The following is a 137014-nucleotide window of genomic DNA, read 5'->3' on the forward strand; positions in this document are numbered from 1 at the left end:
CGACCGTTTTCTCATCCCCCTTAGGGGATCGTTATATAGAGCTTTAACTGTACTTGTATTTAAATTATAACAGCTGGGCAATTTAGAAATTTGTAAATTGTCCCACTGTTTCTATTTGAAAACTTCATACTCTTGACTCGCAAGTTTTTAAGATAATTAGGGGAATAGAACATGGTACTTCAATATATATAAATGTCCTTGTTTATATTCCGGCACAACCACCAGGTCAGTGGAGTTTACAATCAATCAATACAAACGTTTCTCATATCTAGCAGTCACGGGCTTGAACCCCGGTCCACTCAGAGTGTGCGTTACTGCACTCGAGTTCATAACCACTCGGCTACATCAGGCCTTGTATGCATTAATATCTGGCCATACATGTATATACAAATAACCTTTATTTACAGGAAAACTAATAATGTGTGCTGAAACTTTTTAGCATTTATGATAGCCTCTAGTCTCCATAGAACACTCTCCACCAGTTTGTTTGTGTGTGCCTGTTGTTGTCACCTTGTCTATCTGTCTGCATGTAACAACTTATATTTCCACAGATGATTTTCATGAAATTTTATATTTGAGCCTTTTAAAAATATATGTGAAACAATTCCAAATTTCATTAAAATCAGACAAATAGAAATGGCACAATTATTTCTTTTTGACACAATTTATATGGAAAAAGGAAAGTCATATTAAATGTAGTTTTAAGGCAGTATCGTTAGCTTTAGACAGTCCTTACATGCTTTGTGTATTGTTACATAAGACTAGTAAACATGGTGTTGCTTGTGAATAGACACACACACATATATATGAGAGAGAGAGAGAAAATAGACTTGGCAAAAGTACTGGAGGAGAATAATAAATATTTTACAGTTGTAATTAAACTGAATGACTAATTAGTTTAAGTGTAAACTTCTATAAAGTTTTATAATTTTAATAATTAATTGATAAGGAAATAACTATATTTACTCTTCACTTCTCTTAATCATCAAAAAAGGGGAAAAATCATTTAATTTAAGAAAAATCAAATGTGCCTGAAATTTAATGCACTATATACATTAACTTATTTGTAAATGTCATCCAATATTTTCCACCATTCAGTCTTCAAAGCAGCTACCAGTTCAACTGTTTTTGGGTGGCCTTTCCTTACATGCACGTGATGATCCAGTCCATCTCAGAGGTTCCCTATAGGATTGACGACAGGGTTCTAGGCTGGCAAATCCAGCTTTTTGACATTCATATACTCCAAGTCTATAACAATGCAAGCAATATGACAGGGGTTGTTGTCCTGCTGATAACAGGTATGGGTTTTCCCTGATGTGTTACCACAACTTAGGTAAATGTTGTCCAGGACATCTAGAGAGACCTCGGCATTCATGGTTTTGTACAAAACAACCAATGGTCCTAGGCCAAGCCACAAAACTTCATTGTCAGGATGATATAGTCTGGCAGGAAGCTTTCTCCTGGCATCTATCACACTTAGGCACAACCATCAGAAACTGGTAGACCCTGTACTACAACTTGCCACTCCAAATAACAGCTTTCCATTGGTCTACAGTCAAAGAATAATGGGGCCCCACCACTTTGTCTGGCATTAGTCAGGGTTGTTAGTGGCTTGTGAACAGCTGCACAACTGTGATAACCCATATGCAATGTCATGTGCTGATGTGTTCCAGTAGTCTCACTGTTGGACTCTTTGTGCTGTGACAATGTGAACTTGTGTTCTGACTGGACAATACTTTGTAGGGCTTTCCTGGCATATTCTGCCAGTTTCAAAAGGTTACTCAGGTCCTTTTGTGATGGTTTCAGCATCAGTCTGCTTCAATTTGCAGATCACAACACCAATCATTGACCTAGGGGCCTTGGGTGGCATCAAAATGTCATGTACAAACCAATTACTTATGTGGCACTTTATCATTTTGTGCTATAAGTCTTAACTCTGAGTGCAGCATCTCGCATTCACTCAAAGGATTTAATTTAAATCCCCAATAGGAGGATATACTCCAGGTTGATCAGTACACTCATTGGCCAATGAATATATAGCAGGAAAGCACAAGTTGCTGACAGAGTATTCAGTAATAGATGTTACCATGTCACAAGACCAGGACATGATAAATGGAAAGAACAGTGACAGAGGAGGCATCGGATCCAGTGTCTTCCTCCACCCCATAAAGAAACTTAACACTTAAGGTTATGTAGAGTCAAAAATAAGCCCAAAATTCACTTTATGGTGTGTCTATATATAAATATTTTTTCTTGGTTGTTTCGTCTGTGATCACTGTAAACATAAAATTTTATATTCTGAAACCTGATTACTTAATTCTTAATTACACAAAGACTACTTGCATATCCAAGTTTTAGGTGCTTACAGCAGAGCTTTCAATAGAGAAACACAATGTACCCTTCATGCCATCAAAGGAATGCAAATAAAAATGTTAAATGGCATTCTAAATTATTTCAATAATGCATTCCTTCTACACCCTATTTTCAATTTAGTCCACCCTCCTTTTGCTGCTGTAGTTAAATACAGTAGCAACAAAATGGGTTTTCTCTGTATTTGTTTTTTATTTGGCATATCATTTTAACATTTTCTTAATTTAAATATTCTACTCTTCTGCTATGTATAAAATAAATGTGTTTTCCCCCCACCTCCTGGAGTAATGCTTTCCATGAGCTGTTAGCACAGCTGCTGAACAAAAAAAAAAAGTTGTAAGATTACTCCCATAACACCTCGTAGGTTTTTTTTTTTATGAAAACCCCTAACATGAGAGGTATTAGAACCTAAAGAACTTAATACTGTGCATGGGTTGGAGGTTGAGAAACATTAGACTTGAACTTCTGTATATTGTAATTTTCAGGAAATATGAAGGAAGGTTGTTCCAGAAAAGGCAGTTGAATGAATAAACGAGGAAAATGAAAAATTGGTTCTGTGAGTATGAAGTTGGACAGTAAATGGATGGTGGTGGCACGTGTTTGGACTGTTTTGAAAGAGAGAGCGGGAATTTCAGAAGAACATTGCCCATGGAAGTATCTGTAGAAAAGACATGAAGCAGAAACAGAATGTCTGAGACAGAGTGGAGAGACTGTTAGCGATGAGTCATTAATTAACCCAATTGCCCTCTTCTGAATGAAATCTAGAAGCCTGAGAGAGGTTTTGGGGGCACTGCCCCAGATGTGGGAACAATATTCTGTGGTACGGCAGATTTGCGATTTATACAGAGTGAGCAGATGTTTGGAAGAAAAGTAATGCCAAGAGCGAAAGAAAACCAAGTTTTTAGATACAGAGGAATCAATATTTGTAATGTGCTTGTGCCAACAGAGGTTAGAAGTTAGGGTAATCCCCAAAAGAGATATATCATTTTGCCTAGAAATCGGGGTGTTGCCAAAAATAAGCATAGGAGCAGAAGAATCCTTTTTAAGGAGTGAGTCTCCTTAAAACTCAATCCTAAACACAGGACTGAGTTTTAGAAGGACTGAAATCAACTAAGTTGCCTTTGCCCCACTGGAGAATTACTTGCAGATTGGCATTTAAGGAATTGGTAGCGGATATTCAAGAAGTTGAAGTTGATTGAGCAGGGCGAGGTTTCTCAAAGTGGAATGCAACGTGTTAACATCAGCAAAACTATGGATAGGATTTCCGGTTAATGGAAGAAGGTCATTACAGGAGGAAAAGAGTCGGGGAAAGAAATGAACCTTGGGGGACGCCAGCATTGGTGGAGAAGTTAGAAGACAGAGCCATCTGCCATCACCCTCAGTGAGCGATCAGAGAGAAAACGGGATAACCAATTACAAAAAAAAACAGCTGGCAAACCATAAGATGGAAGCTTGTTTAGAAGACCTTTATGCCAAACAGGATCGAAAGCCTTTGAGATGTCAAGCACAACTGTTTGTTTCACCAAACTTTTTCCATTGAATTTGTCCATAAATGGGTAACAAGCCAGAATATCACCAGTGGATCGACACTGACAGAATCCATACTGGTGATCGTTGATCAGACTAAAGGTTTCTAGATAGTTTAAGAGTTGGTGGTTAATTGATTTCTCCATTATCTTAGAAGTAATTGCAATGGGAGGATTGTCACCCTTTTTAGGAACTGGCTGGATATGAGCAAATTTGAAAGCAGAAGGAAAATCACCTTTGGAACAAGAAAGTGAAAAAAGGCAGCAAAGAACAGGGGCAAATTCAGGAGCACGGGTTTTGAGAACAAGTGGAGAAATACCATCAGGACCTAGAGCCTTCTTAGCATCAAGATTCGTCAAAACCCTTCTGACATCCTTTTGACAGAAGACCACAGGATGCATTGAATGGAGTGTGCTGGGAATGGTGGGAGGTGTTTTACCAAGATCATTAATACATGAGTTGGAAGAAAAATGGGATCCTAGCAGGTCAGCTTTATCCTTGGCTGAAGTGACAACAGAGCCATCTGGTTTTGACAGAAGTGGGAGCAGAGATGGGAAAAAGTTGCAGCCAATAGCTTTGGCAAGAGATCAGAATGCTCAGCTACCATTAGGGCAAGAAGCGAGTTTTCTACTCTTAGCCTATTCAAAATCTAGTTTGGACTGATTAATAACTGCTTTACAATTGTTGCGAGCTTTGGTGTAGGCAGGAAGTGAAACTGAAGAATTGGAAACAAGCCAATTAGGATATGAAACATTCTTCTCTTGAATCAGCCTTAGCACCTTTATTGGAAAACCAAGGTTTAGATAAAGGACGAGATTTTAAAGTGGAGTGTGAAATAAAGGATTCCATTCCTACAAGAATAATATCACTGATGCAATCTGAACAAATGTTGGCATCAGAAGATTTGAAACAGCAATCCGAACAAGGAAAATAATCTCGCAGGTCATCTCATTTTGCATTCTTGTAATGCCAAACAACACGAGGTTGGGAACAGGCATGAGATAAAGGCTCTATTGGAAAAGAGACAATCACTAAGTTGTGATCTTAGGTGCCCCTCACTTTGTGTACTTAGAAAGGTTGTTTGTGAGAAAAAGATCAAGCGTGTTAGTTGTATGGTTAGGATTTTCCGGTATTCTGGTAGGTAAATGAACAATCTGTGTGAGGTAATTAGTAATTGCAAAAGCCTCGGCATCTCGTCCAGCTGGGCTGGTGTGACTAGAAAACGGAAGCCAGCTGGAGTTGTGAACATCAAGGAAAATTACCTCACTGTTGGGAAAGTTGGACTGGAGAAAGTCAAGTTGCAAAGAGAGGAAGTTAAAGAGTTCCAAGTGATTAGTGGAGTTGGGAGAACGGTAAAGACAACAGATGAATTTGACAGAATGAGGTAGAGAGATTTTTAAGCCAGAGAAGATCGAAAAGAGGAGATTCCAAATTACCAAGTCTCTGACAGGGAATATCGTAACAGATATATGCACAAGTACCACCTTTGAAGCGAAAGGAATCATACAGCGAATAATTTGAGCAACTGAGATGAGCAGTGGTTGAAATAACTGAGAGTCTGTCAGAAAAAGTACATGGGGTTTGGCAGACTGCAAGTGGAAATGGACATCATTGAGATTAGAACTGAGACCACATATATTTGTGAAATGAACTTGGAAGTGTTTGGGAGGTTTAGATCTTTTTGCAGATAAGTTTGCTGTATTAGTTTGACAATTCATGGTGTATTTAATAATAAGAAAAAGTGTGGGGGGAAGGGACATGCTGTATGAAGTAATGAAATTTTTGGATATGGCGTACACATGGTAACAATATACCCAGATCCTTGACATAACGTCGCATAATGATATTGATCCTGCATACACACACACTACTCAGACTCCCTCCAGTCACTATTTGGCAGAGTAGAGGCAGGAAGATTATACACTAGCTGATCCGGAAGCCTCCTAGAGAGTTATCAATAGGTTCAGTTTGGTATACTAACTAGCGGCCTGCCTGTGAACACCGTTTTAGAAATGTACCCTCAAAATGTAAGGAAATTTGGATCTCACCACGGTGTTCATCATAACCTAAAAAGACATCAATCATACTGCATGATGGAAGGGTTGACTGGAACTTAGTTCTGGAGACTAAATATGGGTTCCACCACTTAAAGCCTCCATTAAGTAAAGTGGTGGTATTGCACCAGCTGATGAGAGTCATCTACCACCTTGTATTGCCTGGTAACATAGAGGATGGCATTCCTCTATGTGGTGTGGGTGTCACTCCTTGACCCCTGCTTACGTTGGTTCACACCTGAGTGGTCGCCCACAGTGTGCTTGCACATGGCGGTTTTACCCAGGATTACTAAGAGTCCCACCATTGTGAAGGTGCAAGCAGAGGATTTAGCTGTCAGACTGTCCAGGCTTTGCCGAAATTAGGTCCACTTGACTTGGGTGTCACCTGATTATCAGTTCCATCAGTGTTTTGGACTCCCAGGTAACAAGCACAGCTTGTGTAGCATATCTGAGAGAATGTCTGCAACAGCCTCAAGGACCACACAATTACTATGAAAAAAACAAAATTTCACATGAAAACACTGGTTCAGTAAAACTGGCTGTATTTATGAAGATTGAGAAAATTTTGGTCATTAAAGTTAAATAAATTTTTTTTTGTAACAACACTGCCAAGGGAGCTAACAGAACATCTTTGAAACTATGGCATATTTTTCAATATTTTTATTTATCACAACATTCAATACAAGAAAACACTTTCCTCTTCATTCCAGTCAGATGCTGATTTGGTCAAGGGTTAAAATAATGCTGTCAACTTTCTTGTTATTTATGTTTTTAGACATTTTGGTACATATATAATATCTCCATTTGTCTTCATCGTGTCCTTCCACGTGCAATAATTCGGTTCTCCATGAAATTTTATATTTGGGCCTTTTAAAAAAGATTTGTTGAGCCATTCCTAATTTCATTAAAATGAAATCAATATAAATCCAGCAATTACTATTTCTTTGTCTGCCTGCATGTGATAACTTGGACTGCCAATGGATGGATTTTCGTGAAATTTTTATATTTGGGTTTCTTAGAATTAGTTGTTGAGCCTTATCAAATTTTATTAAAAATTATACCAACAGAAGTTTAGCAATTTTTTTTTTGTACATACAACATAAGCTATCCATACATTATAGCTAAAACACTGGATATTATGCTTGCTGCCACATTCTAGTTAGAGGAATGAACAGATGAATAGCGTGGTGAATGAATAGAAACGAAATGTTTTCTGTCTGCAAACACAAGTTGCTTTTTTGTTATAGATCATTAATTACTTGCTAATGCAGCTGAAATGTAACACATTATGTACATTAATTAACTTGTTTCATATTTGATTTATCACAATTCAGAGTTGGACACCTTTAGCAAATGATACAAGAAAGCAAGCTTAAACGGCATCAGCAAAAAAAAAAAAAGAAAAGAAAGAAAAACCGCAAAAAGTGACACCTCCCATTTCACTCATTCATTCCTTCCAATAGTTCGTATAGTTCTTCTATACACTGGCTAAAGGCAAGCTTCCACACATCTGTTCTCCAACCACCCTTCCTCAATTTGAATTTGTGTCACCCCCATGTGTGTGGGCTGTGCAACAGAAAGAATCTCAACAGCATTGAGCTTGCTCAATCCATTCAAAGCCTTAAACAACTTAAATAGATCACCTCGCTGGTGCCTATTCTCTAGATGCTACAATTTGCAGAACTGAAGCCTTTCTTGGTAAAAGTGCTCATTTATTCCCCCCACCAATCTCATTGTCCTTCTCCTCACTTATCCCAGCAGCTCCACATCCTAAAATGAGGCCTCCAGACCTGTATGCAGTACTCAAGATGTGCTGACTACTGCCTTATACAATGAGATAATCACCTCCTTATAGCTGCTAGCAAAAATCCTGTATATCATTGACAAAACCCCATGAGCTGTCCTGGCAGCCTGTGTGTATCTTGGAGGATTTCATATCTGACTGCACAATTACATGTCCAAGCCTTTTTCATTTTCCGCTACCCTAGTGTAGTGCCACATGGTACGTTACTGCTACCCATACTCAGTCCCTGGCATTTATCAATGTCAAACTTCAATTGCCAGTCCTCAGCCCATATGCCTAACTTTTAGATCCTGTTGCAGTAGCTTACTGTCATTAATCACCCTGCCCACCGTTGTATCATTGCAAACTTGGACAATAAACCTGATAGGCCTTCATCAATAGAAGTGATAAATATAGAAAATGGGCCCAACACCAAAGCCTGGGGCACGCCACTAATAACATTAGTCCATGAAGAGCAATGTCCACTCTGTCTTCTCCCACTCAATCATTCCTTTATCCATTGCAGCATCTTGCCCTCAATGCCACACTGCATCAATTTGTGCAGCAGTCGTTTATGTGCAACAGTATCAATAGCTTTCTTGAAATCCAAGTATATGATATCAAAATTATTTTTTGCATCCAGTTCCTTAGTGACTGCATTATAATATCCAATCAAATTGGTCATACAAGATTGCCCCTTGACAAACCCATGCTGTAACTGAAGTATAACTGCACCCTTTTCTATATGGTCCTGCATTACTTCTTTAACCAGTTACTCCATTATTTTCCCCAGAACAGAAGTTAAACTAACAGGTCTGTAAATATTCATGATCTCCCTTTGTGAATTGGGGACACATTTGCACATCTCCAGTCTGTGAGGACTTCCTTGAATCCAAGGATTCTCTCATAATTATGACCAAGGGTTTGCTTACTTCCTTTGCTGCCTCCTTTAATATAATTAGATAGATCCCATCCACCCCAGGTGCATTTCTTATGTTTAACTTCCACTTTCCTCTTAGTTATTACAAAATCATTTAGCTCCCTGTTAGAGTTTGATAAACACTTGGCATCCCATTCCCTAAAAAAATTCCTCATGTGTGAATGTAGATGCAAAATACTCACTGTTTGCCAGCATCCTGAGCAGAATCATCAACAGTGAAACTCTCAATATCGAGTGGTCCAATCTGATTCATCCCCTTCCTTCTAGTGTCGGACATACAGCATCCTTACATATCTGAAGGACAACTTCATTTTATGAAAAGGGTAGGTGTATATAATAAAGTGGCCACTCAGTCTATTTTATTTAATAACATAGAGTGGAAACCCGTTAATCCGGACCCCAATGATCTGGACTGGATTTTCAGTCAGGGAAAAATTCTATCAAAAAATATATATATATATATATTTCTGTTCACTGACATTTGGGAGGGGGTTTAAAATTTAAAACAGTAAAAAAGATAACCAATCAACAACAAAGAACACCCACGCACAAACTGCAATTAACACAGTACACGCAAGTGAGAACGGAGTAACAAGTTACAAAATTTTAAAAATAGGAATACAGAGAACATTCTGAAAATTTATTTATGTTTTTGATGTGATTGAAGATTTCATGGAAGGGGAAACACATTTCACCATAATAAATGTAAAAACCCACAGAATTCCAGCTGTCGGTATTATCGCAAATTCAATAAGATTGTGTTTACTATTCATTTATAATAGATTGCACTAACAGAAAAGCCTAATAAACAGGGGGGCTACTAATTGTTTTTATTGTTTTATGGTTGCGACCTCCAGAAAATTGACTGGACCATGTGGATGGTCGGAGACAATCATAGAGTAATCTCGGGTGCTGGCCTATTCAGTTGACAGCTGCAGCTAGCATTGTCCATATGTACACTTTACCTCATTTCTTTAGTGTGTTTTTATTTATTTTTTAATTTTGGGTTAACAGAAGATGGGAACAAAAAGAAAGAGTGTTACCATGTCAATGGAACAAAAACTGAACACGCTTTTTCGCATTGATAAGGAGGAAAGTTTAAAAAAGATCACTCTCGATATGGGGTGGCAAAACAAACAGTTTCTGATTGTAAAAAAAAAAAAAACCAGAAAAGCAATTGAAAACTTTTGTGCAAAAATGGTGGCCAAAGACAGCTTAGGAAATCGAGCTACCATTAAGCAGGCAAAAAATGAAAATTTGGACAAGGCCTTATACATTTGGTTTTGTCAAGAAGGGGTTCCTCTTTCAGGCCCAATCTGTCAATCAAGGGCTCTTAGTCTTAATGAAAGTTAGGAGGTGACCCATCTTTTGCTGTGAGTTTGGGGTGGTTATCAAGGTGGAAGAAGCATCATGAAATCCGACAGCTCAGAATTAAAGGGGAAAGTCTTTCTGGTGATTGTTGTAAGAGAAGAATTTAAAGTACAGTTTCTCACGTTTATTAGTGAAGAAAGTTTAGTTCCATCCAAAATTTTTAATGCTGACGAGACTAGTTTATTTTTCAAAATGTTACCCAAAAATACACTTGCCTCAAAACTTGACTCTTCAGCTAAAGGACATAAATCGAGTAAGAAAAGAGTGACATTGCTTTTGTGCAGTAACAAGCCTGGGAATTTGAAGTTACTACTGTTAATCATAGGAAAATCTGCTACGCCCTGTGCTCTTAAAAATGTGAACTTAAATGCCCTCCCAGCTAAGTACACATCACAAAAATCAGCTTGGTTTTTTTGATGTGTACCATAAAGATTGGTTTTTCATCTCATTTGTTCCCTTAGTTAAAAAATATTTAAGAGATCAAGGACTGGAAGAAAAAGCAGTTTTATTCATTGATAATGCTCCAACCCACCCAGCAGTAGGAACACCTGAGATCTGGCAACATCTTTGTAAAATTTTTGCCACCCAATGTTACTCCACTATTACAGCCTATGGATCAAGGAGTTATAGAGGCTGTGAAGTGACGTTACAGAAAGAAGTTGATAATATCACTGTTAGAACAAGAGACGCATGAAGAAAAATCAAACTTTATGGACCTTAAAAATGTCAACATAAAGATAGTCATTTTTCTGCTGCAGCTTGGGATGAAACTGACAAGGCTACCCTTATCAAATGCTGGAATAGAAAGATCTGAGGAGGAAATGGATATTTTTTCAGATCCTGATGATGAAAAGGATGATAATGATTTTGTTCAGTTATTTCAACATCTAGGGGTTGTTCAGACATTGCCCCATGGATAATGTGTGATAATGATCTAGGAGAGGGGTGGCCAACTTAATTTGTGATGCAATGTACTTTTTTTCTTCAAAATGTGCTGTAATCTAACATCTCAAGAATTTCATTGCACATGGTTAAAAAAAGTTAGTCAACACACATTGAAAAATGTTGTTTATAAATTTTAAAATTAAAATTTTGTTTGTTTCAAATATGAAAAGGCCAATTCATATAGATATGTGGAACAAAAACAGGAATTTAAAAGTTCACTGCATTTTTTTACATTTGGGTACTTTTCTCAGCAAACATATTTCCAGGTCTTTTTCTGATGATCTGGCTTTTAGGAAGATATCGTTTTGCAATGTAATAATTTCATTTTCAAATAATACTTTCCCCATGTGAAAATATCTGAGCGATATTTTCTGCAATTTGTTTCATATTTAAGTCGACATTAAATGGATAAGAAATATACTGAACAATGTCTGCAATTGTTTTAAAATCACTGAATCTGGTTTCAAAATCATCCACAATTTTCTCAATTTTAGAAACATATTTCTCACTATTTAATTCAAAAATATGGCTATTTTTTCAAAATGATCGAATTTTTTTTCTTTGAGATCTTTAGCCATTGCCAAAAATTTATATGCAGAAATACTACTAATCATGTCACCCACATTTTTATTTTTTCCTTGTAATTCCAAATTCAGATCACTTAATTTTCTGGTAAAATCTTCCAAAAAAAAGCCAGATCACACAACCACTCCATATCTTGTAGCTGCTGATAATCATCTCCCCTTTGATCAACAATTTTTTAATTTCATTCAGCGAATTTCGAAATCTGTAGAAACTTACTTCGACTCAGCCACCTCACATGTATGTGTAATATCATATCTGGTTCATTTTCACCGAGTTGCATTTTGAAAAATCTCCTTTGAAGAGATTGTCCTCTGATGGAATTCATGATTTTGAAAGCAATGTCCATAACACTTTTAGTATTTAATCTTTTGCTGGCTAACACATGTTGGTGGATGATACGGTGGTAACTAAAAAAATCTGGGAATTCATCATCCTTTTGGCACAATACGATGAACCCGTTAAGATGCTCTGTCATTACTTTAGCTCCATCTGTTGTTACTGAGAAGAGCTTAAATAGTGGTAATTTAATTTTTTCGATAAACTTTTTGAATGCGTTAAGTATATCAAGACCTCTAGTTCATTCTTTTAACGAAACCATACCTAGCAGTTCTTCTCTAGTGGCAGAACCATCAAAAACCATACGAATAAAAATGAGCAATTGAGCTCTATGTCCATAACACTTTTAGTATTTAAAGAGAATCTGTTCTTTCTAAAAATGCATCCTTGATGAATTGACCATCAGAAAACAGTTTGCATTTTTTGCAAGACGACCACTTCAAATGATGCTACAGTTACTGCTTTCGATTGTAAATTAAGTGTCATGAAGAAATTTTGTTGTGCGAATAATCTGGATTTAAGTTCTTTTAATTTATTTTTTCTAAGGTTAGAATTAGGTGGAAAATCCGATTGGCATTTTCTATGGAGTGCGTTGAAATGCATTCTAAATTTTGTTTTTTGGGTATAGCCGCGGAACAAATCAAACAACAACATTTTTCTTTCATCATTACAAAAAAGTATTCTCAGTATAAAAAGTAGTTCTCACTCTTGATGAAAATGATGCATTTTTTTCGTAGTATTCATTTTAAATCATAGGGTATTAAATTAACGTATAAGTACTGTCCAGTTATTAATATTAAGTAATCTAAATAAGAATTCAACACATACACTATGCTCTCCACAATGTAACTGTGTGAATTTTCACTAGACAAGCCTAGTGGCTGCGCGGCGACAAGAGAAGTCATGTGGTTCAACGGATTTGTAATAAGCGTATGCAGTTGGGCACATAACATTTAAATTTTGACTAATCTATTTTTATATATATTTAAAATTTGTCGTGATCGACCAAAATTAAAGCTGCAATCGACTTGCTGGCCACCCCTGATCTAGGACATCAGATCCTCACTGAGGAAGACATCGTGCAAGCATGCTCATCATTGTTGCAAGCTAATGAAGATGGCAACTCCGATGATGAAGTGTGTGAGGAAACAACTGGCACGAGTCACACTGAAGCAGCTACTGATTTATTTCAAGAGACAGGGTGACACATCAGCTGGTGAGCTTCAGACCTTTAAGCAGTTGCAAGATCATGTGGCCTGAAAACGAGTTTCAAAATTAAAGCAAAAAAAAAAATTTGAGGACTATTTCAAGTAAACTTCTCGAAAATAGTAACTTTATTGCTTTGTACAGTATTTTGTTTACTTACCATATTCTTTTACTTTTTATAATTTTTATTTTAATTTATTGTTTTATTAATTTAATTTAAAAACCAATTTAGTTAAAATTTTGTTATTTAGTAACTTTAAATAAAAACTGGTACGTTAAAGATAGATTCCGGTTAATCCGGATCAAGTGAGGTCCCGTCAAGACCAGATTAATGGGGTTCTACTGTATATATGTTCATGGCTTTTGTTGCTTTAAAGATGCTTCATAATTCTGATATATTCATCTGCCCTCTACTATCTCTGCAGTTGACAGAGGCCGTGTAAAATATCAATGTCAGACTGCTATACTCTCCTTTTCTTTGCCTTTAACAACTGTAACCTCTCTTTCTCTCTCTCCTCATTATCTGACTCAGAACTATGATGACTCCCTGACAATGATTCCTATAATGTCATCTGGTTCATGGGTGATCAAGTCTAGAATATTCTTGCTCTTAGTACTTTCTCTACTATGCTTATACAAATAATCATCTAGTTGATTTAAAAATTTTGTTCACTGTGGTTCCCTCCTTGCTTGCTCATTCCACCTGCACGTAGAGGTTCCTCTCATCATAATATTCACAAACTGTCTGTAGATTATCTTATACCTTTGCTTCTAACTACCACCACAGATTCTGTACTAGCATATGTAATTTCTGAACTGCGAAGGCTTGTTATGCTCAGGCTACTTTTATAAGAAGCATGGCCTCAGCACCTCCTCTATCTTCCATATCCTTCCTAAATACATTGTACATACCACAGCAAAACCCATCTCTCATTTTTGGATGATAACATTTTTCCTTAAGCCCTCTCATGTCAGCATTAGTTTTCCTAACCAAGAGTTCACAAAATGTTAAAAACATATTTTGGAGAAGATGCTATGTGTTATTCAAAGACTTTTTAGTAGTTTACAAATTTAAAGAAGGCTGCTTGTCCATTGAAGATGATCCTTACTCTGACCAACCTTCAACTTAAAAAACCAATGATTCAATCACTTATGTCATAATCTGCTCAGGGAGTGATTCATGTTTAACTATCTGCAAAGTTGCTAGTGAAAGTAGTATTTCTTATGGGATATGTGAATCAATTTTATAATAAACACAAGATTTGGGAATGCAACATGTTTCAGCCAAATTTGTGTCTTGTATCCTTGCTGTGTTCATGGATAACAGCGAGTTCTTGCATGTCAGGATCATTGTCAACATGTGCTGCTAACCCACACCTTGTTTCTTCAATCATTATTGGTAACAAATTGTAGGTGTGTGGTTATGACCTGGAAACAAAGGTTCAGTCCTCTCACACACACACATATATATATATATATATATAATACACACACACATTAATAGAAACTGAATCTGGGACAATTACAGTCTCCATACAAGACAGCTTACACACAAGATAATTCATAGCTCCTTTATTATCCTTCTCAGCTCACCACAAGTTCTTCCTGGTATATATTAACAATCTTCAGAATTGTCACATATAGGAATGAGTTTTATTTAACTAATATACATCACTAATTTGTGCCATTTTGTTCATTCCTGTTTACTATATATGACTTTCAACTTGATTTTGGTATCCCATTTTTGATTCTAAAAGTAGCTAAATTGTATAACTTTTTCTTTCTGGTTGTCTACTGCAAAGAAATGAATTTAATTTTCAAAATGAATGATGCTTTAGTGTGTATGTGTTGACAATGTGTAATGACCAAAATTAGAAAAATTTTGGCTATTGAACATTGTCGACACACATAGATATTAAAAAACAATACCATAAAATATTACAAAATTTAAAGAAAGTCATTTGGACAGCTTATGTACTAGGATGAGTTCACTTAACAATTTTTTTTCTTTCCCTGTACAACAGCAAATTTTATTAAAATCATTTTGTCTCAATTATGTACACTTGAATTCAATACCCAAATTTGGCATTCAGATGAGTACGGCCATCACCACTTTGATCTGAAAAATAAAATATAAATTTATTTTTCAATGCCACTTAATACATTAAGTTTTTAAAACAACTACTGAAGTACATCAATACACAATTCATTTAAACTATTCCATAACTTTGTCACACTGCGTACATTATTTGAAGACACTACAGGTTAATTATCTTTAATCATGCTTCAGTAAGAAAAGAGTCATCAAATAAAGCTTTGGATAGATATAAATAATGTGTTTGCAAGAAATATGGGTTTTAATTCTATCAATATGTACTAAAATTGGGGTGGGTGCTACAAACTATGGATGTAGTGTAATTTACTGAATTATGACTTCCTTCAAAAGCCCTATACACACACACTGACTGTTACAGCCATCTTCACATGAGTAACAAAATTTTCAGATTGCCATATGATACAATTTCAAATTGCCATATGATAGACACATAAGTACCGGCAATCATATGGCAATTTTCAGATTGCCATATGATTGCCTGTACTTATGTGTCTTTTTTAGTTTTCTGAAAAGTTTACTTTTCTTCTGGAATTCAGGTTTCAACTTTCCTCTACAAATACACACAAACACACATATACAGTAAAAATGAATAGTAGGAAAAAAAAAAAAAAAAAAAAAAAGAGTATGAAAAAGGAATTAGTTATGGACAAAAGCAACTGATAACCAGAACAGACCTAACAACCATAGTAGTATAATAAGTAAGTAAATAAGGGTTGTAGAGATAAGAGAAGTAAAAAGTGAGAAAGAAGAAAGAAAAGAGGAAAGAAGATTAAAAAATAATTATACATATACAGTCGATTCTGGTTATTTGGGACACATCGGGACTAGTGCATTTTGGCCTGATTAAGCAGCTACCCCAATTATGCAAAGTTTCATGTAAAAAATGCAGGTGGTAGATGACTTTCATCAACCGGTGAAATACCACCACTTTGCTTATTGGAGGCTTAAAGTGGTGAAACCCATGTTTAGTCTCTAGAGCAAAGTTTCCGGCATCCCCCTCCCCCCATACTTCTCCTTCAACCCATGCACGGTACTAAGTACTATAGGTTTTGATACCTTTCATGTTTGGGGTTTTCATTAAAAAAAAAAAAAAAATAGTTAAAAATACAGTGGACCCCCTCTTTACATTTGATTCTATGTATAATTAAATCACGTTACGATGGACTGACCATAGTAAAGTAACGTTCACTATACAATATGTAGTAAGCGCTGATCACCGTGATCATGTTTGTGAATTGAATTTTAATTCTATTAAACAGCGATTCTAATAAGTGAAAACAGGAGGAATATTATCCACAGGCTATAAAAGTAAAGATATATTAAGCACAAATTTACACTTTATTACCTTACCAATTAAAAAATTAAATGATACGTAAAAATCGGAAGAATATTTTCCACAGGTTAGCAAAATAAAAATAAATTTATGCTTACATGCGTAGCTTAATCAATATATGTACATACTAACTAGTTGATATTTCTGTTCACTAACAATTGGGAGAGGGGTTAAAATTTTAAAACAGCAAAAAAGATAAGCAATCAATAACAAAGAACACGGCCTGTACAAATTGCAACTAACACAATACACGCAAGTGAGAATGGAATAACGTTGCAAAGCTTAAAAAATAGGAATGAAGAGAAGGTTCTAAAAAATTATTTATGTTTTTCATATGACTGAAGGTTTCATGAAAGGGGAAACACATTTCACCATAATAATGTAAAAACATACAGAATTCCAGCTGTCGGTACTATAGCAAATTCAATAAGATCGTTTATAACAGTTTCCACTAACAGAAAAGCCCAATAAACCGAAAACTGCTAATTGTTTTTATTGTTTTATGGTTGTGACCTCCAGATATCCGAAGGGGTCACGTGGTATGGTCATAGACAGTCACAGGGTAATCTCGAGTGCTGCGGTCTCCTGTCCCAATTAAGTGGGGGAAACCCTTGATTCGATTCTGTTCTTTAAGATTTGTCCCAAATAAACAGCTGCCCCAATTAACCAGTGGCCCAAATAACCAGAATCCACTGTATGAGGAAATAAGTCAATATTATATTACAAAAATATATATACTGCTGAACAAATTGGAGCAGTGTGGCATTAGATGCAAATTGCTGCTATGGATAAAGGGATGGTTGAGTGGGAGAAGACAGAGAGTGGTAATCAATGGACACTGCTCATTGTGGACTAATGTTATTAGTGGAGTCCTTCAGGGTTCAGTGTTGGGTCCATTGCTGTTTTCTGTATTTATAAATGATATTGATGATGGTATATCAAGCTTAATGTCCAAGTTTGCAGACGATATGAAAGTTGGCAGGGTTGTTAAGGACACTAATGACAGTATGCTGCTGCTGCAACAGGATCTAGAAAAGTTGAGCAAATGGGCAAATGAAGTTGAGCAAATGGGCAAATGAAGTTTAACATTGACAAATGTAAAGTACTACATACGGGAAGCAGTAAGCCCGGCGTGACGTATCAACTCTGTGGTACTACACTGACAGTGGTAGAGAACAAAAAGGACCTGGGGGTAATTGTGCAGGCAGACATGAAGTGAGCTGTGCAGACAGTCTGCAAGAGTAGCTCATAGTGTCTTGTCAATGATAAACAGGAATTTTTCTAGCAGGGATAAGGAGGTGATTATTCCCTTGTATAAGGCAATGGTCAGGCCACACCTTGAGTACTGTATACAGGTATGGAGGCCTCATTTTAAGAAGGATGTAGAGCTGTTGGAATGACAACAGGAGGCAACAAGATTAGAGAAGGGAACAAAGGGTTGCTATTATGAAGAAAGGCTTAAGTTTTGCAAATTACAGTGTCTGGAGACTAGGCACCTGCGAATTGATCTGATTGAAGTGCATAGAGCCTTGAATGGTTTGAGCATGCTCAATGCTGATGGGATTCTTCCTCTTGCTCAGAATAATCAGCTGAGAGGGCATAAATCCAAATTGAGGAAAGACAGATGTAGGAAAGATGTGCGGAAGTTTGCCTTTAGCCAGCGGGTGGGTAGTTGGTTGGTAGAACAGACTTCCATCCTTTGCTTTGTTGTGGAAGTTGATAGCCTAAATAAATTTAAGGCTGAGCTGGACAGGTATTTGAAATGAAGAGGTGAAATGGGAGCAGTTTTTTTTGGCTGATACTGCATAAGCTTGCTTTCTTGCATCATATGCCTCTACTAATGCTAATAATTATATTATCATATATTGCACGATTCTGGTGTCATTTTCAAGTGTCAACCACCATATTTACCCAACAAGACAACAATATAGTGTCCTCTGTTTCTAACATAAAGTACATGCCGTGGCAATATATATATAATTATTGGTTCCTCCGAAACGTTGTTGCTTATTCTCAGTGGATACCATCAACTATACGGCACTGTTTTGGAGCTTACTGGCTCTTCCGAAACGGTGCCATATGGGTGATGGTATCTGCTGAGAATAAGTAACAATAGTCTTCTCCTATGGTGAAGCATTACTTATTTGAGGTAGTGCAATATCATGGCAACTCATTGTGAAGGTATTCACAATAAGAGATATACTTAATGATGCCATGATGCCAATTTATAACTACTTATGCAGTTGGCTATGTACAGAAATGATGCAAATGCACTAACTGGTACATTAGTTAAAACTATTTATGTAACCCTAAACTATACCGTATATGTTTTGTGTAATGTAATATTGACTTATTTCTTTATATATGTATTATCCCCCCCCCCCCCGTTTTTCTCTTTTCTTTCTTACTTTTTACTTACTTCTCTTATCTTTACAACTTTAATTACTTACTTACTCAATTATATATATATTTAATTTTAAAAAAATTTTTTTTTTTTTTTGTATTATTGAAGATTTTTTTTGTTTTTTTGATTTGGTAGTTGTTGGCGCATCGGCTTCTGTGGCCATATTGCACCTCCCAAGGTTTTTGCAGTACTTTGATCCAAGCCCGAGGCGGGAATCGAACCCGCGACCTTTGGGTTGCCGGGCAGGTACTTTACCCACTCGGCTAGCCCGGTCGGCTATTATTAAAGAGAACTTGAAAGCAGTGATAAGGAAACTCTGGCTCTGCTCATTTTTACAGCAGAGAACATCAATGACATCTGTTAAGTTTTCATATAATTTGTTCATTCGTAAAACTTGTAAAAAGTTAATTCTATATATTTGAAAATGTGCAGCTTGCCAAGGAATAATTTCTGTTCAATGAGTTATTTCCTCCAAATGTATCAAAAAGCAAAATCCTTCCATTTTATAGGTGGACAAAGTGTTATTTACCTTACAATAAATGTGTTCTTCAATACCCTGGATCTGAATATTCATGCAGTCTCCACCATATACCCAACATACATTTCTTGAAAATTGAGTGTAATGTGTAAAATACTTAGAATGAAGACTGAAAAGACAGAAAGTTCTTGTTGACAAGTGAACTTCAATTTCTATAGTTTTTTATAAAATTTGTGTATAATCATCAGAAAATACATACGAAAGAAAGTTGTTCCAAAGAACAAAAGTAGTCTTAAATGAGGAAGAGAAAAAGTTAGTTTGATCCTGAACAGTCAGTGGCTAGTTTAAATGTGTTTGTACTGATTTAAAAGGTGCTAATTCAGAAAAAAATGGGAATATTTGTAAAACAGATATGCAGCAGAAATTGAACATCTGTATGATAGGAACCAGAGTGAGTGTGTAAAGAATCATCAAAAAGTTTTAGAAGTTTTTGGGGGACTTGCTTCAGATATACAATATTCCACGACAGGATAGATTTATGTTACAGAGTCAGAGAATATCAATCAAATATTGACCATGTGTTGATATGCTCTGACTCTCTAATTATATTATGCTTATGCTAAGAAAGGTTATAAGTCATGGTTGTCCCTGATAAAGATAAGTGATGTCTAGAAACCTGTATACTGTTGAAGATGAGGCAGCTGCCAGCTTTTGACTTTCAAAAACCTGAACATTAAGTAACTGTAATCTGGAGGAAAATAGATTTTTTTTTACCAAAACAGGAGCTTTTTTACAAAAATGCAGTTCTTTGTAAAAAAAAAAAAAAAAAAAAAAAAAAAAAATTTTTTAAAGTCCACACTAAACTAGAAATGAATAAATTTTATATTAAAATACAGCCACAGGATTGTTTACCAGTACAGTATGCTTTCAAACATTATAATACCTAGGATTTTTCTATTTGGATTTACATTTAGATTGTTCAGACTGACTGATTATGATTGCTTCAAGAAAGGTACTGTTGCTGATTCTGCCCTCTTCAAAAACATTTAGTCAAAGTTTTTTTTATAAAAATGATGCTGTTAAGAGAATTTCCAAAGACAGACCTACACTTCTTTTACAACCAAACAAAGTATTGTTTGTTTGTTTGTTTGTGAGTTGGTTTTTAGGAGCATTAGCAACTAAGGCCATATTGCTCCAGGGATATGCGGTGGTCATTCCCTGACCTTTCCGCATCCTCCGTATTTGGTGGTCACGGGCTCGAACCCCAGTCTAATCAAGAAGCATGTGCTACGCACTGCTGCTCCTGCCCACCTGGCTATGGAGGTGCCCAAACAAAGTATTGATAATGATACTAAAAACAATGAACATATGGCAAGGCGTTACATGGTAGAGAACCCTTTGAATGAAAAATAAATTAAGAATTTTTTATTGATGGGTAAGTGAATGAATAGTCATGTAGAACTTCATGTATTGCTGCTGTCCGTAAACAAAAGTAAACAGTTACATATACTGGCATGTAGTCATTATACTTAGGCTAAACATGAACAGAGCTGCCTGACATCAGCTTTTAAACACATATCATTAAACTTAGTAGGGCTATAACTGAAAAAAAAAAAAAAAAAAAACTGTATATATTTCAAAAATAACACAAGTGCAACTAAAACCAAAAGACAGGCTTAGTTATCAGAAATATTCCAAATAAACTGGGAGAGTTGGCTGATATGAGAACATACCATTAACAGGCTCCACAAATCTATGCAAGGGTAGGAGGGAGACAGGGTGGACCAAGATGAAGACCATTACAAGATATTGCAGGTATACCAAAAAGATACACAAGGAGGCTGAAGAGAATATTTCAAGCAGAAGATGCTTGGGTAGTTTCTATGTCCAATGAAACAGCACTTTTTTTGCAATAAAATTTAACAGACCTATTCTAATTTAATGTAAATGAAAATATAAGCTATATTACACATACTTTCAGGTGGAAGCCACATTGCATAGTCTGGATTGCTTTCATCATACTTGTCAACCTGAAAAATTAGCAATCTTATATAAGATTTGAAAAAAAGTTTAGTGTTTACATGCACACACAGCAGACATTTAGGATTTATCACTTAAATTGTAAAGTTGTATAATTCAGTATTCTCATGTGCTGACTGACTGCTCATTGTTCATATACATTTTAAGTCCTCTTACCCTACCTGCTATTAATTTATCATCAAGTTGACATACGAGGTGGTTATATTCTAAAATCAATATGTATTCATATATATAATATATCACTGACTGTTAAAGTAGCCTTTGATTTCATTTGATATTTTATGGTGCATTGGAAATTTAGGCCATAATGTGCCAAGTCAAAAATCAATATTAAAACTACAAAGTAAACTACAAAGAGCTTACCATGTCAACATATAACAAATATAAAAAAAACAAGAATAAAAGTATATTGTAAGTATTAAAATGCATTCATATGCATATACTGTTAAAGGTTTATAGCTTGTAAAAATTGAAAATTTTCAGACACATTGTCATATAAAATCTGATTGAGTTTTAGGAGTTTTGACTAAAACTACTAAAACAAAGAATATGCACTGATAAAAAATTAGGACATTCAATAAAAACATGTTTTATGGTTAAAATGATGTCACACTGCTCACATACAGGAGGGTCACAAGCCCTCGGCACAGCTGAGCTAGAACTTTCTCTTTATGACAGCTGTGCTGACTAGACTGCTCTGCCCATAAGATGAATATTGCCATTGGGAAGTCAGTTTCTTTCATATTACTTGTCTGTGTAGGGAACTAGCAGGTGTTATTATGCTGATTTGGCTGCAGTATCAGCCAAATCATTTCCCCCAATCCCAATATACTTGAAATTTAGCAAAAGTGAATAGTAAATTCACATAATGCATCTTCAGTAGTGAATATGCTGAATAAAAGAGGATATCATAATGTCTGGGAAGACAGTGGCAGATATCCTACAGATACTTTTGACTTCAAACCTTCTGTGTAGACTGGTAAGGGTATTCAACTCAGTGTACTGAGTATAATTGCATGTAAATAGAAGATGGAGTGCTGACCTTCTCTCGGTTTTTAAGGGGGAAGTCAGGATGCAATATAAGTATAAGCATGCCAAGGTGGAGGGAGTTGCTTTGGTAATGTGGCAAACCCTGTTTACTGTAATATCTAAATATTTGAGTAGATCTTGGATATGAATATCAAATGGATGGTTGGTAGTTTGGTTAGTGTTATAAAGATTTTCCCCAACATGGGTGGTCTGGCAGGGATTTCACTTTTAACCCAGAATCAGTTATGCAGAGTTGATTCAACAATGACAATATTGCAGCAGTTTGTGTTTCATTTACTCCATCCAAACAGCTGAAACTGTTTTTTAAAATGTTTTCTTTGAATTCTCTGCAGAAAATGCCAGAAATGTCTATTAATTATTGCACAATCAGGAAAAAAATTCATGATTAAGTTAAACCTAATTACATGCACATGTTGATTGACATATCAGCATTAGCCAAATAGTGCAAGGAAGCCAAAGGCTTTTGCTGAACTGGCAAAAAAAAAAAAAAAAAAAAATAGATAAGAAGATACAAATTATCCTCCTCACCAGGGTTGAATCCAGGGAGGTGACTGGGGGTGAATTTCACCCCAGTGGAATAAATTCCCACCCCCGGTGAAAAATAGTAATTTTTATTTTATAAAAAAAAAAAATTGAATAAATTTATGTCAAATAAACACAACATGAAAAATCACATCAACTAAGTGTGATACTTGTTAGGTGGTACATGGAGAAAAAAAATCACTAAAATTCAAAATAATTAACTGAACAATATTTCTGGCTGCACAAACTGTAACTAAAAGCTGCTATTTCAAGTGTCCGCATTTTCGTTTTATGGTTTTCAGGTTCCCTTTATTTTCACACAAACCATTTCTTGATAGTGTTTCACACAAACAGTCTACTTGCGACTAATTCTTTGTTTATATATCACAAACAAGATCGCAGGCCACAAATACGTTCGCCTGAATTGGTTCCTGGAAGATGCTATTGTAATTACAGTGTCCCACGGCTATTCAGGAGAGTCTACTTCAGCCATTAGTTCAATTGTCGGCATCGCTTTATGGTTTTCATTGTTTTTTTCACAGCAAGAGTCTACTTCTTCCTTTGTATACCACAAACAAGACAACAAGAGGTTTGGTCACAGCCTATAAGCAATACATTTTATCAGTGCTTTTTTTGTAAAAAATTAGGTGCCAGTACTCATTCTTTGCTATCAAGAAAAATTGAAAATTAAAAGGACATGAAAAGTACTCTAAAAATTTTTTTTCCTGATATTGTTACTTTAGTGGTAATGTTTTTAAAATATGAACAACAAATTTAGTATATTAACACAGTTTATTAAGCATAACTTTGTTATTCAAGTATATAAAAAAATAAGTAAAATAAGTAAAAATAATTTCACAATAAAGTTTTTGTAGAATATTCCAAATTTTTACTAAGTTCTCGTCCGACAGACACCCTGTGCCAACTTCTTTTCTTCCTCGTTGTGTGTCGGTTGCTGAATGACGTTTCGGAAGCAGCCAAGAACTGACATATTTTGCTGGATCGAAGCGAGTCAGCGGTGGGCCTACAATTTTAAGAAACAGTCGTGAAGAAGCCGTTTTTGTCATCAACGAAGTGCTGGTTGGGCTGGCAATCAGATTCATTTGTGAAAATTCTTGTTCACATTCACTCGATGAAATTGGTATCATACTCAGAGTGTTCATCAAATACTTCAATTCTTCTGAAACCTTCTTATCAATTAGGTATCCTCGAAATCCCCAAATTGCATTTAACTGTAACCTAATTCACAATTTTCTAACTTCATTTTCACCAAATGCCAACAATTCATGCTTAGAAGGATTAATGCCTTCACTGTCCTCGTTTTCCTTCTCTCATTATCGGTATTGTCACTAGTTCTTAAATTTGAATTTTTTTCCCTTTTCTTTTCTTTCTTTTTTTTTTTTTGAAACTATCCAAAATGTCAATGTCATTCGGATATTCAGGTACTGTGACCATGTATGTAAACAGAGACAGGGAAAATTTACGGAAAAATGTGGATAACGCACTTCCGCAAAACAACGGATGATTATTTGTCGGGGTAAAAGAAAATCACTTTTCTAATTCTCGAACAGGGCGATTACAGTTGATTCACAGTGGTGTCCAACCACGAGGAAAGTGAACTAAAATAGCATTTTAAATTTGTTAATTATCAAAAATATTTTTTCATTAAATGTTCTGTTCAGTAAATGTAATTGTGTATTGTACTTAAAATTTTCGAATATTTTAAATTGTACTTTTCCAAGCAACAAGATATGGAAAATGTAACACACTAAAGAACTTTGAATTTTATCTGAATATGGCCCCTGTAAGGAAAAAGGTTGGACACCACTGCAGTAGAAGGTGGACCAAAGCCCATTGGGAATACACCTGGATCTGCTCACTCTTGACTAGCACGACTCCTCCGTATGTGGGAGACAGGTGGTCAGATAGGTTTTACCAGGTACCACTAAGTTGTAGAATGGTAATCCCTTTAGCCCTCTTAATTCGCGCAGCAGCACTAATTGCCCGAAGGCCAGAAATGCGAACAGTGCGTACCCAGTTAATTCTCTCCTAATCCGTTCGCTATATGAACCTTTTCTTCGCTCAACAGAAACTATTTTAAATGTAACTTCCAAGGGGAATTCAAAGTAATTCGCTATAAAAGGACTTTGTTAAACAGAGGTCCGGCTGAGTAATTTAGTATTATAAAAATGATTATACAGTTTTATATAGAAAATATCTTAACAACAAACAGTAAAAAATGCAAATTTAGTTAAATAATTTTAAGCTTATTTGAATAGTAGGTAAACGTGAAAAAAATTTACGGAATATTACAAATTTCGAAGTGCACTGCATCCAAATGTCACACGTCACTGTTAATAAAGGTGCCGGTACGCCGTACCATTGCGTACCATCCCAAAAAAAGCACTGATGTTATAATCTTTTTATTATATATGCATCTGTATTGCAAGATTGCATGAATACAAGCTTAGAGGGCCCAAATGAGTTATTGGAAAAATTAATAAATGAAGTGATTGATACACATGCAAAAGAAAAAGCAAAGAAGAATAATATTTTTACAATACAGTACTTGCATGATTGATTATAATTTGTATAATTTTTTTTTTTTTTGTAAAGTGTAATAACTGATTTTCATATTATTAAACTGTGATTATTGTCAGTAATGTGGTTTTTGTGAACTGATTATTAGTATTTAGATGTTAAATAATAAATATTCCCTTTTGTTTTCTCATATTCTCTTATTATAACATTCATAAATATGCATAATTATATATATATATATATATATACAGATTAGTTTGTAACATATACAATGTTGTAAATATTAAATAATAATAATAAAGTATACTATATGTACTTCCCCTGTAATTAATTAATTAATTAATTAATTAATATCTATCAAATCCATCCCCTGTACTCCACGCGGATTGGACACGTGCTTTTGAGCTCCCGCCCTTTTGCCCCTTTTCGACGTTTGTCTGCGAGAACCCTTAGTCAAGACTTATATTGTTCGATTCCTCTTCGGAAGAGCTTTCGAGTAATAATAATTTTGTGTGTGTAGATTTAGCGGAGTTTGAGTTAGATTACAATTTCATTTTTTAACTTTAGCCATGGAAAGCTGGACATTCCAGTAACGGCTTATTCCATCCCCCACCCATCCCATCTATTGCCTCCAGCTATGGCCAGCGAAGGTCAAACAACCACAGCAACGGAACCTGTAGCTACTGCCAACAGTGACCAAGACACCGGAAGCCACACCCTGTGACAACAGGTGAATACCTCAAGGTCCTGCATTGCGCAATAAGCTGACCCTTCACCAGGTCCAACGACATCATGCCGACCTACTCTTCCTACAAGAAACAAATATAAAAAGAGACACAAGGCCATCCTTGAAATGGACAGATTGGCCATATGTATTCCATCATTCTCCAACACAACAACATCATGGAGCAGGAGTGAGTGTGGCCTTCATCATAAGTCTGCCTGTAAGCTCAATGTGATAGCAGAGATCGCTGGCTACGCAATTTACGCCCACCTGGATACACCCCAGAAGGAAACCCTGCACCTTTTTAACATCTACATGCCACAGCAGGACAGACTTGCTATTTCAATAACCAACTTCATACAAAGCCACGCTCTACTATAGATCAAGAACACATCATTCTTACTGGCGACTTCAACTGCACTCTTGACCCAGAAATGGACAGAGCACGATGCACTGAGCACCGCACAACATTAATCAACAACCTGCAGGCCTTGATAAACAACAATGAACTGGTCGACGTATTTAGACACCAGTACCCAGAAGAAAAGTCCTACAACTGGAGATCAGCAAATACAGCATCTGAAAGATTACCTTACCAAGCCCGACTGGACAGATACAACATCCCAAAACACACCATCCCCCTGGTCAGAAGCATCACACATTTGCCATCTCAGATCACTCCTTTATCAAATTACAGCTCTCCTTCTCACCCAGTCACTACAAAAGTGGAGGTGCTTATTGGATGTTCAACAATAGCCTTCTTCAATACAAGGAATACATCTCTAAGCTTCAAGACCTGATATCCAATCGTGCCCAATCCAAAGACAGATTGGAGCCCATGAACACATGGTGGCCTAGATTTAAAAGTCAACTGAAATCATTCTCGCAAACCTACAGCCATCAGAAAAGTCAACAAAAACGTAATAACCTCTATCATCTTGAGCAAAGGCTGAAAAATCTCCCATCTGATAGTCAGACTCATCAGTCAACACTACAAGCCATACAAACCTACTTAGAATGCTCTGCAAAAGGCACCCTACTCAGATCAAGATACACCCACAAAATCTATCTGATGCCCCGACCAAATATTTTTTCTCGTTAGAACGCAGACATCACAAATCAACCACCATCACTGCCATTCAGAGAGACAACATCAAAGGAGGCCATGACTTGGTTTTCAGAGATGGTGTTAGAGAAGGTATGTGCATACATCCAATCATGGAGGCAGTTATCCTGCAATGTGATAAACGTTGGCATATGCCCTGCATTCGTAACTACAAGCATCTAGTTCTAACCAGTGACTGCCTTTACTGTTGCTCACACTCGTGTCACCCTTTGTTTGCCTTACATAACCACACCCAGGCATTCTTTGTTTCATACTAACGTTTATGTTCAAGCTGATGAAAAGTATCACAGACTTGAAAGCTATTTTGCTTTATTTTATTTAATTTAATTTATTAATTTAGTTTACCTTAATTTTTTGTACATGTAGAGGTTACTACCTTGTTTGTATCTGCAATTTCATTATTATTCCGTTCCTCCAGTGGAGAACAATATTCATACTTCCTATACTATGGATCCTGGAGCAAGAGGCCTATTTAATTGTAAGTGATTATTAATTCTCCCCACCATAAAAACCAATTTGAAAACAAACTCAGTTTATGATGGGGCAGTTAATGATCAATGGAAATCTAATATAACTGAAACACTGGCCAAAAACACAACACACAGAGGACAAAAAATATAAAAATAATATGATAAAGCATGCAGAGGACATACTTTATCATATTATAAAAAATATAAGAATTCACAGGCAAAAAAAATACCAAAGGAACTTCAGTTCCTGTTGTAATGCACCAAACTGAAAGCATCTAAAATATTTCTAAGAAATATATTTAATGGCAATCTAATCTCTATTACTGAGAATGCAATACACAGGGTGAGCCAAATGTCAGTATACTGAGAAATAATTTGTGCAATGTGATTCTTCAAGTTAATTTATTTCATTTACATGATATTATTTAAGGTATTTAAATGAATCGTTCAAGCTTTTCAGCAATTTACTTAGAAAACTGATATATGAGCCACCTTTCATATCAAAGGAAATATAAAATATGTAATTTATGTGCAGTAAGAATAGTACTACTGAAAATTATTATTAATAGCCCCATTATCTATTTTTTTATTCAGGAAAATGTTGATTAATTCAATGCCATTAAAATATTTGCATAATGCATGAAAATAATAATAATATGATAGAGTAATAAACTATTATAACTTTTATTCTTTGAACATTTCCTTTTAATTATGGTGATTAATGAAATTATATACACTGTTCCAGTCAAAATGTTATAACTAACCCTGTGTTTTAGCAATCAGCCATTCCTCTCAGCCTGGTGACACAATGTCATGTTGAAAACTGATAAATACAATACTACAGATTTGTGGCTGGTCCACATGAATTACTTTATTAATATGGGCAAGGGATGTGATATGATGGACTTTTAAAAAAAAAAAAAAAAAAAAAAAAAAAGGATGACTGTTGGGTACTGGCTGAAGGGCAGCAATATTACGGAAACTGCAAATCTTGTGTGTTGTTCACAGAGTGCAGTAGTTAAGGTGCTCCTTAACAGCAACAGTCACTGGGCCAATGGCAGGTGCCTGGGCCTCATTGACGGTTGTAATAAATGTAGGCTGCCCTACCTTGTGCAAGCCAACAGACAGAAAATGGTGGAACAGCTTACCATAATTTTAATCAGGGGACAGCCAGAGGCATTTCCAAGACCCCAATCCAACAAACCCTCATCTGTATGGGCCATCAGAGTAGACACCCAGTCAAGGTACCGATGCTTATGGCCAGCCACTGCCAACGACATCTAAAGTTTGCTTGTTTGTTTGTTATTTGGTTTTTAGGAGCATTAGCAACTAAGGCCATATTGCTCCGGGGATATGCGGTGGTCATTCCCTGACCTTTCTGCATCCTCCGTATTTGGTGGTCACGGGCTCGAACCCCGGTCTAATCAAGAAGCGTGTGCTATGCACTGCTGCTCCTGCCCACGGAGGCGCCACATCTAAAGTTTGCATCTGAACGACACTGAACCACTAATGACTAGAAAAAGTTGCCTTTTCCAATGAATCATGTTTCCTGCTACGCTGTGTGGATAGCAGATGGAGGGTATGGTGACAACTGCAGAGAGGAATCGCTCCAACGTCCTGGTCCAACAGAAACAGGCAGGTAGTAGCAATATTTTGATAAGGGAATGTTTTCCTGGGAATCTCTTGGAGCCCTCATACTCCTAGACCACACTAAATGCTAGAAACTACCTATCCTTTGTGGTTGATCAGGTACACATCCTTCATGGTGACTGTCTTCCAAGATGGCACAGATGTATTCCAGCAGGATAGTGTACCCTACCACGTTGCTAATATTGTTTGAGAGTAGTTCGCAGAACACAAGTGACTTCCGAGTACTACTTTGGTTGCCAAATTCACCAGATATGAATCCCATATAACATCTCTGGGATTATGTGGACTGACAGATGAAGTGTTGTGATGCAATCCTGGTGACGTGATACAACATACCTTCTGAAGTGTTCAGAGGCCCATAAAGTTGATGCCTCATCATGTGGCAGAGGTATTGGCAGCAAGAGGAGGACATACCCACTATTAGGTAAGTGAATGTTTTGACTGGAGAGAGAGACTGTGTGTGTGTGTGAGATATAAGTAATAGAGTGAAGAAATATTCCTTATGGTTATTGGGTTCAGTCCAGTGGCCTTGTCCATTAAAACTCCCCCCTTTTTTTTATATAATATATTGTACACACACACACACACACACACACACACACACACACACACACACACACACACACACACACACACACACAGTCTCTAAATTTGTTCCTTTGTAGTTCTCATTTTATCCTTGCCATCAAGGTTTTTAAAATCAATATTTTACAAATTTTTCCACTAACAATGTATTAACCATCAGTACTGCTAAAAAAATAAGACATAAGTAAAATATGAATAATGATTATTAATGGTATTATCAATGAAATATTATAACAAAGTGTTTGTTTCTTCTTTTTTTCTCTTAGTTTTCCATTGTTTATATTAAGTAAAATTACCTCATCTTTTCGTACTTCTGCATTTTGAGAATGATGTTTTTCTAAACTTTCAGACTTGAATGAATGTGGATAAAATGGAGGAGGCTGCGCAGGACCTAGTAATAAATTTCACATATCATTAAAGGAACTAACTAAATACCACTCATTACAATACAAAATAATTGTGTCAATGATGATATATAATCATAATTATCGAAATTTTCAGTGGTAAATACACAAGGTGACAAAAAGTTATCTAGTTACTTTTAAAAATATGCAATTCCAAAGGTAAATTAAACAGAGACATGTGACTTTTGGCCACAAAATTCAACTTATAAAGTTCATATGCCATTCAGGTCACATTACTTGTTGTGAGTTTATTCTTGGACTATCACGATGATCCAAGAAAATGCTAAAATTTTTTTTGGTGTCAAAGTCAAAACTTTATTTTGACTTCATTTTGGAATAGAATACACAGTAGTGGTATCTCAGGAACATATGTTCTGAGATACCACTCAATCTAAAATACTTATGATCCTGGGATAGAATACACAGTAGCGATATCTCAGGGCCAAACCATGACACAAAATGATAAAACAACAGAAAGAAAATTTACAAAATTTTGTTTGATGAGATTACACACTATCTCCACCAACAAAAAATGATCATCTGGTCCTTAATAAATACTTACACCTTTACATACAAACTCCAGGCAATGTAGTCAGACAACTGGAAAAATGGCATAGATTTTTGGAGACTAACAATGTTGAGCCTTTCTCTAATGAGGTAAGTTCTGCACACTAGCAGAAGTAAACAGAAACAACATATACGTTTGAGGTTCAAAAAAAATCCAGCCAAGTACACGAATTTGAACATTATAGCCCCAAATCAAAGTTTGATCTGTCTGATGTGCAACAAAATTACCACACCATTTTCCTTCATGGAAAAATGCATTACAGGTGACCCCCGCTTAACGCTGATCATTCGTTCCGGAAAAACAGAGCGCTAAGTGAATCCGCGCTAAGCGAGCGCCGCTTTCCCATAAGGTAACATATGTATTTGTGAGCTGCGGTCGGTGCCATAGGATATTTCCTAATCAATAATAAACGGTAATGAAAAGATGCACAAATGTCGGTCAAAATATTTAATATTCAAATATTTGCACATATAAAATATTCTGCATTACATACGTATAATTATGTGGTAACTACTTGCGTATCAAAAGTAAACTTAAAATTCCAATTAAAATAATGAATTTAATTGATTTAATTTAATGGATGAATTTAATTGATTTAATTTAATGGATGAATTTAATCATGAAAAATGTGTCGATTTTGAGTTGAACTTTGGCCCTCTTCCAAATAAACTAAAAGGGATATTAATTTTAAATCCCCCGCAGCGTTACGACCCAACAATAAAGTCAACTGATCCTTCGCCGCTTTGTAACCTGGCATGTTTTTTTTCTTCTTTCAATATGAAACTTCTTTTAGGCATTCGTTTCCACAAAAGTCCTGCTTCATCTATGTTAAAAACTTGTTGAGAAGTATAACACATAATACCCCACTTCAATAATTTTAACAAGTTCTTTTTTGAAAGTTTCGGCTCCTTGATCTGCACTAGCGGCTTCTCCCTGGATTTTAAATCTATTCTACCAGCTCTTACCATTTTTAAATGGTTCCACATATATTTTTTTTTTAGGTGAGTTTTCTTCAGATCATCATATTGGCTATCTCTTTCTCTCTCTCTCTCTCTCTTTTTTTTTTTTTTTTTAATATTTAACTTAACTGAATTCTGCATTGGAATATTATCTTCAATAAAATTAAAGTGTTTCCATTTCAATCCTAATAGCCGGCCTAGTCCTAGTTGCTTGCAGTGGAACAGCTATCTTTCCCTCTGCTAAAATTAATTCTTTATTTTTTTTTTATAATTGTTCTTACAGTTAAACTTGCGAGTCCTAAAAAACGTCTAATTTAATTCGCTTCAAAACGTCTAATTTAATTTTCAAATTCAGTCTTTTTCTTACATTTATAGTCTTCGTACTGCGCCCAGACGTTGCTTTTTCATTCTTATCGGCCATTATTAATTAACTCTTCGAAAATGTAACTGCGTTGGTTGAATTAATTATGATACAATGTTCAAGTAAACTGTCCGTTACGCATGATGTCTAATACTGTACTGAGTGACGACTAGACTTCGGATAAATGCATATAACGCAAATATTACAAGCAATATACTTGATAATTTTTTAAAATGTTGATCTCGGAACTACGTAACAAGTCACTGTACTGCAATTAAATTAGCGTGCGAGAAAATTTCACGGAGCGTGGGAAACGTTTTAATGCTGTTTTGCTATTAATTTTCAAGCTATCGACTCCATCATATGAAACGATTTCGTTAAATATGTCAAAAATGTAATCTGTAAAAGAGCGTTATAGTGATCTGTGACAGCGTTATAGTCAGATTCAGGTTATAATATAAGAACAGCGTTATAGCAAATCAGCGTAAAGCGAACCGCGTTATAACGGGGGCCTGCTGTACTGGGAAAAGCACACAACTGTTATGGCTGACAAGGAGCTCCTTAGGTATTATATTTTGCCATAACTTGAAGTTCTTCAACCAGATGTTCTATTTCAGTTGGATGGTGCACTGCTTATTGTGTTCTGTTGACTCACACATTTCCAAATTGTCAGAATAGCAAATGAACCAGTGCAATGACCCCACATTCATCTGATATAATATTAATGGGAATCTTAGACTGTCTCAAGCCCTAAGCAAAGGTCCACTGCATGGTCCCTTATAAGAACTAAACATGCATGTAAACACATAATTAGGATAATGTTTATTTTACAAAAAAAAAAAATTAATTAATTAAATAAATAATAAATAAATAAAAAACTATTATTATACCTAACATTTTCATAATTTATGACAGTCAAACATTTGTGAGATTTTTTGATGTTTAGGTTAGTGAAATTAATTAAAGCCTGAAACACAATGCAGTTTGTTCTTAACTAAGTAGAACAAGGCAGTTGTAGCATTAGCATCATCAGAAAAACTCAACACAAAATTTAACTCTTCACACAATTCAACACTATCAATATACTTAGAGTGTCACAGTCACGACAGCTGAAGATCATCACATTTTTCTGCTAGGTCAGATGAAGCCATATGATGTAATGGTGAAATGTTATACAGAAAGCCAAAGTTCTGAGCACTTTCAAGCCTGTTTTACCCTAAATTGTGCCAAGTGTAAATCTCTATGAAGAAACAGTTTAGTTTGTAATCATCTTTGGTACAAAAAAATTAGGTTGCTTTCTAATTCACAGCTAAATGGAGAGGACAGCCAGTGTACTAAGTCTCTCTTCACATAGACCATGTTAGTAGATTTTTATATCTTCTTAAAATATTTTCCCTTTCCAGAATGCAATTTTAAACAAACCTCAGTTGTTTCAAAGGATTGGGAGGGGCTTATTATGCTACCATGTGTGAATATTTCATTCAGAAACATTCATGTATAGAAGCATAATAAGCATCTAAAGGTTGGTATATATTGCCTTACCCAAGCACCGCACGTCAGACACAATTATAAATATTCATGTGGGCCTTTGAGTAGACAGTAGTGTGATTGTGAATGCAAGATGCTGCACTCAACAGAGTTAACCGACTTCCATCACAGAATGATAACAGGGTGCCACATAAAGTCTGTACATAATAACATTTCAGTGGCACTCAAGATCCATAGGTCAATGATGGGTGATGTGATATGAAAATGGAAGCAGACTGAGGCTGAAATTTTCAATGAAACTACTCAGATAAACATCCAAAACTGATAGAACATGATAGGAGAGCTTGGCAAAGAATTGTCTGCTCAGGATGCAGGTCAATGTTGTTGCAGCACACAGACCAGTGAGATGATTGTAACACATCAGCACCTATACAACACGTAGGATGTTGCACGATATAGGTCATGCATGATTGCCTACAAGCCAATAATCACCCAAATTAATGGTAGATTTCATCTAGCTTTGTGTAAGAGCCAATGGAAAGCCATGCTTTGGAGCAAGCCATGGTACATGGTCTAACAGTCTGATGGTTGTGACTGGATGTGGCAGAGGCCCAAAAAAGCAACCTGCTGGGCTGTAACATTCTGATAATGAAGTTTGGCAGAGGAAAAGTGATGGTTTCAGGCTGTTTTTCATGGATTAACCTGGGATCATTGATTTTTTTGGCTAAAATGATGAATGCTGAGGTTTCTCTAAATGTCCTGAACAATAATACATTACCTATGTTGTGGCAGCAGGTCACAGAAGGCCTGTTTGTTTATTTGGGGATTTATTAGGTGCATCAGCAGCCATAGTGTGCCAACAGAAGGCCTGTATCTGTAGGCAATGCCTTTTGTATTTGCAGACCTGTATTTGTAGGACAATACATTACCTATGTTGTGGCAGCAGGTCACAGAAGGCCTGTTTGTTTGTTTGTTTGTTTGGGGATTTATTAGGTGCATCAGCATCTGTGGCCATAGTGTGCCAACAGAAGGCCTGTATCTGTAGGCTGCTGTTGTTTGTTGTTGTTTGGTTTTTTGGAGCATTAGCAACTAAGGCCATATTGCTCCGGGATATGCGGTAGTCATTCCTTGACCTTTCTGCATCCTCCGTATTTGGTGGTGACGGGCTCGAACCCCGGTCTAATCAAGAAGCGTGTGCTATGCAGTGCTGCTCCTTCCCACCTGGCTACGGAGGCGCCGTATCTGTAGGCAATGCCTTTTGTATTTGTAGACCTGTATTTGTAGGATAATGCTCTACCTGTATTCGTAGGACAATGCTCCATGTCACACTATTCATGCTGTGATGGACTGGGCCATCTCCGAGTCCTGACCCAATCCTATACAGATCCTCAGGCATGAATTAAATCACTGGGTGTGTGTTTGTGAAGAGAGACGAACCGGTTGCCACTCTGAAGGCCAAATGGCAGAAAATATTGGAGGACATTTACAAAAACTGGTGGAGAGTGTTCCAAGGTTAGAAGCTGTCCTAAAGGTTTCAGCATATATTATTAGTTTTCCTATAAATAAATGTTATTTGTAGATATGCAGGTGTCCAGATATTAATAGTAGGGCAGTGTATATGAAAATGAAACATTTTAATGTTATAGAGCTAGAGCTGCACTGACCAGCAAGATGGGGGAAAAAATTCTGAAAACTACTTCCACTTTTAAAATGGGGGAGCAACAACACCATCCACTCCTCCTACACTGTTTGCACCTTCACTAATGAACTAACATAAAATCACAGGTGATGCTACATACCTTTCATAGGTTTCTGTTTTGGTGGGAGATGCTTTTCTCTGTGTGTGGCCTTGCAAGTAGTCAGGTTAATAGGACTCTGAGTATATTCAATTTCTGCAATTTTAGTATCTGTTTCATCAGAGATGCTCTTTTGAATATAACTATCTTTCTTTTTCTCTTCTTTTTCTTCTTCCTCCTCCTCCTCTTCTTCTTCCTCCTCCTCTTCATCACTCTCTTTGTTCACACTGCCATAACTAGTTACTTTTGGTAATGTAATTGTTACCTAGCAAAAATATGTAAATAAATTAGAAGTTTACAAAAATATTTTTAATAAACAGAAGGACAGTAAACTCATTTACACAAAATGTGATGTAATAAACATAAATATCAGTTTATGGCAAGAGAATATAAAATGTGACATTCCCTACATGCCCTGGATGGCTAAAGGAATCTATATACACAGTAGGACCAAAAAGTTTCAGGATTAATAAATTTTTACTTAAACAAATATAACATTTACAGATAATCCTATATCAAAGTTTTTAAAATAATAAATAGTGACTGTGACTATCCACACGCATTTTTCTCCCCATCAGTATATGTAATTGCAAAGTCTTTTTATGAAAGTATCTTGATTGCATTTGTAGTGGCCACCCTAATTTTGCTTCAGTGGAAAACTGCTATCCCTTTAACACTTTTGCTGTGTGCTTTTCCAATGACCTTTTTGACCTGGGATCGAAAACTACAGGACTGAGTCAATCAGGATTGGGACAGGCAGAGACATTTTTCAGCTTTCTTCTCACTATGGTTGAATTAGTCTGCTGCTGGTGAAGGTTGCTTGACAAAAATATAGTTTCTCCCACTGTCAAATTGGAAGAAAATTGTTCTAAAGTCAGGTGGTTTCCCCTCCAAGTGGATTGAAAATCCCACAATGCATATTTACATCATGACATAATTAACATGTCAATGAATTTGGGAAAAAAAAAAAATCACATGGAGCAAGGTAAGGTGAATACAGATATTGTAAGGCAGTGACAGAGTGTTTGGAAAGGTAGTCAGCAATTATTGTTGCATAATGAACTGGCACATTGTCATGGAGTAACTTACAATTTTTCACTGTACATAGATCAGGTTTCTCATATCTCTCAAGTTCTTAATGATATTTTAATAATGAAAATAAAATTAAAAAAAAAAAAAAAAACTTTGGAACAGAGAAGATGCATATTTTCATTTTAAATATCAGATACAATGGCTTGACAACACCATATGATATTTCAAATCGAGAGGTTGCTTTCAATTTTTATTTCATGATAGGCCCAAATGTTTCTAGAATGACAGGCTAGTTTGTCATTTCTTGACATGAAAGTCTCACACACTTGAATCATGAATGGTATTAAACCCATCTTTGAGGTGCTTATATCATTTAAATATCCTATCAATTGTTAAAACCTTTTCACTGCATGCTTCAACAACCATTCCGGTGAATGATTGTTGAAACATGCAAATAGATAACTACGTTAAACATGATTTTCCCTTTATAAAACTCTACTCTGTTTCCTCCAGATTTCTAAATGTCTAAATGCCACTGTACTACACTCTTGATCACTGCCTCCACAATTTTTGTTCCCACCGAAGACTTAACTAGTTCATAGTTACTAATTTTGCTTTTTAAAACCACCTTTATATATTGGCAATACGTTGACACCTCTCCAATTCAGTGGAACATCTCCCAAGTCCAATGATGCCCTCATAATTAACCTTATTCAATGTACTCTCTCACTACCGCCTTCAAAATTACTCATCAACACCAGGGGCATTCCTTACATTTTCAGCATCACTAATTTCATACTGCTCACTATGAAAGATTTTTTTTTTGTCTGTAAATTATAGTATTATGCTTTGCTGCATTTATATTTATTATAGTATTATCATGTACACCTTTTGGCATTGCTCATATTGTGGGAGTAACCTCACAACTGGGTTGTTGTGAGAATACCAGGGTACAATACCAGGTTGCAATACCAGGGTACCTGCTCATCCACCGACGAAAGACTAACTAGCCTTTAAACGGTGCCATCTGGGTGGTAGTGCCCACCGAGAATAAGTAACAATAGACTTCTCTATTAGAGAAGCGTTACTTATTTGAGGTAGTACAATATCTGGTAATTCGTTGTGAAAGATGATCACAATATGAGATATAACTAAAATGATGCCATTACACTACGAATGTAGTTTTCGTTTAAGAGCTATCTATTGTGTATCTACATCAATATTTAATAGATAATTTTGAGCTCTTATAGTATTATTCCTTGCTGCATTTATATTTATTATAGTGTTAACATTCTATGTAATCTGAAAAATGTAGTATTCTGTGTAATGACATGTGATCTAATAAATGTAACCCTCAATAAATACATGAAAAATTATCAGATACAATAACCACATTAAACAATCTTTAAGAATACCGAATTTGCAATACAAACAGATTGATTACTGTAATTGTTTATATAGCACATTAGCATCTAAAGCTATACTGCACTGTTTGTATTATGTCAGCACAAATGTGTGGTTAGAGGCAAATGTGAACGTTGTGTGGACTAGAAAACTCAGAATAGCATATAAGGAAACCTTATTCCCTCTACTCGGTTATCTTTGATCAGATAACTGATTGAAAAAGGTCATTAGGACTTCCTCAGGTTTCCAACAGGATTCGAATGCAGACCTATCCAAAGTAACAGGTGACAAAGTTACTATGCTTTGTGCTCATGGAGAACTACAAATAAACTGCAATATTTGATATTTCTATCAGTTCCAAACAATAAATTAACAATTTTATTAATTAATAACATACTTGTTTCTTATGTGCCCTAGATGAAGATTGTCCTTTCATTTTTCCAGTGAGAGGCAATTTCTTTGTATTTCCTATAGTCAACAAACTAGAAGATTTGGATCTGAAAAGATATTCTTTATTAAAGCAATAAGATAATTCTAACTTCATGTTCTTCACAAGGCAGTACTCATTAAGCAACTGATTACATTCAAAGTTTCATAACAGTTTTACGCATTCACAATTAATTTATGAATGAAAATTCCTGCAAGATAATATTTCATACTGCACAGCCTCACCTTGTAAGACATATGAAATGTGATCAAAAATTTTGGGGAATGAACTGGGAAATGATGAAGCTTACAAGCTATTCTAATGGATCTCCTTGATATCATATACATTGATTCCAATCGTTCTGCAACTTCTACCTGCCAGAAATACTTCCGAAAGAAGCCTATTCCTGATAGGCTTCTTTTGGAATGATAATTTCCTCAATTATTGCAAACTTGTAACCTTCAAGTGGAAACAAAATAAAAATCACAAGGAACTAAATGCACTCAGTATGGCAGATAGGGGAATACAGCGATGAAGTGCTTCACAAGAAATTCTTGAACTGAACTTTCTGAGTGTGAAGAGGCATTGTCATACCATAAGTGCCAATTCCCTGAAGCCTGCCTTCTTAGCCTTACCTATACCCCCAAACAGCATCATGCAATTACCATAGAACTGTTTTGTAGTATTTCTGGTTTACTGTTTGACCATGCATGACCTATTCATAATGAACAATGATCTTTGAGTCAAAAAATATGATAAACATGATCTTCCCATTTGATTGAACTAGAGGTTTACTTTTTTTGGCAGTGGATAAAATGGAGTCTTCCATTAATTGGACAAGGCCTTTGTTTTTTGTTTCCACATCATATCCATACACCCATGATTCATTACCACTAATGATGGAAGAAACAAAGTGTGAGACAGTAGCAGCACATTGACAACGGTCCTGATGTGCATAAACTTGATCTCTGTGGTCATCAATGAGGGCGCAAGGCAAAAACTTGGCTGAAACTTGTCATATTGCCAAATATTGCATTGAAACTGAATTAGAGTGGCCAAGTGAGCACCATTATTTTCACTCCACTAAGTAGAGGTTTTATTACTCTAAAAGTATTTAGTTTTTGTTTAAAATTAGTAGGGCAGTTATTATTTGTTTTTAATTGATAACATAGCCGAAACTGTTTCTTACTTGGCCTCCAAAACTGCCTAAAAATGAGAACTGGAATAAGAAGGATTCTACTGCTATTGTCAGTGTTAACTGCATTAATATTTCATATTCCTTTTTATACTGATTATTTCATATTCCTCTTTATATTGATTATTTCATATTCCGTTTTGTAGTTCCATAATGTATAATTAATATTAGAAGTGTTTTTACTAATGCTATAAACTAAGTTTATAACATTATGAACATAAATGTATAGTGTAACATATAATGTAGCTTGGTAATATAAAATATAATGTCACTTTGTAACAAAATACATATTACTGCTGGTTAACTTATGAATAGTGAAGTGTTACTTCTGTATTTCCTAGTTTAGTGTGGTATTCTCAATTTAAATTTAAATCGAAATCATGCCTCAGACTGGAGCAGCAAAGCAAAGAGCTGAAAGTATATTGTGTGCTGTAGCTCGAAAGAGAACTGAAGAGGACAGTTCTCCTATTAATCATGGCTTTATAAAATGTGCTGGTTTGCTTGATGTTTGTAGACCTATCTGGAACAGGATATGATATACAACCAAAGGGTGTGTGTGTGTGTGTGAATTAATTAAGTGAACTCAGCATTCTGCAGGACATTTAGGAGAGTTTGAAGAACAGGTTTGATGTTCTCAAAGGAATTAAAATGGGAGGTGGAGGAAGCAATTAAGCTCTGAGCTGCTCACCTCAAAGCCAGAGTTTACACTTGTGCATCAGACAGCACAGCAATAATCCTAAAGGCAGAATGTGCTGGTCCAGCAGTGGATAGCTATTGTCAGTGACTTGAATGTCAGGAGAAACAGGAAATAAACCATACAAAAAGGATATGTGGAATAGGAGTAGGATATGTCTACCAGAGACAAAAGCTAGTGCTCTGGTAGACATATCTTTCAAAGATACAAAAGATGTATTTGTTGTACATGTTGGCACAAATAATATTAAGAATAGGAGATCTGAGGATTTACTTAAGAGCTATAGGGAAAAAGTTGCTAGTTAAGATTAAATTTGAAAGTGTCTGCAATTATGCCCAGCCATGATAGGAAGAAAAAGGAAGTACACGTGAGAGCCTTGTCAATCAATTCAGTCCTCAAGAAATTGAACATCAGAAGCATCTTTATTTCCAACACATGTAAAGCCGAAATTCATATAACTGTCATCATACTTTTGTTTTGGTTGTTTTGCAAAACTTATGGGATAGAATTCTTCTCAGCTTGGTCTATGCTTATTAACAGGAGAGATTGTTTTTACAGGGAGGGGATATACTAAAATAGAAAGGGTGCAAGAATATTTCCTGATGCTACTGAGGCATTAAATGAGCCAGAAAACTGCTAGCTTGGAATTAGCCTAATAGCTTTATGGCAGCTGTACACAGAGATGAAATTGACTCTTACATTGTTTCTATTGGGACACAGCAGCCAGGAAAACAAGGTGTGGAGGATTACAAGTCTTGCTGTTGGCTCTTATGGTACAAGCAAGATTACTAGTAGTAATCTTGCTACACCCGTTTTTTGCATGGATTACAAGTATTAAATGGCAAATAATACCCAAGGTGCAGATACTCTCTCTCTTTAGCAGGTATATACAATTAGGAATAAAAATAATTATTATAATATGTTGAGCCTTTAATTTTCATAGATATTTGTAGAAGAATAAATGGAAATATTTATTTCTTTATTTTTATTTTTTTGCCAATGGAAAATATAAAATTAAAAATATGTACCCAATATATATTTAAAAATATATATATATTAATGTTAAATTATTTCCTGTAATTTTTGATCAGTAGGAAACAAACAAAAAAAAATCACAGGTTGTTTCGGATACAGTACAAAAACATAATAAACATTGATACTACATCACTTTTATAAAAGGATTGATACAACATGACTAATATTTATTGTGCTAGTTCTTCCATAAAATTGTACAGATTCAAATTTATATAATGTTAAATATTAACACCAGTTAACAATTTTTTACATTACAAAGTATTACATTAAACAGATATAAACTGGTTAGATATGATAGGCTTTTATTTAGTTAGATAAGATAGACTTTTCTTTGGTGTCAACTTAGAATGAAAAACAAAGTATACATTAGTAGCTAAATATATTCACATTTCCATTAAGGTGCAGTCCTCACCAAATACATTTGGAATGCAGTCTACTTAAGAAAAAAAATAAAAATAAAAATACCAGAAGCAATGCTTCCAATGGGTATGATAAAGTTTTCTCATAAAACATACCCAAAATCTACAATTATATGAGGAATTATACTTACCTGCCATGTCAAATCTTGCCAAATGATTGTCCTAGATTTATAGATATATTTTCCAATGGGATTTTCCTGCTTTAAGTAAATAAGTAGCTAAATCATGTCATTCAAATTCAATATGATCATGCAGGCATTCCAATCATGTATTGTTACTACTCTCATACTATTTACTAGCACTATAAAAACTTACATCTCAAGAGCAGGTAAGTTAGTTGGACGAGCAATATTAACCAATTTTTGAAGATTACGTCGTTCTTGACACAACTGAGCAAGCTGCAATTTTAACTTTGATTTGGTTTTCTTATCCATTTGGCTTTCATTCTGAATAGTGGACATGTAAGCATCTAGAGAATCAACATCTAATCCCAATGATGGAGATTGCTCTACAGAAAAGATGAAAGTATATCTTAATATTGCTAACAACACATGAAAATATATGATTTTACAATATTCAAACTAATGCCAAAAAAATTATATCTAATACAAAGAGGTGGGCTGTAAAGTAATGCCCATTACTTTACAGCCCACCTTTAAAGGAAAAGTAATGCCCATTTTTTAACTCCAGATATACCGATGATAAAATTTTGCAACCCTCTGTAACAATATAGAATTTCTGATTTTGTTTTGTCATTGCAAGTTTTTGAAAGATGATCTCTGCAAGTGATCAGTACATCAATAGTGAATCATCATTGATTAAGTAATGTTGCACAGTGAAAACAGTCCTAAAAAAATCTATGAAAGATAATTAAAGTTTATGGAGATGAAACACCTGAATATCACTTCCAATGGATATGATAAAGTTTTATCAAAAAATATACCCATAAATCTACAATTACATAAAAACATCTACAGGTTCACCTGTAGATGGTTTTATGTTTTAAGAATGGAGAAACAGAATTTTGTGACACAGATAAAAAGGAAGACTAAAAGACATCACCACCACACAAAATGAGATAAACAACAATGAAATGAGTCAAAATAAACAAATTCCAACAATAATTTACTAAAGATAAAGACTGAAGATAAAAATTTCCATAGATCTGTTCAGAAACTATCCTTTTTCCAATCCTAACATATCCATACAAGTTTTGATATATGTATCCAGATGTAAATGTAGCTTTTTATCCAGATGTAAATATAGCTTAAAAAGTCAATCTAATCAGATAACAAAAATATATACACGGGATCCATTATGGGTGTGGTGGGGGGTTTGTTTACATTTTGTAATGTACCAGTAGATAAGATGCTTTCATTTCTCAGAAACCTTATCCACCCCTCTTTGCTTTCTGTCTACAGTCATATTTCAGTAATCCTCCAGCTTTACTGAAAAGGGTTTAGGGCTGAAAGCCACAGACTACAGAAAATTTACTAGACAAATAAGTTAGGCAAAGCATCATTTTAGTTAAAAGTAAATCACTGAAGTAGGTGAAATAGCATCATTTTTGTTACATCTCATATTGTGAATGCCTTCACAAGTTGCCTGATATTGCACTATCTTGAATAAGCAATGCTTTGCCAGTAGAGAAAACTAATGTTACTTATTCTCGGCAAATACCACCACCCAGATGGCACCGTTTCAAAGTTTGTTAGCCTCTCCTGGGTTAACCTCAGTGGTAAAATGAACGACAACCCAATTATGAAGTTTAATTCCACAATATGAGAGATGCCAGACGGTATGAGATAGTAAAGTACTAAAAAGAGTTTAGGGCTGGAAGACTCGAACTAAAATGATGCTTTGCACTAACTTGTTTGTCCCTCAGTTTTATTACATGTAGTTAATTTTAACATTTTTCTCAGAGTTTTTTTAATGTATCTATATGCATCCATCATGTTAAAATGGAAACAGATTGTTTTTGCTACTGAACAAAACTTTGTCTAATCAATGAACATGCAAAAGGTCAGTTTTTAACAAGTCTCTACTCAACTATAGGGAACAAAGGAGATGCTGCTCTAGCCTACAAGATGATATTTTGAAATTTATATGATGCCATTCACAGAAAGGCAAACCAAAGAGGAAAATAAACTACACTGGTTTTCCTTCTTCAAAAAATATTTATGTATAAAATTAACTCTTCTCACAGTGTAATATACTTTTATAAATGTGAATACAGTATGTATACACAGTGTGACATTTCAAAAATGAGACTGATGCTAAGAAAAAATAATGATCCCACGTATGAGTAAACTAACCTTGGTTTATTCAAAGTAACTTCCTCCTGCATCCACATATTGTATGCAAAAATCACAAGATGACTGGAACGAATGGTGGAAGGTTGTGACTGGTACCCTGTTCAATGTTCTCATCACAGTTCTTTGAATGGTGTTGACATCATGAAAATAACAGCCTTTCAATTACACCTTGAGTTTTGGGGAAAAAAAGGTCTTACAGAGCAAAGTCTGGTGAATACGGAGGGTGAAACAGTATGCAGACTTTTTTGGTAGCCAAAAATCCCAAACAATGAGAGCCTTTGGCTTGGTGCATTGTCGAGCAAGAGGAACCAACTGCTGTCTTCTCTATACTGAGGCTGCACATGACGGATTCTCTGCAATACACATTTCAAAACATCCAGATAGTAGGCAGCAGTAAGCTATTGCTATCGTAGAAAGTGATGAGCATGGTTTTGATTTCTGATCTTTCCTGACAAAACTTTTATGTCTTCTGGAGAGTTTGCCAACTTTCACTCAGCACTTTGTCGCTTTGTTGTCGGGTAGTAATGAAAACACCACATCTCGTCACCCATAATGATTGAATTCAGGAAGTTGGGTTTGCTTTCAGTGGCCTCAATGAGTTCTCTGCAGTGTTCAACTCACCACTGTCACTGATTGTCCATTAACGAATGTGGAACAACCCATGAACAGATCTTTCTTGTCTTCAAATCCTGGGTTATTATTTAGCAAATGGTTTCCTTATTAACAAAAAGATCTTCTAAAATCATTTGGAGCATTGCACTCCAGTCACTAGTAATGATTTTCTGCACATTTTCAATCAACTCTGGCATTTGAACCATTTCTGTTTGGCCCGGATGTTCTTCGAATTATCTGTCTCACGTGCTTATGTGCACAAGACAGACAATTCTCTCCATACACCTGCTTCATCATTTGAAACATTTCTGTGACAGCAATTTTGCCCAGCAGAACACAAAATTTGATGTTTGCTCTTTGTTTCATTGTCCCCCCCACAACACAGACATAGGAGAGACATTCATGCAATTTAGCTCACATTAAATTCTGAAATGGCAGCAATTTCCGTTGACCCTGACTGTGGTGCTCGAGGAAAATTCACGTTTTAATTTCATGTTTACTTCTAGTAGATGGCAGCACCTGCACTCATCTTGTAACATCATTCTCATTTTCCATTTGTCGCATTGCGTATATGCTTGATGAATGAGTATATGGTATGATGAATGATGAATGTGAAACATTCATTCATTCATATACGCAATGTGACAAATGGAAACTCATAAATGTGATAACGCATCAAATGCGTTATCACATTTATGAGTTTCTTTTTGCAGGTTATCTGAGCTGTTCCCAACTACTGGACAATTAAGAGTCTACTGTACTTACCTATAAATTAATAGTTGATAATAAAACTTTACATTAATTTTTAAAACCTTCGAGGGTTTTATAAAGAGTTTTGAAAGCTTAAAACATGAACACGGTGAGATTTAACAGAGCAACCAGTCAGCTTCTGATGATACACAGATTTCGAGGACCGGCATTCTGTATGATATTAAAAACATAGCAATGAATATAATCCATGAAAGAATGTCTATATATTGATATACTTATAATATTTAAATACTTTAAAAAGTCATAAACATTAATAATAAATAACAAGAATAAAAGGATCCCTCAAGTTATGCAGGTTCAAGATACATGTTCTCATTACCTTACAGCCATGAGAGTTCCTCATGGTAATACAGGAGCTCTCAATGGCCATTAAAAGTGATTTCAGCAAGTCCATTAAATTACCACCACCACCAAATGTTTATTCTGCAATGTGAGCAGGATGGAATCCTTAAGAAATTAAGGTTTTTTTTTTTTTTTTTTAGAACTATGAAAACTACACTGGTGCTCAAAAGTTAAGAAATACAAAAAACATAAATCAAAAATACAGTTAATATCAATTAAGATAAAAAAAAAAAAATATATATATATATATAGGGTGGGCCATACATCATTTTATTGAGAAATAATTTGCACAGTTTATATTTTGAAGTCAACTGCATGCACATATTGCTTTATAAATAATATGTTTACATGATATTATTTATATTATTTAAGTTAAAATTGCTCAAACTGTTTTCAGTAATTTATATCTTGGTAAAATTATACCTCTTCTCTTCAAAATGAGCCATATGTTAGTCAGTAAAATGACTAACATATGGCTCATCCTGTATAATAAAATACTCTTATACCAAATGGATTGGAAAAACAAAACTTTTATTGATACTTATATCATTTATAAGCGCAATATCAGCACAAAATTGTTAGCTGGTGGGGACAAGTAGGAAGAAAAGGCCTTACTCTCAGGATGGCACTGTTAAACTAGGCAGCCTCCCCCCTCTTCAAGGACAATTTTATTTCTGATGGTGTAGCAACTGAGAGCAAGCCCCCCCCCCCCCCAATTTCCTTCATGCCCTGATTAAAGCGTAATGACAGGATCTGGAAAAAAATTCTGAAACATCCCCAGCAAATTTTATCTTAAATAAAAAACCTTTTCTTGCATTACAAAACATTAGTTTTTAATGTTTTAATAATGAACAAAAACTGGACAAATTTCAGTCTGACATTAGCAAGTTGTACAAATGAGATCATCAACAACCAAAAATGGCACATTGATAATCCATGGAAACATACCTAATAATCCAAGTGGGTACTCACTGGGTAGTAATGCTAGCATGACTTATTTCTAATGCTAAGAATGGGATTGCCTAAATAGTGCTGGAGGTATTACTTCCCATTCTTGCATAAAGTCTTGTGCAAATTCAGTACAGTTACCAGAAAAGGAGTAGGGGGCTTATGACTAATAACTCTCCTCCTTAGAACATCCTAAGGCCTGTTCTATTAGACTGTACTTTGGAGCATCTGGCTGATTGTATAAGGCTACATTCTCCCTCTGAAAGTATTTGTTCACTAGAAGAGCTCTGTGAGGACAAACACTATTGTCAATTAAAAGAGAATCTGGACCAATCGCTTTTTCAATCAAAGATCTCATCTTGATATATTATAGCTATGAGTGTTCCTCAAGGTGCCTCCATAGCCAGGTGGGCAGGAGCAGCAGTGCATGCACACGCTTCTTGATTAGACCAGGGTTCGAGTCCATAACCACCAAATACGGAGGATGCAGAAAGGTCAGTGGAATGACCACTGCATATCCCGGCCTCCGTAGCCGAGTGGGCAGGAGCGGGAGTGCAGTAGCACACGCTCTTTGAGTAGACAGGGGTTCAAGCCCCTGACTGCTGAATACGGTCGATCTGCCAACCCGCACTGGACCAGCGTGGCAGATTATGGTCCATTTCCCTCAGCATGAATTGTTGAGGAGGCTTCCATCCTGCAGTGGGTTGATAATGGCTGCACTTTACTTTTTTTTTTTTTATCCCGGGAGCAATATGGCCTTAGTTGCTAATGCTCCTAAAAAACAAATAACAATAACAGTGTTCCTCAAAGGAACACATACAGATCTGTAGAATCACTGAGAGTGAGTTCAGCATACATCACTAAACTACAAACATCTCCACACGTCTCTTTCTACAATGTTAGTATGATGAAATCTGGTTCCCAACAGATAAAATGGGTGATAAGAATCCTACTGAAAACTAACTTGACTGATCAGTGAAGAGTGCCACTAGCACCAACCGAAATGGGACCTTTTGTGTGTGTTGGAGGGGGGGAAATAATAAACACAAACAGTTGGTGGCTGTGAATGAAGATCCTCTCTCATGCAGCCTTTTGTAAATAATACGCATGGATACAAATCCAGCTACAGATCCAAACATGCTCCAAAGGGAAGTTTCTATTACAACTTGCAGTTAGGAACAATAACAGCCACCACACATGGAGGTGAGATGAGGATTTTGAGAGACGGTTTACGTTTTGGAATTTCACCATCTGCTTATAGAGGCACATTAAAGTTTTTAAACTGCATGTAATCTATATGATATTAATATTTTGCTTCTATCTTTCTATGAGAATCTATAAGGTTAAAGGCCAGAAAAATAAAAAAATTAAAAAAAATCTAAAATTATGCATAATTTAGTATTAGTAGTGGTAAAATTATGCAAGAAAACAAGCTTATACAGCAACAGCTAAAAAAAAAAAAAAAAAAAAAGCTTCCCATCACCTTCCTTCCTCAATTAAATTTATGCCCCCTCATGTGTATTATCTGAGCAAGAGAAAGATTGCCATCAGGATTTAACTTACTCAATCCATTCAAAGCCTTAAACGTCTCAGTCAAATTGCCTGATATGTGCCTGGCTTCCAGGCAGGAAATAGGCAGAACTGAGGTCTTTTCTTGGTAAGCATATCCTTTTGTTCCCCTCACTAATCTTGTTGCTCTTCTCGGCAGCCATTCCAACAGATCACATATAGTGGCGGACAAAAAAACTGCATCACCTTAAAAAAGTAACATTTGTAGTGAAACATATGAGATATTGTTTGATTACAGTAATTTTGTTTGTCACAAAGCAAAAGGTATTGCGTTGTATAATGCTTCTATTGCATCAGACAGTAATTGCAAGGTATTGCATCAGCCATTTCTATAAATACAGCATTGGAAGGGTATACACGCTTGTTAGTATCCTTTTTTTTTTGTTGGTGTCAACTGAACATATGGAGCCATGCTTACACCTCCACAAAACAGGATACTAACAAGCGTGTATTATGGCCTGATCCAGGTCTTCTCTTCACATCACCGGTTTTACGCTTTAATTTCAGCACCTGGGATACTGTTGACTGGTGGCAGCCTATCGCTGATAAAATAGGCTGCCACCAGTCAACAGTATCCCAGGTGCTGAAATTAAAGCGTAAAACCGGTGATGTGAAGAGAAGACCTGGATCAGGCCATAAGAGAGTGACTACGCCTTCCCAAGATTGATATTTGAAACGGCTATGCCTTCGTAATCGCCATGCTAGTACTCCTGATCTAAAACTGGACTTTGAGATGGCCTCTGGTGTTGAAACAAGTGCACGAACTATCCAAAGACGGCTTTCAGAATGTGATCTGCATACCTATCAGCCCAAGAAGAAGCCTTTGTTGACTTACAAATGAGGAAGAAGCGACTTGCTTGGGCTAAAACGCATGCTTAATGGACAAAAGAGCAATTGGACACAGTCATCTTTTCTGACGAATCAATATTCAATCTGCATCTTTTCTGACGAATCAATATTCAATCTTCTCTTATGGGAAGTGATATGTCAGAAGACAAAAACTGCAGGCATACCATCCTGACTGCATAACAACGACTGTAAAGTTCCCTGCCGGTCATATGGTCTGGGGATGCATAACAAGCAAAGGGGTTTGTTTGTTTGTTTGTTATTTGGTTTTCAGGAGCATTAGCAACTAAGGTCATATTGCTCTGGGGACATGCGGTGGTCATTCCCTGACCTTTCTGCATCCTCCGTATTTGGTGGTCATGGGCTCGAACCCCGGTCTAATCAAGAAATGTGTGCTATGCACTGCTGCTTCTGCCCACAGAGGCGCCTAAGCAAAAGGGTTGGGCAAATTAAGTTTATTAGCATAACAGTGAATACAGAAACCTACACTGTTATCTTGGAGGAGTGCCTGAAACCCGTTGTTAGGGATCATTGACATCCAAAACTGCATTTTTCAACAGGACTCAGCACCTTGCCACACATCAAAATTGGTAAGTTTTATGCTATTTAAGGTTTAATGATAAGTTTGCCTTCTTATCTCACAAGAAGACAAACTCATCTTAAAACATACTAACACCAATGTTTTCCCTCATTTTTCTCCTATAAGGTGCAGTCATATGTCAAAAATGCTGGCATTACAGTGTTGGACTGGCCCAGCAAAAGTTCAGATTTGAACCCTACTGAAAATTGCAGGTACATAATGTCATCTAAAATTGCTCAGAAGAAGCCATCAAGTAAGGTTCAGCTGCAGGAGAGCATTATAAGGGCGTGGTACCACAAAATTGGGCAACCGTATATCCAGAAGTTGATTAACTCTATGCCAGATCGTTGCAAGGATCTAATTGTAATTGCAGGTCGAGGAGGAACAACAAAATACCGAGGACTTATTTTGCTGATTTACAGTACATAATACTATTAGGTTAACTTGTCATTTCAGTTTGTACACGTAAATGCAATAAAATGTATGTTTAATTGTCATGATTGCCATTTGCCTGATTTCTCATATTTCCATTAATTATGCATTTTATCCTTTGGGAAGATATTTATGGCAATTAGATATATCAGGTGGAGTCTTTTTATTGGATTTCATTCACAGAGATAAATAAATATATAAATATATATATATCCCATCTAAAAAATGCATTTTGAACATTTCTGCAATCCACAATTCAGCACAAAACTCACAAGTGATGCAGTTTTTTTGTTTGCCACTGTACTTCCTAAAATAAAGTTTCCATACCTATATGCAGTACTCGAGATATGGTTGAACCATTACCTTATATAACAATATCCTCCTTTTCTAAAGTTCCTATATATCACTGACCCTATGAGCTGTCCTAGCAGTCTGTCTGCACTCTCAATAGACTTCATACCTTACACCATTTTACTCATTTTATGTTGTTTTTAGGAATTATTTGCCAAAAAATAAAGCCAAAAATATTATACAAAGATAAAATCGAAATAGCTTTACTCCTTCTTACCTTTCTTAGTACTTTCTTGTAATTTTCTTTCTATATCTTTAATTTGCTCTTCAGTCATTTCCAATTTTTTCAACTAGAATATAAAAAACAGTTCCATGCTTAAACAAGTTGTGCTATAAAAGTGTAAACTGACTAACAAAATAACTATATGCTTTAATAAATATCATTTATGGGCTAAATACATCCCACAATTTTAGAATAACTGCCTAAAATAAGTGAAGCTTTACTTATTACTAAACTTCATCTTTCAAAAGTCTGGTAAAAATTACAACTGATTACAGGAGAACAAGTTGCAGAGGAATGCAGTTCATAAGTTATGGGATTTTTCATGGAATTAAAACTTTACTTAGTTCCAAAAATCACTGGAAGAGGGTACTGTTGCATAAAGACATCCAGAGTATACAGATTACTTTAAAAGGCATGGTGGTCATTAATTACCATGTTATCATTGCTTGATAAGCTCTGTTCATTAGGTTGCATTACAAGAATTCTGAGTCTGTGAAAGCTGCTTTATGAAAGTTTCATTTGGAAAGACATATGAGGGGCTGAACCTAACCGATATAAACATTTGGTTTGTTCTGACTATTTGAGAGGTTTGAGGAAACAGTAATGTCTGACAGCTTATGTACTAAATTAAACCCATTGTAGCTGTGTATGCTATTAAAGAGCACATCAGCAAAGGGCATACTGATTGACTGCTTCATTGGATGGACAGCTAGTACTCATATCAGTCAAGTGTTTCAAATATCTGATTCAATCATTTCAAATATTGCTGCTATTGTCATAGTTATAGAGTGAGTGGCAGATGAATTCAAATTTTTTAATTGTGATAAATAGGTAACTCTAAAGTTAGAATCACTTAGGTTGGCATTAGTTGGATAATTTTGTTATATACAGTCAAACTTGGTTATAATGAGCAAGGAAATAACAAGATCACAGCTGTAATGAGCAAAGAGCCATAATGATTTTAATTTATGAGTATTCCCATATTACCGTACAAATTTTGGTAACTATACAAACATTCATAATTGCTTGGGTAGTTGAAAAACCCAATTCTTGGAATGGACAAAAATGAAAAGGGCAACTTAGCTTTTATGGCCACAGGCATCGGATTAGCGGCCGGTTTAATACCTTGTCCTTTCGGGGATGGGGATTATACAATAGTGCATTGGCGTTCTGTTGTCACATTTATAGATTGTCTTGTATTCATTGAACCATAAATTTATTTCGGGACTTCTAAGAATTTTGTCAACGGAACATCTAAGAACTTTGTATGCATTTCGGGAATTCTAAGAATTTGTATGCATTTTGGGACTTCTAAGAACTTTGTATGCAGATCACTTTACTGTCATTTTAAATAAAATCAGTTAGAAATGAACCATTCCTTCGGAAAAATGTCTACTAACAAAAGGAAGTGTCTCAATTTGTGAAAAAGTCTAAATTATTCGTGAGTTAGAACGTGGTGCAAAAAATGTTGAAGTGTGTAAAACGTTTTCTTTGTCCTCTTCAAGTGTATCGACATTGTGGAAGAATAAAGATGTTTATATATCAACAATGGAAAAGAACGTAATCAGAAAAAAAAAATTTAGAAAGTGCAAGGTTACAAATGTTGATGAAGCATTGCTTCTATGGTTCACTACAGAAAGAAGTGCTGGATTTTCAATAGAAGGTCTGATCTTGAAGGCTCAAGTGGAAAAATTTGCCAAACAATTTGGATGCAACGATTTCGTATGCAACAACGGTTGGCCGGATCGATTTAAAAACTGAATACAAACATATTAATACAAATAATATGTAGGTATATGCTAATATTGTATTATTTTTTTTCTCTAATATTACTTTTGTTTTTTGAATCTATCTTTTTATCAAGTTATTGAGAATTAAAAAAAAAAAAAAAAAAATAGGAGGTAGATTTAACTCATCACTGTTATAGTGAGTAATGGTTATAACGAGGAAATTTTGTCGGTTCCATGATGTTCATTATAATTAACGTATAACTTTTAAGCATAATGGTATAGACTAATACATAGAATGCAAACTTGGTAGTATTTTTAACTATATTGAATTTGAATGGAAATCATGCCTCAGACCAGAGCAGCAAAGCAAAGGGCTCAAATTAGTGGGAGTGCCGTGGCTCTGGGGAGAATTGAGGGTGGGAGCTATCCTCAGAATCACAGCCTTATGAGATGTACGGCTTGCTTGATGTTTACAGAGCTATCAGGAATGGGATATGATACCGCCAAGGGGGGAAGTTTTTGTGTGGGCTCAATGTAAGGAGTGCAAGTATATTAGGCACCAACTCAGCGTTGTTATGGGCCATTATGAGAGACTGAGGAACAAGGTGGATGTCCTCAAAGGAATTAAACTGAGGGATCCATCAAGCTCTGAACTGTCTGCATCAATGTCAGAGCTTGCATTAGATCATCAGGCAACACAGATGCAAACCTCCAAGGCAGAATGTGTTGGTCCCACAGGAGCTAGTTGTTGTCAGTGACTCAATTGTCGGGGGAAACAGGAAATATATTGTGCAAAAAGGATAGGTGGAATAGTTAGTTAGTTAGTTATTTGGTTTTTAGGAGCATTAGCAACTAAGGCCATATTGCTCCGTGAATATGCGGTGGTCATTCCCTGACCTTTCCGCATCCTCCGTATTTGGTGGTGACGGGCTCGAACCCCGGTCTAATCAAGAAGCGTGTGCTATGCACTGCTGCTCCTTCCCACCTGGCTACGGAGGCGCCGGTGGAATAGGACTAGGGTATGTCTGCCAGGGGCAAAAGTTGATGACGGATGACGTACCGACAGAATTACTTAACAAGTACAGGTCACTGTTGAACAAAAGCCGAAAATTAGGGTTGAATTTGAAAGTGTCTGCAATTCTGCCAGACACGATAGGAGGGAGTATATGATGAGAGCCTTGTCGATCAATTCGGCCCTGGAAAGATTGTGCAAGGCTCAAGGGATAGAATTTTTTTCAGCCTGGTCTGTACTTGTTAACAGGAGAGACTGCTTCTACAGGGATGGGATACACTTAAATAGAAAGGGCGCAAGAATATTTGCTGATGCTATCGAGGCAGTGTTAGGTGGGTAGGAAAACTGATAGCTTGGGGGGATACAAGGACTAAAAGTTTAACAGTAGCCGTAGGCAGAGGTGAAGGTGATTTTTGCACAACTTCCATCAGAATAAGTAGCGACCTGGAGCAAGGGGTGCTAGGGGTTTCAGGGACGGATGGCAGTCATCCTAAAATAGGTGGGTATATGGGATGTGTTAGGGTAACTTGGAATAGGAATAGGAGCATGTGTGCTTGCATATATACCAATGCTAGAAGTATAGTAAATAAATTTGATGAATTTGAAGTGTTCGTCAAGACATCAAAGGCGGATATTGTTGGGATAGCAGAGACATGGTGTCACACAGATATAAGGAATGCAGAACTGGAATTTGGGGAGTACAATGTGTACAGAAAGGATAGACAGGATAGAAAGGGAGGAGGTGTTATGCTGTTAATTAAGAAAAACATAAAATCAAAAGAAGTGCACCCAGTTGATATAGATGAACAGTGCACTGTTGAGTCAGTTTGGTGTGACATAAGCACTGCGAAAGCAAAAATAAGAGTAGGAGTGTTATAGGCCTAATGACTCAAATGAGTACAATGAACAATTATACAGAGAAATAGAGTGGACCAGTAGATCAGAATGTCTTATAATGGGGGATTTTAACTTCCCAGATATTGACTGGAACTTGTGGGTTGGTCACTCACACACTAGTCAGACTTTTGGGGATTTATTGGATGATTGTTTTCTGCAGCAGCATGTTCGAGAGGCAACCAGAGAGAGTAATACTCTTGATCTGGTTATCAGCAGTGATCATTTGTGTATTAAGAATTTGTAGATAAAGGAACCGCTAGGTGGCAGTGATCACAGTGTACTGATGTGGGATTTACTTAAAGATATAATTACCATCAGTGGTAAAGGAAAGCGTTTTTGCTTCCGTAAAGGTGAGTACAGTGGACTCAGAAAGTTTTTAAATTCTGTACAGTGGGATAAACTGACGATGTTACCAACAGTAAATTCTAAGTGGGAAGCATTCAAGGAATTAATCATGGATGCTACTAAAAGTTTCATACCTATTAAGAAATATTCTTCAAGGTTTAGGCCTAAGTGGTTATCTAATGAACTAATGAGACTCGTAACAGGGAAGAAAAATGCATGGGATGCATATAAATTATCAAGCAACTCAGAAGCCTATGGCAGATATAAGCTAGTCTGTAATCAGGTCACAAAGGAGGTTAGGCAGGCGAAGGCAGATTACGAGAAATCCTTGGCAAAAGATGCTAAGAAAAACAGCAAGGATTTCTTTACTAATATAAACTCTAAAAGGAAGGGAATGAATCCGATTGGCCCACTTGACATCGATGGTTCGACTTTTGATGATCCTGCTCAGATAGCAAACAAACTGAATGAGTATTTTGCATCTACATTCACACATGAGGAATTATTAAGGTTTGAAAATGGCAGAAGGTTATCAAATTGTAGCAGAAGACTTAATGATTTTGTAATAACTGAGAGCAAAGTGGAGGAGAAATTGTTGAAGTTAAACATAAGAAAAGCACCTGGGGTGGATGGGATCTATCCAGTTATATTAAAGGAGGCGGAAAAGCAACTAAGCAAATCCTTAGCCATAATTATGAGAGCATCCTTGGACTCAAAGGAGGTTCCCACGGACTGGAGATGTGCAAATGCATCCCCAATTCACAAAGGGGGATTGAAGGGTAACGCGAGTAATTACAGACCAGTTTAACTTCTGTTCTGGGTAAAATAATGGAGTCACAAGGTTAAAGATGCATTGCAGGATCATCTAGACAAGACTGCAGCAATAATTCAGACACAGCATGGGTTTGTTAAGGGAAAGTCTTGTCTGACAAATTTGATAGGATATTATGATGTGGTTACAAAGGAACTGGATGCAAAAAATAATTTTGATATCATATATTTGGATTTCAGGAAAGCTTTTGACACTGTTGCGCATGAAAGACTACTGTACAAATTGGAGCAGAATGGTATTAAGGGTAAGTTGCTACAATGGATAAAAGGATGGTTAAGTGGGAGAAGACAGAGGGTGGTAATCAATGGGTGCTGCTCTTCATGGACTAATGTTATTAGTGGAGTCCCACAGGGTTCGGTGTTGAGCCCACTGTTGTTTTCTATATTTATCAATGATATTGATGAAGGAATATCAAGCTTAATGTCAAAGTTTGCAGATGATACAAAGGTTGGCAGGGTTGTTAATGACAGTAATGGCAGTGTGCTACTGCAACAGGATCTAGATAATTTGGGCAGATGGGCTAAGAAGTGGCAACTGAAGTTTAACCTTGACAAATGCAAAGTACTGCATATGGGTAGAAGTAACCCCAGAGAAACGTACCAACTGTGTGGTACTACACTTAAGGTGGTAGAAAATGAAAAAGACTTGGGAGTAATTGAGCAGGCAGATATGAAGTTTTCTGAGCAATGCAGACAGGCTGCCAGGGCAGGTCATGGGGTTTTGTCAATGATATATAGGAATTTTGCTAGCAGGGAAAAGGAGGTGATTATCCCTCTGTATAAGGCAATGGTCTGGCCATGCTTTGAGTACTGCGTACAGGTCTGGAGGCCTCATTTTAGGAAGGATGTAGATTTACTTGAGCGTGTACAAAGAAGGGCAACAAGATTGGTGAGGGGAATGAAGGGATCCTCTTACCAAGAGAGGCTTCAGTTCTGCAAATTGCAGTGGCTGGAGACTAGGCACCTGCGCGGTGATCTGATTGAGATGTGTAAGGCCTTGAATGGGTTGAGCACGCTGAATTCTGATGGAATCCTTCCACTTGTTCAGATTACGAACCTAAGGGGGCATAAATTCAAATTAAGAAAAGACACGTAGTAAAGATGTGCGGAAATTTGCCTTTAGCCAGCGGGTGGTTAATTGCTGGAACAAACTTCCATCTGTCATTGTGGAAGTTGATAGGTTGAATAAATTTAAGGAGGAACTGGACAGGCATTTGGAGGGAATGGTGTGTTTTTTTTGGCTGATGCTGCATAAGCTCATACACATGCTTTCTTGCATCACATGCCACTACTACTACTACTACGTTGTAGAGCAAATTTAATCATCTTTTAGGGGCACAAAAAGTGATATTGTTGTACATGTTGGCACTAATGACATTAAGAGTAGGTCATCTGCAGACTTACGAGGAGTGGTACAAAAATAATGCATCCTATCTTTTAACTCAGAAAATTTAATTCCTACAATTATGCCTTTTACATCAATTAATCATCAATCATTAATAAACAGACTGTTATTTTTCCACAAAGTTTCCATCATTTTCTATACACTTCCACCATCTCTGAGTCAGGCGATGTATTCCAGTCCTTAAAAAAACCTTAATCTTTCTCCGGAGGGCTTCGCGAACACTGTGCTTGAGGTGATCATCGTCTGCAAAATGGGTGCATCCTTCAGCGGGCTGAAGAGGCGATAGTCTGAAGGTGCAAGATCCGGGTTATGAGAGGGGCGAGGAAGAACAGTGCATCCCAGTTTTGCCATGGCCTCCATCGTGTGCAGACTGATGTGAGGTTGTGCACTGTCATAGAGAAGAAGAACCTCGTTAAGGTTTTTGTCCAGTCAAACTCTACAGATGCCGGCTTTCAACTTTTTCAACGTTTCCACAAATCAATCTGAGTTGATTGTGATGCCACACTGCAAGAAGTCCACAAGCAAGACCCCATCTTTGTCCAAAAACACTATCACCATGACTTTACTGACAATAGGCTGTCTTCTGAACTTGCGCAGTTAATTTTGATGATGTCACTCCATTGACTGTCTTTTCGTTTCAGGGTCATAATGGTGGACCCAGGTTTCATCACCTGTGACTATGCATGAAAGAAAAACCTCTCCTTCACTCTCATAGCATTAGAGAAGTTCCATACAAATGACTTTCTGGGCTTCTTTGTGCTCATGTGTCAGCATTTTCAGGACCCACCAGGTGCAAACCTTGATGTAGTCTAGTTCCTTCAATGGTTATCACAGCAGGTTTCCCAATACCTACTGAATCACACAATTTGCATGTTGTGATGTGGCAGTCCTCTTTGATCAGCCCATCGATACAGTTCTTGTTGTCTGTTGTCACTGGCGTTACTGGGCAGCTGCTTCGAGGCTTGTCAACGATATCACTTTAGCCACTCTTAAAGTGTCTTACGCAACATCTAACTGTACTCACCCCTACAGTATTGTCACCATAAACAATTTTGAGACAATATGGATTTCAATAAGTGTCACTTCTTCCTTGGTAAGAAATTCAATCACCACTCTTTGCTTCATACATATATCTGTAACATCCACCATTATGAACTATCCGTGTGCTGTGCTCATGAGACCAATCACAGTGGCACTCATTATGGTGAAACTAGAGATCTTTAGTGACCACTCAGTGACATGTGAAATGATCTAAAGTGGTCCATTTGAAAGCAAAAAATTAGGAGGCATTACTTTTGTACCAGTCCTCGTACTTAACAAGTACAGAGCAAGGTTGAAAAAAAGTTGTAAGTTAGGGTTAAATTTGAAAGTTTCTGCAATTCTGCCCACATATGGTAGGAAGAAGTATATGCTGAGAGCCTTGTCAATCAATTCAGTCCTGGAGAGACTGTTCAAGGATCATGGGGTAGAATTTTTCTCAGCATGGTTTGTGCTTGTTAAAAGGAGAGACTACTTCTACAGGGATGGGATACATAGACTAATAGATTAACAATAGCCACATGCAGAAGTGAAAGTGATTCTTTAGTGTTTCTATTGGAATTAGAAGCAGCCTTGAAAGCAAGGTGCTGGAGATTTCAAGAACTGCTGGGAGTAATCATTAAACAAATAAATACATGGGCTGTATTAGAGTAACTAAGAGTAAGAACAGGTGCACATATACTTGCATGTACATCAACGCTAGAAGTACAGTAAATAAATTTGACAAACTTGAAGTGCTGGTCAAGACATCAAATGTGCATATTTTTGGGATTTCAGAAACAGTGTCACTCAAGATATAAGGGATGCAGAATTTGAATATGAGGAGTACAATGTATACAGAAAAAAGACAGGATAGGAGGGGAGGGGTTATGCTCTTAGTTAAGAAGCACATAAAATCTAGGGTAGTGCATCCAGATGATATGGGTGACTAGTGCAATGTTGAGTCAGTCTGGTGTGATGTAAGCACTGGGAAAGCAAAAATGAGAGGAGTGTGTTATAGGCCTATTGACTCTGATGAGTACAACAAACAGCTGTACAGAGAAATAGAATGGACCAGTTAATCAGAATATCTTATAATGGGGGATTTTAACTTCCCAGATATTGAATGAAACTTGAGTTGGTCACTCGCACACTAGCAAGACTTTTTCGGATTTATTGGATGACTGTTTTCTACAGAAGCAGATCTGTGTTCCCTAAAATACAACAAACTGTGCTTAAATTGAAGTAAAATTACAATTAAGTCAGCAAGTAATAACTGATATATTTCTCTCAAGTGGGAAAGACCAGATGGGTTACATCAATATATGTTAATAAATGAGGAATGCATTATTCCAACAAGGCAGGGCCATCATTATAGAGTGGCCCAGTACAACACCAGGGTGCTGTATAATGATGGTCCTTCCTTGTTGCTCTTCATTTACCCTTTCCAACAGATTTTATATTCATATTAATCAAGTTTGCTTTATTGCAGTAAGAAATCAAGAGAATAAAGTGATTAAGTTATAAATCCGGAGAAATGCTGAAGATACAACAAATCAAAAGGGTGCCATAGTTTCATTTTATAATCACTTATTGAAAAATGGCTGAAAAATTAAAACACTGAGTAAAAAAGTGACAAATGTAAGAATTTATTTTATAAAATTATATTTAACAAAACTTACCAAAGAATCATAAGTTTCTACATTAGTGTCTTTCTTAAGTATCTTTCGTCTAATTTCCCTTTTTTTCTCTATTGTTCCTGTTCTATCTAAGTAAATATCTTCATCACTATCATAGAAATCATCTTCTTCCCAGTTCTTCTGTTTTCTTTTATGACTTTCTAAAAATTAAGCAGGAAAAATCAAAAGAAAAAAATGATGCCCTTTGCCAAGGAAGCAAATTATTTAAAAAGTAGAGAGAAAAAAGCTTCACTTTTTAAATACTTTTTAAATTGTAGAATTAAATAATGACAATATAGTAATCAAAATGAACATCATTCAAAACAAAGAATGCAGTTGGATGTAAGAAAAACTTTAAACACGAATGTGCTCTATTCACTGAGAGAGAACAACCAATATTTGAAAACTTTTCGAAAAGTTATCTTTTACAGTTAGTAATGTTATTTACAACGAGGTGGGAAACATTCAATGAGAAATGCCTGAGTTTCCATTACTTTTTACATCATTACAAGATAGCAAAAAAGTGACAAATGTAAGAATTTACAAATGTAAAAATAATACCAAGGTTCTGAAAATCATGACCAAACCAACTTTGGCAAGAACAAGACTTCTCTCCCTCAACCTGATTGGACACTCATAGAACCACCAAGTTGGAACATGTAGTAGCTATGAAAGTTTACCATTAAAAAACATTACCAAAAGAAAGATCATAAGTTTGAAAACAAAAAACCATATAACCTAAATTCACATATCTGTTAGTTCAGAATATATTCTTCATTTAAATTTTTTTTTTAAAAACCTCTTTAAAACTCTGTGAACTCTAAGCTTTGTAAACAGGTATCTCTATTGCATCTTACTAAATAACTTTAGTAAGATGCAATAACTTCCTCAGTTTGAATCTATGCTCCCTCAGGTTTGTAATCTGAGCAAGAGGAAGAATCCCCTCAGCATTAAGTCTGCTCAATCCATTCAAGGCCTTATACACCTCAATCAGATTGCCCCGCAGGTGCCTAGTCTCCAGAAGCTGCAATTTGCAGTACTTAAGCCTTTCTTCATAAGAGCATCCATTTGATCCCGTCACCAGTCATGTTGCTCTTTTCTGTACTCGTTCTAGCAACTGTACATCCTTCCTAAAATGATGCTTCCAGACCTGTACGCAGTACTCAAGGTGTGGCACGACCATTGCCTTATACAAGGGAATAATCACCTCCTTATCCCTGCTCACAAAATTCCTGTATATTATTGACAAGACCCCATGGCTTACTCTGGCAGCCTGTCTGCACTGCTCAGAAAACTTCATATCTGACTGCACAATCACCCCAAGGTATCTTTCATTCTCCATTCCTGAGTTTAACACCACATAGTTGGTACATTTCTCTGGGGTTACTGCTACCCATATGCAGTACTTTGCATTTGACAATGTTAAACTTCAATTGTCACTTCTCAGTCCATCTACCCAACTTTTCCACATCCTGTTGCAGCAGCATACTGTCATTACTGTTATTAACAACCCTGCCAACCTTTGTATCATCTGCAAAGTTTGACATTAAGCTTGATATACCTTCATCAATATCATTGATAAATATACAAAACAACAATGGGCCCAACACCAAAACCTGAGGGACACCACTAATAACATCAGTCCGCGTAGAGCAATAGCCATTGACCATCACTCTTTCTTTTCTCATTCAACCATCCTTTTATCCATTGTAGCAACTTGCTCTTATTGCCATACTGTTCCAATTTGTATAGTAGTCTTCCATGTGCAACAGTATCAAAAGCTTTCCTGAAATCCAAGTATATGATATCGAACTTATTTTTTGCATCCAGTTCCTTTGTGGCCACATCATAGTATCCAATCAAATTGGTCAGGCAAGACTTCCCCTTGACAAACCCATACTGTGTCTGAATTATTGCTGCAGTCTTGTCTAAATGATCCCGCAATGCTTCTTTAACCAGTGACTCCATTATTTAACCTGAAACAATAGTCAAACAAACAGGTCTGTAATTACTTGTGTCACCCTTTGATCCCCCTTGTGAATTGGAGATACATTTGCACATCTCCAGTCTGTGGGGACTTCCCCCGAGTCCAAGGATGTTCTCATAATTATGGCTAAGGGTTTGTTTACTTCCTTTGCTGCCTCCTTTAATATAACTGGATCGATCCCATCCACCCCAGGTGCCTCTCTTATGCTTAACTTCAACAATTTCTCCTCTACTTTGCTGTCAGTTATTACAAAATCATTTAACTTCCTGTTAGAGTCTGATAAACATCTGGCCCTCTCCTCCTTAAAGAACTCCTCACGTGTGAATGTAGATGCAAAATACTCATTTAATTCGGCAGCTGAGAATGATCATTTACAGTCAAATCATTGATATCAAGTGGACCAATCTGATTCATCCTCTTCCTTTTAGAGTTTATATAAGTAAAGAAGTCTGCTGTTTTTCTTTGCATCCTTTGCCAAAGATTTTTCATAATCTGCCTTCATTTGCCTAACCTACTTTGTGACTTTATTACAGACTAGCTTGTATCTACAATAGGCTTCTGTGTCACCTGACAATTTATGTGCATCCCATGCATTTTTCTTCTCTGCCACGAGTCTCATTAGTTCATCTGACATCCATTTGGGCCTGAACCTAGAGCAGTATTTCTTAGTTGGTATGAAAAGCCTAGTAGCTTCCAGGATTACTTCCTTGAATGCTTCCCATTTAGAATTTGCTGTTGGTAACATCATCAGTTGGTCCAACTGTATAGAACCTAAAAAATCTCTGAGAGCGCTGTAGTTGCCTTTACAAAAGCAAAAACCCTTCCCATTACACCTGTTGGTAATTACATCTTTAAGTAAATTCCACATGAGTACAGTGTGATCACTTCTACCTAGTGGTTCCGTTATCTGTAAATTCTTAATGCATGAATAATCACTGCTGATAATCAGATCAAGAGTTACTCCCTCTTGTTTCCTCTCTAACATGCTGCTGTAGAAAACAATCATCCAATAAATCCACAAAAGCCTTGCTAGTGTGCAAATAACCAACTCACAAGTTCCAGTCTATATCTGGGAAGTTAAAATCCCCCATTATAAGACACTCTATTTCTCTGTATAATTGTTCACATCAGAGTCATCAGGCCCAAAACAAACTCCTACCCTCATTTTTGCTTTCCCAGTGCTTATGTCACTCCAAACTGACATAAGCACTGCAATGTCCATCTCCACACATTTTATAGTAGTTCTGGTGATTTGGTCCAGATTTTGTCCATAATTTGACTCCTGTATGTTCTATTTTCTTCAAACTTATTTGGATCTATGGAGAAGTGTTGGATCATGTTACACGGGAACATTCCTTTTAAGGAGTCCAGTGTTGGCTGCCACAACATCAAACTGATGTTGTGGCAGCCTACGAGCTCCTGGCAGATAGCCCAGAATGCAGCATAGGTCTTCTTCTTTGTCTTGAGGAAGTGATCTTTCAAATTTAAGTCTTCATCCCATGTCATCCCAAGGTCGGTATGCGATGAAACTTTTGGAATTGTCTCGCCATTAACTATAACTCATGTCATTCCTGAACTTCCTCTTCGTAATTGTCATGTGGGCTGACTTCGCATTGTTTAGTTGGAGTCCAGCTAGCTGTAAGTAATCTATTAATTGTTGTATTTGATTATTAATTTCTTGAACCTGTTTGGGGTCTTTTGAAATAATAAAAAATTTAAATCATTGGCGAAGGAGCTAAAATTTGGTTGTGCTACAAGGAATGGTTCAAATAGAATTGCAAAGAGGCTGGTCGACATCACCTCACCCTGAGGCATTCTCCTCATTGCATAGATAGTTTTTGGGTGAGATCCATTTTCTATAATTAACTCTCTACACTGTAGTAAAGATTCCAGAATGTTTACTATAATAACAAACAAACAAAGGCTACATCTTCCTTTCAAGCACAGAGGGCTACAAACTGCACTTATTATATACTAGACTGAATTAAACTTGTGCCTTTTTCACTTCTTCAGACAGCTAATTTTAGTGGCTGTTTGTCTTTTAAACACCTAGCAGTAGTCAGCCATGATATTGACATTCCACCCCCTTAGTACCTTTTTTCCCATTTCTTTTATATCCTGATGGAATCTTTCCCCATGTGCATCACTCAAACTACTTAAATTTTCTGGGAAATAGTTGACACGAAAGTGCAAGAAGTGTACCTTAACACTCATAGTGCAGGCTAGTTTTCTGAACTTCTCCAAAATGTCATTCACAATCATCTCATAATTTGGATGCTTACTGTTTCCCAAATAATAGCACACTACATTTTTTGAGCCAGTCCAAACATCTCTTTCAGTTTGGTTCATTTATAGATTTTTCAAATCCAGAATTTGATAATTAGCATTAAAATATACCCAGAAACACTTTGAATTTTGGAAACATCCAAAATCTATACAAACCAGTGTAATAAACAGATTTCAAATCTGGACTACAATGTGGTCAATTTGTTTCAAAAGCTTTGCTGACGTTTCTTTCACCAAAATATTCTTTTAATAATGCAGTAACTCTTCAGCAAATATGTGGAGACATCCCACCATACTAAAAGATCACCTGATCCAACAGTCCTCCTCCTCTAAAATTTGGAATGACATTTTCCAACATATCTGCATATTACTGCCCATTTGTGGATATTAGTAAAAAAGTCTCAATTAATTTAAAAAAAAAAAAAATTCAGTTCAATTATGAATGAGAATATGCAACTACAACATACTGCTTACAAATGTTAAACAGTATTCTCATCATTTAATGGTTTGTGAGCTATTATGTGTGGGTTTTCTTTGGCCTACATGACACAGTTGTGTATTAAAGAGCATCATGAAAATAAAAATGGGCTTTGTCGGACCATGAAACAGAATCTAGCCATTTCTGGTCATATATGAGTTGGGCAATGCTCAAACTTCAATAATAACGTATTGAAGAATCGAACCGAGCAAGACTCTACTTTTCTTCATTCTCTTCCACAGGCTCTGAGGTCAACCATTCTCATCTGATATGTGCATTAACACGTTAAACATTTACATATTTTTATGTGAAATTACTTTACCATCATCTTGTAATATGCAAAAACTATCATCTAAAACAATGCCACACTTCTGATCATTATCAGAGACACTTTGACAGACAAACATTATTCTGATACCATCCTGATACCCATGATTTTCAAGTTTTGAATATGCAGTAAAATATGCCATTCCAGCAAGAAAATGCCTGTCTGCATATTGCACAAATAATCTAACAATGTCCTCAACATAATGATAGTATTGCCTTTTTTAATAACTTTTAGTAGGTCTTAATAAAATTAAAGGAAAATATAAATGTTTATTTTTCACATAGTACTGCATTTCAGTTAAAAAATGATTCAGGAAAGCCAATAAAAAGACACTACATGTTTGCTGAAAATACCTATATGTTATGTGCAAAAATTTGTAAAACACAATGGGGAAAACATTAACAGAATATTATGTGAACCTGACAAGACATTTCATCTCCTTTTGCAGTACTTAGGTAACATTGATTTTTCTTTCATTTCCCAAGGCCATATGATTGCTGATGAGATCCCCTCCTTACCCCAGATGAATGAAACCCTGCTTTATATTTTTGGGGAATTTATATTTGTCTCACTGTTTCTTATTAAGACTGAATTTAATACTGAATTTCATGATATGTGAGTGCTTCCTATACAACTTACAAAGAAGATAAAATATATCTGAGCAAGCAAATGGTGTCTTTTCATTAGTGTATTCATAACTGGAATTTGATAGTATGAACCAGAGCTATAATGCTCAATACATTCTACGTTGATATCAATATTTGTAAAAGAATAAGAGAAGTTTACCTCGATATGATACAGAGAACACTTCCGTATGGTACTCTCCAGAAATTAAAATGAAAACAATTAAAAAATCGAAAATCTTACATTACAGTAAGAAATAATTAAAAATCAATTGAACACAATTAAAAATGAAGTAAAAAATTAATTTAACGAAAAAATTGCAAAACAATTTTTCTTCCTGAAGCTGACAACGCTTTTCGACCATACGTCGTGATCACAGCAATGAAAATTACCGAATAGGGGCAAGCATGAAACTTAAATAGAGATTATTTGCCTTCACACATGCGTTTTTTAAAAGACCACGAATCGGAGATTAGATATGGCTGGCAAACATTAACAGAATTCTCATGTAATTTAATTTCAATGGTTTCTGCAATTAATAGTCTCATATAATTACATTGGACACTAAGTATTTTGGCCTTGTTAAATAAAAAACTATGTTTTCCATTAATGGCATGAAAGGCTAATTTTGACGCTGCTGAACGAGAAGTGCGAACTGAGGCCACATGTTGATTACACTAAAATTCAGAGGAAACCGTGTAGAACCTTGGTAAGACAAGTCGCCATCACCGCAAGAAATGTTGTATACCAAGTCATTTAGCCCATGACCCAAATACGGAGGATGCGGAAAGGTCAGGGAATGACCACCGCATATCCCCGGAGCAATATGGCCTTAGTTGCTAATGCTCCTAAAAAAAAAAAAAAAAAACCAAACCAGGTCATTTATTTGTGTTGCGAACAAGGAAAGGACTGAGTGATTGTTCAGTATAGTGTGTAATTTCTGTATTGGCTTGGCTACAATTTTAAATTCGCTATCTTTAAAGAATCTGTTAAGTTGTTATATCAATGTTCAACATATGGGATGAAAATAAAGTATTTTTTGATATTACTATTGTTGGTTGGTGTAGTTTTTTTGTATCCTATCCTTTTGCTTGTACCCTAATTTGGTTTATTGTAGCCAGTGGGTAAATTAAGAATCTGCTGGTTAATAACTGTATTTCTGAGCCCAAAGCAGATTCAGTCTTTGAATATTTATAAGCATTGAGAAATTGATTAAAGATAATCAATCTTTTGTAGGTGAACGGGTGATAGCTGTTATAATGCAGAAGAATGCCAGGGTTTGTAGGTTTACGATAGATGTTAAATTGGATTTTATTCGACTCCCGAGTAAGTGTGAAATTTAGAAAATTTAATGACTTAGAATCTATATTCTCCCTTTCCAATGTAAATTTGAGTTTAGAATGAATATTATTAAATGAATGTAAAATGTCTTAGACAGTGTTACTATCAGCAATAACTAGAACATTATTTAAATACCTCTCATAGTATGTGATAGGGGTAGAAAAGGTGTCAAATGTATACGCTGAATCGTTGAGAGATAGATCTCTGACATTAAGCCGCTCAAGCTTAATCCCACTGGAAAACCAAAAATTTGTTTGTATACTTTGTCTCGAAAGGTGATATAGTTGGCTTCAACCAAGAGTTTAATTAAGTGAAAAATCTGCTTAATAGGAAGCTTCATATAATTAATCGGTATCGAGTTATTATTTAACATATCCCAAAGAATATCTGATTCAATGTTTATATTCATATATAACGAGGTAACATCTAGTGAGAATAAATTATCATTATTGCCTTGGCAACTTCATCTCTTACTAAGTGTTCACTAGACCCAATGATTTTGTTGTTATGCCTACCCAAATGATAATAATCAATTATATTATAATTGATCATTATCAATTTAACGCAATTTTTAATTGCATTAAATTGATTTTTAATTGTGTTCAATTGATTTTTAATTATTTCTTACTGTAATGTAAGATTTTTGATTTTTTAATTATTTTTGTTTTAATTTCTATAGAGTATCATATGGAAGTGTGCTATGTATCATACTGAGGTAAACTTATAACTGGAATGCAATGCAGTGTAAAAATGAAATGTAAATGAGTTCAATTTGACTTACAATTATAACCATTTCTTTCTTACATGGATATCTGTTCTATGCACGATTTGAATTAAACATGGGCTCCTCTGGTAAGCCCATTTAAATGATAAATAGTGTATATAAATGCAACTTACCATGCTGTGACTGACGAAAGACTCCATGACGATCTAAAATACGGCATGCTTCCAAAGCACAAGCAACAACTGCTTCCTTCTTTTTCCCCTTGACTGAGGCTTCTGCCCAAACTGGTTCTCCATCAGCATTTTCGATAGGAAGTCAAAAGACAAATAACAACAAAAACTTAAAATTATGTCTGCAAACCTTCATCTAAATGATATGATAATGTTTACAAAAATCAATTCCTAATTAAGAAATTTAGGCAAATTTCTACATTAGAAATGACAGCCAATCTTCAAGTAATGTGTGGACCATGGTGGGGGAGGCAATTAAATTTTTGGGTAAAATTAGAAAATGTGGTGCTGTAACTAACCTTGGCAACTTCATCTCTTACTAAGTGTTCACTAAACCCAATGATTTTGTTGTTAAGCCCATCCACCACTCAAATCACTTTATGTGTAACTTTACTGACTGGGATCTGAGATGAAGAAACTGTGGTCTTCAGTGATAGTATGATGTTCCCATGTTTTGTGTATTGAATGTGCTTATTGATCCAAATTTGGAGCATTTGAAGCATCTGCCATATGTACTACTTCCTACAACTGCAGGCAAGCCTGCAAGCAGCATCTCTCATCCACTGGGGAAGGGGAGGGGAGTTAAGTATTTTTTTTTAAGACAATGTTAAGAAGCATAATGTTAATGTCCAATTTAAAGGGAATAAAAATGTGAAACAAATACTCCCCCAACAGATGGGATATGTGGCTTGAATGTAGCTGTGGAAAACATTACTTAGGGCAAGTGCATTGGAAGCTCCAAATTTGAATCAATGGACACATTCAACACACAAAATGTGGAAATGTTTCCCAAAGTCATGTTGCATACCATCAAAAGAGGAGGGACTTGAGGCATTTCACATCCAAAAGAATTTATAAAAACAGTTAACAGCAGCATCAGCAGGGTTGTCATCCTCCTCTCCCTTCCTGGATAACTCTCTTCCATAGCAACTATGGTGGATCCAGCAATAGCCACTTAATAAGAACAACAGGTTAACTCTGCAAATCACAGTATTCAAAAAAACCAAAAAAAAAAAAAAAAAACCAGTAAGGCACAGGAAATGATTTTATATGTCAGCTGGAGTGGAACAACGGACCACCCCCATAACATCATAGCTAGAAAGGATAATAAGTCACATGATGTCTCCCTCCCCTTTCTGATACATGGTGCAGCTTGCAGCAAAAGGAACCAGTTTACCCCTGGGGGACTCCTCAGCATCTAATCAAAAACATGACCCTTGATCTCTTTATTGTGAGACTTTCTTCCTGCTACCTTTGTTCTGTTTAGCTTATTTGTCTCCAACAAGGGGATTCTATATCTAAACAAGGTTTTTTTATAACTATTTGTCAACAGGAGGAACCCTAGTGTTCCAAAATGTTTGAGATACTGCAATGTATCGTTATTAATCAAATTATCTAAGTTAAATTATCAAAATAAAATTTGAAATGTGGAAGTCTGAAGCAGTAATGGTTATTGGCTACCTGAATAGTGCTTATAGCCTCTCAGATTACAGCAATAACCTTAATGCTCCAGACCAGTCCAGTTTAATAATAAAGGTTGTTAGATATATTTGAAGCGGGTAGTGAAATAATTTGAAGATCACATACCACACATTAATTTCTGTCTTTGAAGACACTTACTGTTCCTCCAGTGTTAGCAGTCAAAGGTCTGCCATCAAGGCCTACATTCCCACTAGAGATTGGAGGTTTTAGGCACATGAATGAACTATGATGATCACAGTGTGGCAATTCTTATGGTATGATATATTTTAGAGGTACTACTAAGTAGTTTAAGTGGCGCCTCCGTAGCCAGGTGGGAAGGATCAGCAGTGCGTAGCACACGCTTCTTGATTAGACCGGGGGTTCGAGCCCATCACCACTAAATACGGAGGATGCAGAAAGGTCAGGGAATGACCACCGCATATCCCGGTGCAATATGGCCTTAGCTGCTAATGCTCCTAAAAACCAAATAACAAACATAACATAACAAGTAGTTTAAGCATGCCTATTAATCTGATTTGTACTATACTTCACTAAACCACACATTGTTCCGTATCTGTATTTTATTCTGTAAACTACTGTTGATGTTTTTGTAAGCGAAAAACCTAAAAGTGCAAAAGAATGTCTAGTTCACAGGAACAGTTCCTTCTAAGTATTATTTGTTATCCATTAAGAGTAAGAAAATAATTTATAACATTATGTAAAAAAAGATGTTTATTTGCCATTTCAGTGTTCTGATGTCTGGGAACTTAACATAGTTAAGTTTCTATTTCATGATCAGACTATGCCAATTTATTTAAAACAAGAATTTTGAATGCGCTATTAAATAATTTGTCCTAATAACTAGGGGATATCCCATTAGCTACAAAATAAATATATCCAGCAGTCTTTATTTTACTACACTGCACTTTAAATATTGTAAAAATTTCTTGGCATTGGTAAATTAGCAAAGGGGCGGGGAAGTCCTGATAAAAGGAACAGCCTAGATTTTTAATTAAATTTTTTAGTTATATTTGATGAATAATTTTGATTATTAGTATTTTAATCATGAACTGTTTTATTGACTAATTAAAACCATCTGATGGATAGTTAACTGAAACAGGATGTACATTATATTGTTAGAACAGTAGTAACTTAGTAAAATAACTACATTTAACTTTTATTTTCTAAACAGTATTGCTTGGTATTGTTGAAAATAGAGAAAAAAATAAATAAAAATAAAAATAAAAAATAAAAAATATATATATATAGCAGTGAACATGGTATCTGATTTAACAATCTAAAATACTACAATACTGAAAACCTACTAACACCTCAAAACCCAGATAATAAATCTAATACTCACTGAACTTTACACAAAAAATTACCAAAACCTTTTTCTTCAACTTCATAATCTAATTCATATCCTGGAAATAGAGCAAAAATTTAGAACTCCAACTTAAATGGGAATACAAAATTAAATCTATCATAATAATTCCTTTTTTTTTTTTTCACTTTCAGTAACAAAAATGATAAACAGAAATAAAATAAGCCATTTAAATTATAAAAGAGTGAAGACAATTAAAAAATTGATAAAAGCTGTTCAAAAATTGAATGAAACAAGTAAAAATATGCTAATTTACAATACAAAATAATAATCAAAACAAAAAAGTAATCTGAGCCTTCAATGAAGTGAAAATAGAAAACCTAAGGACATGACATATCAGTTTACCTCCTCGGAGAGATTTAAAAACTCTGAAAAGCTATGTTTTGCATTGTGTATTCAATGTGTTTTTGTCTCTTAGGAGAAAAATATTATTAGTGACTGCCTTCCTAATATTTAAACATGAAAAAATAGCACAGAACCTTTCAGGAATTCTCCATTTGCATCAGCCTCGCCCAGTGATTCCCAAAGAATGCACTGCAAGATGAGGAAAGATCCATTCAGTTCAACGGCAATCACAAAAAAAACAGCTATATAGCCTGTTTAATATATGGAAACACTTTCCATATAAGCCATACAAAGCCTTTGCTATATTAAATTTCATAGTGTGCCTCCTTCACACCAAACAGTTCCTTTTTCACAGTCAACTTAGATTCCCTAATTCTGATAATCTGATGAAAAAAAAAACTAGAAGTTTTGAAATAGGTTTTCACAGTAGTGTCTCATCTTTTAAATAAATAGTAAACTAATATTTCAGTGATGCTGTGTGTTTGAAAGAAGTGCAATGCCTACTTGTAGCACTGTAAAAGTCTGTTCTGTCATGAAAATTAAGATCTTTGAGCATTTAATAAAGTGAAGGTGTAAGAACAAATTATACGAGTTTACCTTCTTGTTAAGATATAAAAACTCTGAAAAGTTATGTTTTACAGTTGTGTGTTCAGTGTGTTTTTATCTCTAAAGAGAATGTTATCAATGACTGCACCATTTTTTTTTTTTCGTTTTCAAAGTAAGAAACTAGAAAAACATCAAGATCCATTAAGAGCCACTAAGTGAGCAAGGACTAAGTTGACCAAATTATAAGCTGAAATTGACTCAAACTGGTGGGAGGAAACAATCAAAGTACACCAGCTCCAATACTCATGGGGGTCAACAAGATTTTAACAAGCACAGTAAAGACCTTGTTGACCTGGGCAATGTTGGTATTAGTAGTAGCAAATGATGCAAATAAATGAGCTTATAAAGAATCAGCCAAAAACTACCCACATCATAAAAAATAGCAATTAAGCTTTAATGCTGGTATATGGGATTTTCAGCTAGTTGCCTAAAGTTCTGCAAGTTTACTTAATTTATCTTAAACAGCCACACTTCTAATATTTAGACAAACTAACCACCAATTGCTTTTGGTGGTTAGTTTGTCTACCAAATGCATTAAGCAAGCTGAAGTGGGAAAAAGGACTGAAATATCTTAGACTGAAACTATAATGTTTTTGTTTCCATAGAAGGCTATTTCATTTATTAGCACAAAGTCAGGAGCTTTAGAGCCTTATCTTCATGTTGACAGTGAAGTAAAGCTTACAAGAGAGTAATTTCACTGACCAAAAGGAGGTGTCAGAAATGACCTTGAATAACCTCACTGTCCAATTTTATGGGAGAAAGTAATGTAGTTCAAATTCCAAGTCTCATAAAATTCCATTAGCAGTTTAACATTAAGCATATTAATGACACTGGTGCCTTACCTGTAACAGGCAATAACTAACAATTCAAAGCACCTTAAATGTAGGTCAGACTGCATAATTATTATAACTTTGGAATTATTAATTAGTGGTTTCTGTTTTTGTATTACAATAGTGTACTGACAATTCTGTTTGTGATGAGTCATTATTTAAGCTATTTTAGTGGTAATAGGCTCCTGTGCCTAAATCTGGATGAGGTGCTCTCAATGTAGATAGCATTGCAATTTTTCTCAGCATGGTATTTTGTAGACAATGTTATTTATGTCTTTTATTTCTAAAGCCTGGTAGGATTTATAATTGCTAAATATATCCCAAATTTTTATTATTGGATGAAAAAACGAGTCAAATTTTTGGCAAATTATTTTAATATAAGTATTAGTAATGGCAAATAATACTAATAATACTAAAAATCCAGCCCCCTCTCAGGAATCGAGAAGCAGTAGATTTTAAAATTTTCTGGACTTTAGAGAGGTGTACCAAGTTGTTGAGCAGTTTTAGCAAAACTGCTCAACCACTATATTGACAACTGAATTTATTTACATTTATATTTGAAAGATATTTGAAAGAAAGTGGTTAAAATATAAATAACAGTTAAATTTGTTAAATATGAACAAATGACAACATAGTCCCAGAATATGTTATCAGAATATCAATGAATGTGTTTCAGAGAAAAAGGACTTCTGACAATTTACTTTTAATAATGTACTGTGGAGAAATTTAATCAGTTTCTCACACATAATAACAAGATCACCAAGTTTTATTTTTGCCGCCATTTTAGTTATAGCAGAGCAATAAACAATAGGTAGCTTGCGGTAAATGACTAGACTTCTTCCATAGCACTAGCGCAGAGTGTAAAATCAAGCGAGTGACCTTAAGATGTTTCTGTTGTTTCTCTCCCTGCTTTAGCTATGCACTGACATTGTGAGCAGCAAGTAGTTATTGTTTATAGAAGAGATTAATGATAGATTTAACAAAGCAAACATATTTCCAGCTGTATCCGCACCAGGCATTTTCATTCGCTCTTTATTCTCAGCTGCCCTAAAGTGATGTCAAAGTCACCAGCTCACACAAGCACTGCATAACTGGCCATACAGTTGCAATTTGCAAGAGCAGTTTGTACTAAGTTACAAAGCTAACTGAATGAGAGAAACTAAGAGAAATTCAGAGTTATAATATAGCTAAAACTATTTGACCTCAGCGAAATTATAAAATGTTCATAGGACTACCTTGTCCTTTCATCTGCTTTTGCAGCCAGGAGTATTTAACGGCACTGATAATGCAATAATCTTAATTCTCATAGCAGAATACTTGCCTTTGTAATGAATTGCATTGATAATGCAATAATCTTAATTCTCATAGCAGAATACTTGCCTTTGTAATGAATTATCCTGGTAATACTCTTAAACAGATGGCTTTGACAAAAGTTTTAACTATCTGTTTTAAATATGAAGCTGCTATGACAGTGTTTCAGGATAACCGACCCTCAGATAGAAAGGTCTCCAATGGAAATACTCAGACAAAACAGATAGCTTTAGCTACGTTAAACTTTGAAAACTTCAATTTCGTATACTGCATAGCAGCTCACTTCAAACAACTTCTTCACAATGCTTTGTCTGTATGTTAGCACTAGAGACTGCTTGCTATCTAATGAAAGACCAATTAGTCCTGAAACAGGTTGCCAAAGTAGTCTTATCTTTTATTTCACTGCTTTTGTATGGATTCTTAAAGACAAATGAGATCACCAAAGTAGTCTTATCTTTTATTTCACTGCTTTTGTATGGATTCTTAAAGACAAATGAGATCATTGATACAAGTGCTGAATTTCTTTCTTAATATTTCCAAATAGTAGACTACATCTGGCACTTTACAATCCAGAATTGTTTAAAATCTGGCACATTTTACAAAAAAAAGAATTCAACATTTTAAAATTTGGAATTAAGAAAGAAATTCAGCACTTGTATCAGTGATCTCATTTGTCTTTAAGAATCCATACAAAAGCGGTGAAAATAGACAATATAAAACAATATTTAAATAATATATCCTCAAGGCTGCTGTTAATTGATAATCATCTTAGCCCATACTGTGCCAGTGTACTATGTCCATACAGGCGTGTACTCACAAGCTAATTTTCATGCTGCGTGGGCTGAATAATCCAGAATAATTCATGGAGAAAATGCCACTTCCTTTACCCAAGATCAGCTTCTACCTTGAGGCAACATTTCAAACAGGTCTGAAACAAAGGATTAAAGAAACCAACAGATTGGGGTGGGAGGATACCAATAATCTGCCATCATGTAATAAGTAATTAGTTTCTTACAAGGAAAAAAGGGAAAAAAGTGAACAAAAAACCTAGCTGAATAAAGATAATATTTTAACAAATTCATTTTATCCAACTACTACTGAATTTCATAAAAATCAATATTAGTTGGAATAGTTTAAAATTAAAATTATTACAAAATGTAACTGTGTGCTATCTATAAAACTCACCTTCTCTTTCAAACCATCCCCTCAAAGATTTTTTGGGATCATCAAGGTACAAATCTTCATTGCAAGTGGAAAGTGCAAATGGATTATCAGCTAAATTGTCCTCTTCAGCATCCTCTCCTATAAATTAAATAATATTTTGGTCATTCTGTCATATGATTTTGAAAATTTTATTTAATTATTTATTTTTGGCCACTAATTAAAGCTAGTTGGAGTGTGATTTAACAGAGAAAAGGTTTTGCACCAAGGAAACAAAGGTCACAAGTAGTTAAGATACTTTAAACTGCAAACATTCTATGATCAGGTAGCCTGTATTTTGGAAAGAAAACCTCAAGGTAGAACTTCAACAGACCTTTTCTAACATGGTGGAACGACAGTGACCATAAGCCCCATGTAAAATCACTGATGTAGTGCTTATGTTCCAAATTAGATGATGTGATTATATCAAGCAGTTAGAAATGTTAATATCATTAGATGTTGAAATGAATGCATTGAAGTGAAAGAAGCATTATGTCTCCCCAGAACATAAGGGAAAATCTAGAGGTGATCAGCAATATTGACTGGTGAGTGTGATTTAGTGGCAAGCAAGATAATGGAGTCTGCAATTCAGAAAACAGAACAGGAGCACTTGATAAGAATGGAATGCTAAAAGAAACAGCATGGCTTTGTCAAAGGAGTCTTGCCCGATCAGTCTTAGTTAATTACTATGACAAGGCCTTAAAAACAGATGGATGCAAGAAAACAAGTTTGATGTTAATATGATACTTACTTTACATGCATATTGAATGCATGTAAAGAGAGAGAGAGAATAGCAAATTAGACAACCCCAAAAAACAGCACAAAGTGATTCTACCCCAGTATGCTCACCCAGGGAAGGTTCAGTTTTATAAATTGAATTAGCATTAGTAGAGGCATATGATGCAAGAAAACAAGCTTATGCAGCATCAGCCAAAAAAAAAAAAAAAACCAATTAAAACTGTAATAATCAGTTTTAAATGCAGAGACATATATTATATACAGTGCAACCACGATATAATGCAGGTGTCAGGTGATAATTTTAATACCCATGTTATAAGCAAAGAGCATTATAACGAAAAAAATTTTACTTTTTACAGTTTTTTTAACATAAATACACTTTACTTAGTAAATAAATCCATTATTTACTAATATTTTATGAGTATACAGACTAAAACACAAAGTATTAAAGGTTATATCATTCCCTCTAGATTCTACTAATACACAATGCTCTTATGGAATTTACACACACATTCTGAATAGTCATGTAATTTTGTTTGCCAGAATTGATGACAGCATTTTTTCAGTACATAATTCTTAATAGTGGCAAGATGCAATAAATGAAGATGATTTCAAGATAGATAAATGATTTCAAGCACTTTAACTTCTAGTGCTATTTTTTAAATTACACAAGTCATTCACATTATCTTTTAAATCACACCCTATGTTACTGGCCTTCTGTTTGTTGATTGTCTTCCCACTGTTCACAGAGGCTGCATTTTCTTTCTTGCTCAGGTAATGCACAACTGGGACTTCTAAATCCACCTCAATCCAAGCAGCCAGTTCATTTGTTTCAAGACTGCCACCAAGTATGTTACAATTAGCCTTTATTTCTTATTCTGAAAATGCCGCCAATTCAAGGTTATTATTAGTGAACATGACTTTTCCCAATATATTTTTTCAGCAATTTTCAAACTGATGTTGAGCTTATTTTCTCCCATGCTAACCTACTATTGTATGTAACATCTTTCAGTGTTAATGTTTTCAGAAATTATAGAACTTGAATTTTTGAGTTTACAACATCAGCAAGTAGCTCACCACAATAGTAGGCTTTGAAGGCTCAAATAATGCATTGATCCATGGGCTAAATTAGTGCAGTTGTGTTTCTAGGCAGAAATGCAACTCTGATCTTGCCATCTTTTGATTTCAGGACATCAGCAAAAGAATGAGCAGGGCATCATCCAACAGTAAGAGAGCCTTTTCTTTAAGTTTCTTGGAAAGCAAAGTGGTGTCTCACTGATGGCAAACTCACTTTCAAACCACGAAGCAAAAAATATCACTTGTCACCCAAACCTCGGAGATATTTTTATAAACCAAAGGTAGAGGTACACATTTAGCTTTAGCATTAGTAGAGGAATATGATGCAAGAAAGCAAGCTTATACAGCATCAGTCAAAAAAATAATAATAATTAATGATAATAATAAAAAACTCTCTAGTTGACCCGACCATTTGCTCCAAAAGTTTCTCCAGTTCTTCCGTGAATTTATTTAAGCTATCAACTTCCACAACAACAGATGGAAATTTGTTCCAGCAATCAATGACCCACTGGGGCTAAAGGCAAATTTCCATACATCAATTCTGTAACTGTCTTTACTCAATCTCAATTTATGCCTCCTGAGGTGTATAATCTGAGTAATAGGAAGAATCCCATCAGCATTGAGTTTGCTAAAACTATTCAAGGCCTTAAACACCTCAATCAGATAACCTCGCAGGTGCCTAGACTCCAGATGCTACAATTTGCAGAACTTAAGCCTTTCTTGGTAAAAGCAACCCTTTGTTCCCCTCACCAATCTTGTTGCTCTTCTCTATACTCATTCCAGCTCTATATCCTCCCTAAAATGAGACCTCCAGACCTGTACACAGTACTCAAGGTGTGGCCTAATAATTGCCTTGTACAACGAGATAATCACCTCCTTGACAAGACTCCATGACCTGCTCTGGCAGCTCATCTGCACTGCTAGAGAATTCATATCTGACTGCACAATTACCCCCAAGTGTTTTTCATTCTCCACATCCCTGAGTGTAGTACCACACAGTTGGTACTTTTCTCTTGGGTTACTGCTACCCATATGCAGTATTTGTCAATATTAAACTTCAGTTGCCATTGCTCAGTCAATCTGCCCAACTTATCTAGATCCTGCTGCAGTGGCATAGTGTCTTTACGGCATTAACAACCCTGCCAACCTTTGTATCATCTACAAAACTTGGACATTATGCCTGATACACCTTCATCAATATCATTGATAAATACAGAAAACAACAATGGGCCCAACACCGAACCCTGGGGGATTGCAACTAATAACATTAGTCCGCAAAGAGTAGTGTCCACTGATTACTACTATCTGTCTTCTCCCACTCAACCATCCCTTTATCCATAGCAGCAACTTGCCCTTAATGCCATACTGCTCCAAGGAACTAAGCAAACCCTTAGCTATAATTATGAGACTTTCTTGGTCTCAGGGGAGGTCCCCACAGACTGGAGTTGTAGAAATGTATCCCCAATTCACAAAGGGAGATCAAAGGGTGACACAAGTAATTACAGACCTGTTAGTTTAACTTCTCTTTCGGGGAAAATAATGGTCACTGGTTAAAGAAGCACTGCAGGATCATCTAGACAAGACTGCAATTATAGTTCGGACACAGCATGGATTTGTTAAGAGGAAGTCGTGTCTGACCAATTTGATTGGGTAGTATGATGTGGCCACAAAGGAACTGGATGCCAAAAATAATTTTGATATCATATACAATAAGCGCCGGTTATAGTGATCACTGGTTATCAAAATCAGCCACTTTAGAGACTCAAATTCCAAAGAACCGATTCAAATCAATAAAATACACTACACTTTTATCGTTTATTAGAATCACATCTTCGGTTATAAGAATCAGTTTTGAACATGTCTGTGATATTTTTCTAAAGCACATTTCTGAAGATCACATTTCTAGAGGTCACAAACATAAAACAATAAAAACAATTTGCAGTTTTCATTTTATTGGGCCTTTTTGTTTGTACAATCTGTTATAAACAGGTAGTTACTACAGCTTTAACAGAAGAAGAAATTGCCTAGTCTGTTGCTGATAATGCCAAGGAGGAGGAAAATGAAGAGAACCCGAACAAATTCCAGCTGCAAACGGCAAACTTGTGAAGCTGTAGCAGTCCTGAGGAGAACAGTCCTGGAAGAAACTGGTACAAATGATCGAGAATACAGACCGTTATTACAATATTGAAAAGTCTATAAATAGACTTTGTAGTGATAATTTAAAGCAATCTGAAATAAGTGACTATTTAAAATTATAATCATATTACAAAGTGTTATGTTTAATTAATATGTATATTAATTAAGCTACAATACATAAGTATAAATTTATTTTTATTTTGCTAACCTATGGATAATATTCTTCCGATTTTCACACTAATTGGTAATAAACATTTGGAAATAAAGTGCAAATTTGTGCTTTATATCTTTATTTTTATAGCCTGTGGATAATATTTGTCGATTTTTGTTAATTAGAATCAAAATTAAATTTGAAAATGTGATCACTATAACCGGCTCTTACTGACTTGGATTTCAGGAGAGCTTTTGATACTGTTGCGTATTGGCGCCACTGTATAGAATTTAAAAACTGTCTGAGACCATGCAGTCAGTTTACGAAAGCAAAAATGACTCCCTTTATCCCTGATGGCAGTTACATCTTTAAGTAAATCCCACATCATTACACTGTGATCACTGCTACCTAGTGTTTCTTTATCTGCAGATGCTTAATGCATGAATAACCACTGCTGATAATCAGATCAAGAGTATTACTCCCTCTGGTTGCCTCTTGAACATGCTGTTGAAGAAAATAATCATCCCATAAATGCTCAAAAGTCTTGCTAGTGTGTGAGTGACCAACCCACAAGTTTCAGTCAATATCTGGGAAGTTAAAATCACCCATTATAAGACATTTTGATTTATTGGCCCACTCTATTTCTCTGTACAGCTATTTCATCGGAGTCATTGGGCCTATAACATACCCGAAGTCTCATTTTTGCTTTCCCTGTACTTATGTCACACCAAACTGACTCAACATTGCACTGTCTACCAATGTCAACTAGATGCACTGCCTTAGATTTTGTGTGTTTCTTAACTAACAGCATAACCCCTCCTCCCTTTCTATACACATTGTACTCCCCAAATTCAAATTCTGCATTCTTTATATCTGTGTGACACCACATCTCTGATATCACAACAATATCTGCCTTTAATGTCATGACCAGCACTTCAAATTCATCAAATTTATTTACTATACTCCTAACCCCGAGACACAGCATACTGCTACCGGGTGCGTTCACAGGTGGGGGATAGTGGAACGACCTTCAGATATGGAGCTCAGCTGTAAATAACCAATAAACAACCACAGACCAAACCTGGGCTCAGCTGTTTCCGGCTGTTGGTACCCAGCAGGGCCCCTGCCTAGGGTTACAGACTCCCATGCTCAGGATAACGAGCGATGGCCAATGGCTATTGTTAGTTATTTGTTATTTTGGTTTTTAGGAGCATTAGCAACTAAGGCCATACTGCTCCGGGACATGCGGTGGTCATTCCCTGACCTTTCCGCATCCTCCGTATTTGGTGGTGACGGGCTCGAACCCCGGTCTAATCAAGAAGCGTGTGCTACGCACTGCTGCTCCTTCCCACCTGGCTACGGAGGCGGGCCAATGGCAGAATCCACAGTTAGTAAACTGAGGAAGAAGACAGATGAGCTATGACCTCAGAAGACAATGGCTGTTTCAAGCGGAGGAAATTCTGGGACGAGAGATGGTGTTCTCGGTAAACACACCCAGCAGAAGGCAATGGCAAACCACTGCTGTAAAATGCCAAGAATGTCATGGTCATGCACAGTTTAAGAAAGGAAGACAACAGCATGAAGGGGATCTCAGTGTCGTCAGATGCAGATGCCTGGCTCGGTAATATTCTTCCATGGACCGCAGGTGGTGCCAGATCGTCAACAAGAAACTTTAAGCAGAACTAGCAGCAGCAGAAACAGAAAGAAAATCAGGCACGTGTTGAAATTGGCTACTTGGAATGTGAGGACTCTTTTCTAATGCGGCAAACTTGATAATGTTAAACAGGAAATGGAATGATTACAAATTAATATACTCGGGTTATGTGAGATCAGGTGGAAAGAGAGCAGAGACTTCAAGACATCAACAAAGAATGATTTATTTGGGAGGAGACGGACACAAAAGAGGAGTTGGGGTTTTGTTGGATAGGGCAACGTCTGAGAGCATGTTAGGTTGGTGAGCTTTATCGGACAGAATACTGCTGGTCAAACTAAAAGGAAAACCTTTTGATATGGCCGTCATTCAGGTGTATGCTCCAACAGCAGAGAGTAGTGAAGCGGAACTAGAAAAGTTTTATGAGCAGCTGGAAACAGCAAGGAAACAATGCAAATCTCAGGAAATTATAATCATAATGGGAGACTTAAATGCAAAAGTAGGAAGTGAGCCAGATGGAGATGTGATAGGAAGATATGGATTGGGAAATCAAAATGAAAGAGGCAAAATCTGGGCACAGTGGTGCAAGATAAATCAACAAGTGATTACCAACACTTGGTTTAAAGAACATCCAAGGTGCACCTGGACATGGAAAAGTCCAGGAGACAATGTAAGAAATCAAATAGACTATATCACTATAAATAAACGCTTTAGGAATGCCATCCTTCAGGCAAAGACATATCCAGGAGCAGATTGCAGAAGCAACCATGTACCAGTAGTAGCAAAACTCCTGGTTAAGCTGAAAAAACTGAAACAAAGCGGAAGAACGTGATGTTTTCAATTTGATCTATTGCAGAAATATGATAGCATTAGGAATGCATATGCTGAGGCGGTCAGAGGCAGGTATGAGATACTTGCAAATGAAGGAAACAGCAAATGGCATGCACTGAAGGAAGCCTTGACCAACACAGCATGTGAGATCATTCCAAAGAAAGAAAGGAAAATTAAAAATCAATGGATGACAAGCAAAATCCTGAGCTTGATGAAGCAAAGGCAACAGATTTTTCCAAGACGCAGCAAAAAATATCAGAAGATGGACAAGGAAATTAAGAGGGAATGCAAAGAGGCAAAAGAAGCAGGGCTAAATAAGCAGTGCCGAGAGATTGAAATATATGAACGCTCAGAGCCAGCTACAATGTACAGGAAGATCAAGGAGTTGGTGGGATATAAGATCTGTCCAGCGTCGGGCTGTATAAAAGCAAAGGACGGAATAGTAATCATGGAAAAAGGCAAAGTTATGACAGATAGACAGAATACATTGAAGAACTCTTTCAGGACGAACGTAGGGAAAAACCAACAAGCCATGGGACCCTGAAAGGTCCGGAAATACTGAAATCGGAAGTCAAGGTAGCTGTATCCCAATTGAAAAGTAATAAGGTGGCCGGACCAGATGCCATCGTGACAGAAATGATAAGGGCTTTGGATGATTTTGGCATTGCGATAATAGCTGAGGTGTTAAATGAGATATATGAGAGTGGAGTGATACCAGAAGATCTTAGTAAATCCATATTCATAGCTCTGCCAAAGAAACCAGGGACTATTGATTGAGAACTATATCGCACCATTAGCTTACTGAGTAATATTACTAAACTTCTTCTAAGAATAATATTGATGAGGATAAGGAATAAAATAAGGCCGGAGATAGGAGAGGAACAATGTGGAGGAACAATTTATGCAAAATACTGGAACAAGAAATGCCATCTTCATGATGAGGATAACGTCAGAGAGGGCTACTGAAATACAGAGAGACCTGTTTATGTGTTTCATTGATCTTACGAAGGCATTTGACAGGGTGAAACATGAAGAACTCTTCAACATTCTAGATTGTTTAGACATAGACAGGAAAGACATAAGGATACTCAGGAACTTATACTGGGAACAAACAGCCAGTCTGAGAATTAAAAAGACAGGGGTGAGAACATAAGTATTCTGAGGGGTGTAAGACAGGGCTGTGTTTGCTCTCCGGACCTATTCAACCTCTACAGCGAGGAAATTATGAGAGGAACAGATGGAATTGGAGGATTAGCATTTGGCGGACAGAATGTAAACAACATCAGATATGCAGATGACATTGATCTCATTGCCGAGACAGAAGAACTACAGGAACTTCTAGACAAAGTAGTGGAACAAAGTAGAAGGAAATGCTTAACAATAAACATTAAAAAACAGTGCATAGTTTTCAGAAAAAAGAAAATTGTGCCCAAATGTATACTGAAAATAGGGAACAACATCATAAGACAAGTAGAAAAATACAATTATCTAGGGAGTTTGTGTTACACAAGATGGATGATCAGATAATATAATCAAAAGACGGATTGGTATGGCCAAGGCAACGTTTCAGAAACTGGGCAACATACTAAAAGATAGGAAATTGTCAATGAAAATGAAAAACAGAATTTTGAACTGTTATGTTATACCTGTCCTTACGTACAGTAGTGAACTCTGGACAATCTCCCGAGAAATGGCAAAGCGTTTGGAGGAGACAGAAATATGGTTTTATAGACGGATGCTCAGAATATCTTGGACTGAACATATCACAAATGTAGAGGTGCTACAAAGAGCATAAACGCAAAGATCATTACTGAGGAACATAAGAGAAAAGCAGCTGGAATTTTTTGGGCACATCATGAGGAAGGAAGGTTTGGAGGAGATCATCATGACAGGCAAGGTGAATGGAAAGCGAAGCAGAGGATGACAAAGAATAAACTATATTAGTAGTCTGACCAACTAAATGAATGTATGGAGTCTAGACCTGCTGAGAACAGCAAAAGATCGAGAGATGTGGAAGACCATGATCACCAATGTTCTTAATGGACATGGTACATAGAGAGAGAGAGAGAGAGAGAGAGAGAGAGGGACTCCTAACATTGGTGTACATACAAGTATACACGCACCTGTTCTTACTCTTAGTTACTGTAACACAGCCCATGTATTTACTTGTTCCATGATGACTCCCAGCAGTTTGCTTTTCAGGCTGCTGCTCATTCTAATAGAAGCAGTGCAAGAATCACTTTCGACTTTGACTACAGCTAATATTAATCTATTAGTCTTGACATGCTTAAAACACTAAGGACCTCAACTTTTACTGATGCACAATGGCTTTAGCTTGTGATTTCCAGTCTTCTCTATGCACACAGTAATTCTCTCTTTGTTAATTTTCATGCCAACTTTGTTGGGTGCCTTTTTATTTAATAACCAGTGACTTGCTGGAGATTTATAGTACAGTTCTGTTTCGTCACTGTTCTGTGAATTCACCATCTTGAATCACATTACACAAAAATTCAGAAAACGCTTCTCCTGCTGAAATGTCATCAAATGGATATCCCATGACAAGACTTCCATCTCCAAAGCCACCCTTCAAAGGCTTTAAATGTGTCATCATCTCCCCTAAGTAGCTTATGAAATTTAATTTACTGTGCTTTCAAAATTACCCTATTTATCAGTACTCCATTATGCTTCTGTAGAAACCACTTGTATAAGCATTGGTCCACATCACTGTTTTCACAACATCTATTTTTAGATCTTTGGAGGCCTACTTCATCTTCTATGGAGTCTATGAACGAATGCAATTTTTCTTCCTCTTTCATCCAACCACAGATTTCTGGAATTTCGCACTTGCAAAATATAATATACTGTATTTTGTTTTGCCATTCTTAACTCTTTCGATAATCTAACTTGATCGTATAATTTTTTTCTTTTGGTGGCCATTACTTCAGCCCTACTGATTTGCTAATTTTGCCATGTATATATTTCTAATACCCTAGAATTTACCAGGTTTTGAGAAAACTAAATCAAAACCAAACTGCCGGGCTTATCATAGCACCAAAATCACATGATTTCTCCATAAATCATTTGTTGATTCATGTATATGTTTCTTTAGTTTAGCCCTTAGCAGCTTTTGCTATCCTAAAGTGTAACTTCTAGTTGAAGAAGGGATGTAATGTGCTATAGTTTACAAAACTTTACTTTGTATCTAATGTAATGCACTTGACGAACAGTAGCCATATTCCCCTCCAGAAATAGTTGTTTGTAATTAGCATCCTACTGATATGTTCTTTTATTGCATCTCTAGCTGAGGGGAGAAACTGGGCATCTGCAGTAAAATTAGGCACCTCCGTAGCCAGGTGGGAAGGAGCAGCAGTGCATAGCACACACTTCTTGATTAGACCGGGGTTCGAGCCCGTCACCACCAAATACAGAGGATGTGGAAAGGTCAGGGAATGACCACTGCATATTCCCAGAGCAATATGGCCTTAGTTGCTAATGCTCCTAAATACCAAATAACAACAACAGCAGTAAAATTAGTCTCTGACAAATCCTGCTGTTTACAAAAATTACTCGGCAACTGAATATATCGAAGTGAATATACAGCCAATTTTTAGCTAATTTTCCCTTTTGGAAATATGGTAGCAGGATGTACAGTGAATACAAATATATACATATATATTTGTATCCACAGTATATTTCATATTGGAAACTTTTTTCAGTTTTCAATATGAAATTTCCAGTTCTTTAAACACACTACTTTTTCTTCATAATTTGCTTTGGGAGACAATCATATCCGCGGTATATCCGAAACAGCAGTATGAAGGGGTCATTACATTGAGGTTGCACTGTATTTTAAACTTTAATACAATAAAATCCATTACAATGAGTACAGTTTTTGTGGATATTTCACTTTACAAAAATATTTGGTAATTTATACCACCAAATGGGCCAAATAAACAGGTCACAAGACCGAGAGGATTATTCCCATTTTTTTTAATCACTATTATAAATAAATAATCTTTGCAATCTGAAAAATAGGATTTGTAATCAACCTTATAACCTATTTTTGTGTCAACCACATACAGCACAGCGCAAGTTAAAAAATGCAATATTTGTGGATCTCCATAATTTATCATGAAACAGATTTTGAAAAATCTGTTTCATGATAAATTATGGAGTCAATAAAAACAGATTTTGAAAAAAAAAAAAAAGGTGTGAAAATGTAACAATGGAAACTTATACCCCATTTTCACTTACTGAACTGATGGAATTTTTAAAAAAAAAAGGATCGTTATTAAAAAAATATCAGTTTCACTAACTCTCAAACAAAGCATGCAATGATTATGACAATCACACTAATTCAATAAAACTCAGTATATTTCAAAATCTGTCCAAAATGTTTTCAAGTTACAGTCACTCCCCAACTTACGTAAGGGATGCGTTCAGCAGAACTCTAAGTAAGCTGAATTTTACATAAGTTGGAATTTCCCTAAAGGCTTATGCAGTGCTCGTAACTATGTGTATTGAATTTGATTGAAGCAAAAAAGAAATGTTCGCCAAACATATAAATAAAATTATTTATTCAATTTATTTTTATCTCATGCACAGAAAAAATTTCAAAAGTGTACAAAATTACAAAAGTGTGCAATTACAAAAATTTTACTTTAACATTGTAAAAACCAGAGGGATGCTTCAACCTATTAAACCACCTGTTGCTTGCCACGAACTTGGATTAGGGGTCACCATACTTATTCTTAATATCTTCATAAATACTTCTTGCTTTTGCTTGAATGGCCATTAGACTCAGGGGCACTAGTTTCTGAATCTGATTTCTCATCCATGTTATTAATAGCTTTTCCATCTTCGATATAGCACCTGAATGTTGTTTTATGCTCACTGTTGATCTTAAATGCGTTTATCCTTTAACATGTTCTTTTATATGCGCACTGTCCTTTAAAATAGTATTCACTGTTGAATCAGTGAGACCTAATTTCATTCAATAGATAACAAACTTTGTCCTGCTTCTTACTTCTTAATCATTTTCATCTTCATTTCTAAATCAATTTTGTTTCATTTCCTAGCACTGCCACTTGCACTTTCCATTGGTCACCTTCCCTTGATCATTGTAATAAGTAAATAGGAATGAAGAGAAGATTCTGAAAATTTATTTGTTTTTTTATATGATCGAAAATTTCGCCACAATAACATAAAAACCCACACAATTCCAGTTATCGGTATTATCTCAAATGCAATATGATTGAGTTTACTACCTATTTATAATAGATTTAACCAACAGAAAAGCCCAATAAACCGGAAAGTACAAATTGTTTTTACTGTTTTATAGTCGTGACCTCCAGAAACATGCTTTAGAAAAATATCACAAAGACGTTCAAAATTGATTCTTATAACCAAACATATGATAACAATGAAAGTGTAGCATATTCTCCGGCTGGACCACGTAGCCCTTCCTCTCAGCCAATAGTAGCATTTGTAAACGTGTTGGCCCTGTGTTTTGAAAAGTGATTTTTGTGTTGTGCTTATTTAACATAAATTTATATAAAACTAATACAATTTGCATTATAAAAATGACCTTTCAGAGAGTTTAAACAGCTTAGTTATATAGTAAAAATTTCAACTTCTGAGGTCTTGGAACGAACTACCAAAAAAAAAAAAAAAAAAAATGTGTTATTGGGTCACACTACGATATTTTAACAATACCTCTATTTATTCCTAAGGGAGGCAAAATACATTTCCGTATTTTTTTCAGTTTGCACTGGCCAGCAAAAACTTACTTAAAGTCGAATTTACATAATTCAAGTATTATGTAAGTCGGGGAGTGCCTGTACTTATAAAAAAAATAAATAATAACCTCTGATATAATCCAAGAACAAAATATCACTTTCCTCCATCATGATCCATTTAGCATTCTTTAAGCTCTTTTCGTGAAAATAAGTTTTCATCACTGTTTTGATGAGTAATCAAAAACCTTACCCATGCCCCAATCAATTCCTTCATCTGTTTTTTGCTCAGTGTTACTGAGTTGTTCCTTTGTCTTTGATAATCTTTCCATTTCTTCTTTTTGTTTCCTTCCAATTTCTTTAAGTTGTGTTACAGTCAAAGGAGACTCCTCTTCTTGATCTTCAGGAGGGCCCTAAAACATATATTTACTTAAAATTAAAATTTGTAGAATATAGGAAATTCGAACACTATATTTAAAAATCTCTGCATGCACAACTGATTATTACAGTTATTAGTCAATCTGTGGCAATGATCCTCCCTGGGAATATACTATACTGTGATAATAATAATATATAAAATAGGTAAATGTGGCTTTATAACAAAGACACAAAACAAAATAAAAATGCAACAAGCTCAATGAAACTGGAGATAACAAGTCTACAAAAGTTAAAAGTTAGATAACAGAATAGCTAAAATACTTTTCTACACATCTTGTCATGAATCCAGAAATCAGGGTCAAGATTGGGTCAATCCCACCCAAAACTACCAGAGCCACTCTGTGGCTCTGGTAGTTTTGGGTGGGATTCACCACTGAAGAAAGTCCTAGAAAATCCTAGGAAATCACTTTAGCCAGTGACCAGAGCTACAAAACACTGAAAGGCTTTGTATTGCCAGTGAACAATAACAGGCACTGTTCCAATCCGTTGATACAGTTGATTTTAGGATGACAAGGTAGAATGTCCAGGCTTGACATTTAACCATCTGATGAGAATTCAGCCAACATGATAAGCTGAAGGGCAGATTTCAAGGTGAAGGACCAGATTAGTGATGTACAGAGGAGACACTGAGGAAGTGAAGTAGGATATCAATAGCAAAATATTTCTGTAGTATTCAGTACAGTGATGCATAGAGGAAGTAAGGTAGGACATAGATAGCAAAATATTTCTGTACAGTGTTCAGGTGAGAGTGAAGTTCAAATGAGAGTGAGGTCACACTTCATTAACCATAATTGCTGCCAGAATGGTAGACCAAAGTTTTGTGCAACGGACTAAGAAGCAAAGTTTAGAATCCAGTAATCTGGTTTACATGGGGAATTAATTTAAATTGGATTCTAACTTGTAGGAAACAGGAGACTGTCGAGGGAGCAACAGTAGATATTTGGTCTTCAAGGGATCGGCATGCAAACCAAAAATGCAATATAATCCAATGAATCATCAATCAGTTGCTGAGGCCCACATGATGAATTGAAAAGGTTGAGACTGCAAGAAGGGGCTAGAAAATCCAGGAAAATATCATAAGCATAAGAGCTGAAGTTTGGGTGTCAGGAACGAGTATAGTTAAGAAGAACAAGGCCAAAAGGGCTTCTCCTTGGGGCAGGGCTAAGTTTGTCAAAAATACAGTTTATGGATTTGTGAGAGAAGATAAGAGTGCAATCATAAAGTAACTGCTAAATTACTTTCAGCAGGGGCCCTGAGAAGATGCAGTAATAGTTCTGGAGCAGAGATACCAGAAGACCAACAGCAACTGAGTTGAAGGTAGGGGTCACAATACCTGTCAAAATCTTACTACCGGTATTTTTAATTTATGAAACCAGGATACCGGTATTAATACTGGTATCCCGATATTAGAATACTGGTATGCTAAAAAAAAAAAAAAAAAAAACCCTTTTTCTCAATAAATTTTGATGACAATTAGGTGCAATAAAGTAAGGAAAAAATTACATGAATTCATGTTTTAAATGAAATTTTTATTACAAGAATAAGCATTGTGACAAAAAATTATTAAAAACAATTATTTTAAAAACAAAAAATATGCATATTATTGATACTGCAAATTTAGTTATGTTTAAGCATCCACACTACCTGTTCGAATAAAGTAAGCTCTGCATAAACACAAACAATCGATAGTGTTATCATTAAAACTGGATCTAATTTTGGTACATATTTAATTAGCGGCAGAGAACGTCCTTTTGGATTCTGTGCTAGTTGGTGCTTTGTACTGAGATAGTCGCAGACGAGTTGCAGTTTATCCCCCCCCCCCGCTTATTCCCTCATCTTCAAAAAATCTTATTTCCTTTTTATCAAAAATAAAAAAATACTTCCGTTTTGACTTTATGGCACTATGTCAGTATTAACGAAAGAAAGGAACTAACGGTTAAGCTTGGTGAGGAAACCAAATCTGAGATGTGGAGGTTATTTATTTATTTATTAATTTTTTTTTCCTGTACTGACTGCTTTAAAAAAAAATCAGAATTTCCAGGAGCTGAGAGATTTTTGCATATATATATATATATATATATATATATATGCAAAATATGCGAATATATATATATATAAAATATGTGAGCTGTCAGTCTCATGAGCAATGACACAAATATTATAAAACAAAAGTCATTTATCATACAAAACTACTTACAAGTATATACAGTATATACATAACTGATTTTTTCTCATTTAATCTGTTAATACATGCTATCATTTCCATAACATTTCTTTCAATTAACAATATGAACTGTTTCTACAGCTGCAAACACTAAACTAATTCAATCTGAATAACTTCCTCATATTTCTCTTAATCACCAATATCAATTCTCTTCATAACAGCAATCCATAAGCTTACTGAATAGAATACTAACAATTCCATTTATATCTCTCTCTTAACTTAGCAATATTAATTTTCTTTACAACTTCAAATAAATAAACCAACTCAATACAAAACATTTCTGTAAATTTCTCATAATTTCTTGAACTTCATCCTTACTTTAAAATAAATTACAGTTTTATCTAAGCATCCTTTCCAATACAACACAGTTCAGCAGACTTACATTCCTTCTCTTTCACGGTGAGATTCCTTTGTGCAGATTCCTTCCACGGAGTGCAGTGAAGGCTGTCTTAGTTGAACTTTGCCGTATAGCTCTTTCACTAATGTCTTATTTCGAGAACAGTTCTCTGTTAACACTGAAGGAAATTACCACAGCAGTAGTAGAAGCCAGGGCACTATCTGACTGGCTTGTTATTCAACTTCCGGATTAATTTCTACCACAAGAACATGCCCAGCAGAACTCTTCACTATACAGACTCCCAGAACTACCACTGCAAGTCTGCAACCCCTCCAAACAACAGCCACAACCCCATCTTTTGGTGCAAGAACCTTATTTATTTCCTTCTCATTTATTTATTTATTCAGTTGATTGCAAGTTACAATCGCCCCTTGTACAGAGGGGTTTGCACGCATTTACGTATCTCCACCTATCTAATTTAAACCTGACCCAATCACGGTATTAGTCTTTAAACTCACTCTTCTTCCTTTGGTGGGAAAAACAGAATATCTTTCCCACACAACGAAACGCTTTCATCTTTTACCTCACGATCACCTGTTGACAATACCTTTGAACTGCTTCATACCGACACCCTTTCCCAAAATGCACTAAGTGTCGCATCCTCAAGTAGCAGCGTAATAGAGGGATTAAACTATTGTTCAGAAGCTTTTAATTTTAATCCTTCCGCACCTGCCATGATTTTTTTTACCATATCCCTTAAGTGTCCTACCAGGCCCATTCCCACTAATGGAAATATTTCCTTAATGATGTTATCGTTATTTCTTACTTCCACACTCCTACCTTACTTCGGAAATACCTTACTTCCACACACTACACTTACTAAGAGAAATATATTTGTAAGATTTTGCATCTTACATTTTCATGACATTTTCAGGTTTTCGTTGCATTTATATTGTGTATAACAATCCCTCTGTTACAAATTCTGTAATATTAATGATTTATCATTGTCAATTTATAACCTTTATGTGAATAAATCATAAACAATTATTTTTTTTAATTAATAACGAAAAACCGGTATTTTTGAATCAATACTGGTATTTCAAATGCTGAAAAAAAATTACCGGGATCCTGGAATCTTGGTATTGTAAGCCCTAGTTGAAGGCAGTGGTGACATCAAGGAAGAAGCAGTGCACATTTTCCTTTTTCTACCAAGTTGCGTAAATTGTGGAAACTAGATGAAGAAGGCATATTTCAGTTGAATGTGCTGAGATGCCATGTGACATTCTATGGACCATCTGAATTGGTCCAGAAGCCTGGTCTAGAAGCAAAAATTTGCCTAGAAAGTGGTTTCGAGAGAATTTTGTCTAAAAGTTTTAGTAAAGAATGCAAATAGAGATAGGCCTAAAGTCATCTGGCTCCGGTGGGTTTGCACACTTAGGGATAGGAGTAACTCTTTTGTAGAATTTCTAGTCTGGAAGTACATAAGCTTGAGTGAGAATTTGGTTATGAAGATTTCCCTAGAAAGAAAAGCTGCCAATTTTGAGGCAGTAATTGAGGATACTATCCAGTCCTACTGCAAAGAAGTTTCGAAGGGAGTTCATTAGCCATTTTAAGTTGGAAGATGAAATTGAAATTTCAGGAAGCATGTCACAACATGAAGGGTCACCTTGCATATTGATGGATAAGAGAAGGCAAAATCTGGTAACATAATCTGCCCAGGCCTCTTTCCTTTTTGAGACTGAGCATTGATAAATTCAGTTAGGAACAGTTTCTTGGTGGTATTAAAGAGAGAATGGTGAGCTAAGAAATCAGCGTACATCCTGCAAGAGGGATGCCTTCAAAACTTATGAAATGCTTTCTGCTTGTTCTGAAAAAGAATTGATAAGTTGGATGTTCACCATGGTTTTTTTTTCAAGAACCAGAACCACCTAGACATTGTCACACATAAAATAAAAGCAAACCAGTGAGCCAAAACTGACTTGGGAAATGTGAATAAACCAGGCATTGGGAAGAAGAATGTGAAGGCAGACTGACAAGGGAAAGACGGTGAACAAGAATAACTTAGCAAGATCTTGGTTCAGGAAAAGTGGCGATAAAACTGTTTTGGGGTCATAAGATGGCAAGATAGTGGTGAATGTGGCTTGTAGGGGAAGGTGATCTGAGTCAAAGCAAACCAGTAGATGGCGACTTGGGTATTAGAAAAGATTTTGTATAACCTGGCAGCACTCCTAGTAGGTGGGGAAGTCTGGAAAAGTAATCTGACCTACTGTAAAATAATAGTCCACATCTAGGACAGTCCCCAAAAATTCTATTAAAACACCTATTAAAGAGTAAAAAGCAATTAATTTAATTAATTGTCCCCTTTCTTCCTCTCTCTCTTACAAACTCACAGCACTTTGTAAATACAGATGTTCAGCATCAGCTTCATGTTTTTCTCCAGATATTTCTGTGGACACTGTTCTTCACAATTAGCAACTATAATTCTACCTCTTTCTTCTACACTAGTCCAAGCACACGCATCAGCTAGTCAACATTTATCTACAATTCAAATCCAAGCTCGTCAAACTACTTAACCTCCTCATTATTTATCCCTTCTGTTTTTTCTTCTGAACAACCTTCCTTCATATTTCCAGAAAATTAAAAGTGGTAGATTATCTATTTCGAATCCAAGACACAGAAATACGCCCACAGACACATAGATTGTATGGCAGTCAAACAGTAGTAAAAATAAATAATGGTTAACCACATGTGAAGGAAACTTTTTTTTTTTTAAATGTTGAAACAAATTCAAAATTTGCAGGCTTCCAAAGTACAAAACATACATAAACAGATACAAAATGTTAAATATTTGTTCAATAGTGGGAACATTGCATAGTACTGTAAGAACATGAAGCAAGGTGGACAAAGCAAAGGTGACAAGGTAAAGGCAAGGATGGACAGTCCAACAAATGTTCCATGGTTTGGATGGCACCAGAGTCACATTCTATAGGATCATCTGAGTAGCCTTAGTGGATTAGATCAAATTTTAATCTTACAGTAAGGGTCCAAAGTCTGTTCAAGCTCTTCCATGTGGGGCCACTCTAAATTGGCTCCAGGTGGAAGTGTCTTCGATAGTGCAAGGCTGATAAGTCTGCTGCATGGTCTGGCAACGACCTCTTACCAGAGTCTTAATAAAGTGCTAGCAGGAAAGGAGAGCAACGTCCTCGTGCAGGAAGCTCCTGTGGGAAGAGAGATGGCATGGAGCTGGTTGCTGGCCATACAGTGGATATCTGGGATAAAACTGTTTGGTTCTTTCTTTCATTCTGTTAACATTTCTTCTGATAAAGGGAGGGACAGTACCCGCCAATATGTAAATGACATTGGTCTAAGGTATGTGGTCTGTAAGTCTGGTTTAGTGGGGGGGGTCTAGTTTCATAACATGACAGGATCTCATCCACACAGAGCTGAAATATTCTGCAGTTCAGAAACATAGGGCTAAAACGTCCTTAGCATTGGTCAGTGCCCCCATTTAGTTGATGCGAGTCTTCAGAGGATGTTGTTTCGGGCTCCATCTTTTAATCTGGTTTTTTCTGTGTCTTCTAAAAGTAAGTTTATGATCCAGTGTGAGACCTAAGTACAGTAAATCCCCGCTATTTGTGGTATCTGTATTCACGGTTTTGCGTATTCGCGGTCGCTGATTTAATATAAAATGAAACCTAAAAAATGTGAATTTTAAAGCACCGTAAACATTTTCCGCCATAAAAAAACATGGGCGTGGCTAAAATTATCTTCCCCGGTCAAAACAGTGCTCAGCGGGTGGGGGAGGAGGGGGTGACAAAATCGCGAGCGCGGATGTTTCTCGCTAATCCTTGTTCAGTATGTGTTATGCGCTTGCCATGGGAGGTTTCATCGTTTGTTTTTAATTTATATGCTTATAAATTGAATAAATTTATCAATTTATAAATTGATATGCTTACAAAAGTGATAAATCTACCGTTTTGTAGTGTAAAACAGACTTTTTCGAGTGTGTTAACAGCAGAAAGTGATTTTATTTGGACAAGTTCTTTCTAACCCGTACAAAAATATGGCTACGAAGAACAAGGGAAATGTGAAAAGATCAAAGAAGGTGATGACATTAGCGAATAAAATTGAGTTATTAGATAAAATTTCTAATGGTGAAAATGTCTCCTCAGTGGCAAAACATTATAAAATCAATGAGTCAACGGTACGATCAATCAAGAAATCGGAAGAAAAAATCCGCCGTAGTGTCCGTGAAAACGCGCTAATTGCTTAAAAAAATTTGCTCTGTAACTCGTGATGTTAAATTAGAAAAAATGGAAAAAGCTTTAAATCTGTGGATAGAAGACCAAACTCAAAATAAAATTCCGTTAAGTTCACTCATCATTCGTGAAAAGGCAAAACTCCTTTATCAACACTTTAACGAAACTTGATAACACTGGCGGGATAAGTTTTTTTTGCTAGCAAAGGCGCTGGTTTGAAATTTCTAATAAATATTACAGTTAATATTAAATTGTTTCTTATTTTCATTTCGATGCCATATGCTTGCATTTCACTATGTGCTGTCTATGTACATAGTCATATTATGAAGGTACATATAATACACACATAGAGAAAATTTTAGACTAGTTTTTCTTATATATTTCATACTTTGGAATATAACCCCTTTATTACTATGGGAGCCATAGCTCAGTATTCGCGTTTTCGGTATTCGCGGCATTTCTCAGGAACGTAACCCCTGCGAATAATGGAGGTTTACTGTATATCAGGTATTTATCAAAATTAAGCTGGATGCCATTCCAAGAGATGTTCAGTAGCCTGATAGCATCCTTGTTTTTAAGGTGAAACAAGCTGAGTTTCAATTTGTTGAGATTTGATCTAAAAGCATTTTTGTGATAGTACTCGCCAATGTTGATTACGGCTTCAGTCAAGGTGTTTTCAATGGTCTGAAAATCTTTAGCCTGAAGATAAAAGCTAAATTGTCTGAATACAAAAAAGCCCTGTTTCTTTAAAAAATGGGCTGGTCATTTGTGTAGATATCAAAGAGCAAAGGAGCTAGAACACTGTCTCAGGATAAGTCATTTTTCTACAGATTTTTCTGGAAATTTTCCTACTTCTTTTCCCAGCCAGGTCAACTAAGAAACATCAGTTCTCTAAGTGGGTTAAACATAACAAGTAAAAATCCTTGGTGAAATTGTAAAGTTTATGTAGAAATAGGAGGTGGCAAACGGTGATGTCATAGGTGGCAGAAAGGTCTACAAAAGCAGCCCCACTGATGAGTTTCTGTTAAACGCCATTTTCAATAAATTGAAAGATATTCAAGTCCAGTGTTAACAAGTCTGTTCTCAACCCATACATGGTATTAGAGCACTATACATTTCAATAGCCTTTTATGTATGAAGCTACCACAAAAAAAAAGTAGAAAAAAAAGCAGTGTCTGATGATATGCCACCCTATGATAGATTCAATGTTCTAACATTGACCAGTGTGTGTGTTGTTGTTGTTATTTGGTTTTTAGGAGCATTAGCAAATAAGGCCATACTGCTCCGGGAATATGAGGTGGTCATTCCCTGACCTTTCCGCATCCTCCGTATTTGGTGGTCATGGGCTCGAACCCCGGTCTAATCAAGAAGCGTGTGCTACGCACTGCTGCTCCTGCCCACCTGGCTACGGAGGTGCCCCAGTGTGTGTGTGGAGGGGGATATATTCATTTATCAGAATACAAGGATTAGATATAATATATTAATATCATTCAGATATCAAATAACATAATCAAACCTGCAAAATATATAGTCTACTACTTCCTCCAAGCTTCAGAATATATCCAACATGTAAACGATAGTAAACACGAGGCTGTAACTGCTGTTTGTTCAGAAATGTCCCATGGGTACTGGCTAGATCAAAAACATAAAATCCTAAACAAAGGAGAAAAAGTAAAATAAAAAATTTTTCATTTTCAAATATTGCAACATCAAATTTGTTAATACAGTAAAATCCCAGAACAACAAACATAATTTTAATGAAAATATCACCATAACAAAAATATTTCCTAGTATCAGATGACTTTCAGATTAACTTAACAGTGTATTTTAAGCCTCGTTTGAACGAAAAAAAATTGTGACAAAAAAATTCAGTTCAGGAAATTATTTTCAGTCCACCTATGCAAAATGTGAACTAATTTACAAAGAACAATATGTGAAAATCAAGTAAGGTAAATGCAGGAAATGAATAAACTACAATCTGGTTTTAACAGGTCATGTCCAAAATTCAGTTTCACACAGTATCTTGAACAGTATCGAGTGCACTTCATATTTTTAATACTGTATGGCATAAAGAATAGCCTACAGCATTTTCTTGAAGAAAATAATGCAAGTTTTGAAAGGTGTGACAAAATAATTCAGTATCACATCCTCTGCATTTTTCACATTTCTGAATTATCACGTGCAAATCCAGTGTTTTTTTTGATTTCTGCAGTACACAATGTGGTATATGACACCTTTTTCATTATATATATATATATATATATATATACATACATACACTGAGTGGCCACTTTATTAGGTAAACTTATGCAGTTTGAAGTAAAATGATCCTTTAGTAACAGCATCTGTTTATACCAGGCATGGGCAACCATACCTGGTATGTGATTTTCCTAGTTCGGAGGCCAAATTATCATTCTGTCTCCAAGTCAAGGGCTGGACCAAATTATTAAATAAAATAAATTAATATTAAATGAATTAAAACAAGTTGCTACTTCATATTTCATTTATTTATAATATAATGCTTTGGTATAAAGTTCTATATAAATTTTATAATATAATGAACAACATAACAATTTAATGTGAAGATTGGCCTTGTACTTGAACTACGAGACTATCAATATTGACGTTAATATTACTTAAGGATAATCGCATAGAATTTTCGAGGTTTTCGTCTGTTATTCTTGTCCGAATTTTTGATTTATTGTATTTCATCCTTGAAAAAACTTCACACATATATGTGCTGCCAAAAAGACAAATGATTTTTCTTGAAAAGGCATGTAAATTTGTATATTTTTCTTCCACCAAATAAAATTTATAAAAATCCATCAAAGCAATGTTGTTAAATTGTGATTTTAGCACTAAATCCGCCTGAAGCTCAATAAATTCCATCTGTAAGTTTTCTGGCACATTATTTACATCAGCATCCATCGGACAAGCAAATATAGCGAATATGGAGTCTTTGTTTTGGAAGTCGGCAAACCTTGTATCAAATTGCTCTATTAGTGCCTTCAGTTCTTCTCCATAACAATTATAAGGGATATTTTTATGAGTTGCTAGAGTAGGAAAATGATAACAATTTTTAGCTCTTATCTGACTTTCCAACAATCTTAGTTTATTACAAAAAGCTTTGACATGTCCATGCAGTTCATGAACCAATTGTCCTCGTTTTTGCAATTTGAGATTTAGTCCGTTTAGGTATCTGGTGACACCTACAAGAAATGCTAAATCACACGCCCACTCATCATCTTTTACTTGGTTAATTGTGTTTTCTTTTATGTCCATAAAATCTGCAATCTTGTCTCAGATCATAAAATCATTTTAACATTTTACCTTTACTCAACCACCTCACTTCACAATAATAAGACACATCTTCATAATCCGAAAATAGGCCTGCCAAATATTCCTTAAATTGGCAGTGATTAAGTGCACGTGACTTAATAAAGTTAATACTGGCTACAGCAACTTCCGTAACATCTGTGAATTTAATCGATTTTGCACAGATTTTGTTGGTGGATAATGCAGTGAAAATTTGTTAAATTTTCCTGATGGATCTGTAGTTCTATTACTCTTTCATGAACTATTCCAATAAATCCCTTCCGTGCACCAACCATTGCAGGGGCTCCATCAGTGCATATGCCAGATAGTGAACTCCATTTAAGCCCAAATCTCTCGAAGACTGTGTTGACTGTTTCAAATATATCTTCACCGGTAGTTGTTCCTTTTAACGGCTGAAGCGCCAATAATTCTTCTGTGATGTTGAAATCCGCGTCAACTCCTCGAAGAAATATTGCTAGTTGTGCTGTATCGGAGGCATCAGTGCTGTCATCCAAAGCAATTGAAAATGCTTTCAATCTAGCAATCTTCTCTTTTAAACTTTTTTTGATATCATCAGCCATAATTTCTATCCATCAGACAACAGTATGTCTCGACAAACGAATATTCTCGAAGTCTTTTTTCTTTTCAGGACATATTATACTTGCAACATCCAGCAGACATTCTTTGATAAATTCTCCTTCACCAAATGACTTAGAATGCTTAGCGATTTTTTCACTTACCACAAAGCTGGCTGGGTATCCAAGTTCTTCTTCAACTTCTGTATTTCATCTTTTCGTAGTTGTCCATCAATTTTTTGATGATCCGCATGTCTCGAAGTAAAGTGTCTCTTCAAGTTGTATTCTTTGTTGACAGATACGGATTCCTTGCACAGCAAACATACAGGAAATCCTTTATTCAGAATAAAATAATAATCCTCCGTCCAGATGTCTTGAAATTGACGATTCTCTGCATCTACTTTTCTTTTTTTTGACATAACCCCTGACATTGTCCCAAATTTATAAGCAATATTCAGAACTGTCAAACGAACTGTCTTCTACACCGCAAGCACTGAACAGAACACAACATCAATGCAGGCACCGAACTGACACGTTGTAACACATTCACACACACCACTAGTTAAAGTGAGAAAGAGACCTTGGTGGGAGAAAACATGGTGTGTTTTTCACAAGTCATATGACGTCAGCTTAATGTGAATTAGTAGAACACACCATGTTTTCTCCCACCATGAATCATACAAACTTCGCTGAAATAGATTAGGGCCGGATCAAAAGAAGCAGAGGGCCGGATACGGCCCGCAGGCCGGGAGTTGCCCATATGTGGTTTATACCATGCAATATAAAGAAAGTGGGCATATATACACGATTGGGCCACTCACCAATACAACTGTGCATCAGGTGCAAAGAAATTGGTCCAATAATGCCCAGTCAATAGCAGTCCTTGGATCAGAAACAGCCTGTTGATGCAAGATGCCAACAGAGGGTTGACAAGACATGCACATCTTAACTTAATGTTTAAATGGCATATTGTAGATTGTTCTGACAAAATCATTTGAAATAAAAGCACTTCAAAAAATATATTAGGTTTTTTTAGATGTACTGAAGTCCACTTGCTTCTTCCCCACTGGAAAGTTTCTTGGAGCATTTAAGAAATTGGTGGATATCTATTAAACCTTCAGGATTAATGCACACCCCAGAAGATCCATAAATAGGAGACGATCAAAATGACAAGAAAATTTTAAACAACCCAAATATCCCTTCAAGACAGGAACAACCCTCAATTTATACGAACATCATATGCATCTTCAATAAATGAACAAATAGGAAAAATTACCAGAAAGCACAATGTAATAACCAGATTTTCAAGAACCAAAAACATCTTAAACTCCCCTGCCCCTCCTCAATTTCTCCCAAATCTAGGACACTTGCGATCAAAGCCCCCATTTACAAACTACAATTTGGGAGTTGTAATAATACCAACATTGGATATAGTAAATGGAAATTGTTTGTCAGAGTCAAAAACATAAATCAGACATAGCGAATAGAAAATATGATCCCAGCTTCTACTCGTGGACAAGAGGGGCACAGTTGGAAGCTTCCAACTGTGCCCCTCTTGTCCTCTGTTTTAAAAATGGATAAATTCAATAATAAGAAATTATATACAGAAACATTTATGATTGGGGCAATAGAAAACAACATAAACCAAAACAAGGAGATACAAATAGATCAAAACCAGGTTTACTTATTCAAAAACAGGGTCTTGAACCAATCAAATAAGAAACCCAGTACAAATAATACTACAATTAGACAAAGTCCAATCAACAGTCTCAGGAGATCTCAAAGAATAGCCTTAAGGCAATCTAGAGCCAAACCAAAGAGCAAATCCTGCTTAATCCCCCAAAATGTCCCAAGGCAATATTTGTTTTGGCATCTGTGAAATTCACAATAGCTAGACTCTTAGTAATAAATAGATTCTAAATCCTACATAGGTGAAGTGCTTTTATATTTAAGTGATTTGATTTTTATCTGATTTTGCCTTCATTCAGCATAAAATGCTAGGCATTTACCTATGACCAAAAAAAATTTTTGACTAAATTTTGGCACAGATGGTAGTTTGAGGTGTTCACTGTGCAGAATGACAACCTAAAGGAAAATAAAGAAAGGAAAGTAGAAACATAAGAAAAGAAGGATTTAAAAGCAAAAAGAAAATGAAAAAATAATGATAAAATAATAATAATAATAATAATAAAGGTATACAATCAATATGAGAAAAGTAATATCTACATAGTTGCATAACGTTCAAAATATAGTTTTTAGTAAATTTAGTAGTATGAATCAGACCTATAATGCTCAATACGTTCTATTTTGATATCAATATTTGCAAAAGAATAAGAGAAGTTTACCTCAATATATGTAGAACACTTCCTAATCAGCTCTCTGAATAATAATGTCTTTATTTTCCCGAAGTTCGTGTAGAGCTGAACTGTCGTGTATTCAATTTAGGAAGTCGCATTTCTTTTATGTTATTCACCACTTGGTTAACTTGCTGAATAAATAAATTTTTTTGTGGAACATTACGAAGTCCAAATTTAATATCAATTACACACTGATTTTTAGGTAGTTTTTGAGGTGGTAAATTATAATTTAATCCTTTGGATAAAAGTGAAATCTGGTCCTGCGATAGCGTATACGAGGAAAGATTTGTAACCTGTCGATATGTCGGTTCATTGAATGTTGAGAGAGGGGGTGTTTGTGAACTAGCTGAAGTATTCTGCAGTAGCACATTGTGAGTATGCGGGGGGGGGGGGTCACCCAACGTATGCATTTGGTCGTAAGCTCATGACAATGTGTTTGATCCTGTATGAATGTGTCTTGACACTCCCGATAATGTATTCAATTTGTTAACATGTCTGTTTTTTATTTCTGAGGCTTGTGCTTCATGTCGCAAATCTATGGAGGCCTTCAATACAGACTAATCATTATAGATAATTTTTTTAATTTGTTGCAAAGTTTCCTAACTTGGGAAAGGTATTTTTGTTTATTAGAATACCAAGATCTTAAGGCAAGTTTAACTATATTACGCGATGTGGCAAGTGCTAGTTGCTTAACACCTGAAATTTTATTATTTAAATCGACCCTGGCAAACTTCGGAACAATGTTGTTTTGAAGGCAACATTTTAGAAAAGAAACATGGTAACTTTGAGCTGAGTATCTTAGTGTTAATCTAATGTAATTTTGCACCAAGGTGTTCAAAAAATCCCCCATAATTGTGTGTATCAATAGGTTATACCTGGAGAGAAAGGAAGTAAATGAAATAGTCAATAAGAGTTTAAAAATGAATATGATAGTATGAACCAGAGCTATAATACTCAATTCGTTCTATGTTGATATCAATATTTGTAAAAGAATAAAAAAAGGTTACCTCAATATGATACGTATTCTATGTATCATATCGAGTGGTCTACGTATTATATTGAGGTAAACTTTTCTTATTCTTTTACAAGCAAATTTAGTGTAATAAGGAAATATTTAATATATAAAAGGCCAGATAAAAGTGAAAAATGTATAAAAAATCAATACTAAAAGTACAAAATGATGGAATATCACAGCAAGCTTTACAGGGTAAAGCTTGATACTTCGGCTGGGACATAGCATTTCATACAAATCTAAATCAATAAAAATAAAAAGCTATAAAAGAAATAATAATAATAACAATAAAATGTAAATTAAATTCAAATTTAGAAATGGCATTGGCCAAGATGGTGGTCCCTGCTACACTATGTGCCTCATAAACAGTAAATATATGAATAAATTAGAAAATTATAGTATGTTCTTAATCAAAATTTACAGTTCGGTTTAAAATTTTTTTAAAAAATTTAAAAATTAAAACATCAATGATCTCAAAAAGTCAAGACACAATGAATTGATAGTTAAAAATACAAAGAAAAGCATTGGGATGATAATACTAAATATAAATAGTGAGCTAAATACAGTTCACCTTAGGCATTTTTGTATAAAATCTTTTTTAAATAAAAATGACGGAAGTGCATGTAAAGGACACATATAGTGGATAAGGGGAAAAAAAAAAGTGTATGTGTGCATGCGTGCACACAATTAAAACAAATTTTGAACAAACAAGATATTATGTAAAGTCAGTTTAACAGAACTGATCAATGCCATTGAATAAATGATTAAACATTACATCAGACCATAATTACAGAAAAATAAAATATGGACAACCATATAAAAAAAAAAGTAAAGCTATGCACATTAGAAAGAAAAGTAGAGGCCAAGAATGCCCAGCATAAGAAATAGGCTGGTTAATAATGCCAAAAGGAAAAGGTACAAGTGCTCTGAGCTATAACTAACAAAAACCACTAAAAAAAAAAAAAAAAAAAAAAATTTTAAATTACTAAAATTAAATTATGGCTAATTATTAGAAAAGGATATACTAAATGGTAAATTATCAAGGTACATCATTCAGTACACCCAAATAATTGTCAGCAAAAACTGTTTCTATTTGTCAGTATTTGCTGAACCTAGTGATAGGCCAAATGTGCCTTGGTAAGAAAACTGTAATAATTTATCAAAATTATAAATACACATACTGGGAGGAGAAATTATTGTCCAAACAGGGTATATTTTAATTGGTAGTATATAATATACAAGTATATTAAATACTACCAACTAAAGCCTAAAATTTAATTTTGAACACAAAATTCACCCCCAGGGTCCTGAGCTGGATATCATCATTCTTCTCTTTCTTGGTGATTCTCCTTCTACCCCTCTCTCTCTCTCAGGGTAATTCAGAATTTTTTTTTTTTTTCTTTTCTTTTGGCTGGTGCAGCATAAGCCTCAAGCTTCCTTGCACCATATGGCTGATAATAATAATAATATCATGGATAAAAAAGAAATTTCTGATATTCTTCTCAAATGCACTCTCAACGTCTGTATTTTATGTTTGTTTGTTTGTTTGTTTGGGAATTTTTTAGGCATATCAGCATCTATGGCCATAGTGTGCCAGTATTTTATCTAAACCATGGTTAAAAAAAAAAAAAAAAATGCCAAAACTGTTTAGAATAAGAATAAAGCATATCACAATTATGTTTTTATTATTAGCCATATGGTGCGAGGAAGCCTGAGGCTTTTGCTGGACCAGCCAAAAAAAGAAAAAAATTTCTCAGTTATCCTGTGAGAGAGAGAGAGAGTCAGAAGTAGAAGGGAATCACCAAGGAGAAGAATGATGACATCCAACTCAGGACCCTGGGTGTGCCAAGCCCATACTGACCAGATGTAAGCCCTGTCCCTGGGTTTTATTCAAATTCTCCAACTTCATTTCCTGCTTACTAAAAGTAGCAACTATTATAAACAAGTTATTAATAAATCCAAATTTCTTTAAGTCCAACAGAAGGAAACTTGCAACCTCACCAAGTGACAGTTTAACATTCTGATATTTTATGAATGCCATCAATCAACTTTTCAGACCTCCACTTCCACTGGATTCACATTTTGATGGGGTTTTTTTTAATGTTTCGCTAAAGATAAAGCTAACTTATCATAACCTACTATTCCTCCAATTTCCCTGGACATACTTGACTTTTCTCCATTTGTTCTTAAAAGTTATGCTCTGAAGTTAACTGTCTAGTGCACCTTTTTACATTCTTATTCCAGAACTGTTTTTCTTTTGCATGGAAATTTCTTCATATTTAGTCAATTGAAAGGAGGTTAAGTTCAATTGGCTTAAGAATTAGTTCAACAAACTGACCAATACCTGCTTTCCAATTATCCTATTGCACCTGCTTCAGCAATAGCTTCTCAACTAATGCTGATGTTTCCCTAGATTCTGTTTTTTTTTTCACCCACTCCTTTCCTTCTGAACATTAATGACCTTCTCCTGATGGCTAGAAATTCTATCCACAGTTTTTCTGAATAGTGAACAACAATCTGCTTTCTAGTTTAACAAACATTAAACAAGCAACTGCAACCATAGCCAAGTGTTTGGGAGCAAGAGTGCAGTAGCACAGGCTCTTTAAGTGGACTATGGTTCAAGCCCATAACTGCTAAATATGATTAACAATTATATTCATGATTGATTTTAAACTAATCTAAAAACTGATTTTAAATTGATTTTAATGATTTTGTAATAACTGAGAGCAAAGTGGAAGAGAAATTGTTGAAGTTAAACGTAAGAAAAGCACCTGGGGTGGATGGGATCTATCCAGTTGTATTAAAGGAGGCGGCAAAGCAACTAAGCAAACCCTTAGCCATAATTATGAGAGCATCCTTGGACTCAGGGGAGGTTCCCACTGACTGGAGATGTGCAAATGTATCCCCAATTCACAAAGGGGGATCGAAGGGTGACACGAGTAATTACAGACCAGTTAGTTTAACTTCTGTTTCGGGTAAAATAATGGAGTCGCTGGTTAAAGATGCATTGCAGGATCATCTAGACAAGACTGCAGCAATAATTCAGACACAGCATGGGTTTGTTAAGGGAAAGTCTTGTCTGACAAATTTGATAGGATATTATGATGTGGTTACAAAGGAACTGGATGCAAAAAATAATTCTGATATCATATATTTGGATTTCAGGAAAGCTTTTGACACTCTTGCGCAGGGAAGACTATTGTACAAATTGGAGCAGAATGGTATTAAGGGTAAGTTGCTACAATGGATAAAAGGATGGTTAAGTGCGAGAAGACAGAGGGTGGTAATCAATGGGTGCTGCTCTTCTTGGACTAATGTTATTAGTGGAGTCCCACAGGGTTCGGTGTTAGGTCCACTGTTGTTTTGTATATTTATCAATGATATTGATGAAGGTATATCAGGCTTAATGTCGAAGTTTGCAGATGATACAAAGGTTGGCAGGGTTGTTAATGACAGTAATGGCAGTGTGCTACTGCAACAGGATCTAGATAATTTGGGCAGATGGGCTAAGAAGTGGCAACTGAAGTTTAACCTTGACAAATGCAAAGTACTGCATATGGGTAGAAGTAACCCCAGAGAAACGTACCAACTGTGTGGTACTACACTTAAGGTGGTAGAAAATGAAAAAGACCTGGGAGTAATTGTGCAGGCAGATATGAAGTTTTCTGAGCAATGCAGACAGGCTGCCAGGGCAGGTCATGGGGTTTTGTCAATGATATATAGGAATTTTGCTAGCAGGGAAAAGGAAGTGATTATCCCTCTGTATAAGGCAATGGTCAGGCCACGCCTTGAGTACTGCGTACAGGTCTGGAGGCCTCATTTTAGGAAGGATGTAGATTTACTTGAGCGTGTACAGAGAAGGGCAACAAGATCGATGAGGGGAATGAAGGGATTCTCTTACCAAGAGAGGCTTAAGTTCTGCAAATTGCAGTGGCTGGAGACTAGGCACCTGCGCGGTGATCTGATTGAGGTATATAAGGCCTTGAATGGGTTCAGCACGCTGAATTCTGATGGGATCCTTCCACTTGTTCAGATTACGAACCTAAGGGGGCATACATTCAAATTAAGAAAAGACGGATGTAGAATAGATGTGCGGAAATTTGCCTTTAGCCAGCGGGTGGTTAATTGCTGGAACAAACTTCCATCTGTCGTTGTGGAAGTTGATAGGTTGAATAAATTTAAGGAGGAACTGGACAGGCATTTGGAGGGAATGGTGTGATTTTTTTTTTTTTTTTTTGTTGGCTGATGCTGCATAAGCTCATACATTTGCTTTCTTTCATCACATGCCACTACTACTACTACTACTCTGACCTGATGGTCATGCCAGAGTATAAACAAGAACATTTTTTTTCTCCAGTGTGTCAAAACCTTGTTAACTTCAGTCTTAGAAAACCCAGTTATGTCTTATTTCTCAGAAAAAAAGAATGCAACTCTTTTTTGGTAGAAATATTTTGTGATACACATAAGCAAATCAAAAATACTGCTTCAACTACACTAAAAGGTTGAAGCCAAAAAAAGGTTGAAGTGCAGTGAGTGATGTTATGTTCTGCCTAGATAGTGTCTCTATATCTGTAGTGTCAGCAAAACATCACTTAACTCTTTGGTGGGGGCGCCTCCGTAGCCAGGTGGGAAGGAGCAGCAGTGCGTAGCACACGCTTCTTGATTAGACCGGGGTTCGAGCCCGTCACCACCAAATACGGAGGATGCGGAAAGGTCATTCAGGGAATGACCACCGCATATCCCGGAGCAATATGGCCTTAGTTGCTAATGCTCCTAAAAACCAAATAACAACATAACAACTCTTTGGTGGGCATGTTGGTGCATTTTATTTACTTACACAAAAAAAAATTAAAAAATCTATTAGAGTGCTGGCTATGAAAATTTTAGTTCCTACATCATGGGTTTGACTTTCAATCTGCATTATTAATTGTGTTATAATTTGACAGGTATGGCTGTTAAAAATGAAATCTCTCACTTATGCAAAAAACAATATACATTCTCTCATATAAACACTTTTTGGATATGGCTTAAATTTATTTTAAAAATTTAAGTCATATCCAAATTAATGAAGAACAAACAATCCCCTTTATTTCAAGCTGATTTATTGTTTTGTTTTTTTTTTTCTTCCAAAAAGATATAATGGATGATGTATGAAATATATAACTGTTAATAATTTTTGTAGGCCATTTCGTAAAAGAATGTAATGTAACTGAATGAAGAAGTTTAGTGTAGGAGATGTAAATATTAGATCATTTTTATATGTGGATGGCATTTCACTACTAAATGGTATCCTGTAAGATCTTAGAGAATAGCAAATAAATATGTAAAGGTTGTAGAGAAAATTTCATGAAAATTAATTACACAAAAAAAAAGTTACGTATGATGGAAGAGGTAAGAAAAATTCTGATTGTTGATTAAGTTACCGAAACCTGGAATAAGTTAGTAATTTTATGGATGGGAACAGTCTTTAATGAAAACAGAGGATTAAGTATGGAAATAAGCAACAAAATACATAAAGCAATAAATGTAAGAAGCCAGTTAAACAAATTCAATTGGAACAAGTGAGAAATTAGCCAAAAGACAAAAATTATTAATTACAAAAATGAGTTTTAGAAAATTGGCAAATAAGGAAATAAGAAAAAAACTTGGGTTGCAAAAGTCCAATCAGAGGTGATTACATGGATACATGCAGAAGGGAACAAAGAAGGAAGATTAGCTAAACAGATATTTGGAGGTAAAAATGAATGGTAATAGGAGAGACACAGGCTGAGAGGAAGGTGAATTAACATGCCAAACAGCATTAGAAAAAAGGGAGATAAATTAATCTGGCTAGAACTAAAAATCTAACAAGATTTTTTAACAGAATTTTAACAAGGCTAGCATAGAAGAAAACAACGAATGGAAGGCTAGATACTCCAAGACTGTTTATATTACCATAATGATCTCTACACACACTGGTTACAACAAATTTGGATTATTATTATCAGTAGTAGTAATAATAATAATAATGATGATGATGATGACCAAGAGCCACCAACACCACCCGAAGTCAGCCGTGGAGAGACTGATGGCTGCTCGGAAAGGAGGAAGGGGCCTGATAGACCTCATCAAGCAACAGAAAACAGTGATTGCTAACCTGAAGGATTACTTCCAGAAACACACAGTGGCACTCCACCAGGCCATAAGGAAGATGGACAAGCGGTATACCCACTCAACCTACGCGAGGAGTCCCCTTAGAAAGATGGGCAAAGAAAACACTCCATGGCAGACACTACAATGATTGGTTGGTTGGTTGTTGGGTTTTATTGGCGCATTAGCAACTAAGGCTATAATGCACCAAAACCAGGTGACATATAAAGATTACACTACAATGATCTACATCCAAATCACATAGATAACACTGCTTCCAATTCATGGCTCACAAGCGGGATGCTCTTCCCCGAGACTGAAGGATTCATGTTCACCATTCAAGACCTGGTAATCAACACCAGATACTATAGAAAACACATCGCCAAGAAGCCCGGATTGTCCAATAACACACGACGATGCCACCTGGCCTCAGAAATGATCCAACACATCACCACAGGATGCAAGGTGATCACACAGACAGAGTACACTCCTAAACACGACCAAGTAGCCAGGATGATACATCACGAGCTAGCAAGGAAATACCAGTTCATCAAAGAAAGTCTCCCGTACTACAAGTAGGAATGCCAGGCAGTACTAGAGACCCCACCCACAAGCTGTACTGAGACCGTGTCATAATAACGGATAAGACAATCCCATACAACAGACTGGACATAACCCTTGTGGACAAGAAGGAAAAGGTGACCTGTCTGATTGACATAGCGGTACCCAACACTGGCAACCTGCAGAAAACCCATGGGGAAAAAATCAGGAAGTACACAAACCTAAAACAGGAGATCAAAGAGATGTGGCATATACAACAAGTAATGACCATCCCGATCATCGTGTCAACCACCGGTATAGTGCCAAAGACCCTACCTAACAGCCTAGCAGCAATAGGTCTCCCAGTGAACACCTACAAGGAAATCCAGAAAGTTGCAATCCTTAACACCTTTTAGCATTAGCATTAGTTGAGGCATATAATGCAAGAAAGAAGGCAAGCTTATAGAGCATCAGCCAAAAAAAAAAAAAAAAAATAGGACAGTCAAAGAGTTCCTTGACCAACTGCAACACCAGACATAACACTCACCCTGTGTACTTGGTAGCAATACCCGTCACGAGGTGGAACCCCCCCCCAATCAGGGAGCAATAATAATACAAAACGATGCAAGAAAGAAAGTGGCATCCACTTCAAAATAATGTAAATTTCAGCAGTAAATTTATATATTAGTGAACAGAAAACTGATATTTGAGATCGTCTCTAAATGAACATAATACAATGGCAATCAAAGATGAGTAAATTACCTTTAGGATTCTGTTCATCTGCCACACTACGATACTGAACCACTGCATGAAACCTTGAAACTGATGGATGTTTCATAACAATATCGCAACTACTCAACCTGCCAAATAAAACGCGAGTTTTATCAGCAAGACCTACTTCTTCAACTACAACTCCATTTTTCAACACTTCAAAACTATATGGGCACTCCGGTTTGCCACTCCAAGATGGTTCTATATACGGTACGGGACCAATTTGCTCAACATTTTCTACAGCAGTGTCTGATTCCTTACTTTTGTTTTTAAACAGTCCTTCCGACGGTGCTGTTTCAATGTTTTCACCGTCATGAGATTCATGACACTTCTGTACTTGTCTATCATCAGATATTACAATTGGTGTCTTAAACATGTGGTTAACAGCAGCATCTGAAGCTTCCTGTTGCATCTTATAACATGTCACCAAAACAACATGATAAAATTATGAATTAGCTAAACACACCTAATGAAAATGCGCACTGATTTAACAAAACTACAAATGGATTACATAAGAAAACATGCTCTCACAAAAAAAAAAAAAACATCTATCACCATAACGCTTTCACATTCTAAGATTCCAGGGTTGATTCGCAAATGAATTAAAATATAAATATATCAAGCTTAATCAATAACAACACAATGCACAGCATCAATCTTTAAAAAACAAAAACAATGCACCTCACAACACAGAATAAACACATCTATTCATAGTAAGATTCACAGAGTACACATCAGCTCTGTGCGCCACAATGCAGAATAAGATAAAGTTTCAAAAGGAAAAATCCATTATAAAACTAAATCTTTTTGCAAAAATTATTTATTTCATTATTATTTTTTATGATATCCACAAACACGAAATGTGTAAGAACCTACACTACCTTGCCCAAAAAGTATTCGTACAAAAAAAAAAAGTATCCCTATATTATTATTATTATTATTATTATTATTATTATTATTAACCACATGGTGCAAGGAAGCCTGAGTCTTATGCTGCACCAGCCAAAAAAAAAAAAAAAAAAAATTCTGAATTACCCTGAGAGAGAGAGAGAGAGAGAGAGAGAGAGAGAGAGAGAAGTAGAAGGGAATCACCAAGAAAGAGAAGAATGATGATATCCAGCTCAGGACCCTGGCTGTGAGAAGCCCATACTCACCAGATGTGAGGCCCTAACAACATAGAACTTCTAGATAAACAAAAGACTCAGATCAATATAATTACCAAGAACAATACGAATAATAATTTACATCCCTCTCTGGGAAGAACAAGTATAAGTTCGAGTCCCATCAATAATCGAAAAACTTTAAAGGAATTTTTTTGCAACGTGAGGGAAACAAAAAAACTATTTATTAGGGTGACGCGGAAAGTTATTTCATCTACTCATGTGTATTGCGTCTGTAAGTTGTGTGTGTTCTCGGCTCGATTTGCGTACTTTGCTGGACGAAAAACCCCGGGTTACAGGAAAAAAATCCTTTCTCTCAAAGCCTGAGACCGACTAACTCGGCCACGGAGTGAAAAAAGCCCATAAAGTTCCTCGCATCGTCGACGGGCCTTTTCCACAACGTGATTGATATAGGTCTCAGGAGAGGTAACAAGGTTTTTTCTCCTGAAACTCCTGTTTTTATCCAACATAGACCAGACTAATCAAATAACACACGCAATTATAGAAATAAAACAGCTATTACAGATATAAGACTCTGATAAGAACATCATACCGATATAACCTGTTGCGGTAACAAACAAGAACTCTTGAGGTACATGTAAGCGTTACAGATATAAGAATTATTAACTTAAGAAATACTGCACGAGGAACAGACCTAAACAGTCTTTACTAAATAGACCTAAATAGTCTTAAATGTTGATACAGGTGGCAGAGAAGAACAGTGCATAGAATTCATATAAATTATCAGGCACCACAGAAGTCTATATTCCCTTGTGGATAGCACGGTTGGTACGATCACTAACCTCTCCATACCTGGTGGAAAAGTCCCGAGTTCGAGCACCGTTGATGATGTGAGGGACTATTAAAGGCCTTTATCACAACGTGGCAGAGTAACTCGGTCTGAACAGAGAGTAGCATGGATTTTCTTCACGAAACTCGGGTTTTTCTTCAAGCGAACACCAAATCGACCACAAAAAACACACACCATTTTCAGAAATTTTACACACGGCGCTCCTAAAAACCCTACTACAACAACAACAACAGAAGCCTATGGTAGATATCAATTAGTCTGTAATCAAGCAGTAGCCGAGTGGTCATTCACGAGGTTGCATAAGTAAACGTGCTTTGAATGACCCTTGTTTAAGCCCGTGACTGCTAAATACAGTGCTGTTTCTTGTATTCTCTCTATCCTGTGGAGTCCTCAGCCCACGAGGTGGTCCCGGAGTATAAGTAGCGTCTGCAGGGGTAGCACAGTGGTGCCGTCACCGTACTACCCTCACCGCGGTAAAAAGTCCCCGGGTTCGAATCCCGTCGATGTGGCAAAGAATTTTTATAGGCTTTTTTTTTTTTTTTACTATGTGGTTGGTTAGTCTGTCTCAGGGGGTAGACAACAAGATTCCCCTCAGAAGCTGCGGGGGAACAAAACAGACAAATCGACCAGAGAACACGCGAAATTTACAGACAGATAACTTTCCGGGTGACCGTAATATACAGTATAATGTGATTATAACGCCCTTATCTCTTCTAGCAAATGTTCAATAAATCAGTGATAAGACACCATGGGCGTTCCTTGCAACCGGTCTACAATTCTCGGAGAACTTCATGTCTGACCGTATCGTAACTCCCAAGTTCCTTTCTGCCACTACTGACTTTAGTTCAACTCTCGTCTGCGTGGGTAGCACAGTGGTACCGCCACCGTCCTCCCCACACCAGGTGGAAAAGGCCCGGGTTCGAATCCCGTCGATGACGGGAGGAACTTTAGTGGGCTTTTTTCACTCCATGGCTGAGTTAGTCGGTCTCAGGCGTAGATAGCAAGGTTTTTTCCATCAGAAACTGGGGTTTTTTCGTCCAGCAAAACAGGCAAATCGACCAGAGAACACACGCAATTTACAGACACGAATACGGGTTAATGTATTTAATTACGGGAAACCCTAAAATAATAATAATAATTTTTTTTAGTTCAACTCTCGTCGATGATGCGGGGAACTTTAGTGGGTTTTTTCACTTCGTGACTGAGTTAGTCGGTCTCAGGCGTAGATAGCAAGGTTTTCTCCCTAGAAAATGGAGTTTTTTCGTCCAGCAAAACAGGCAAATCAACCATAGAACACAAGCAATTTAAAGACACAAATACGGGTTAATGTATTCAATTACGGGCAACCCTAAAATAACAATTTTTTTTTAAATTTTAGTGCAACTCCAACAAGTGTATAAGTTATTTTAGGGTTGCTGTTCCCCAGGTCTAAGTCCTTGAATTTTGAGGAATTAAAGCATAGCTCCCACTTTTCAGACCATCCCTGAAGTCTATCTAGGTCACTCTGAAGAAGCTCTGCTTCGCGATGATCATTAACTACTCTAATGATCTTTACATCAGCTGCAAATGAAATTTAAATAAACAAGTCGAAATTATTCCTTAAATCCAGATCACTCATGAGCTGGATTTAGGGAATAATAACATCCCTGTCAAAATTTAGGGAGTAATTTTCACCCTGTTAAAATTGCTAACCCGATTTGTTAAATCTTATTTTTCCCTTACAAAACCATGCTGTGTATCCTTCAAAAATCTATTTCTCTCCAAATGATCCTGAATTCAACCTTTGATTGTTGCCTCGATATTTTCTCTACTACGGCAGTTAGACTGACCGGTCAGTAATTTCCTACTACACTCTTAGAACAGCTTTTATGTATTGGCAATACATTGGCATTGGTCCAATCAAATGGAATCTGTACTGAATCCAGTACAGATTAAGTAGGCAATCTCAAAAGTAGGCTTAATGGTTCAAGGCACTCACTTGCTGCCGCCCTTAACATTATAAGGTAAATACCATGAATCCCAGGACCCTTACTCGCCTGTAGGCGCGAAACATTTTTCATTGAAATAATCAGGCAAAATTTCAAAATCATTAAATATAAATTTTTCAACTTCCCACCCATAATTCCTCTTGGAAATAAGGGGTTTTTCTTCTGTAAATATCGATACAGAGTAAATGTTGAGTTCATCTGCAATTTCAGCTGGCATATCTAATAATATCCAGCGTCCATTACATAAGAGCCCGATCTGGTTTGTCATTCTCTTCTCTGCATTTATAAATGTGAAGAATTCCTTATCCCCCGTCATCGCTCTCTTTGCCAGCGATTTCTCGTAATCTGCATTTGCTAGCCTAACCTTTTCTGTGGCGCTATCACAGATCAGTTTATAGCTGTTTTAGGCTTCAATACTTTTTATTGCTCCGTAACTTTTCCATGGCGTCTTTTTCTGCCAAAGTAATATGGCAATTTCATGACGCAACCAACTTGGAATCTTCCTCTTGGAATATTTTTAATGGTATATACGCATTCAAGGCTTCCATGATTAAGATTTTAAAGGTACACCATATTTCAATTGAATTCGCTCTCTGTAAGATATCTACCCAGTTAATATGCCATTTCTGCAATAAAAGTTATAGGCTCACGGTGCTTGTCTATCACTATTCGTGGAGCATAATCCTTTGGCCTAAATGGCTCATTGTTCCATTTCTACAGCAGTAGTTATACGCTCACGGTGTCCCTTCTTTAGCATTCGTTAAGAATAATTCTTCAGCTGTGGAGAAATTGTGAAATTATACTACTAACCTGAGACAACTGGCGCCTGCATGGTGCATAATCCTTCAGCTGGGTAGGAAAAATTATTGGTGAACAAGTCCCTTTTATTGCCTTTATTCTTGCCACAAGTCTACAAGAGCTTTCTATTTGATAGAACACAGTATTAATATATTGTTGTCTGTGCACCTTAAATTGATCTTGGAGAGCTGCAGCAAATTCAGGTAGACTTCAGAGCAGAATGCACTAGTCCCACAGGAGCTAGTTATTGTTGTTGACTCATTGCAGGGAGCCGGGAAATATATTGTGCAAAAAGGATAGCATTAGCATTAGTAGAGGCATATGATGCAAGAAAGCAAGCTTACATACACTAAGTGATCACGGAATTATGACCATCCCTATGAAAACTGAACGCAGCCCATTGAACACGTGAGGTACGAGAGTGCGCAGTTAGTCGACCTACGTAGCATAGATAAGGCGTCACTGGTTCAGTAGGTACTAAAATTCCGAGCATGATGGATATATTAGACCTGACGTAGCCGAGTGATCAGGAGCGAGAGTCCATAGCACTTGTTCCTTGATTAGACTGGGGTTCAAGCCCATGACTACTAAATACGATAAATATTTGTATTGACGATTTATTGTAAACTTTACTGACTCGGTTGTTGTGCCGGAGTATAAATAGAAAATTTATTTTTTTTATAAAAGGTGGGATTTATTGCACTTTGGAAAAGGACAGATTGTAGGACCTCGACGAGCTGATGCCTCGATTTCCCAAACGGGTGAACTGATGGGGTGTGCGAGAGCCGCGGTTTTTAAAGTGAACCAGGACCGGCGTTAAAACGGTCAAACGAACCGACGGCAAAAATGCAAAGGTCAGCGAAAGGTTGATGTTACAGGTAAGCAAATCGATACAGGTACTTCAAAAACCTGCAGCATAACACGAGCGATGTCCTCAGGGCTCTGTTCAGGGGCCGTTCTTCTGGAACATTACACTAAATACGTGGCTAACCAGACAGTTCGATTTTGCTACTCCATTCGCATATGCCGATGACCTTGTCATTGTCTTCTCAGGCAACTCCAGGCAACAAATTCAAGAAAGAGCTTCTACTACAGTCTTAAAGGATCTCATTAAATGGGCAACTGTCAACAAACTTAATATATCTCCACACTAATCCCGGCTCATGATCTTTAAAGGTAAACTAAATATCCATCGTCCTCCTATCTTGAAAATAGCTAACAAGGAAATACCATATGTCAAGCACTTATAAAATCTTGGTGTGATCATTGATGATAAGCTCAATTTTTCTCTCCACGTAAACCACCTAATAGATAAAATCAAGAACTTTACTATGGCTATTGTTCGGATTACGACAGCCGACTGGGGGCTTGGACGAAGAGTTCTTATCTTATATTACAAGACAGTATTCATACCTATTGCATCCTGAGCTGCTCCGGTTTGGTTTGACAGAATTAAGAATGTCAAACTGAAATCAAAACTACTCTCCTTACAAAGATCCGTGATTCTTACAATGCTCTGTGCCTGGAAAACTGTCTCAACTGATGCCCTGCAGGTCATAGCTGGAGTATTACCTCTGGACTTGCACATTTTACATCGTGCCCTCTGCTACTTTCAAAAACATCAGACCTCCATGGAATTCTATAGAATACAGAATGATGTTCTTGTAGACACCAAAGCTGAAAAAACCCGGATTTGGTCTGATTTAACAAAAATTTGGCAAGATCGTTGGAATACAACCCCTAAAGGAACTACATATAAATTTATACCAGATGTCTCCTTTACTGCCAACAAGAAAAATTCCCTATGGTTCTCTCCAAACCTCTACACATCACTTATCATAATTGGGCATGGCTCTTTCAACTCCAAACCCTTTCAGTTTAGAATGAGCAATACCGATTCTTGCCTTTGTCTCCAACTGGGAGACTCGAACCACCTGCTTTATCACTGCTCTTTATGCTGACCTACGGAAATCCCTACAAGACTGTATAAACACCTTCTCACATGGCAACGAAAAACATCTAGTAGAATCTGCCTCACACCTTAGAATCCTACAACAATTTGATTTATTATTATTATTTTTTTTATTATATTTTTTTTACTTTCATCCCATCAGGCCTGGGCAATCCGAGGAAGCTGGCACCCATTGGTATTGCACTTCCTCCAGTGGGTGCGGGATTTGTCCAATCTTAGACAATTCACTTTAATTTTTTTATCTATTTTTTTTTCGTTTAAATTTATTTATATGTTTTTTTTTCTCTTTTATTTTATTTTTATTTTTTTCTCTTTCTCTCTTCTTTTTTATTTTATTTTATTTATTTATTTTTTAATATATTTTTTTTTTACTTTTCCGTAATTTTTTTTTCTTTTCTTCTATTTTCTTTAGTCGTACCAGCTAAAGAAAAAAGAAGAAAGTCTGGGCAACTGGCTTTTTTATTTATTTATTATTTATTTTATTATTAGCAATTTCTTTTTTTTTTTTTTTACTTTGTATCTATATATATATATTTTTTTTTATTTTACTTTTTTTTTAATATTGTTTTATTTTATTTTATTATTTTTTTTAATTTAATTTTTTATTATTTTTATTTTATTTTACTTTTTTGTCTGTTGTTTTTTTAACTATTTTTTTTTTAAATTATGATTTTATTTATTAATTTTTTCCTCTATGCTGGTACCTTAAGTGTGGGTAGCTGTGGGTACGGGATTTGCTGGCACCCACTGGTATAGCACTATCTCCAGTGGGTGCGGGACTTTGCCCTCTTCAGGACAGACAAAGATTGTAATGGTCTATCTCCACTTGGCTAAGGACATATCTAGTTGTGGCCCACCTCCTCGTGGTGTACATGGGCATCGGGCACGCTTTCCAGGAGATCGCCTGCCAGGTGGCAAAGAGCCCAGAAACAATTAAACAACACAACAACACATAATATACACAAACATAACACTACACGTTTCTGACAGCTCTACAGAGCTATGTATCATCACAGAGTAACAGGGCGGAGATGTACTTATGTTCCTGGATTGTTATTTGTTATTTTTGTTTTTGGGGCATTACAAACTAAGGCCATATTGCTCCTATGTTCCTGGAGCCGCTATACAGAAGATACTATGCATGTCTACATGGTGCAAGATCTTTTGTTAATTTTCATCATCTGAATCTTCTGTTAATCTCTTCTTCTCGAAGTGCTCTCCCTTGAACTTTACATGCTTTCGCCTCCGTCGTACCTACGCATTAAATGCTTCTTGCAAGCCATTTTTCGAAATACTGCAAAGTACTTCCGTTGTGGTACGACTAGCGTTGTTGTGTCGTGCTCCAAACGCTTGCCCTTCACACGAGAAACATTAAATCTCACGGCGCCAAGTCCGGTTCATAAGGGGGCTCGTGCCAGAACCTTGGCACCTATCGCCATGTTCATTGCCTGCACAATATTAGTCTTATGATGGCATTTTCTTGATAGAGCATCGATTTCACACAGGAATCTGCCGAACTACCGAAACACTAATTACCATATGCACTTCATTCATCTCTTTAACTGTTTCCGATGCATTTAAGCCCCATCGGACAAAATAATGAATCGCATATCGCTGTTCAATGTGTACGTCCGACATACTTGCTTCAAAACGATCATGAGTGATGCGCGGCTGAAAAAAAGCTGGAGTCTACTCAGTTGAGATGAGGAGTAGAGATGCTACTGGAGTCTGCTCAGTAGAGATGAGGGAGCACGCTTGTAACGGCAGTTATGTTAAGTACACATAAAATCTGGAACCAGGCGAGAATTTAATGATCACCCTCGAATATAACATGACGATACCTGTTCCCTTCCTGTTTCCTCTTCGTGAGGGATGAGAACTAGGAAACAGCTTATGTCTTTGATGTTTCCTGGTTACTAAGTTGTGGCCTGTCCAATAACATTTGACTGAAACATACACGCACCTCAAACATTCCACGCGCTACTTGTTTATTAAACCTTCAACACATAGCTGATCAATTTATTTCAAAGGACTTTGGGGCCAGTTTGTTTGAGAAACGTATGGAAAGGCACTCATGGAAACTTTTACAATGAGTTTGTTTCAACAATTAAAAAACAAAGTTCGTATTAGATAGATTCATCTCCTTGCTGCTAATTGCTGTTTCAATATTTAACAGTCATTGTGACGTCATGTTACGCCATCGATTTGAACATTATATAATGGGCATACGCCTAGTATTATTCATTCGGTACCGGCTATCTGAACTAAATTAGGCTGCAAGCAATGTCTGAGAAAGAGCAAGGGTAGCGAGGAAATATGTTCATCGCTATTCCACCTTGCATTGAAAACTGGAAGTTTTATGCGGAAGGTACCTTCTTCTTGATACTAAGATCAGGAGTTAGGCCATAGCAGAATCACGAGGAAGTCGGGAATCGTGCAACCTATATGTATGTGGTGAGAGTCATTCGTATGTTCCGATGGAACGTGGAGATTGAATGAACGGCGTGAAGAATTCTGGAGGCGTGGCGTGGTGGATAGATAACCCGTACAGTTTTGATTTACAATGTCTAAGGTATTGGGCAATGCAAAGAAAGACTGTGTGGCTTCCATGGTGGTCAGTGACACTATGAGAAGGATGTTTATCGCTATTCCACCTTGCATTCAAAACTGGACGTTTTATGCGGAAGGTACAGTTACCTTCGTCTTGATACTAAGATCAGGAGTTAGGCCATGGCAGAATCACAAGGAAGTCGGGAGTCATGCAACCCATATGTATGTGAGGGTAGTCATTCATAAGTTCCGATGGAACTTGGAAAAGGAATGACGTGCGCGATGAATTCTGGAGGCGTGGCGTGGTGGGATAGATAACGCGTACAGTTTTGATTTACAATGTCTAATGTATTAGGCAATGCAAAGAAAGACTGTGTGGCTTACCATGGTGTTCACTGACACTATGAGAAGGATGCTTCTTTCTGTGTGACATTTGCGTACCGCAATTGCTGCGCTGCTCGCAGCCACGTGAGCCGTGCACGCAAATTTTATTATTATTATTATTTTTTGTGTTAATTTTAAACCATTAACGTTAAAAACAACAAAAAACACGGGGGATTTGGAGGGTGTTTTCAGGCGTTTTTTATTGGAGTTATAGTTTTCAGAGTCTTTGTAGACATCTTGTTTGAAACTTAAATCTGCCAATGATGTCGCCTGAAACGGGAATAACTTTCATGGGAACTTTAATAAACTGACGATATAATAAGTGTAATTTACAAAGAAAACGTGCATTGTCTTAATTCTCCTGATGCAGTTCAAAGAAAAGCATTTTCAATTCAGTAAGTCAACTGCTTAGCAAGCTACGTTTCTAAATATTCCAGCTTTTATCATCAGCTGGACAACTGCAATTTGATAGCAAGGAAATGAACACATTCATACTATTCGAAATTAGCCAATAAATAATAAGGATATTTTAAATAATAATTAAGTATTTATTGCAGATATTTCATAGAAATGTGACGAGAGGAGTTTAAGAAAATATAAAGGTTCTGTCAAATAACACTCCAACCGAGCTAGGTCAATGTTCATATTACAAGTAAATCCATGTTATTTGTATTATTTACAATGCCAACAAGTAAAGATGGTGAAATTGTGCGAAGATGCTAGTGGAGGATGTTACGAAACTGGAGGAAGTGATAATTTTGCATTTCAATTGTTCGGTTTTAAGCTCAGGGTTTTAGGTGTATCAGCAACTTAGGCAATATTGCGTGTGTTCTGTTATTGCAACTTTAACTTTAGGGTTCAAGCTGCCATGACCGATGGCTTGATCTAATCACAAAATCTTTACTTAAGATACCCTTTACTGATGAGAGTAGATTCAGTCACAGTAGAGATTCTGGACGTCAGATAATCTGCGCGAGGTTGGCACACGGTATCACCCTGCAAACATCACTGAAAGGGATCGATATGGCGGTCGAGGTGTTGTCGTGGGTGGCGTTATATTGGATGGACATACACAACTCCAGATACTGGACGGCGGTACTCTAACTGGTGCACGCCACTGTACTGAGGTAATCCTTCCCCATGTGCGTCTGTTCCGAGGTGCCATTGACCCCGAGTTCGTGTTTATGGATGATAATGCCACACCCCATCGCACTGCAGCTGTTGATATACTTTTGGCAAGTGAGGATATTGTTAGTATGGATTGGCCTCCCCATTTTCGCCAATCTAAATCCCATAGACGCCTGGGGCCACGTCAACACCCACCAGAAAATGTTCACCGGCTGAGGATGGCGCTGACAGAGGAATGGACAATGTTACCGCAAGAACGTATCAACAACATTGTTCTAAGAATGGACAGGCGATGCAAAGCCTACCTCGCCATTAGGGGTGGTGACCATATCTCCTACTGAGGACCACCTCTTCCCTTTGTTTCATCTTTAACAGTGATGCATCTGAATTCAAAAATCATTATTCAAAAATGTCAACATAGTCAATGCTATGTTGCCATTTTTGAATAAAGTCCCTCTGTACCATTTTGTTTCCGTTGTTGTGTTGGTGGAAACAAAACCTGCTGCTACTGAGGACCACCTCTTCCCTTTGCTTCATCTTTAACAGTGATGCATCTGAATTCAAAAATCATTATTCAAAAATGTCAACATAGTCAATGCTATGTTGCCATTTTTGAATAAAGTCCCTCTGTACCATTTTGTTTCCGTTGTTGTGTTGGTGTTGTTCCCTTCCTCATTTCTGTACTTCATGAGGTTCGTTTGATATGCTTTTTCCATATCCAGGCCACTACTTTGAGAAGCTACAAGTGAAAACCTGAGTGGTCCTCAAATTTTGTACACCAGTATATAACTGGATAGATTCCATCCTGCCACAATTGCCTTTTTTATGTTCAATTTCCAATTTCTCCTCAACTTTTTTCTCAATTATTAGAATATCATTCAGCTTCCTGTTAGAGTTTGATAAGATTCTGGCTTCCACTTCTCTTCACATTGCATCAAGTTTGAAGGTAGATGCAAAACTCATTCAATTTGTCAGCTACATTAGCTGGTTCATGAATAATCGCACCTTCGTTATCAGGTTTTTACCAATCTGATTTAAACCCTTCCTTCTAGAGTTTACATAAATAAAGTAGCCTTTGCTGATTTTCTTTGCATCCTTTGCTAAAGAATCCTCCTAATCTGCCTTGATTACATACCAGCTTATATCTGCTATATGCTTCTGTGTCACCTGATAATTTATATGCATCCCATGAATTTTTCGTCACTGCCACGAATCACATTAGTTCATCTGGCCTCCCGATTTAGGCATAAATCTTGAACGGTATTTCTTAGTTGGGACAAAAAAGTCTAGTAGTTTTCAAGATTACTATTTTGAATGCATCCCACTTAGAATTGACTGCGATTGTCAAGACAAGGTCGTCCGCGAAAGCCTGCGAACGACTTCCAGGTGTCGTTCGCAGTGTCGATACCTGTGAAGTCTTCCTTGTTCAGGAAATCATCCATCAACAAGTTCCACATAGTTGGTCCCAGCACTGGGCCTTGTGGGCAGCCTCTGTGGATTTGTCTCTGTATTGCCTTGTAGGGGGTGTGGACGATGATCGTTCTGCGGTGAGATAGCAACGGATAACGTTGTACAGGTTTCCGGGGACCCTGGCCTCCCGGAGCGGGCCCAGGACGCTCTGCCACCATACGGTGTCAAACGCCTTGGAAAAATCTATGGAAATAACCAGTAGGTATTTTTTATCCGTCACCTGTGCTTGTGTGATTAGCCTTTGAAGGGCGTCAACAGTGGAGCTACCTTGTCGGAATCCATATTGGTTGGGTGAAGGTAGGTTTGCGAATTGGTAGTAGTGTTGGATTCTTGCTAGTAGTAATCTTTCAAAGAGTTTACTGCAGATTGTGAGAAGGGCGATTGGTCTGTATGAATAAATAAATAAATAACTGTTTATTGTGAAGTAGAGTTACAGCACAATATCCCATCACGGCAACGAGCGCCACGGGTTCATATATAGCAGTTAGAGAAAAGATAAGTACAGCATACAAAAGGCTACAAAATACAGCGAACAAATACACAAGGCTACAAAATGCCGATCACAAATGCAAAAGCAATACAAATACAGCATAAAAACGCAGAGCTAGACATAAATACAGAAATAAATACAAGTTGGCCATATATCAATGTTCATGGGCTTTGATAAAGTTGTGTCTGTCCTTCTTGTTACTTATTATGCTGTCGATGTCGGCGTCCACACGGTTGAGGGCAAGGTATTCAAGGTATTCTTGTATAGTTTGCGGCCTCCAGGGTTTCCCCTATAAACCGCTGTATCATCTGTAGATGTGTTTGTATGTATGTGTGAATGTGTGTTATGATGGTTGTTGTTTGCCGGCCCTGGAGACTTTGCAGCCGGGAGGCAGGGAGCGAAACTCACCTGCGTCCCGACTCCCGTCCCTAGCCACGTGGAGGCGCTCCAGGAGCTACTAATACTTAGTGGGATACCACTAAGTGGTGATCCCGGAAGGTTGGGAAGGAAGTAGGAGGAAAGAAAGAAGAAAGTGAAAGACTTTCTAAGAGAGAGGACTAGAAGGAAATAGTTAAGCTAAGGTATTAAAATTAAGGAAAAACCCCCAGGCCGGAAGGAAGCACAACTCCAACCAACCAAGGAGGCCGCCAAAATTTAAGCTAACAAGAGTTAATAAATAATAAATAAATTATAATTTAACTGTACACTTCATACAACCAGCCAAAGCCAGAAAATTTTTTGTTTAACACGATATTCATAGTCAACTCAAGGAAACCCGAAGCCGGCAGGGAGCCCAAACCTCCACCAGCCCATGATCACCCCAAGACAAAAGAAACTTTTCAATTAATCATCAGTAATCCTATAGTGTACAATTAAACAAAATACTATGCGAAAAATCAGAAGCTAATACTAAATAAAATAGAATTAATATGTACACATTATAAACAGCTGAAGCCAAAAGAGTTTGGTTGTAACATGATTAATAGGAAAGAAAAGAAAAGACCTCTGAGATTGCAGAAGATTGCTAAAAGAAAAGACCTCTGAGATTGCAAAAGATGTCTTTGCACCAAGGAATTTTGAGCTCTGAAACCCCAGGCACCAGCGCCGTAACAAATAACAGGAATGTAGATACATTTGTAATAAAGACCCAAAGTAGCTGATTTAATGTTCCAAAGAGAACGAGCAATATGGATTAACCATCCAGAGATAGATTTGATTTTACTTTTTAGATATTTACAGTGAGGGATAAATGAAAGCTTGTCATCTATCACCACCCCAAGGTACCCATACTCAGTAACTGAATAAATAGCCCGGTTACAAAGCTTCACCACCGGAGGACGATAACGATTCAACAGACTTTTCAAGAGAAGTTGCTTCGTTTTATTAACCGAAATTGAAAGTTTATGAAGGGAGCACCACATGTGTAGATCATCCAAGATGTGGTTAGCTTTAGTTTCAAGTTGAAGACGAGCGTTCCCAGGGATCAACAGGGCAAGGTCATCAGCATAGGCGATACAAATAATATCGCCATGAGGGGTATTTAGCCATCCATCAAGGACCACTTCCAGCAAACAGGGCCAAGAACGGATCCCTGAGGACAACCCCTAGAAACCGGTCTCGAAACCGAGCAAAAACCCGACGAGACCACAAGATTTCTATCCTAAAAATAATTAGAATAAGATTGTAGATAGGACAGGAAACCTCGGCTCTTCTGAACCTCTCCAGGACACTCTGGCACCAAATGGTGTCAAATGCCCCTTTGAAGTCCACGAAGAGACCGAGAACGTATTTAAAAGGAGAATTAACGACTGTATTAAGGAGTAGGTTAATAGCATCAGTAGTTGATCTACCCTGTGTGAAGCCAAACTGGGAAGGAGAAGAAAGATTTTTAGCGTTGTAGTAACCTTTAAATCTAAAAACCAGAAGCTTTTCCAAAAGGAATGGAAGAAGAAAGATAGGCCGATATGAAGAAGGTGAGTCAACGGGTTTATTCGGACTCTTTATTAAAATTTTTAGATTGGCAGTCTTCCATGGTTGAGGGCAGCGAGCATCTGCTTGGGAAGAAATCTGTCAGTGAGTACAAGCCTGTTGTGGTGCGCCACGAGAGCTGGTACCGACCTTAGGCTTCGCTGTGGAATGCTCCAAGAGCAAGCGTTCCAAATATTTGGAGATGATATCTGGCCTGTGATGAGTTTGGCTGTGAAGACCAGCCTCTTTTCCACGATCAGGAACTTCATCCTCGGGATGTCGAGTGCTTGTGCCATCATGGTGGTTGTGTTAGCGGGAGGTAGCCGAAGCTTGTTATTGGCCCATTTCAGTAACCAGTATTCAGCGGTGTACACCCGCTTGAGGTTTGTATGTGCAGTAGACGCCCATATTTCTGCACCGTAGAGAATGGCGGGGTCGACGGGAGGCGATGAACCTTTTAACAGTGACAGGATGTCGGACGTGTAGCAGCTGCTGCTTTGAGATCCACCGTAGACGAGAGAATTTGGTACTGATTTTGTCGATCTGGTTGACAAAGGACATCTTTTGGTCAAACAGAACGCCAAGGTCTGTGTGCGAGGGTAGGTTTGGTATTCGTACCCCTGCGAGTGAAACGTTGAATACTGTCGGCATGGATTTAAGGGAGATTATAACCTGAGCAGACTTCACTGGGTTGATTTTTAGATTGAAGTTTGCCAGGTACAATTCTAGATCCTTAAGTTTGGAATTCATCCTGTTGCTGAGCTGAACGGGATTGTCGACAGGGTTAATTTGAGTCAGCAGTTTGAGGTCATCGGCATAGCATAGGAGCCCATTCGTTGAGGCAGTAATGGGCACGATGATAGCTGTGAACAGGACACCGGATAGGACACCACCCTGCAGTACTCAAGCAGTAATGTCGCAGGATAGAGTGTGTTGTTGCCGATGGAGAATAAGTATTCTGTGACAGAGAAGAGATTCCAAAAAGCACAGCACATCACCTCGAATGTGAAATTTCTCCTTAAGTAGGAGGAGCAAGGCCGGGATCGCCACGGCAAAAAATAAATAAATTTTCTGTTTATACTCCGGCACGACAACTAAGTCAGTAGAGTTTACAATAAATCATCAATACAAATATTTATCGTATTTAGTAGTCACGGGCTTGAACCCCGGTCCACTCAAGGAACGCGTGCTATGCACTCTCGCTCCTGACCACTCGGCTACGTCAGGCCTCGATGGCTGTTCAGGTGGTTTATTCCGATTTTCGAGAATTAGTTTTACATTGGCTATTTTCCAGTCGAGTGGGAAGGGTCCGTCTAGCATGCATCGGTTGAACAGTTGGAGCAATAGATCAGGATCAATTTCCGTGACCTTCTTAATGAACTCCCTCCCCAGGAGCTCCGAGCCTGGTCATTTTCTACCAGTTATATGTGATGCAGCCTGCAAAAGCTCCCTTTTAGAAAATTGTGGCTCCACATCGTCAGTTTGATAAGCGTCCTTATCCGAACATGTCCTAATCTGTTCCTCTGTTTGTGGGTGCACATGAGGGCACAAGGCAGTATCCAGGATGCTATTTGTTGATGCATCCCCGGAACATGTTGCAATACCTTCTGGTGTGATCGTGGTTGTTATTACTTCCCCTCTGGGGAGATTGTTCGTGACGATTTTATAAACAGTGCCCCAGGGGTCAGTATTCCCCTTGTTAGTCACAAGTCTTTTCACTTTCACAGTATTAAATCGCACAAACAACCTTGCCACCCACTCAAGGACACTCTGGGAGTCTACTATAGACATAACTCTGTCAACTAGATCACTCAATGGGCATATCTCAAACTGGACAGTGCAGGATGGCTGGTCCACTTCCGGCCACCGCGCCATAACCTTTCAGATAACCAGAGCACTTGATCGCGGTACCCTTCCAAGAATATAACTCCAGAGATTCGCCATCACTCTTTAAAGCAGACTGGTCATTGTTCCAAACTAGTATGACTGCCGCACCTCGAGATTTCCATGCCCAACATCAACAAATCAGAGACTCCAACTGGCATCAAAGGGCCGTAATAACAATTATTACAAACGCAGCCACTACAGCCATCTCAAGGAAAAAGCTTCAGTCAAGAACTGTCCCGTGGTGGAACCGAGACCTGCAGAACCTTCGACAAGAGATGAACGCCAAAAGACGAGCGTTCCAATGTGCCCGTAGGACACAACCAGAATCAGAGTTTGACGCCCTTAAGTAAAGCTAAAGGGAGAGGAAGAACCAATACACAACATTGATATGGCAAAGGAAAAAAAACTGCCATGGGAAAACCTAGTTTCTACAGTGGGAAATGATGAATCCTGTAGGGTGGTGAACTAAATCTCCACAAACAGACTCTCCAGGGGTGAAGTTATTCAATCCACCAAAACCGAACTAAATCAAGCAACCACCAACTGGAGAGAATCCATAAATAATATCCTGAATGGTGTTTTTCTCCCAGCAGTAAATCCTACAACATTAAAAAAAAAACCAAACTATTATATTTAGGCCACCCAAATAATTAAATTCATCTGCCGTGCTCTGTTTTATGTATGTTAATTGCGTGTGTTCTCTGGTCGATTTGTCTGTTTTGTGGACGAAAAACCTCAGTTTCTGGGGGAAAAACTTGCTATCTACGCCTGACACCGACTAACTCAGCCACGGAATAAATCCTTCACCACTGAAACAAACTGTTATATTTAGGCCAACCGAATAATTAAATTAATCTGCCGTACATTGTGTATTATGTCGATAAATTGCGTGTGTTCTCTGGTCGATTTAGCATTAGCATTAGTAGAGGCATTTGATGTAAGAAAGCAAGCTTATGCAGCATCATCCAAAAAAAAAAAAAGCCACTTCCACTTCTCCCCTCTGTTAGTTCGAAATACCTGTCCAGCTGAGCCTTAAATTTATTTAGGCTATCAACTTATACGACAAGGGATGGAAGTCTGATCCACCAACCAACCACCCGCTGGCTAAAGGCAAATTTCCGCACGCCTATCCTACATCTGTCTTTCCTCAATTTGAATTTATGCCCTCTCAGGTGATTATTCCGGGCGAGAGGAAGAATCCCATGAGCATTGAGCATGCTGAAACCATTCAAGGCTTTATACACCTCTATCAGATCACCTCGCTGGTGCCTAGTCTCCAGACACTGTAATTTGCAAAATTTAAGCGTTTCTTCGTAAGAGCACCCCTTTGTTCCATTTACTAGTCTTGTTGACCTTCTCTGTACTCGTTCCAGCAGCTCTACATCCTTCTTGAAATGACGTGTCCAGACCTGTATACAGTACCCTAGGTGTGGCCTGACCATTGCCTTATACAAGGGAATAATCAAATCCTTATCCCTGCTAGAAAAATTCCTATATATCATTGACAATACACCATGAGCTACTCTTGCAGCCCGTCTGCACTGCTCAGAGAACTGCAAATCTACCTGCACAACCGCCCCCAGGTCCCTTTCATTCTCTACCACTGTCAGTGTAGTACCATAGAGTTCATACGTTGCTCTGGGGTTCTGTTTCCCATATGTAGTACTTTACATTTGTCAATGTTAAACTTCATTTGCCACCTCTCAGCCCATCTGCTCAACCTTTTCAGATCCTGTTGCAGCAGCATAGTGTCAGTAGTGTCCTTGACAACCCTGCCAACCTTTCTATCGTCTGCAAACTTGGACATTAAGCTTGATATACCATCATCAATATCATTTATAAATACAGAAAACAATAATGGACCCAACACTGAGCCCTGAGGGACTTCACTAATAACATTATTCCACGACGAGCAGTGTACATTGATTATCACTCTTGTCTTCTCCCCCTCAACCATCCCTTTATCCATAGCAGCAATTTGCCTCCAATGTCACTAATTACCATATGCACTTCATTCATCTCTTTAACTGTTTCCGATGCATTTAAGCCCCATCGGACAAAATAATGAATCGCACATTGCTGTTCAATGTGTACGTCCGACATACTTGCTTCAAAACGATCATGAGTAATGCGCGGCTGAAAAAGAGCTATCTTCAGGTAACACTACCTCGACAGGTACCGGCATGCACATTCGGAGTCTGCTCAGTAGAGATGAGGGAGCACGCTTGTAACGGCAGTTGTGTTAAGTTCGCGAGGTACACATAAAATCTGGAACAGGGCGAGCATTTAATGATCACCCTCGAATATAAAATGACGATCCCTGTTCCCTTCCTGTTTTCTCTTCGTGAGGGATGAGAACTAGGAAACAGCTTATGTCTTTGATGTTTCCTGGTTACTAAGTTGTGGCCTGTCCAATACCATTTGACTCAAACATAGACGCACCTCAAACATTCCACGCGCTACTTGCATATTAAACCTTCGACACAGAGCTGATCACTTTATTTCAAAGGACTTTGGGGCCAGTTTGTTTGAGAAACGTATGGAAAGGCACTCATGGAAACTTTTACAATGAGTTTGTTTCAACAATTAAAAAACAAAGTTCGTATTAGATAGATTCATCTCCTTGCTGCTAATTGCTGTTTCAATATTTAACAGTCATTGTGACGTCATGTTACGCCTAGATTTGCACATTATATAATGGGCATACGCCTAGTATTATTCATTCGGTACCGGCTATCTGAACTAAATTAGGCTGCAAGCAATATCTGAGAAAGAGCAAGGGTAGCGAGGAAATATGTTCATCGCTATTCCACCTTGCATTGAAAACTGGAAGTTTTATGCGGAAGGTACCTTCTTCTTGATACTAAGATCAGGAGTTAGGCCATAGCAGAATCACGAGGAAGTCGGGAATCGTGCAACCTATATGTATGTGGTGAGAGTCATTCGTATGTTCCGATGGAACGTGGAGATTGAATGAACGGCGTGAAGAATTCTGGAGGCGTGGCGTGGTGGATAGATAACCCGTACAGTTTTGATTTACAATGTCTAAAGTATTGGGCAATGCAAAGAAAGACTGTGTGGCTTCCATGGTGGTCAGTGACACTATGAGTAGGATGTTTATCGCTATTCCACCTTGCATTCAAAACTGGACGTTTTATGCGGCAGGTACAGTTACCTTCGTCTTGATACTAAGATCAGGAGTTAGGCCATGGCAGAATCACAAGGAAGTCGGGAGTCATGCAACCCATATGTATGTGAGGGTAGTCATTCATAAGTTCCGATGGAACTTGGAAAAGGAATGATGTGCGCGATGAATTCTGGAGGCGTGGCGTGGTGGGATAGATAACGCGTACAGTTTTGATTTACAATGTCTAATGTATTAGGCAATGCAAAGAAAGACTGTGTGGCTTACCATGGTGTTCACTGACACTATGAGAAGGATGCTTCTTTCTGTGTGACATTTGCGTACCCCAATTGCTGCGCTGCTCGCAGCCACGTGAGCCGTGCACGCAATTTTTATTATTTTAAACCATTAAGGTTAAAAACAACAAAAAACACGGGGGATTTGGAGGGTGTTTTCAGGCGTTTTTTATTGCAATTATAGGTTTTAGAGTCTTTGTGGACATCTTGTTTGAAACTTAAATCTGCCAATGATGTCGCCTGAAACGGGAATAACTTTCATGGGAACTTTAATAAACTGTCGATATAATAAGTGTAATTTACAAAGAAAACGTGCATTGTCTTAATTCTCCTGATGCAGTTCAAAGAAAAGCATTTTCAATTCAGTAAGTCAACTGCTTAGCAAGCTACGTTTCTAAACATTCCAACTTTTATCATCAGCTGGACAACTCGCATTTGATAACAAGGAAATGAACACATTCATACTATTCGAAATTAGCCAATAAATAATAAGGATATTTTAAATACTAACTGAGTATTTATCGCAGAAATTTAATAGAAATGTGGATGGCGAGAGGAGTTAAGAAAATATAAAGGTTCTGTCAAATAACACTCCAACCGATGTAGGTCAATGTTCATATTACAAGTAAATCCATGTTATTTGTATTATTTACAATGCCAACAAGTAAAGATGGTGAAATTGTGCGAAGATGCTAGTGGAGAATGTTACGAAACTGGAGGAAGTGATAATTTTGTATTTCAATTGTTCGGTTTTAAGCTTTGGGTTTTAGGTGTATCAGCAACTTAGCAATTTTGCGTGTGTTCTGTTATTGCAGCTTTAACTTTAAGGTTCAAGCTGCCATGCCCGATAGCTTTATCTAATCACAAAATCTTTACTTAAGATACCCTTTATTGATGAGAGTAGATTCAGTCTCAGTAGCGATTCTGGACATCAGCTAATCTGGCGCGAGGTTGGCACACGGTATAACCCCGCAAACATTACTGAAAGAGATCGATATGGCGGTCGAGGTGTTCTCGTCTGGGGAGGCGTTATCTTGGATGGACATACACAACTCCAGATACTGGACAGCGGTACTTTAACCAGTGCACGCTACTGTAATGAGGTAATCCTTCCCCGTGTGTGTCTGTTCCGAGGTGCCATTGGCCCAGAGTTCGTGTTTATGGATGATAACGCCACACCCCATCGCACTGCAGCTGTTGATATGCTTTGGGATCGTGAGGACATTGTTCGTATGGATTGGCCTGCCCATTTCCGACGATCTAAATCCCATCGGACACATAAAGGGCACTCTGGGGAGATGCGTAGGGGCATGTAGCCCCTAGGCATCTCCCATAGCCATAATTATGAGAGCATCCTTGGACTCAGGGGAGGTTCCCACGGACTGGAGATGTGCAAATGTATCCCCAATTCAGAAAGGGGGATCGAAGGGTGACACGAGTAATTACAGACCAGTTAGTTTAACTTCTGTTTCGGGTAAAATAATGGAGTCGCTGGTTAAAGATGCATTGCAGGATCATCTAGACAAGACTGCAGCAATAATTCAGACACAGCATGGGTTTGTTAAGGGAAAGTCTTGTCTGACAAATTTGATAGGATATTATGATGTGGTTAAAAAGGAACTGGATGCGAAAAATAATTTTGATATCATATATTTCGATTTCAGGAAAGCTTTTGACACTGTTGCGCATGGAAGACTATTGTACAAATTGCAGCAGAATGGTATTAAGGGTAAGTTGCTACAATGGATAAAAGGATGGTTAAGTGGTAGAAGACAGAGGGTGGTAATCAATTGGTGCTGCTCTTCTTGGACTAATGTTATTAGTGGAGTCCCACTAATAACATTAAGGGAAAGGGGGATCCCTTAATGTTATTAGTGGGATCCCCCTAATCCCCCTCCACTAATAACTAATGTTATTAGTGGAGTCCCACAGGGTTCGGTGTTAGGTCCACTGTTGTTTTGTATATTTATCAATGATATTGATGAAGGTATATCAGGCTTAATGTCGAAGTTTGAAGATGATACAAAGGTTGGCAGGGTTGTTAATGACAGTAATGGCAGTGTGCTACTGCAACAGGATCTAGATAGTTTGGGCAGATGGGCTAAGAAGTGGCAACTGAAGTTTAACCTTTATAAATGCAAAGTACTGCATGTGGGTAGAAGTAACCCCAGAGAAACGTACCAACTGTGTGGTACTACACTTAAGGTGGTAGAAAATGAAAAAGACCTGGGAGTAATTGTGCACGCAGATATGAAGTTTTCTGAGCACTGCAGACAGGCTGCCAGGGCAGGTCATGGGGTTTTCTCAATGATATATAGGAATTTTGCTAGCAGGGAAAAGGAGGTGATTGTCCCTCTGTATAAGGAAATGGTCAGGCCATGCCTTGAGTACTGCGTACAGGTCTGGAGGCCTCATTTTAGGAAGGTTGTAGATTTACTTGAGCGTGTACAGAGAAGGGCAACAAGATTGGTGAGGGGAATGAAGGGATCCTCTTACCAAGAGAGGCTTAAGTTCTGCAAATTGCAGTGGCTGGAGACTAGGCACCTGCGCGGTGATCTGATTGAGGAATATAAGGCCTTGAATGGGTTGAGCACGCTGAATACTGATGGGATCCTTCCACTTGTTCAGATTACGAATCTAAGGGGGCATAAATTCAAATTAGGAAAAGACAGATGTAGAATAGATGTGCGAAAATTTTCCTTTAGCCAGCGGGTGGTTAATTGCTGGAACAAACTTCCATCTGTCGTTGTGGAAGTTGATAGGTTGAATAAATTTAAGTAGGAACTGGACAGGCATTTGGAGGGAATGGTGGGATTTTTTTTTTTTTTTTTTGGCTGATGCTGCATAAGCTCATACATTTGCTTTCTTGCGTCACATGCCACCACTACTACTATTACTACTACTATGTCAACACCCTCCAGAAAATCTTCACCGGCTGAGGATGGCGCTCACAGAGAAATGGACAATGTTACCGCAAGAACTTCTCAACGACATTGTTCTAAGTATGGACAGGCGATGCAAAGCCTACATCGCCATTAGAGTTGACCATTTCTCCTACTGAGGACCACCTCTTCCCTTTGTTTCATCTTTAACGGTGATGCATCTGCATTCAAAAATCTTTATTCAAAAATGTCGACATAGCCAGTGCTATGTTGCCATTTTTGAATAAAGTCCCTCTGTACCGTTTTGTTTCCGTTGTTGTGCTGGAGTTGTTTCCTTCATCATTTCTGTACTTCATGAGGTTCCTTTGGTATGCTTTTTCCATATCCAGGCCAATACTATGAGAAGCTACAAGTGAAAACCTGAGTGGTCCTTAAATTTTGCCCACAGTATATAACTGGATAGATTTTATCCTGCCACAAGTGCCTTTTTTGTGTTCAATTTCTAATTTCTCCTCCACTTTTTTCTCAATTATTAGAATATCATTCAGCTTCCTGTTAGAGTTTGATAAGATTCTGGTTTCCACTTCTCTTCACACTACATCAAGTTTGAAGGTAGACGAAAATACTTATTCAAATTGAAAATACTTATTCAATTTGTCAGCTACATTAGCTCCTAATATAATAGTTTACTTTTTCTGTGCGGTAGCTCAGTGGAATAATTAGAGATTATTCCAAGAACCTAGCTGCTGAACTACTGAATGCCAGGATACTTTCAGCGGCGACATGAACTATCGCTCTCCAAGCTGGTACAGCCAAAGCCAGGAGCGAAGTGGATCCAGAAATGGACAACAACTTGAGCAATATCTCGCCGACAGCTCTTTCACAGTGTAAAGTGTAAAGTATGTTGATGTCAAACGGCACAAGGGGTTTCCCCATCTCCGCGTTGCTTTTATTCTGGGTGAACCAGTTCAATGTGAAGGCCAGAGATTTAAAAGTGTATGAATATTGTAAGTGTGTAATGTCATGTACCGTTGTTCCTCTGGCCATTTAGCCGCTGGACCCCTATAGAGGCCCAACTTTGCCCACACTTCTCCCAGTGCAGGCAGACCAGGTACATCAGTATTTTAATACTGATGTACCTGGAGCCGCTGAAATTTCCTGAAATTTCAGCGACTATGACCTAAAAAAAAAAAAATAAATAAATAATAAAATAAATAAATAAATGAATAAATAATGAATAATAATAAAAAAAATTATCGATTGAGTTGGGATGTCTCTTGAACTAAATAGGCCGAGACTGGGCGAAACTCTAAATTTCGTCGACAAGAGATTTAATGTGTGGGGTATTCGCTTGTGTGCAGATAGGGGGTGGAGGAGAGGTGGAAGACTTGGGGGTAAAGACAGAAGAATGGGGACGATAGAGAAGATGTACCCAGATGATCAGTGCAGCATGACCATGCCTCACCAGGAGTTGCGAGGATTGGCGGGGGAAGGGGGAGTCAGGAGGCTGTCTTCCCCTCCCCGCCGGTGAGTGTGGTTTAAAGTGAAACGGGCTAGAGTGCTCGATTCAGGTCGCCAATAAGGCTATTGGCAGCAAGCTGCATAGTCCAGGATTAATGTTTAGCAGTCCGGTCCTAGGGTTAGGGTCATTCATGTGGCATGGTTCCACGATCATGTTGTCTTCAGTTAAGTATGGAGTTGTGAGTCGTTTTAGAGTGTCCAGTTAGTCAGTCTCTTGTTGTGGTTGGGATTCTGTTCTCTGGAAGGGTGAGTCTTAGTCTACCTGCCATATTTTGTTGTTAAATCAGTTGAGCCTTTTGTTTGTGGTTGTTCCTTGCCACAGATTTGTTGTTGCACAGAACCCCGTGTCGGGTTTCTCCTATTCCTCTTGGCTAGGTTGTTTGGTTCGCTTGTTGGAGTTGCAGTGTTCGGCGTCTCGCTAATAGTTCCTGTGAATATTCAGAAGAGACGATGTATGTCTCCTTAACTTCTAAGAGACGTTGTTCTTGGTCTTTTGGACAGTATTGTAGTCTTGTGACCATTTGGCAGCGGAGGTCATCATATTGGTGGGAGCAAGAAATCTGGCATCATAAGGTGCTGCCAGGTTTCTTGCGCGCCACAGGTATAGTTCGGATCGTCTGTAATTCCGAGTGAGGTCAATTTGGCCTTGATGGCACCATGTACTTTTAATAGATAGGTCGTGAATAAGCCTGGTGAGTACCAGGCCAGTGTATTCGGCTGAAATGTGTCAACTTTGGGGAGGAATTTTTTGGTGATTTGTCCCTTTCTGGAGGCATCTTAGCGTGCCTGCCACACCTTCAGCAGGTGAGTCTGGGTCTCCAGATCTAGTCTGGAGTTGGCTGCGATTGTCGAGACAAGGTCGTCCGCGAAAGCCTGCGAACGAACGTCTTCCAGGTCCTTGTTCAGGAAATCGTCCATCAGCAAATTCCACATAGTTGGTCCCAGCACTGGGCCTTGTGGGGCAGCCTCTGTGGATTTGTCTCTGTATTGCCTTGTAGGGGGGTGTTGACGATGATCGTTCTGGGGTGAGGTAGCTACGGATAACGTTGTACAGGTTTCCGGGGACCCTGGCCTCCCGGAGCGGGCCCAGGACGCCCTGCCACCATACGGTGTCAAACGCCTTGAAAAAATCTATGGAAATAACCAGTAGGTATTTTTTATCCGTCACCTGTGCTTGTGTGATTAGCCTTTGAAGGGCGTCAACAGTGGAGCGGCCTTGTCGGAATCCATATTGGTTGGGTGAAGGTAGGTTTGCTAATTGGTAGTAGTGTTGGATTCTTGCTAGTAGTAATCTTTCAAAAGGTTTACTGCAGATAGGGAGAAGGGCGATTGGTCTGTATGAATAAATAAATAAATAACTCTTTATTGTGAAGTAGAGTTACAGCACTATATCCCATCACGGCGACGAGCGCCAGGGGTTCACATATAGCAGTTAGAGAAAAGATAAGTACAGCATACAAAAGGCTACAAAATACAGCGAACAAATACACAAGGCTACAAAATGCCGATCACAAATGCAAAAGCAATACAAATACAGCATGAAAACGCAGAGCTAGACATAAATACAGAAATAAATACAAGTTGGCCATATATCAACGTTCAAGGGCTTTGATAAAGTCGTGTCTGTCCTTCTTGTTACTTATTATGCTGTCGATGTCTGCGTCCACACGGTTGAGGGCAGCGAGCATCTGCTTGGGAAGAAACCTCAGTGAGTACAAGCCTGTTGTGGTGCACCACGAGAGCTGGTACCGACCTTAGGCTTGGCTCTGGAATCCTCCAAGAGCAAGCGTTCCAAATATTTAGACATAATATCTGGCCTGTGATGAGTTTGGCTGTGAAGACCAGCCTCTTTTCCACGATCAGGAACTTCATCCTCGGGATGTCGAGTGCTTGTGCCATCATGGTGGTTGTGGTAGCGGGAGGTAGCCTAAGCTTGTTATTGGCCCATTTCAGTAACCAGTATTCAGCGGTGTACACCCGCTTGAAGTTTGTATGTGCAGCAGACGCCCATATTTCTGCACCGTAGAGAATGGCGGGGTAGACGGTGGAGGCGATGAACCTTTGAACAGTGACAGGATGTCGGACGTGTAGCAGCTGCTGCTTTGAGATCCACCGTAGACGAGAGAATTTGGTACTGATTTTGTCGATCTGGTTGACAAAGGACATCTTTTGGTCAAACAGAACGCCAAGGTCTGTGTGCGAGGGTAGGTTTGGTATTCGTACCCCTGCGAGTGAAACGTTGAGTACTGTCGGCATGGATTTAAGGGAGAATATAACCTGAGCAGACTTCACTGGGTTGATTTTTAGATTGAAGTTTGCCAGGTACAATTCTAGATCCTTAAGTTTGGAATTCATCCTGTTGCTGAGCTGAACGGGATTGTCGCCAGGGTTAATTTGAGTCAGCAGTTTGAGGTCATCGGCATAGCATAAAAGTCCATTCGTTGAGGCAGTAATGGGCACGATGATAGCTGTGAACAGGACACCGGATAGGACACCCCCCTTCTCTTCTCTGTCACAGAATAAGTATTCTGTGAGAGAGAAGAGATTCCAAAAAGCACAGCACATCACCTCGAATGTGAAATTTGTCCTTAAGTAGGAGGAGCAAGGCCGGGATCGAAACGGCATAAAATAAATAAATTTTCTGTTTATACTCCGGCACGACAACTAAGTCAGTAGAGTTTACAATAAATCATCAATACAAATATTTATCGTATTTAGTAGTCACGGGCTTGAACCCCGGTCCACTCAAGGAACGCGTGCTATGCACTCTCGCTCCTGACCACTCGGCTACGTCAGGCCTCGATGGCTGTTCAGGTGGTTTATTCCGATTTTCGATAATTAGTTTTACATTGGCTATTTTCCAGAAGAGTGGGAAGGGTCCGTCTAGCATGCATCGGTTGAACAGTTGGAGCAATAGATCAGGATCAATTTCCGTGACCTTATTAATGATCTCCCTTCCCAGGAGCCCCGAGCCTGGGCATTTTCTACCAGTTATATGTGATGCAGCCTGCAAAAGCTCCTTTTTAGAAAATTGTGGCTCCACATCGTCAGTTTGATTAGCGTCCTTATCCCAAAATGTCCTAATCTGTTCCTCTGTTTGTGGGTCCACATGAGGGCGCAAGGCAGTATCCAGGATGCTATTTGTTGATGCGTCCCAGGAACATGTTGCAATACCTTCTGGTGTGATCGTGGTTGTTATTACTTCCCCTCTGGGGAGTTTGTTCGTGACGATTTTATAAACAGTGCCCCAGGGTCAGTATTCCCCTTGTTAGTCACAAGTCTTTTCACTTTCACAGTATTAAATCGCCCAAACAACCTTGCCACCCACTCA

The 137014-nt window shown here is 37.0% G+C and overlaps 1 protein-coding gene across 1 annotated transcript; it reads right to left on the minus strand.

Moving 5' to 3' along the window:
• Positions 1-15128: 15128 nt before the first annotated feature.
• LOC150076853 (kanadaptin) lies at positions 15129-109782 on the minus strand. Its single transcript, XM_090386787.1, has 14 exons — positions 109246-109782; positions 96072-96208; positions 87551-87710; positions 74964-75080; positions 70666-70726; positions 67785-67927; positions 59847-60004; positions 50922-50994; positions 42254-42446; positions 38566-38665; positions 35736-35997; positions 30453-30547; positions 21424-21478; positions 15129-15236 (listed from the first exon to the last, which is right to left on the minus strand). The coding sequence occupies exons 1-14, from the start codon at positions 109664-109666 to the stop codon at positions 15187-15189; spliced, it is 2025 nt and encodes a 674-aa protein (XP_090242913.1). The 5' UTR covers positions 109667-109782; the 3' UTR covers positions 15129-15186.
• Between the last annotated feature and the right edge of the window lie 27232 nt (positions 109783-137014).

The sequence above is a fragment of the Mastigoproctus giganteus genome, chromosome 12 (genome assembly GCF_048544385.1).
Source record: "Mastigoproctus giganteus isolate SK-2022 chromosome 12, ASM4854438v1, whole genome shotgun sequence".
In the NCBI taxonomy this organism is placed as follows: domain Eukaryota; kingdom Metazoa; phylum Arthropoda; class Arachnida; order Uropygi; family Thelyphonidae; genus Mastigoproctus; species Mastigoproctus giganteus.

What these genes read in the sequence shown, in the direction of transcription:
- LOC150076853 (XM_090386787.1), bottom strand. Translation starts at nt 109,666, where the DNA reads ATGCAACAGGAAGCTTCAGATGCTGCTGTTAACCACATGTTTAAGACA. An exon ending in CTTTCGTCAGTCACAGCATG is followed by an intron (nt 60,005 to 67,784) that starts GTAAGTTGCATT and finishes CTTAATTTTTAG; the next exon opens with AAAGTCATAAAAGAAAACAG. An exon ending in AATGTGGCTTCCACCTGAAA is followed by an intron (nt 15,237 to 21,423) that starts GTATGTGTAATA and finishes TTTATTTTTCAG; the next exon opens with ATCAAAGTGGTGATGGCCGT.